Genomic DNA, 116,417 nt, shown 5'->3' with positions numbered 1-116,417 from the left:
ATTTTTACGGCTTGGAAAGGTATTGATGGCGTTTATTTTACGATGGTGCTTATCATAAAATTTATTTAAGTATCTGAAATAAAATGTTTTAGTGAAAATGGCTCGAAGCTTGCCTATGATGCTCAAGATTAAATCCTGAAAGCCTTGACTTTTTTCTTCATAAAAGGATAAATTTGGAAGGAGTCCTAAACAGTAGGCAGCGGTTCAGCCATGCTCCTGGTATCGCTTATTGGCCATTGATTCAGTGGATATTTCGAGAGGTGCTGTGTTTCGGACTGACTTGGAAGGTAAAGTTAAATTGGCTTTCAAAATGTTGCGAGAGCTGAAGAGGGCAAGTTGCAACTTCATTCAGTTCGTACAATTTAACTCCACAGAATACAGATTAAGTGAAGGTTATTTTATGATATTATCGTATTATCGATGGTGATTATATTACCATTTGAAAAACACTTAATTTTTTTTTTTATAATACCTACAAGGTTGCCCATTGACCACTTTAGGTAACCTGATTTTAATTGCCTAAAAGTCGATTCGAAAAGGGTCTTTCCAATTCTGTGTCCTCATCTCATGAATCTGGATCTCATTTTAATCCTTAAGATATGAATGCCGTATATATTAAGCAATAGCTATGTTTTGGAATTTCTCCCTAAAGGCAGCCCTTATACATGAGGGCAGTCCTTAGCAGAAGGCCTCGACTAAGTTGTACCCCTACCATTGCTGATGTCCACGAGCGACGGTGCCAGCCATCAGGTGAGCAGTGTGATCGTCAGTCTACAAGGGCAAAAAAATATATCTTTCTGAATTACAAATATGAAGCGGGGGAAATCGTGGAGCACGTCTAGTGTATCTTTATGAAAATTTACAGTCTAAAGAACGAGAAATAATAAATGTAAGTAGGGCTACTATAATCATCAAGAATATCATTGTTATTTTCTTTTAAGATTTGATGACCTGGTAATATTTTATTTTTATAGTGCTATTATGTCAGAGACATTAATGACAGTATTTGAAGAGTTTCCAATAAATATCACGATTATTTCGGTTGCTTGACGCCTTGAAGCTATTTATTTTAATATACGATTGGAATCGACCACAAAACTGTTCGCGAAAAACAAGGTCATGATCTATTTGTTTTATTAATGTTTTCCGCCTTGAAATTTTTAACGGTTTCTCTAAAACGTTTATTTTATAAATGTAACCAATAAAAATACTCTGGGCTTATTTTAGCATGTCAAATATAACTTTGGGATTTTGTATAATTTATTTAGGACTCCACTAATAGTCGAAAGCAAATTATACTTTTGGAACATTTTCCTCTGCACGTGATAAAATTTTCGGCTTTCAGAATATAAAAGTAAATAATTTTTATTTAAAGTCTTATGTAATATTTAGGACACGTTTACGAACCGAATTATTCAATTCAATTTAAAAAAATATTTTTATTTTTTTATTTTTATTGCTTAGGTGTTTGGACGAGCTCACAGCCCACCTGGTGTTAAGTGGTTACTGGAGCCCATAGACATCTACAACGTAAATGCGCCACACACCTTGAGATATAGTTCTAAGGTCTCAGTATAGTCACAACGGCTGCCCCACCCTTCAAACCGAAACGCATCACTGCTTCACGGCAGAAATAGGCGGGGCGGTGGTACCTACCCGTGCAGACTCACAAGAGGTCCTACCACCAGTAATTACGCAAATTATAACTTTGCGGGTTTGATTTTTATTGCACGATGTTATTCCTTCACCGTGGAAGACAATCGTGAACATTTGTTGAGTACGTATTTCATTAGAAAAATTGGTACCCGCCAGCGAGATTCGAACACCAGTGCATCGCTCGATACGAATGCACCGGACGTTTTATCTTTTAGGCCACGACGACGACAAAAATATTGGCATAGTTATTATGAGCTACAAATTTAATAACAAATAATGATACATTTTGAAATGAGGCAAAACTGAAACTAAAATGAGAATATAAGCTCTCAGAAATTAGATTAGAATTAGATCGCAAAGAGAATTAGGCAACTTTGCAGTTCGATTAAAGTTCTTAGGTATTTAAATCGTATTACTAGCTCTAAAGTGAAATAGAGATAAATTACGTGATACAATAAGTCTACAAATACAATTAAAATATACAAATCTTTAGACAAGATGTGTTGTAATTATTTATATTGAAACGAATAATTCATACGTTTTTAGACGGCCATTTTCATATTATTTTAGATTATTACTATCACTACTGATAGATTTGATTAACTCTTTAACTCTATGATAAAAATGTTCATTAATTGTAGATTGTTTATGTCAAGAAAACGATTGATTTATAGGCAAAAGTTTCTGTTTGTATAAATATGAGTTTTTTATTTGCTTCAAATGAGTAAAGAGCTCACGGTTAATCTAATTTTAAGTAGATAGCGGAGTCCATAGACAAAGTATCAGCTACATTAAGGGTTAAGGTCGAAGCCTGAATAGTGTTAACGTTTGCCTTACCCTTGAAACTGGAATGTATGATAAAAGTAGGCAGGATAGTCCAGATATATCCAGTCGTGCGGGGTCACAATACTTCACTAATAATTACGGAAAATTTAAAATAGCTGTCGCTGGTTTGATTTTTTATATTATTTTATTGGATTTGGTAACCTGGATGTAGTAGCTTTACTTAATAAGAGTGCACCGGGTGTCCTTAACCCCTGGGCTATGGCGACTTTAGCTTAAGTAGGGGGACCAGCTTAAGATCTCCGAAATGTAACTTTTAATTTATGAAAAATCGTAATATTCTAATTTAATTTAAATAAGATAGGTTAGCTACCGAGCCAAGTGATTTTAAGAATATTCAACTCAGTCTTTGCTGACGTGAAGTAAGTTAATCAATCAAAAGTATGAGCCCATTTATTGTACAGAAATTTACGTACTTTAATCTCACCCTTACCCGCCAAGATAAGGTTCGTTCAGTAAACTTAAATAGCTACGATCAACTTTCGCCTTACCTTAGTAAAACCTGTTATATAAAATTTGCATAGAAATTAGTTTTGTTTACTCCTCTTGGATCCGAAAGCGTGTAATAGGATTCTCATAAACTGCTCGATCCTAATTGTCACCTATCTATGCAGATAAATGTTCAGCAGTTCGAAAAAGTTATTTGATTCTGCCAACTTTGACTTTGACGTAATGGGGTGTTGCTGGTATCATTGAAAATACTAGATGATGACCGAGTTTTGCTCGGTTTTTTTTTTGATGATGCAATCTTGTTGTGTCTTTAAAGCGGTGAGTTGCCCTCAATTAAGAAAAGTAGTATTATTATTCGTCAATAGATGTCGGGAAGAGTTGATTATTGAAAACACGAATAAAACAACATTTTCTGAAAATAAATCGTAGCTAGATTGATTTATCGCCCCCGAAATCTCCTGTATACCTATTAAATTTTATGAAAATCGTTGGAGCCGTTTCCGAGATTCAGATTATATATATACAAGAATTGCTCGTTTAAAAGATATTTTGTTGTTTTATTAATATCCGGCATTATCCTGAGTTCTAAATATTACAATATTTACATTAAACTAATATTTAAATATGTATTTAAACATATTTTTTATAATAAGCTACTCTTAGTTACTGTATTTATAAATCATTAAGGTAATTGGATAAAAAGTTTTGTAATGTAATCAACTTCACTTTCACAAGCTGTTTGAGGTCAGCAATAATTGAAATCCATCATTACCGAATTGAATCGAAGCACTCTGCGAAAGTAATGAGCTTAATCCGGCAATTTTATTTGTACTCTGTGCTTCTGACTTCTGATCAAAATTGAACATTGAATTTCAAAGTTAAAGGTTTTTATTATTTTTTAAATTAAAATATGTGCGGATAAAAAACAAAAAGCAAACGGATATTTTCGAAAGTTTCTTTTTGTGAATTAATTATACGATTTATATTATATAATTTATATGACAATTTTTTTTTTATTGCCCACCTAATGGTTAGTGGTTACCGTCGCCCATGGACTTCAGCAATGCCAGGGGCAGAGCCAACCCACTGTTTACATATGACAGTAAAATGTCCTTGAATGTTTCTAAAAGCTGTACAAATAACATTGGAATAGGAAAACGATTCTTAATCTAAAGCTACAGAATAGGAGACATTTGAAAGGAGACCTTTAGTCGTTATTATTCCGGCTAAGTACTTAACGAGAAAGGTTGAACGAAATATGCCGTCCGAGTATCCCCGAAGGTTTCCACGTTACGGCCTGGCCACGGGGATCGGCGGTGCGAACAGCGAAGCGGTGGACGAGGCGACCATTCGCGCAGCACCGTTTGCAGGCCACGGGTACTCACGTTCGCCGCCGCGACTAGTAAGGAAGTCCGACAGCGAAATGTCTATATCGAAATTATCTCGATATTGCTTACAAATTAATAGTTTTTTGGTTCAGGACCTATTATTTGGAAAAGATTGTGAAGTACATGATTTGAATAAGAAGCGGAGTATACCTATAGATGGAGAATTCCACAAGAAGTACGAGAAATACTTTGGGTGGCTAGACTTCCAAATAGCTGGTCTAGCTAGTATTTCAGCTATTTTTTTTTTATTGCTTAGATGGGTGGACGAGCTCACAGCTCACCTTGTGTTAAGTGGTTACTGGAGCCCATAGACATCCACAACGTAAATGCGCCACCCACCTTGAGATATAAGTTCTAAGGTCTCAAGTATAGTTATAATGGCTGCCTCACCCTTCAAACCGAAACGCATTACTACTTCACGGCAGAAATAGGCAGGGTGGTAGTACCCACCCGTGTGGACTCACAAGAGGTCCTACCACCAGTAATTACGCAAATTATAATTTTGAGGATTTCATTTTTATTACACGATGTTATTCCTTCACCGTGGAAATCAATCGTGAACATTTGTTGAGTACGTATTTCATTACAAAAATTGGTACCCGCCTGATATTCGAACACCGGTGCATCGCTCAACACGATTGCACCGGACGTCCGTTAGTTAGGCCACGACGACTTTAAAAATATAAAATAAAAAATAAATAAAAAATATAAAAATTTCGGCGTTAATTTTTCGCGGCGAAAACAACTAAACTCATTTAATCACTGTACTATTCGCCGCGACTACCGCTCGACTCCGTGGCTCGCGCCGTCCGTATTCATGCATTTGTTTTGCTCGCCCGCCGCATCGCGCGATTCGCTCGGTACATTTCGCCGGTCGCTTCGCCGGTCGCCGGTGCGCGTGGCTTGTTAGGTACATTTCTATGCTCTTATTTTAGTCGCTAGACGCTTCGCCGTTCGCACCGCGCGAATATTCGCATCGGCGAATGTCCCGTGGCCAGGCTGTTATAGAGCTGCAATTACCATAATCCTTCCGCAAATGTATTCGGTGCACGCGAGTAGCCCTTGTTCGTCTTAATTACGGCCGTTATGATGGACGATTTTGTCTATTCTGAATACTGAATTAAATTACCGTTTTGAATCTCATTAGCTGAACGTTATCATTACAATTTAAATTACGAAATCACTTGATGAGAATTGATTTCTGATTTACATTTCCGTGTTGTCTTTGTGAAACGACATGTACGACTCTTTAGACAAGATTCGTACTTAACTATTTATATTGAAAGGAATGTTTCGTACGTTTTTGGATGGCCATCTTGATAGATTCATCTTATTTTGTCGTGTATTATTTGACGCAATTGAGTTTTCTACTATTGATAGAAGTGATTAATTCTAATGTTTTCTGCCGTGAAACAGTAATGCGTTTCGGTTTGAAGGGTGGGGCAGCCGTTGTAACTATACTTGAGACCTTAGAACTTATATTTGACCGTGGGTGGCGCATTTACGTTCTAGATGTCTATGGGCTCCAGTAACCACTTAACACCAGGTGGGCTGTGAGCTCGTCCACCCATCTAAGCAATAAAAAAAAATGTTCATAATTTGACGATCGTTTATGTCACGGAAACAATTGATAAGTAGACAAAAAAAATTCAGTTTGTACAAATATGAGAGTTTTTTTAGTTGCTTCAAATGAGTAATTAGCTCACGATACTGTGACTATTACTGTATTCAAACTTTGACTACTGCTAAGCTATATGTTCGACATTCTACTTTAGTATCGAATCGGTTGAGTTGCATTTTTTTTTTAAATGTAATTGTACAAAGCAGGGCTATCGTTTATATTCTATGTCAAAAAACAATAGGAATAGCTTTCGGAACATTCAATAGTACATGCTAGTGAGAAGAAACTATCAAAAACGAATCGGACCCAGCCCTTTTTGCTTTGATTTGATTTTGATGCGATCGCTACGAAACTAAATAAGATTCCCCTTAAGGCTAATCCGAAGATTTCGTGTAAATTTTATCGGACTCAGTCCAGCCGTTTCTGAGTATGACGAGTTCTGAGTTCTGAATATAGCGATGATATTCATACTTATCAATGTCACGTTGTATTATAAGACTTCAGATTTTGTACTCAATTAATTAAAGGCGTATTTACTGCCTTTACAGCATTTTCTTTCATTTTTATTTTTATTTTTTTTATTGCCAAATTGTCTGGACGAGCTCACAGCCCGCCTGGTGTTAAGTGGTTACCGGAGCCCATATACATCTACAACGTAAATGCCACTGCCCACTTTGAGATATAAGTTCTAAGGTCTCAATATAGTTACATTATTACTATACTTATACTATTATATACTTATTATATACTATATATACTTATTACTATACTATAGTTACATTATTACTATACTCTTTTCAACTGGTGGTAGGACCTCTTGTGTGTCCGCGCGGGTAGGTACCACCACCCCGCCTATTTCTGCCGTGAAGCAGTAATGCGTTTCGGTTTGAAGGGTGGGGCAGTCGTTGTAACTATACTGAGATCTTAGAACTTATATCTCAAGATGGGTGGCGCATTTACGTTGTGGATGTCTATGGGCTCCAGTAACCACTTTACTCCAGGTGGGCTGTGAGCTCGTCCAAACACCAAAGCAATAAAAATAAAAAAATACTCAGTATAGTTATAGTTACATATATTTAAGGACGTAACGTAACATAACAGGAAGGCTATTCTATGAATTTGTTAGCGGCAGTTGTAGGTATCTATGATTTCGTAAATACTTGCAAATGGCGAGGCACACAATGAGATCGCGATAGGCCGGTGTTACGTGAAAATATAGCGGAGTCGCTGAATAAATTCGAACTTTCATTTTCTGCATTCATCTTTATTCCAAGTAAAGATAGGATCGTGGACTAAATCGGATTTCTCTGATGATATTGTTTAAACCGGCAGCTAAGGGTAAGGTCAGAGAATGGAAACAGCGTCGGGACCGGATCTCCTCAAGCTTTAGAGCCGGAATTTCCGTGTAGGAATGTACTTCCTAATGCTGAGTGCGTGAAATTGAGTTACTCGTACGTAGTTATAATCCGATACCGGTCGGTACATGTGAATTTCAAACTGAATTTACTCAACTATAAAATGATGGTAGGTCAACGTCAGTGAAGTTTTTATTATCGACATTATTTTTATGTTCGGTTGAAACAAAAGTAAAAAACAACCTTTCTAAATAATTATTTTTATTCGTAACCAAAAACTTTTTTACAAACACAACAACTTTTGAACAGCTAAAACTATAAATAATAATATTTTAAAACGTTTGAAAAGAAAATGCAATTAATTAAAAAATCTATATTTTGATATTTTTGTTACCAAAATTTATTTACGAATTGACAATTTTAAAATTATACTCAATACAGATTATACAGTTCATATTTTAGGGACTTGTAATTTACATTAGGTCAATTTAAATTTACACTATAATAATGATCATAGGGAAAATGTTTTACAAGACCTCACCTACTTATTTGTAAACATGATTATTGACTAAATGTGAAGGTCCCATCCATATCAACTATTTTACGTTAATCTAATTTTGTTTTAAAGATTATTTAACGATTTTCGTCAGGAAGATCGTTTTTATTTTAATGAATGTCCTTTATAAACTCCAGAATAAAACAACACTGATCCCAAAAAATAATATTCTACAAAACAATAAACTATATTTGAACTACATCTGTGATGCTTGAAAAAATATATTTTTTGTAATGCAGTATGGTCATGTCCAGACGTCCGCGTCACGTTAAATGATTGGGTCGAACGATAAATTCGAAAATTTGTATACGTCATTCAAACAGATGTAGTGATTTGTTCTATGAGATGATGTTCACGTCGCCGGCACGCACCGCGACATGAGCCGGCGCGACCCCACGATGATGTGCGCGTCGCCAGGCCCTCTGGGACGCTGCGGGATGAACGCAATGGCACCGTTTGACGGTAACAGTCCGGGCAGTGCGTAGCCGAGCAACATGCCCTGTCCAAAGGTGCTGCGTACGACAATGATTTGGGTAGCCGCGCACCGCACGCTGGTCCCGGCCACGCACAGTATGCGGCCGCGCCTCCAGCACCGCACGCGCACCACGCGCCCCCTGCCCCGCACCGCAGGGGACTCGTACACCGACAGGACTCCGATATGGAGGGAGCGGCAGCGGGCGGAGGTGGTTCCGGCTCGCGTTTCGAAAATCCAACGAAAAACAAAAGGAACGCGCCCGCCAATGTTGCCGCCGTCGAAAAATAGAATCCCGCCCTGGGAGCTTGCTGGTTTATGTAGCCTGTTACGGGAACGCCTACTATAACAGGGATTGCTTCGGCTCCTTGAACGTAACCTAAAAATGAATTTACGGTTAGCTCTAAATAGCCGCATACTTTTTTTTTTATTCTCAAAGAAGTTCCTCACCCCAAACTTTAGTGAAGTGTCGACCACGAACCCTTTCCATTGTCAGCATTTTGAGAGAATACAGATATCCACCGAGACATAGCCCGTACATCCACGCGAAAAGGACATAGCCATGATAACCTTCGACGCTGCTCAGAGCGAGCATTGAGATGCCTGTGACAGAGAGACGTGTAAGTATTATGCGATAATAAATAATATTATAGTTTAAAAAAATTTACAAAATACGCTTTTATAGAAAATCCAACTAAAAAATAGAAAATAAATTTTAATAAATTTGAATTAAAAAAAGTTTAAGAAAAATGATTTTATTGTAAAAACGCGTAATAAATTGTTTTTTCTTTTTTTTTTTTTTATTATATTGTCATCGGTCCTTAATAAGTATACCGAATTTCGAGCTAATCCGACGTTTTGAAGGGGGTCAAAATCATGTTCAAAGATTCCCTTACATACGAGTACTAACATACTAACATACATACGTCTGAAGCTAATAAAAGCGTATTAAAATACCATAAAAAAATTTGTTTACGAGCATACCTATACCGAGCATCGCTGTTTGACATAAGTACTGCTTAGAGACCAGACATTGCGCTGAGGGTCGTACAAGAACGAGTCCAAAGCCTGCACACCCGAGCACCGCTGCGAATCCCAAAAACGTCTGCAGCAACACCAAAGCACTTTCCTCTAAGCCCTCCTGAAATCCCTGTAAAGCCTGCGAAAAGCGTTCGAAGATTTTAATCAGCGAAAACGGAGAGTTATTCTGAACTTCCTCAATTAAACTTACCAGAAAAAATACTGGGGTATAAAGTCCGAAAGCCGCTAATCCGGCGGCCAACAACAAAACTTTCGCGGGTCGAGATTGAAGTGGGCTTAGATCAATAAGTGGAGGTCGTTTTATACCCTTTTTTTCCTTCACCTTAATGAAAAAAACATTCATTTATAATCCGTCCTAAATAACGTTGACTTTAAATTACTTGCGATTCGGCGTTAATTTGAAGTAAAGATGATGGGGATTTTAGCGTCTTAATTAAAATTTTCATTTCTTTGTCGAGTCATTACTCTGCTACGTGAAATTTGAGGAATTGTTTTAAATGAAAACTGTATGTACCTTTCGACGTTGATTTTTTAAATGTAATATAGCTCTGCGTTGAGGATGGTATAAAGAGGCACTGCGGTAAACAGCACTTAGAAAAAATGCCAAGACTAAAACTCCCGTGACCGCTTGCAATCCTAATCGCCAACCAAGCTTTCTGAAACAATTGTTAATCGATATATATAAAAATGAATTGCTGTTTGTTAGTCTCGCTAAAACTCGAGAACGGCTGGACCGATTTGGCTAATTTTGGTCTTGAATTATTTGTGGAAGTCCAGAGAAGGTTTAAAAGATAGATAAATATGAAAATGCTCGGAATTAAATAAAAATTACAATTTTGTTTTTCCTTTGATGTGTCCCCGGTCGGACGGATTGCTTTTGTTTGTTTTAAGATTATTTTATACAAAAGTTTAGGTCTTTCATTTATCGATTGAGGCACTACGAAGTCTGCCGGGTCAGCTAGTTGTTAATAAATTATATGAATAGATCAGATAGAGATCTCTTTGCCTTCTTAATAAGTTAACTTCACACTGTGGTGACTTTGGCAATGTAATCCTGAAAGTTGTTTTCTGTTACATAACGAATCATAGTAAGACTACACCGGGTTCAACTACCACAACCGTGAAGCCGTGCTTATTCCGGATCCCTGTCAGCTGTTCCAAGGTAGTGCGATGCTTGAAGTCAAAATAACTTATGCTTCTGTATGTTTGTAATACCTTGTTTGGAACATATTTTGAATTTGAGACTACACATTACAATTAAATTAGGATAATCACCAAATATAGTATATGTGATAATATAATACATTTAAAAATATATTAGTGACTCACCCAACTGCTTCTTTGTATGCAACGCTAAACAGAGCAATGCCTACACCACCGCCAGCATGAGCCACTAGTTCTACAAATTGTCTTCTTCTACGAAAATATGCTCCAAGTACTAGGCCTGCTGCTTCTCTTACTAAGCCGCATCCAATACCAAGTACAACCCCTGAGGATTTAGTTTACTCAATTAATTTTGATCGATTGATAAATTACTGGTAGCTTTACTGGTGGTAGGACCTTTTGTGAGTCCGCTCGGGTAGGTACCACCACCCTGCCTATTTCTGCCGTGAAGCAGTAATGCGTTTCGGTTTGAAGGGTGGAGCAGCCGTTGTAACTATACTGAGACCTTAGAATTTATATCTCAAGTTGGGTAGCGCATTTACGTTGTAGATGTCTATGGGTTCCAGTAACCACTAAAGACCAGGTGGGCTGTGAGCTCGTCCACCCATCTAAGCAATAAACAAAAAATTTAAAGTCAAAGCGTTTTCTATGCAAGTATTCGGGATATAGCGTTGCCACTGAGAAGAAACCTAGTGCTTGATCTTTTCCAATATGAATATGTACTTCGCTACACAAAAATTGTACAATATTTTAAATAAGGTCTACATTACTGAGCTCTAACCTAAGATCTGTTCAGACGTTGCGTGTGGAGCACAATTTCAAACCGACATATAATAATAGTTTAACTAAGCTAATTGATTATTCAGTGAATATTTGAGACGTTGTTGATCAAAGTGTAACAGATTCGGTACAACGAACTTTTCTGTCTTCAAAAAGCAGTGTTATTTAAAATTTCTTAATTTTTTAGAGTTCCTAGTTTTTGTTTGTAGTTCTAGCGCTCGAAGTTTTTAGTTACACTTTTGAATTCAGTGTATTGTGTACATGAGGTCGTATTTTTTTCTTATAAGGATCGTGGTCAGTGACGTGTAATTGAAGAGACTTATGTCCAGCAGTGGACTGGTACAGGCTAATGATGACGATGATGACGTAATTTCTTCTGTAGAATAAATAAATCAAGAGTTTCCGATAATCTGTTTCAGAGTATTTCATAATAACGAAAAGTACACAGAAACCTTAAAGCGCTTTATTTGCAATTACATTTCCGTAAGTAATTCGTATTATCTCGTAAGAAATCCGTCTTCGCAGGCATCCCTCCAAAGGATTACCGGGTACCTACGTCGCGGTGCTGTCAATTAAGAAATGCTTTTGTCTGATAATTATAGGACTTTTTTTATTGCCTAGGTTAGTAGGGTGGACGAGCTCACAGCCCACCTGGTGTTTAGGTGTTTAGGTAACCACTTACCACACCAGGTGGGTAAGTGGTTACTGTAGCCCATAGACATCTACAACGTAAATGCGCCACCCACCTTGAGATATAAGTTCTACGGTTCTCAGTATAGTTACAACGGCTGCCCCACCCTTCAAACCGAAACGCACTACTGCTTCACGGCAGAAATAGGAAAGATGGTGGTACCTACCCGTGTGGACTCACAGGAGGTCCTACCACCAGTAATATGTTATGTTTTGTTTATGATTAAATTAAAGTTATTTTCTTACCGTAGCTTAGTAACGTTTGATGTAGCTGTGTCGCGAAGGATGTGAAGAGGCAGGCCAAAGGCAGCAGTAAGCCCCCGAGTAAAGCCACGAGCCTTGGTGACCGTCTCCGTCCCGCTACAAGAGCACCGGCAGCACGGGACACTCCCACGCAAATAGCTCCGGCCCACACTGTACCATAAATTCAAATTTATTAATTGCCGGTCTAGAATGACAAAAAAGTCATTTAAGTGAAGTCAATATGGTTGATTTTTGTTCGGTCGGTTAGTCATCTGTGGTATTTTCGATAGCGTTATTTCTGAAATCATGTAACAAATTATTTGGCTCTTTACGAAGCTAATTTATTTATTTATTTATAACTTTAGATACTAGACAGTGTAAAGGCGGACTTAATGCCATAGGCATTCTCTGACAATTTACCTTAGGGGAGTGCAGAGATGAACCTTGGTAGGGTGTAGTGTTATAGTGATATTAGGTACTTAACATATGCGTATATATAATGTTTGTTTATGCTAATGTTTATTTCAAACAAGAAAAGCGACGAAACACCAAAATATCGTTAAAATAAATGAAGGATTCTTTCATTCAGTAAGCAAAATACGTATCTTTATTACAAATCATTCCAAATGTGTGTGTGTGTGTATAATGTGGTTCAATTCATAATACTATGACGCTACGAATTCTCCTTTGTATAGCCCGTATTACACGGAAGGACTGATAACACCAGATATGATCGTTGAAAATCAATAAGTTAATTGATTCGGTGGTGTAGGAGTTAGCGTCCCTGACTATTGCCCGAAGGGTCGTAGGTTTGATCCCTACATTGAGCCAACATTGTGTGATGAACAGATTTGCTTGCTCTTTGTATGGGTGTTTACTACCTATATATGTAAATATTTAAACGTATCTCTATACTAATATTATACCTAAAGAGGAAAGATTTGTTTGTTTGTGTTTTTGTTGAATAGGCTCCGAAACTACTGAACCGATTTGGAAAATTCTTTTACTGGTTGGAAGCTACACTATTCCTGAGTGACATAGGCTATAATCTTTTTTGGAAAAAAATTAGGGATCCTTACTAAAACTTCAATAATGTAACCCAAGGTGTAAAAAAAATTACCTAAAATATTCTTTACTTCGCGTGCCCTGCGAAAACTATTGATGATAGAATAAAATAATGCACTACGACTTTATAGAACACATTATTATTTACAAAAAATGTCGCGACAGCATATGTCTAACTATTATAGTTTTGCCGCAATAAGTGTTCATTTATTTAAAAAATACAACAACATCAAATATCGTTGAAATTTTTCTTAAAGACCCGAGCGGAGCCGGAGCGGGCCGCTAGTATAATATAAGTATGTTTGTCAGTCTCTGATACCTAGCACAGGGAATTCTAAATTGGGACCGGATGACCGTGCGTGTTTTGTTCTCAGTTTTCATTATTATTAATTAATTAATAATAGTAGAGGTACTTAGTGCTTTTCATAAATTAAAACTCATAAACGCATTACATCGAATGTGTATTTAGTCTAATATATTTCATTGCATCCTGCTTTAGAGGTAATTCAGAAAATAAGTTCACCCATTTTCTACTTTCACGTAACCCAATTACGGTAACAGCTGCGAAATATGTACATTGTTAGTGCTTCAGCCTTGAATATAGGACTCGCCAGTGGAGCAACCTCCCGATCCACTAACGGTACCTCAAGCACCGGTCACCGTTCTCGTCGAACGTCGTCTTGCGACGAAGGGCTTGACGAGTAAATTAACCATCAGACACAGCCCACTGAGTTTCTCGTCGGATCTTCTCAGTGGGTCGCGTTTCCGATCCGGAGGTAGATTCTGCGAAGCACGGCTCTTGCTAGGGTTCGTGTTAGCAACGTCGTCAGGTTTGAGCCCCGTGAGCTCACCTACTAGTTAAGGTTCCGCTGAAATAGCCTCTCAAGGCTATCAGCATAGGTAGGAAAAAAAAGAAAAAAAGTGGAGTAATCGCGTCGCATCTAGCACTGGAGCTCAAAAACGTAAGATGAGTCAGCCATGTTTTCGCTGTATGCAAAGTAGATGTTAATTATATTAATTTCCCTGTGTCGTCTTGCGTCATTTTACGCGGTTGATCTGTTATTAATAAAAAAATTAGAAAATTACATTTCATGTGTAACAAAGACATTAATAACAAAACTTAAAATACCATTTAATATTATTTTGCCGTTCACTGAAATAACACATCTTGATGCTGATAGTTTTTTCAATTAGAATATTTTTCCCGACCTACCTAATAATTTTGTTGATAAATTTTGAGTAATCTATTCTATAAATCTATTGATTTATTTGAATATCAAAATTGCTGACTTATAACTGAAAAAGTTTGGTTTCATTTATTTACCTAAATACCACATTAATTTAAAGTTTAAGCTTTCAACATTATTTTCGTACATTGGAGTTCCATGAATGTGAAATTTGAAGTAGTTATATTGCTGTTTAATTTTGATTTAGAAGTAGCCGGTAACTTTTTTTTTTTTTTTTTTTTTTTTTTTATGATTGAAGGATTACTGGTGGCCCGGAGGCCTTTCCAGTTTCACCAGGACAGGTGGGCGAGCAAAGGCTCAGCCAGGAGGGGTGGGATTTGCTAACAGCTACCCGAGCGCCTCCGAAGGAGACCTAACAGCTCAAGAGCAGCTGCTTCGCGAATGAATCTACTACCGGATCGGAATCGCGACCCGCTGAGAAGATCCGGCGAGAAACTCAGCGAGCTTATTCATGGGTTAGGTTGCACGGCGAACTCTTTGTCGAGTTCGACGAGTACGGTTACCGAGGTCCCTAAGCCTGCTCCTAGAGCTGAAGGCGTCTAGTGCGAAGGTTATTGGATCTGATGGATCCGTAAGGACGTGTCTAGGGCGTCGACGGTGACTGGCTCCTGCATGATCAGGATTCGGGGAGTAGTCAGCGGCGGCTACGATAAGGCGATTATCATGACGCATAGCCTTATCGAAGTACCGTTCCGACGCTGACTTCATGTATTTCTGTATAGATTCGAGGCCCAGGTCGTCGTGTAGGTCAACGTTCCTCACGAACCACGGAGCTCCGACGGCTAACCTGCAAAAGCGGGATTGTAGAGATTGAAGGGTGTCTATGTGCGTGCGGGCCGCGTGAGCGAACACCACACTCGCGTAAGTCATGACGGGCCTTATGCAAGTTTTGTAAAGTGTCACCTTGTTCCGAAGGGACATTTTACTCCGCTTACAAATCATGGGGTAGAGTCTACCGAGAATAAACGCGGCACGGTCACGGACTGATTTTATATGCGGGCGGAATGTCATCGATGCATCCAGGGTAACGCCCAGGTACTTGACCTTCCTGGCCCAGGGTATGGATTGACTAAAGAGAGTAATCGGGGGTGTGAGATTCCTCCTCCTAATACGGGAGGAAATCCGTGTGGAGCTTCCCCTCTGAAAGAGCACCGCAGTACTTTTCGCTGGGTTGATGTCTATGCGCCATTTTCGGAACCACTGTCCTAGGGCTAGGGCTGCGCTCTGAAGCTTCTTCGCGATTAGGGACTTGTTTCTACTGGAATAGTAAACAGTCGTGTCGTCGGCGAATAAAGCTAAATGGGTCGGCGGCGACCGGGGAATATCGTTAACGAATAAGCTAAATAGGAGGGGTGAGAGGACAGAGCCTTGCGGGACTCCAGCTGTGAGAGGTCGTGGGGAGGAGCGGGTTCCCTCGACTCGATATCGAAAAGAGCGGTTCGACAAGAAGTCCCGTATGATGAGCACGAGACTATCCGGCACACCCATGTTGAATAGTTTGAAAATCAAACCGTTGTGCCAGACTTTGTCGAACGCTTTTGCGACGTCGAAGAAGAGAGCTCCCGTGTATAACGGTTTTGGTCGATTAAGCCCCACAAGAATGTGCTCCGTGAGGCGGTGCACCTGTTGAACGCATGAGTGATTTGTACGGAATCCGAATTGTTCATCGATGAGAATGCCCTTGGATGAGACGAAGTCTCTGAGGCGTTTGTAGAGCAGACGCTCATACAGTTTGCCTAGAGACATGAGGAGGCTAATCGGGCGGTAGCTCGTCGGATGATTTTTTGGTTTACCGGGTTTATGTATGCCGATAACGTCCGCTTCTTTCCACACCGCGGGAAAGATACAGTTCGCCATAGCGGCATTGAAAATAGATGCCAACATCACGATGAGTTGGACGGGTAGAAGTTTAATAACGCGGTTGGATATACCGTCGGAACCGGGAGCCTTGCGAGGACGTAGGTCTTCGATCAAGTCTTTAACTTCCATCGGGGTGACGGGTGGTAACACATCAGAGGGTGGCAAGGAGGCTCTGCGTTCTACCTCACTGTCTACTAATTCTACATGCACAGGGTCCACGGATTGAGTGCTGGGCGTGCACTGGGTTTGCAATGTATCGGCCAGCAGCTCTGCTTTTTCGTCATCATCGAACGCCGTGAGTCGGCCTGAGGGGCCTACGAGGGGGGGCATAGTTACTACCGTATCCGATTTGAGAGTACGAGCTAAGCGGTAGTAAGACCTTTGGGAGGGCGCGAGTCCTTCTAAGAAATCAGACCATCTGTCATCTCGGGCTTCGGCGATGCGAGACTTTACGTCGCGTTGTAGGGCACGCATTCGAATACGATTTTCCGCGGTAGGATACCTGTCGTAGGCGCGTATCGAGGCGTTCTTAGCTCTAAGGAGTTCCCTAATATCGTCGGACAATTTGAAGCGGTGAAGGAAGTCCTCCGCTACAACTTGTTTCGATGACCTATCTAATGTCGAGGTGATGTGTGACGTTAAGATGTCTATGGCTTCAGCGGTATCCTGGGGAGACGGGGTAGAGTCCGGGCTAAGCGGTAGCGATGGTGGATCAGATTCAGCCAGGCTGATGCCCAGCGTGTGCCAATCCACCACAGTCCTCGTGACGGGAACGGAATCGGGAGCGCGACCGAGCTTCATAACGACGGGACGGTGGTCTGAATCTAACTCTGAAACTACTTCGATCGAGTGTAAGCGCAGAGTTACGTTTTTTAATAACGCTATGTCGAGTATATCCGGGCGATGCGCGATATTTAGCGGGTAGTGAGTCGGGATTAGCGGAGCGACGATATCGAAGGCGAGATTATCGACTAACGCGTCAAGCCGCCTGCCATTCGGGGTTGTGGTGTGTGAGTTCCACCTAATGTGTTTACAATTTAGGTCGCCCGCCAGAATGACAGAGCTCCCCATGCCGAGCAGCGCCTCGATATCACTGCTTAGAACGATCTTATCCGGTGGAAGATAAACGGACGCGATAACGATCGGCGCGTGTCCCGTCAGTGAGATTCGGCACACTGATGCTTCGATATTAGCGAGCGCGGGAGGATCGAGTGGGACGCAATGCAGGGCTCTTCTATAGTAAATGACGGTACCACCACCACGAGCAGAGAGCCTGTCGTTCCTGACCATGTTATAGTTCGCGATTTTAGGGTCACGGCGCGCGGGCTTAAGTAGGGTCTCCTGCACTAAAAAGATATCAATTTGATGGTCACGCAAAAAGTCAGAAACCTGATCACGCTGATTTGCGAGACCGTAAGCGTTAAAAAATCCTATCGTTACGGATAGGGGCTTTATTCTACTTATATACGCCATTGATTACCGGCGGAGTGAGGGGAGGACGTACGTATTTAATGACGCGTATACGTCGGCGTATTCTTGCACAACGGCGATAAAGTGTTGTGCAGTGGAGGCAGAGCGAATGGCGTCGCCCAAAGCGTTAACGCGCTCAAAGTTGATCGACTGAAAGAAGTCGATCGCTAAAGCGAGATTGTCGGACGCGGTCGGAGGGCAAGTCGCGGGAGAGGGACGAGTCGCGGGGGCGGGACGAATCGCGGAGGAGGGAGTTGTAGCCGTGTTCATGTACGGCAGCGGTTTCGCCCAGGCCGAGACACTGGGCACCGGCGCCGGAACGAACGCTGGCTTAGCCTGCGACACAGAGGGTGCCGAGGCTTTGATGTCTGGGCCGGAAGCTCGGAGGCGGTTTTGGCGGGCGACGCGGCGATTTATTTTCGGGGCTTGGGGGCATCCGCGGTAATTTGCGGGGTGACCCTGTGTTCGACACAGGACGCAGCTAGGCGGTTCTGTCGCGGTTTTTTGATCGCGAGTGCATAGGGCCGTGGCGTGATCGCCTAAGCACTTGACGCATCGGGGGCGCGCGTGACAGTTACGGGAAGAATGCCCGTATAATTGGCAGTTATGGCACTGGCTAGGTGTGCCTTTCTTGTGTGGGGTTTCGACTGCGATTCCGGAAAGGCTACAGACCGTTCGGATGTTGAATATTTGCTTACCCTCGGGGGTAGGCTGGAGGGCGACGAGAACCATATTATATGGCTCCCTTCCGCGGCCTGTGTGCATGCGGTGTACGGAGTTAACCGGTAGGCCTTGTTCGAGAAGGTCGGCCTTGACGAGCTCGGCATCCAACTCTTTAGGGATGCCACGTATAACGGCACGGAGTTCGCGCTCCTCCTGGAGCGTATATGTATGGAAACTTATACGCTCCTTACGGAGGTAAGAAGAGAGGGCCCTATGGTCGTCGGATGTTCGAACCTTAATTTGAATGCCGTTCGCGAGGTTACGGGCATTCGTAAAATTGATATTTTTGGCCTTAAGGGCCAGGGAAACTCGTTCCCAAGCTGCCTTCTCTTGAAGGATTACCGGGGGAGGGGTCTGGGCTTTATTTTGTGCCACCGGACGCGGCGACGGAGTGGCACGGGCTGGAGGCGCAACGGGAGTCTGAGGGCGGGGGCGCGACGCGTTCGCGGCTTTGCTAATTTTAGCGGCCGCGGGAGCTCGAGACTCCGCGGCACGCTTCTTACCCTTTTGCACCAGGGTGAATCCATCCGTCGATGAGGCGGGAGCGAGGTCGACCTCCATCTCCGAGTCAGAGTCGGAGGACGAGGAGGCGGGCGCAGGTGACCTACGAGTAGGTGTTTTGGACGGCGCGACGGAGGCCGCGGATGATCGCGCTGCTGGAACGGTGACCACGGCGGACGACGCAGCAGTTTTACTCGCCAGTATAGGCGACGCGGGAACGGCAGGCACGACGGAGGCTGCGGTGCTCGATGCAGAAGCTTTGCACGCAGGTACAGGCGACGCAGGAGCAGCGAGCTCGGTGGAGTCCACGAGAGGGCTCGCAGTGTGATCGGCCTTGAAGGCCTGAAACTCGGAAGTGAGCTTTGGGTAGCGAAGCCGGAGAAATTCCGCAAATACAGCGTCCATGATGTCTACGTGCCCAGGTGGGGCTACCCTGGGTCTTAGAAAACACTCGCCTTGCGGCGAGGCCCCAACTTCTCGGACCTGAGCGGTTCTATTGAACACAGGTGGCGATGCGGCACGATTACTGTAGGACAAAGAAAAATCACAACAAAACGGAAATAACAAAAAGAAACAAAACAATTAAACACTTCCAGGAAGACAGTTTGTCGGCAGATGTACCACGAACACAGAAATAACAAAAGGAAACAAAACAAATAAAAACTTCCAGGAAGAGCACTTAGTCGGCAGATGTACCACGAACACAGGCCGCGCGAACAATGGCCGGGCTAACAAAAGCCGGGCGAACAAAGGCCGGGCGATCGAGTGGTCGATGAGCACGTCCGCGCGTGACGGGTGCCTCTATCGGAATGAGCCGGTAACTAATTATCGTTATTCAGTATTAACAAAATTTCAATTCGGAAATCGCTAGTGACATTCCCGGCGCACCGCCTACCGTAACGTTGACAACAAAGACTGCGGTCATAACCTAAATTGCTTTCATAATATTCGGACCGGCTTCATGAATCTTAGAGAAAATTAATTTAATAAATCAGGTCGGTCTAACAAATAGCGGTGACTCAGAAAGTTCGTTTACTTAATACTCGATCTTAATTTGGTTCGCAGAGCATGAATGCGTCGTGTAAACACAAGTTAGTTTTAATAAACGGAGGCGTGATGAAAAATTACTATTAACGCCTACCGTTCATAGAAAGTTATTTTAAGTGAGTAGCTGGGTTGGCTAACCAAATTGGAGTTCTATAACTTCTTTAAAACTTGTCTAGATGAATTTGTTTGTGTTGTGCGTAATGCCATTATTCTTTTATTGACACTGTAGATAAACTTTTGTCGCTATTGTCTGTTTAATTTAAATATATAAATTGAAGTCGTCGTGGCCTAAGAGCGGTGCATTCGTGTTGAACGATGCACTTGTGTTCGAATCCCAGGCCCATTCCACATTCATAGTTAACATTCTCTTACCAACCTCATTTTCATTCCGTCTCATCACACGTCCATACCATCTCAGACGCGCACTCTCTGCTTCTCTGTCACCGGTGCCACTTTCAGACTTCCTTTTTTTTTTTTTTTTTTTTTTTTTTTTTTTTTTTTTTTTTTTTTTTTTTTTTTTTTTTTTTTTTTTTTTATGATTGAAAGTTTACTGGTGGCCCGAAGGCCTTTCCAGTTTCACCAGGACAGGTGGGCGAGCAAAGGCTCAGCCAAGAGGGGTGGGATTTGCTAACAACTGCCCGAGCGCCTCCGAAGGAGACCTAACAACTCAAGAGCAATTGTTTCGCGAATGAATCTACTACCGGATCGGAATCGCGACCCGCTGAGAAGATCCGGCGAGAAACTCAGCGGGCTGATGCATGGGTTAGGTTGCACGTCGACCTCTTTGTCGAGTTCGACGAGTACGGTTACCGGGGTCCCTAAGCCTGCCCCTAGTATTAGAGCTGAAGGCATCTAATGCAAAGGTTATTGGATCTGATGGATCCGTAAGGACGTGTCTAGGGCGTCGACGGTGACTGGCTCCTGCATGATCAGGATTCGGGGAGTAGTCAGCGGCGGCAACGATAAGGCGATTATCATGACGCATAGCCTTATCGAAGTATCGTTCCGACGCTGACTTCATGTATTTCCGAATTGATTCGAGGCCCAGGTCGTCGTGTAGGTCAACGTTCCTCACGAACCACGGAGCCCCGACAGCTAACCTGCAAAAGCGGGATTGTAGGGATTGGAGGGTGTCTATGTGTGTGCGGGCCGCGTGAGCGAACACCACACTCGCGTAAGTCATGACGGGCCTTATGCAAGTTTTGTAAAGTGTCACCTTGTTCCGAAGGGACATTTTACTCCGCTTACAGATCATGGGGTAGAGTCTACCGAGAATAAACGCGGCACGGTCACGGACTGATTTTATATGCGGGCGGAATGTCATCGATGCATCCAGGGTAACGCCCAGGTACTTGACCTTCCTGGCCCAGGGTATGGGTTGTCTAAAGAGAGTAATCGGGGGTGTGAGATTCCTCCTCCTAATCCGGGAGGAAATCCGTGTGGAGCTTCCCCTCTGAAATAGCACCGCAGTACTTTTCGCTGGGTTGATGTCTATGCGCCATTTTCGGAACCACTGTCCTAGGGCTAGGGCTGCGCTCTGAAGCTTCTTCGCGATTAGGGACTTATTTCTACTAGAATAGTAAACAGTCGTGTCGTCGGCGAATAAAGCTAAATGGGTCGGCGGCGACCGGGGAATATCGTTGACGAATAAGCTAAATAGGAGGGGTGAGAGGACAGAGCCTTGCGGGACTCCAGCTGTGAGAGGTCGTGGGGAGGAGCGGGTTCCCTCGACTCGATATCGAAAAGAGCGGTTCGACAAGAAGTCCCGTATGATGAGCACGAGACTATCCGGCACGCCCATGTTGAATAGTTTGAAAATCAAACCATTGTGCCAGACTTTGTCGAACGCTTTTGCGACGTCAAAGAAGAGAGCTCCCGTGTATAACGGTTTTGGTCGATTAAGCCCCACAAGAATGTGCTCCGTGAGGCGGTGCACCTGTTGAACGCATGAGTGATTTGTACGGAATCCGAATTGTTCATCGATAAGAATGCCCTTGGATGAGACGAAGTCTCTGAGGCGTTTGTAGAGCAGACGCTCATACAGTTTGCCTAGAGACATGAGGAGGCTAATCGGGCGGTAGCTCGTCGGATGATTTTTTGGTTTACCGGGTTTATGTATGCCGATAACGTCCGCTTCTTTCCACACCGCGGGAAAGATACAGTTCGCCATAGCGGCATTGAAAATAGATGCCAACATCACGATGAGTTGGACGGGTAGAAGTTTAATAACGCGGTTGGATATACCGTCGGAACCGGGAGCCTTGCGAGGACGTAGGTCTTTGATCAAGTCTTTAACTTCCATCGGGGTGACGGGTGGTAACGCATCAGAGGGTGGCAAGGAGGCTCTGCGTTCTACCTCACTGTCTACTAATTCTACATGAACAGGGTCCACGGATTGAGTGCTGGGCGTGCACTGGGTTTGCAATGTATCGGCCAGCAGCTCTGCTTTTTCGTCATCATCGAACGCCGCGAGTCGGCCTGAGGGGCCTACGAGGGGGGGCATAGTTACTACCGTATCCGATTTGAGAGTACGAGCTAAGCGGTAGTAAGACCTTTGAGAGGGCGCGAGTCCTTCTAAGAAATCAGACCATCTGGCATCTCGGACTTCGGTGATGCGAGACTTTACGTCGCGTTGTAGGGCACGCATTCGAATACGATTTTCCGCGGTAGGATACCTATCGTACGCACGGATCGAGGCGTTCTTAGCTCTAAGGAGTTCCCTAATATCGTCGGGCAATTTGAAGCGGTGAAGGAAGTCCTCCGCTACAACTTGCTTCGATGACCTATCTAATGTCGAGGTGATGTGTGACGTTACGATGTCTATGGCTTCAGCGGTATCCTGAGGAGACGGGATAGAGTCCGGACTAAACGGAAGCGATGGTGGATCAGATTCAGCCAGGCTGATGCCCAGCGTGTGCCAATCCACCACAGTCCTCGTGACGGGAACGGAATCGGGAGCGCGACCGAGCTTCATAACGACGGGACGGTGGTCTGAATCTAACTCTGAAACTACTTCGATCGAGTGTAAGCGCAGAGTTACGTTTTTTAATAACGCTATGTCGAGTATATCCGGGCGATGCGCGATATTTAGCGGGTAGTGAGTCGGGGTTAGCGGAGCGACGATATCGAAGGCGAGATCATCGACTAACGCGTCAAGCCGCCTGCCATTCGGGGTTGTGGTGTGTGAGTTCCACCTGATGTGTTTACAATTTAGGTCGCCCGCCAGAATGACAGAGCTCCCCATACCGAGCAGCGCCTCGATATCACTGCTTAGAACGATCTTATCCGGTGGAAGATAAACGGACGCGATAACGATCGGCGCGTGTCCCGTCAGTGAGATTCGGCACACTGATGCTTCGATATTAGCGAGCGCGGGAGGATCGAGCGGGACGCAATGCAGGGCTCTTCTATAGTAAATGACGGTACCACCACCACGGGCAGAGAGCCTGTCGTTCCTGACCATGTTATAGTTCGCGATTTTAGGGTCACGGCGCGCGGGCTTAAGTAGGGTCTCCTGCACTAAAAAGATATCAATTTGGTGGTCACGCAAAAAGTCAGAAACCTGATCACGTTGATTTGCGAGACCGTAAGCGTTAAAAAATCCTATCGTTACGGATAGGGGCTTTATTCTACTTATATACGCCATTGATTACCGGCGGAGTGAGGGGAGGACGTACGTATTTAATGACGCGTATACGTCGGCGTATTCCTGCACAACGGCGATAAAGTGTTGTGCAGTGGAGGCAGCGCGAATGGCGTCGCCCAAAGCGTTAACGCGCTCAAAGTTGATCGACTGAAAGAAGTCGATCGCTAAAGCGAGATTGTCGGACGCGGTCGGAGGGCAAGTCGCGGGAGAGGGACGAGTCGCGGGGGCGGGACGAATCGCGGAGGAGGGAGTTGTAGCCGTGTTCGTGTACGGCAGCGGTTTTGCCCAGGCCGAGACACTGGGCACCGCCGCCGGAACGAACGCTGGCTTAGCCTGCGACGCAGAGGGTGCCGAGGCTTTGATGTCTGGGCCGGAAGCTCGGAGGCGGTTTTGGCGGGCGACGCGGCGATTTATTTTAGGGGCTCGGGGGCAACCACGGTAATTCGCGGGGTGACCCTGTGTTCGACACAGGACGCAGCTAGGCGGTTCCGTCGCGGTTTTTTGGTCGCGAGCGCAGAGGGCCGTGGCGTGATCGCCCAAACACTTAACACATCGGGGGCGCGCGTGACAGTTACGGGAAGAGTGCCCGTACAATTGACAGTTATGGCACTGGCTAGGAGTGCCTTTTTTATGGGGGGCTTCGACAGCGATACCAGAGAGCCTACAGACGGTCTGTGTGTTAAAGATTTTCTTACCCTCGGGGGTAGGCTGGAGAGCGACTAGAACCATATTATATGGCTCCCTACCGCGACCGGTGTGCATACGGTGCACAGAATTCACTGGTAGGCCTTGTTCTAACAGGTCGGCTTTTACGAGCTCTACATCTAACTCTTTAGGGATTCCGCGTATTACAACGCGGAGTTCGCGCTCCTCCTGGAGCGTATACGTATGGAAACTTATACGCTCCTTACGGAGGTAAGAAGAGAGGGCCCTATGGTCGTCGGGTGTTTGAACCTTAATTTGAATGCCGTTCGCGAGGTTACGGGCATTCGTGAAATTTATATTTTTGGCCTTAAGGGCCAGGCAAACTCGATCCCAAGCTGCCTTCTCCTGAAGGATAACCGGGGGAGGGGTCTGGGTTTTATTTTGTGCCACCGGACGCGGCGACGGAGTGGCACGGGCTGGGGGCGCAACGGGAGTCTGAGGGCGGGGGCGCGACGCGTTCACGGCTTTGCTAATTTTAGCGGCCGCGGGAGCTCGAGACTCCGCGGCACGCTTCTTACCCTTCTGTACCAGGGTGAATCCATCCGTCGATGAGGCGGGGGCGAGGTCGACCTCCATGTCCGAGTCAGAGTCGGAGCACGAGGAGGCGGGTGCAGGCGACCTACGAGCAAGTGTAGGTGTTTTAGAGGGCGCGACGGAGGCCGCGGATGATCGCTCAGCTGAAACGATGGTCACGGCGGACGACGCAGCAGCTTTTCTCGCCAGTATAGGCGACACGGGAGCGGCAGGCACGACAGAGGCTGCGGTGCTCAATGCAGAAGCTCTGCACGCAGGTACAGGCGACGCAGGAGCAGCGAGCGCGGCGGAGTCCTCGAGAGGGCTCGCAGTGTGATTGGCCTTGAAGGCCAAAAACTCCGAGGCGAGCTGTGGGTGGCGAAGTCGGAGGAATTCCGCGAATACAGCGTCCATGATCGCTGAGTACCCAGGTGGGGCGGCCCCGGGTCTTGAAAACACTCGCCTTGCGGCGAGGCCCCAACGTCTCGGACCTGAGCGGTTCTATTGAACACAGGTGGCAATGCGGCGCGATTACTACAAGACAAAGAAAAAGCACAACAAAACAGAAATTACAAAAAGAAACAAAACAAATAAATACTTGCAGGAAACCATTTTGTCGGCAAATGTTCCACGAACACAAAAATAACTAAAACAAAACAAATAAAAGCTTCCAGGAAACACACTTGGTCGGCAGATGTATCACGAACACAGGCCGCGCGAACAATGGCCGGGCTAACAAAAGCCGGGCGAACAAAGACCGGGCGATCTAGTGGACGATGAGCACGTCCGCACGTGACGGGTGCCACTATCGGAATGATCAGACTTCCTCTAACATATTCATTGACTGTAATATGAAATGACTGTAATAATAATGAACATAATTTGTGCCTTACCAGCATGATCTGCGGTTGGTCCAAGGTGTTTCAAAGCGTAAACGTGTAGCGCTCCGTAAGCCAGCTGTAGTCCGGTTGACAATAAGTGTGCAAGAAAGGCCGCTCCACAAACGATCCATCTATAACATCGATGCTGCATTAGGGAAAATACCTGTAGTTTTCCATATCAATTTTAGATAATACTAGCTGTACCCGTCCGCTTCGCTGGGCATTTAAAATTAACATTATTATATCTCACCCCCACAAATATTCTCATCATTACCGCCCCCGCAACTGGTGTAGGGAGCCCCCAACACTCATATAAATATTAGCCTATCCATTAAGTACATGTATTTTCTACATGGATACCAAGTTTCAAGTCAATCGGATACATGGTTCAGTAGTATTTTTTTATTGCTTAGTTGGGTGGACGGCGGGCTCCCAGCCCACCTGGTGTTAAGTGGTTACTGGAGCCCATACACATCCACAACGTAAATGCGCCACCCACCTTGAGATATAAGTTCTAAGGTCTCAAGTATAGTTACAACGGCTGCCCCACCCTTCAAACCGAAACGCATTACTGCTTCACGGTAGAAATAGGCAGGGCGGTGGTACCTACCCGTACGGACTCACAAGAGGTCCTACCACCAGTATTCAAACAGTATCGGGAATAAGTACATATACCTACGGAAACTCATGCGACGATTAACTCGTGGAAAGTTTTAAGAAATCACATGTTTAATTAATTCATCAAGTCAGCTTATAGAGTGTAAATAATATATAAATCTATAGTGGTTTTTACGGATGTTCCATTATAACTACTGAACCATGCATCCGATTGACTTGAAATTTGGTATCCATTTAGAAAATACATGTACTTAATGGATAGGTTAATATTTATATGAGTGTTAGACTCCCTAATAATAATGATAATAAATAATAATGTTAATTTTAAATGCACAGCGAAGCGGGCGAGTACGGCTAGTATTATTATATTATAGGTTCTATGACAATGTCTTTCGTTGTTTCTGTCATTAAGCTATCGAGCGTTCAAACAGACACCACATTATTAAGAATAGTTATTTTTGAAATAGAATAGTTTAAAAATCGCATACTAATTTAATACCATAAATTGTTTAGTTTATTTTCATGCCGACTCAGAAACATAACGAGATATTATCGGACGCCACCAGGAAATTGTATTCGTAAATTGTGTCGATAACCGAAGCACAGATTCGTTTATCGTCCAATCGATGAGTCGATCTGATCCACAAATTCTTATACGAGTATGTGTAAATGTATCAGTGAGTTGCAGTTCGAGAATGTTTCCCTACTTTTGTCATTCTTAGTATTTAATTGTATGTAATTATGACATTATTAGGGAACCTTTGATCTTATTTTCCTTCAAAGGTATAATCAAGCTCATGTTTTGCAGATTCTGCGAAAGAGAAGGTGGAATGGCTTTCGTAGGTATAAACTATAAACCTACATTAGTTAATACGTCATATATGTATTAAATTTCTATTTTATCTTTATCCAACAGCTAATGAGCTATTACGAACGATTATGAATAGGTATTTTTGTTAGTGTTTCTATAAAGGACCTTACAGAAACGCTAATCTATCTATCTATATATATAAAAATGAATTGCTGTTCGTTAGTCTCGCTAAAACTCGAGAACGGCTGGACCGATTTGGCTAATTTTGGTCTTGAATTATTTGTGGAAGTCTAGAGAAGGTTTAAAAGGTAGATAAATATGAAAATGCTCAAAATTCAATAAAAATAACAATTTTGTTTTTCCTTTGATGTGTCCCCCGTCAGACGGATTCTTTTTGTTTGTTTTAAGTTTATTTTATACAAAAGTTTAGGTCTTTTATTTATCAATTGAGACACTACGAAGTCTGCCGGGTCAGCTAGTTTATTATAAAAAAGAGCATTAGAATGATAAATTGAATTACAGGATTTTCGAGTGTAGAAATGGATAAAGTTGAAATATATTTTATGTTTATATTTATGTTATAATATATTTTTTTATTTTATGAATAAGCAAACAGAACAACTATGTATTATTTTTCTTAATGAAACAAGTATGGATAGTCAAAGGCGTACAATTTCTTCGCAGAATCTGAATTCATTATGAAAATAATATAATGATAACTCAATTTAGCCCCGTAGTTTTTATAAATAGCCTTATTTCAACTACAACAGATAATTACTAAGTCTCCATTTTTTTTAAATCTGGAACGAATACTATTATCACTTAAATTTACAAAGAACATAATTCACAAGTTTAAGTTTGATTAACATTTTATTCGTCTTCGGTTGCTTTTTCAGAGCAATTTTCTTGACAAAAACTCTTCAATAAGTAGGCGGTAAGTCAAAGTCAAACGGTAGATATTCATTTTCTAAGTCTTATTTTATCGCCAAGCATAAAACCGAGCCAATAAAAAAGTATTCGTGAAAACTTTTGCTTGATAAAATGACAGCCGTTAGACGTTAGATTTTATGACAACACTCGCTTCCTACGATTTTTCTGTCTTCGTAGTAAATTTACGCAAAATACTCAATGTTTTTTTTTTGGGTGAGAAATCTTATTTGTATATTCTGTGCGATTTTTCAGTAGTTTATAGCATATTTTGTATTAAGCTTTATTTAATTTAGACTAGTAGTGTTTTTAAAGTATAATTTTAAGGTCAAATATTAAAGGTTTCCTGGTATTTGGAAACGATTACTGGTGATAGGACCTCTTGTGAGTCCGCGCGGGTGGGTATCACCACCCTGCCTATTTTTACCGTGAAGCAGTAATGCGTTTCGGTTTCAAGGGTGGGGCAGCCGTTGTAACTATACATGAGACCTTAGAACTTGTCTCGGGGTGAGTAACGCATTTACGTTGTGGATGTCTTATGGGCTCCAGTAACCACTTAACACCAGGTGGGCTGTAAGCTCGTCCACCCATCTAAGTAATAAAAAAAACGAAATGGCTGCAATTAATTATAAGAAAAAAAAATTTACCCCCATCCTCCCTCAGGATAGAAGTGGTGCTTGATAGCCCGGGTGTCGAGTTCTCTTCTCCGCAGCGCGGGGATGGTGCGGTGCAGTGACCGCAGCTCGCGTTCCCGAAGCGCTCCTCCTGTGGATTCCTCTTCCCCGTCTGGCCATCCATCTGAAACAGAAATCATTGTAGTATCTGAAGTACAAAAGTCAGCAGCGAAGCAGACACGCATTTTTTTTTATTTCTTAGTAGGGTGGACGAGCTCACAGCCCACCTGGTGTCAAGTGGTTACTGGAGAGTATAGACCAGTGATTATCAAACTTATTTCTGTTACCGCCCCCTTTGAAAATCAATTACTTTTCAGCGCCCCCCATTTTTTATACACCCCTAAAACTTTAAAGCCACAATTTCATTAATTTAATTAATAAATGTTGTATTAATTTTAGTAAATCTAACCACGTAGTACATAATTATGTATTTGTAGATGCTATTATTGTTTCTTCATATTATTATATGTCCGTACATTGCTACAGAGCGTGTATTTACAAATTTGCAAAGTAAAAATGAATTCTTCTCATCAATATATTTGTTTAAATTCAGAATCACCAAAATAAATTGCTAGTTCACTGTACTATTACTGTTTCCTTTTGTTGTTTCTGTGTTCGTGGTACATCTGCCGACAAAGTGGTTTCCTGCAAGTATTTATTTGTTTTGTTTCTTTTCGTAATTTCTGTTTTGTTGTGCTTTTTCTTTGTCCTGTAGTAATCGCGCCGCATTGCCACCTGTTTTCAATAGAACCGCTCAGGTCCGAGAAGTTGGGGCCTCGCCGCAAGGCGAGTGTTTTCAAGACCCGGGGCCGCCCCACCTGGGTACTCAGCGATCATGGACGCTGTATTCGCGGAATTCCTCCGACTTCGCCACCCACAGCTCGCCTCGGAGTTTTTGGCCTTCAAGGCCAATCACACTGCGAGCCCTCTCGAGGACTCCGCCGCGCTCGCTGCTCCTGCGTCGCCTGTACCTGCGTGCAGAGCTTCTGCATTGAGCACCGCAGCCTCTGTCGTGCCTGCCGCTCCCGTGTCGCCTATACTGGCGAGAAAAGCTGCTGCGTCGTCCGCCGTGACCATCGTTTCAGCTGAGCGATCATCCGCGGCCTCCGTCGCGCCCTCTAAAACACCTACACTTGCTCGTAGGTCGCCTGCACCCGCCTCCTCGTGCTCCGACTCTGACTCGGACATGGAGGTCGACCTCGCCCCCGCCTCATCGACGGATGGATTCACCCTGGTACAGAAGGGTAAGAAGCGTGCCGCGGAGTCTCGAGCTCCCGCGGCCGCTAAAATTAGCAAAGCCGTGAACGCGTCGCGCCCCCGCCCTCAGACTCCCGTTGCGCCCCCAGCCCGTGCCACTCCGTCGCCGCGTCCGGTGGCACAAAATAAAACCCAGACCCCTCCCCCGGTTATCCTTCAGGAGAAGGCAGCTTGGGATCGAGTTTGCCTGGCCCTTAAGGCCAAAAATATAAATTTCACGAATGCCCGTAACCTCGCGAACGGCATTCAAATTAAGGTTCAAACACCCGACGACCATAGGGCCCTCTCTTCTTACCTCCGTAAGGAGCGTATAAGTTTCCATACGTATACGCTCCAGGAGGAGCGCGAACTCCGCGTTGTAATACGTGGAATCCCTAAAGAGTTAGATGTAGAGCTCGTAAAAGCCGACCTGTTAGAACAAGGCCTACCAGTGAATTCTGTGCACCGTATGCACACCGGTCGCGGTAGGGAGCCATATAATATGGTTCTAGTCGCTCTCCAGCCTACCCCCGAGGGTAAGAAAATCTTTAACACACAGACCGTCTGTAGGCTCTCTGGTATCGCTGTCGAAGCCCCCCATAAAAAAGGCACTCCTAGCCAGTGCCATAACTGTCAATTGTACGGGCACTCTTCCCGTAACTGTCACGCGCGCCCCCGATGTGTTAAGTGTTTGGGCGATCACGCCACGGCCCTCTGCGCTCGCGACCAAAAAACCGCGATGGAACCGCCTAGCTGCGTCCTGTGTCGAACACAGGGTCACCCCGCGAATTACCGTGGTTGCCCCCGAGCCCCTAAAATAAATCGCCGCGTCGCCCGCCAAAACCGCCTCCGAGCTTCCGGCCCAGACATCAAAGCCTCGGCACCCTCTGCGTCGCAGGCTAAGCCAGCGTTCGTTCCGGCGGCGGTGCCCAGTGTCTCGGCCTGGGCAAAACCGCTGCCGTACACGAACACGGCTACAACTCCCTCCTCCGCGATTCGTCCCGCCCCCGCGACTCGTCCCTCTCCCGCGACTTGCCCTCCGACCGCGTCCGACAATCTCGCTTTAGCGATCGACTTCTTTCAGTCGATCAACTTTGAGCGCGTTAACGCTTTGGGCGACGCCATTCGCGCTGCCTCCACTGCACAACACTTTATCGCCGTTGTGCAGGAATACGCCGACGTATACGCGTCATTAAATACGTACGTCCTCCCCTCACTCCGCCGGTAATCAATGGCGTATATAAGTAGAATAAAGCCCCTATCCGTAACGATAGGATTTTTTAACGCTTACGGTCTCGCAAATCAACGTGATCAGGTTTCTGACTTTTTGCGTGACCACCAAATTGATATCTTTTTAGTGCAGGAGACCCTACTTAAGCCCGCGCGCCGTGACCCTAAAATCGCGAACTATAACATGGTCAGGAACGACAGGCTTTCTGCCCGTGGTGGTGGTACCGTCATTTACTATAGAAGAGCCCTGCATTGCGTCCCGCTCGATCCTCCCGCGCTCGCTAATATCGAAGCATCAGTGTGCCGAATCTCACTGACGGGACACGCGCCGATCGTTATCGCGTCCGTTTATCTTCCACCGGATAAGATCGTTCTAAGCAGTGATATCGAGGCGCTGCTCGGTATGGGGAGCTCTGTCATTCTGGCGGGCGACCTAAATTGTAAACACATCAGGTGGAACTCACACACCACAACCCCGAATGGCAGGCGGCTTGACGCGTTAGTCGATGATCTCGCCTTCGATATCGTCGCTCCGCTAACCCCGACTCACTACCCGCTAAATATCGCGCATCGCCCGGATATACTCGACATAGCGTTATTAAAAAACGTAACTCTGCGCTTACACTCGATCGAAGTAGTTTCAGAGTTAGATTCAGACCACCGTCCCGTCGTTATGAAGCTCGGTCGCGCTCCCGATTCCGTTCCCGTCACGAGGACTGTGGTGGATTGGCACACGCTGGGCATCAGCCTGGCTGAATCTGATCCACCATCGCTTCCGTTTAGTCCGGACTCTATCCCGTCTCCTCAGGATACCGCTGAAGCCATAGACATCGTAACGTCACACATCACCTCGACATTAGATAGGTCATCGAAGCAAGTTGTAGCGGAGGACTTCCTTCACCGCTTCAAATTGCCCGACGATATTAGGGAACTCCTTAGAGCTAAGAACGCCTCGATCCGTGCGTACGATAGGTATCCTACCGCGGAAAATCGTATTCGAATGCGTGCCCTACAACGCGACGTAAAGTCTCGCATCACCGAAGTCCGAGATGCCAGATGGTCTGATTTCTTAGAAGGACTCGCGCCCTCTCAAAGGTCTTACTACCGCTTAGCTCGTACTCTCAAATCGGATACGGTAGTAACTATGCCCCCCCTCGTAGGCCCCTCAGGCCGACTCGCGGCGTTCGATGATGACGAAAAAGCAGAGCTGCTGGCCGATACATTGCAAACCCAGTGCACGCCCAGCACTCAATCCGTGGACCCTGTTCATGTAGAATTAGTAGACAGTGAGGTAGAACGCAGAGCCTCCTTGCCACCCTCTGATGCGTTACCACCCGTCACCCCGATGGAAGTTAAAGACTTGATCAAAGACCTACGTCCTCGCAAGGCTCCCGGTTCCGACGGTATATCCAACCGCGTTATTAAACTTCTACCCGTCCAACTCATCGTGATGTTGGCATCTATTTTCAATGCCGCTATGGCGAACTGTATCTTTCCCGCGGTGTGGAAAGAAGCGGACGTTATCGGCATACATAAACCCGGTAAACCAAAAAATCATCCGACGAGCTACCGCCCGATTAGCCTCCTCATGTCTCTAGGCAAACTGTATGAGCGTCTGCTCTACAAACGCCTCAGAGACTTCGTCTCATCCAAGGGCATTCTTATCGATGAACAATTCGGATTCCGTACAAATCACTCATGCGTTCAACAGGTGCACCGCCTCACGGAGCACATTCTTGTGGGGCTTAATCGACCAAAACCGTTATACACGGGAGCTCTCTTCTTCGACGTCGCAAAAGCGTTCGACAAAGTCTGGCACAATGGTTTGATTTTCAAACTATTCAACATGGGCGTGCCGGATAGTCTCGTGCTCATCATACGGGACTTCTTGTCGAACCGCTCTTTTCGATATCGAGTCGAGGGAACCCGCTCCTCCCCACGACCTCTCACAGCTGGAGTCCCGCAAGGCTCTGTCCTCTCACCCCTCCTATTTAGCTTATTCGTCAACGATATTCCCCGGTCGCCGCCGACCCATTTAGCTTTATTCGCCGACGACACGACTGTTTACTATTCTAGTAGAAATAAGTCCCTAATCGCGAAGAAGCTTCAGAGCGCAGCCCTAGCCCTAGGACAGTGGTTCCGAAAATGGCGCATAGACATCAACCCAGCGAAAAGTACTGCGGTGCTATTTCAGAGGGGAAGCTCCACACGGATTTCCTCCCGGATTAGGAGGAGGAATCTCACACCCCCGATTACTCTCTTTAGACAACCCATACCCTGGGCCAGGAAGGTCAAGTACCTGGGCGTTACCCTGGATGCATCGATGACATTCCGCCCGCATATAAAATCAGTCCGTGACCGTGCCGCGTTTATTCTCGGTAGACTCTACCCCATGATCTGTAAGCGGAGTAAAATGTCCCTTCGGAACAAGGTGACACTTTACAAAACTTGCATAAGGCCCGTCATGACTTACGCGAGTGTGGTGTTCGCTCACGCGGCCCGCACACACATAGACACCCTCCAATCCCTACAATCCCGCTTTTGCAGGTTAGCTGTAGGGGCTCCGTGGTTCGTGAGGAACGTTGACCTACACGACGACCTGGGCCTCGAATCAATTCGGAAATACATGAAGTCAGCGTCGGAACGATACTTCGATAAGGCTATGCGTCATGATAATCGCCTTATCGTTGCCGCCGCTGACTACTCCCCGAATCCTGATCATGCAGGAGCCAGTCACCGTCGACGCCCTAGACACGTCCCAACGGATCCATCAGATCCAATAACCTTTGCATTAGATGCCTTCAGCTCTAATACTAGGGGCAGGCTTAGGGACCCCGGTAACCGTATTCGTCGAACTCGACAAAGAGGTCGACGTGCAACCTAACCCATGCATCAGCCCGCTGAGTTTCTCGCCGGATCTTCTCAGCGGGTCGCGATTCCGATCCGGTAGTAGATTCATTCGCGAAACAATTGCTCTTGAGTTGTTAGGTCTCCTTCGGAGGCGCTCGGGCAGTTGTTAGCAAATCCCACCCCTCTTGGCTGAGCCTTTGCTCGCCCACCTGTCCTGGTGAAACTGGAAAGGCCTTCGGGCCACCAGTAAACTTTCAAACATAAAAAAAAAAAAAAAAAAAAAACTATTACTATGCTAATTTATTAGAACGAAACTATTTTTGTTGAATATCTTTCTCATTAATATAAGATTCTCATCATAAGATAATTAAATTTTTTTATTTCGACTATTAAATAATACTACTAACAATAATAACTTATTAAACTACGAATAAGCTAAACCTGGAAGTCGTAGAGGATTTCATTTATCTGGGCTCCGTCATAGCTAGTAATGGATCCTCTGAAAAGGACCTCAGAAGGCGAATCAGTATGGCACAGAGAGCTATGTCCCAAATGGACCGTGTTTGGGCGGACAGAAACATCTCGAGGAATACCAAAAAGCAGCTCGTCACCCCCCTCGTCTTTTCCATTTTTCTCTACGGCCGCAGAAATTTGGACCCTCAAGAAAGCCGATCGCCAACCCATCGAAGCGTTTGAGATGTGGTGCTGGAGGAAAATGCTCGGGATTCGTTGGACAGAACACAGAACCAACGAATCCATTCTTAACGAGCTCAAGATTCCAATGCGCCTCAGCACTACATGTGCGCGGAGAAGTTTCGAGATCTTTGGACATGTCGCCAGAAAGAGAGGTGACAATCTGGAAAAGCTGCTGGTAACAGGCAAGGTATGCGGGAGAAGGCACAGAGGCAGAAATCCAATGCACTGGTCGGACCAAATACGCTCCACTCTCAATATCTCAGTCCACGTCGCTATCCACACAGCCGAGGACAGGCAGGAATGGCGCAAGATGATGCAGGAGAAAGTTATTAGAGGAGGCCACGACCCTCAGCACTGAGGATTATCGACGCAAGAAGGAAGGAAACTACGAAAAATAAATTAATATCATTTATGGTTTGCTGAGTTTGCTCGTCTTGCCACCGTTGTGGTGGCGCATGTCGTCGGCAAAATCAGCAGATTGGGCCTCGACGTGACACTCAGTAAATCCGAGGCCATGTGGTTCCACAGGCCCCGGAGAGTGCCACCTGTCGATACCCATATCGCGGTTGGAGGCGTCCGTATCGGGTCGGGGTGCAGTTAAAGTACCTCGGCCTCATTCTGAACAGTCGTTGGACCTTCCGTGTTCACTTTCAGAATCTGGTCCCTCGTTTGTTGGGGGTGGCCGGCGCGTTAAGCTGGCTTCTTCCTAACATCGGGGGGCCTGACCAGGTGGCGCCCGTGTGGGGCCAGGCACTGGCCGTGGGGGGTAGCGAAGTTGCTGCAACGGCCGCAACGCACCATCGCGGTCAGGATCATCCGTGTTTATCGCACCATCTCTTTCGAGGCGGCGTGTGTACTGGCTGGGACGCCGCTTTGGGTCCTGGAGGCGGAGGCGCTCGCCGCTGACTATCAGTGGCGGGCTAACCTTCGTGCCCGGGGCGTGGCGCGTCCCAGCCCCAGTGTGGTCAGAGCGCGGAGGGCCCAATCTCGGCGGTCCGTGCTGGAGTCATGGTCCAGGCGGCTGGCCGATCTTTCGGCTGGTCATAGGACCGTCGAGGCGATTCGCCCGGTTCTTGTGAATTGGGTGAATCGTGACAGAGGATGCCTCACTTTCCGGCTCACGCAGTTACTCACTGGGCATGGTTGCTTCGGTGAGTTCCTACACCGGATCAGAGCCGAGCCGACGGCAGAGTGCCACCATTGTGGTTGCGACTTGGACACGGCAGAACATACGATCGTCGCCTGCCCCGCATGGGAGGGGTGGCGGCGTGTCCTCGTCGCAAAAATAGGAAACGACTTGTCGTTGCCGAGTGTTCTGGCATCGATGCTCGGTGACGACGAGTCGTGGAAGGCGATGCTCGACTTCTGCGAGTGCACCATCTCGCAAATCGAGGCGGCGGGGCGCGTGAGAGATGCACAGGCCCGCCCCCGTCGAGCGGTGTCCAGGGAGGCGGATCTCGCCCAAGCCCTGGCCCTCCTAAGTGTTTCGGGTCTCCTTCACATGTCAGCCTGGGGACCGGCGAAGGGGGCCTAAGAAGACGACGTGCAAGCTGCTCTGCATACGTTTTACGTATGAGCATCCGGGTGATGGAAGGCCGGCTATCCCCAACCCACCCTGGTTCTGACCCAGCGGGGTATTCCCTAGGATAGACCATTCTAACCGGCGCCATCTAGGCGGGCTTCGGACAGCCTGCCGACCGAGAGGGCTGGTGGTTGTGGCGCCGACGACCGCCAGTCCGGTATCCCGAGGGGGAGGGTGATGGGAGAGATGTGCTCCGCACTAAACACTTCACTTTCCCCCCTTTGCCTTTTCATGAGCTCTGTCTCATGCGAGGTTTGGATGCTGGTTGTTGAGCGACAGGAGGTTTTAGTCGGTACGATTCCGACATGCGCCGCCCTCCATCCCCAGTGAAAGGCGGAAGTCCGGCGATTTCAATCTGACAAAAAAAAAAGTGTGGCACTCGGGAACTGCGGCGGTAAAGCTGTTGCATAGCATTTTTTATCAACTTATGACATTATAATTAGACAATGATAATTTAATATTAAAACAATAATAAAACAATACCACGCTATATTAAACCTTAATAAAGGCAAAACCTTAACTGTCCCCTTCACACTCATAAGCTAAAGCGCACGAGAGAGAGATGGGCAGACTTTTTATGATTCGCATGCAGTGTGACATCACGCCACGCGCTTATTCACAAACACTACACAAGCGGAACGTGTGAATGTGTTGAACGCGAGCTACATGGTAGGCGGAGTGAGGGCAGTTAGGTTTTTTTCGTTACGGAATTTCATGATTCGGTCGCCGCGCTCAAGGCCCGCGATAAAAGCTATGCAATAGCTTAAAAATTTATGAACTTGTAATAAAATCTCTTTGGCTATACTATTTGTATCTATTTTTTTTTGTTCTTTTTTTTTTCAACAGGACAAAATCGCCGGATACCCACTATTTGTATCTGGCTGGTTTTGGTATCGTTAAAAGTTTAATTTCGAAAGAAGATAATTCCAAATTAAAATTAGGAAGATGTGTGATTTTTATTTATTTTTCGTACTGTCAAGATGAGTGAATCTAATGAAGATATTCGATACATTTGAAAATTTTACTACGAAAAAAGTAAAAAAGCAACGCAAGCCGTGAAAAAAATTGCGATGTTTATGGACCTAGTGCTGTCTGTGAGAGTAGCACAAATTTGGTTTAAGCGTTTTCAATCCGGAAATTTTGATGTCAAAAATGCACGTCGCTCTGGTCGCCCTATTACGGATAAAATCGATGCCATTTTTGAAAAAGTGGGGCAAGATCGGCATATCAGTAGTTACAACGTAACTGAAGAACTGGGAATTGACCACAAAATAGTTATGGCGCATTTGAAAAAAACTGGGTACACAAAAAAGCTCACTGAAAGAAACCTAATGAACCGTATACTAATTTGTGATTCTTTATTACGACGTAATGAAACCGAACCATTTTTGAAGAAGCTGATAACTGGTGATGAAAAGTGGATCACGTACGACAAGAACGTACGAGAAAGGTTGTGGTCAAAGGCCGGTCAGGCTTCACAGACTCTGGCGAAACCCGGGTTAACTCGCAACAAGGTGATGCTGTGTGTGTGGTGGGATTGGAAGGGCATTATACATTATGAACTGTTACCACCAGGCAGGACCATCGATTCTGAACTCAACTGCGAACAACTGATGAGATTAAAGCAAGAAGTTGAGAGAAAGCGGCCGGAATTAATCAACAGAAGGGGTGTGGTTTTTCATCACGATAACGCTAGACTCTTTAGCCAATCAGCAAAAATTAAGAGAGCTTGGCTGGGAGGTATTAATGCATCCGCCATATAGTTCTGACCTTGCACCTTCAGATTTCTACCTGTTTCGGTCTCTTCAGAATTCTTTAGGCAGTGTCAGGTTAACATCACGAGAGGACTGCCAAAAACAATTGTCGCGGTATTTTGATCAGAAGCCCCAAAATTTCTATAGCAATGGGATCATGTCCCTACCTACAAGATGGCAAAAAGTTATCGAACAAAATGGTACCGACATACTTTAGTTAAATGTCATTATCATTATCATCATCAGCCTTTATCTGCCCACTGCTGGACATAGGCCTTCCCCAATGCCTTCCACATAATACGGTCCTCCGCATCCAACGACTTCCCGCCGTGCGCACTAAGTCGTCAGTCCACCTGGTTGGAGGACGCCCCACGCTTCTTGTACCCATCCGTGGCCTCCATTCGAGTTAAATGTGAATAAATTATATTAAAAAATGTTGTGAATTTTCTTAAAAAATGCGAAGGAACTTTTTCCTCAATCTATTATTATATAGAAATAAAATAGTAAACAATGTTTACAATAAGTGAGCTGTTTAGGCTTACTATACTATACTATTTGACATTGGACGGTAATGGGTAAATTGTAAAAAATAATAATCTAAGACAAGTTTTTGAACAATAATTATATACGCATTTCCATTTTATATAAAAATTATGATTCTTACATCAGTAATTTCTTATAACATGCAAGGAAAATGCTTTAAAATGCCCTTATGTTAAAAACAAGAAAGAAAGTAAAGAAAACCTCAATCTGTGTTAGTTTTTTTTTTTTTTTTTTTCTTTTATTGCCCTTGTAGGCAGACGAACATACGGCCCACCTGATGGTGAGTGGTTACCGTCGCCCATGGACTTCAGCAATGCCAGGGGCAGAGCCAAGCCGCTGCCTAAATATGTACTACGTATGTGTAATATTTTAAAACTCTGCATGGTAGCTTTTTTTTTCTAATGCTTAAAATAATTTCTAGCGCAATGTAATTAACGTAAAATTGCTGTAATTTTTTAACTATCATCGATCATGTTCCGCAGAAACTTGTTACAACTTGATTGCGTACGGTGTGTGGGCTATCCTACGAAATCTATGTTAATTATTTTAAGTTTTTATAACATCATACAGGGTAGAAATATAAACTAATTATTCGTTATTGTGTAGTAGGTGATATTAATTTTAGTAAAATTTAAAATACTACACAGTAAATGAAATTACAAATTTTACAGCGCCCCCCTAACCCACATCAACGCCCCCCATTTTTTCCTGGACCCCTTAACGCCCCCCTCTAGGTTTCAAACGCCCCCCAGGGGGCGTTATCGCCCACTTTGAGAAAGACTGGTATAGACATCTTCAACGTAAATGCGCCACCCACCTTGAGATATAAGTTCTAAGGTCTCAGTATAGTTACAACGGCTGTCCCACCCTTCAAACCGAAACGTATTACTGTTTCACGGCAGAAATAGGTAGGGTGGTGGTACCCGTGCGGACTCACAAGAGGTCCACCAGAAATAATTCGCTGTAAAATTTGAGATAATCTTGATGCAATAGAGTTGAGACTTCTGCCGCATTACTGAAGGTAAGGCGTAATTTACGTTGTGATGCTATGGCAACTAAAAATAACAGCATAATTCCATTTTCAAATAATATTAAAAAATATATCCACAGAATATATGGTTAAACTAATAGAGGCATACTTATTTTGCAAAACAATAGACATCGTCCATTTTTTCCATTACAAAGGGACGTTACTTTATGTTGGTCATCATTCATAATAATATTGTCATTAAGCATATCGAGTAAGGGAAAATGTTAACAAGCTTTAGTTTTGATTCAGTGGGGTATCTTTATTCTCTAAGGACATGAACCGTGATTGTATACTTCCTGGTTACGTCACAAGCCCTGCAATAAATTTGTTGACTATCGATATCAATGATTCGACTTTATTCGTATTCGAGATTCGAATCAATCAATCCAAATGAAACAAAACAAAATATTTCCTCTAAGTACAAAGTTTATTCTTTTCCGATTTCTTGAATGTGATTTTCGTTTCCAAGAATCTTCGTGGAATATAATTTTAAACGATGTTACAGAACTGAATAATAAATGTTGTAGATTTTTTTGTAAGAGATTTACTATTCTTGATTATTTAAAGACTGTTTTGGCCCACTGAAATAGGGTCGTGTATAGTTTACATTATAAATGATAATATCACGCTTCTGAATGCAGTAACGTGGGTATGTATGATCCTGATATTGGTGATGTAATATATTGGATATCTGTAAATGATAATGTAGAAATAACCCAGTACGATAATTTGATGGACAGAAAAAAGTGTAATGTTTTCTATTTGAATACCTAGACCAATAACATTCTGTCACATAGATCTTATACAATCTTATATAATCTGTAATACCCTGTATACAATGATCCAAACTGTTTAATCTAAACGGAAAGCGACATTCATTTTAATGTATAAAATATGTTGCTCTTTATAAACAATTAATTTTTAAATTACATATATCAAAATAAAAATCTACTTCACTAAATTGTAAAACAAATGACATTTAAAATCTATTTTATAGTAGGTATATCGTTCACAATTCTACATAGATTTTTTTTCTTAAGTCATATTTATTCACCTTTGTCACAGCTGTTTTATTGATAGATCAAATTTATGATCGACCCTGAGGACGTAATACGATTCACTTAAAATAAAGTGTAAGGAAACTATACCAGACAACAGCCTAGTTTTACCCCTGGCATTGTATGTGTCCATAGGCAGAGGTATCCGTAGAGTGAGCCAAGTCTTACCAACTTCTTATTTTTGTAGTTCCAAAACACCCTGTATACAATATTGGTTTGTATTAAGGTATGTATTGTATTAATTTTTCTCGTCCCATCTAGTGTCTAGCTTATGAAGTCCATTTGACTATATTATATTGAGTTAGTACTGAAATTATACATAGACGACAGTGATTTAAATTACCTGAATTTTCAACATACCATAACATAACATATCGGCAGAACTTATCAAAATTATAAAGTTTTTCGAAGCATCGTAACATTATGATTACCTGGCATCCGATAAGACCGGACATCAATTATTTGTGTAATATGATTTACCAATAACATTTTACCGAACCGATACATATAAACATGAATAAATGTGTAAACAATGATTTCAGTATTATACTCGTAAAATACATTTATTTACACCCTTTTTCGCCTTTTACTTGATGATAATTGCATTTAAGGAGTAAACTAAAGGCTGCGTTGAAGCTCACGCGCAGTTTTTGATTTACTAAACTGGAACAACGACTATTAGTGTTCGGAAAAAACTTTTTAATTATATCTTTTTAATTATACTGTTATTGGTCAGTTACTATCAGAAACTATATAAACTATAAACAGAAATCAAATATTATTGATCGCTTATCGTAAAAAATCGTGCTGGCATACATCAGCGTCATTAATCCCGACTACCTAGACTTGCGACTTGCTAGAAATTACTTGAGTTAATATTATTAATACCTTACAAATGGTTTGGCTATACTGTTAATTTGTAAGAATAAAATAAATAAATAAATACCACAGAGCATTTTCATTTATGACTATCAGACAGATAAACCGCATTATCTAGCCGTGCGGAAACAATATCCCTGGCGAACTAGTTCCTATAGGAGTCAAGAAGGTTTGGTTTTGAATTGCGTTATTCGTGGCTATGACGAGTCATATGACCATCACGGTTTTAATAATCGCATTTCTATTTTAATGTTAAGTAAGTGGTATCTAGTTATATCTTTGAATAAGGAACTGGACAACCCTAGATTTTCAATATTGTCATACAAACTTTACAAAGCGCGTTGGAAGTTATTTAGCCTCAATTCGTGTGACGTCGTTTGAGGCTAAAATAAACGACGAGATAGCCATAGATCGTACGATTAGCCGCAACCAGCTTTATGATCGGTATATGGATTCATATGAAAAAAATGGAGTTACTGATATAATTTTACTGTACTAATATCTTCTAATTTTCAATATATCTATCTCTCTTATTATATAATATCTCCCAATATTTGGCGGTTGGCAGCGACTTTTGTGGTAGGCAGCGGCTTGGCTCTGCCCCTGGCATTGCTGAAGACCATGGGCGACGGTAACCACTCATCATCAGGTGGGCCATATGCTCGTCTGCTTACAAGGGCAATAAAAACAAATATTATTTTGGTATTGTTTTGTCATTAGTGCCCGGTTTCCTTTTTAAAGAAGAGGTGTGAGGATTTGTAATTTAGCAGTTAATAGGTGCCTTACCGTAATGCGGCAAGCAGGTGTAGCTAGTAGAGAAGGGGTGTCGGCAGCGGCAGCGAGGCGGGGGGGCGCGGGGCGGCGGCGGCGGCGAGGCCGACGGTGACCACCAGCCTGCCTCCATCAGCCGGCCATGGCTGCACCCGCACCCGCACCCGCGCCCGCGCTACCTGTCGTTACAATAAAATATAATAATAATAATAAAGCCTTTTATTTCTTTTTTTTTCCTACCTAAGCTGATAGCCTTAATTTCTGACTAGTAAATATATTTATTATTTCAGACGAGTAGGTGAGCTTACGAAGCTCATACTTGACGAAGTTGCTAACACGAACCCTAGCAAGAGCCGTATTTCACAGAATCTATCACCGGATCGAAAACGCGACCCACTGAGGAGATCCGGTGAGAAACTCAGTGGGCTGTGTCCGTGGGTTAATTTACTCGTCGAGCCCTTCGTCGCAATCGACTGGTTCGACGAGAACGATGACTGGTGCTTGAGGTACCTAGAAGCACCGTTAGTGGATCGGGAGAATCCGAAATGACGTTTTTTTTTTTTTTTTTTTTTTTTTTTTTTTATGATTGAAAGTTTACTGGTGGCCCGAAGGCCTTTCCAGTTTCACCAGGACAGGTGGGCGAGCAAAGGCTCAGCCAAGAGGGGTGGGATTTGCTAACAACTGCCCGAGCGCCTCCGAAGGAGACCTAACAACTCAAGAGCAATTGTTTCGCGAATGAATCTACTACCGGATCGGAATCGCGACCCGCTGAGAAGATCCGGCGAGAAACTCAGCGGGCTGATGCATGGGTTAGGTTGCACGTCGACCTCTTTGTCGAGTTCGACGAGTACGGTTACCGGGGTCCCTAAGCCTGCCCCTAGTATTAGAGCTGAAGGCATCTAATGCAAAGGTTATTGGATCTGATGGATCCGTAAGGACGTGTCTAGGGCGTCGACGGTGACTGGCTCCTGCATGATCAGGATTCGGGGAGTAGTCAGCGGCGGCAACGATAAGGCGATTATCATGACGCATAGCCTTATCGAAGTATCGTTCCGACGCTGACTTCATGTATTTCCGAATTGATTCGAGGCCCAGGTCGTCGTGTAGGTCAACGTTCCTCACGAACCACGGAGCCCCGACAGCTAACCTGCAAAAGCGGGATTGTAGGGATTGGAGGGTGTCTATGTGTGTGCGGGCCGCGTGAGCGAACACCACACTCGCGTAAGTCATAACGGGCCTTATGCAAGTTTTGTAAAGTGTCACCTTGTTCCGAAGGGACATTTTACTCCGCTTACAGATCATGGGGTAGAGTCTACCGAGAATAAACGCGGCACGGTCACGGACTGATTTTATATGCGGGCGGAATGTCATCGATGCATCCAGGGTAACGCCCAGGTACTTGACCTTCCTGGCCCAGGGTATGGGTTGTCTAAAGAGAGTAATCGGGGGTGTGAGATTCCTCCTCCTAATCCGGGAGGAAATCCGTGTGGAGCTTCCCCTCTGAAATAGCACCGCAGTACTTTTCGCTGGGTTGATGTCTATGCGCCATTTTCGGAACCACTGTCCTAGGGCTAGGGCTGCGCTCTGAAGCTTCTTCGCGATTAGGGACTTATTTCTACTAGAATAGTAAACAGTCGTGTCGTCGGCGAATAAAGCTAAATGGGTCGGCGGCGACCGGGGAATATCGTTAACGAATAAGCTAAATAGGAGGGGTGAGAGGACAGAGCCTTGCGGGACTCCAGCTGTGAGAGGTCGTGGGGAGGAGCGGGTTCCCTCGACTCGATATCGAAAAGAGCGGTTCGACAAGAAGTCCCGTATGATGAGCACGAGACTATCCGGCACGCCCATGTTGAATAGTTTGAAAATCAAACCATTGTGCCAGACTTTGTCGAACGCTTTTGCGACGTCGAAGAAGAGAGCTCCCGTGTATAACGGTTTTGGTCGATTAAGCCCCACAAGAATGTGCTCCGTGAGGCGGTGCACCTGTTGAACGCATAAGTGATTTGTGCGGAATCCGAATTGTTCATCGATAAGAATGCCCTTGGATGAGACGAAGTCTCTGAGGCGTTTGTAGAGCAGACGCTCATACAGTTTGCCTAGAGACATGAGGAGGCTAATCGGGCGGTAGCTCGTCGGATGATTTTTTGGTTTACCGGGTTTATGTATGCCGATAACGTCCGCTTCTTTCCACACCGCGGGAAAGATACAGTTCGCCATAGCGGCATTGAAAATAGATGCCAACATCACGATGAGTTGGACGGGTAGAAGTTTAATAACGCGGTTGGATATACCGTCGGAACCGGGAGCCTTGCGAGGACGTAGGTCTTTGATCAAGTCTTTAACTTCCATCGGGGTGACGGGTGGTAACGCATCAGAGGGTGGCAAGGAGGCTCTGCGTTCTACCTCACTGTCTACTAATTCTACATGAACAGGGTCCACGGATTGAGTGCTGGGCGTGCACTGGGTTTGCAATGTATCGGCCAGCAGCTCTGCTTTTTCGTCATCATCGAACGCCGCGAGTCGGCCTGAGGGGCCTACGAGGGGGGGCATAGTTACTACCGTATCCGATTTGAGAGTACGAGCTAAGCGGTAGTAAGACCTTTGAGAGGGCGCGAGTCCTTCTAAGAAATCAGACCATCTGGCATCTCGGACTTCGGTGATGCGAGACTTTACGTCGCGTTGTAGGGCACGCATTCGAATACGATTTTCCGCGGTAGGATACCTATCGTACGCACGGATCGAGGCGTTCTTAGCTCTAAGGAGTTCCCTAATATCGTCGGGCAATTTGAAGCGGTGAAGGAAGTCCTCCGCTACAACTTGCTTCGATGACCTATCTAATGTCGAGGTGATGTGTGACGTTACGATGTCTATGGCTTCAGCGGTATCCTGAGGAGACGGGATAGAGTCCGGACTAAACGGAAGCGATGGTGGATCAGATTCAGCCAGGCTGATGCCCAGCGTGTGCCAATCCACCACAGTCCTCGTGACGGGAACGGAATCGGGAGCGCGACCGAGCTTCATAACGACGGGACGGTGGTCTGAATCTAACTCTGAAACTACTTCGATCGAGTGTAAGCGCAGAGTTACGTTTTTTAATAACGCTATGTCGAGTATATCCGGGCGATGCGCGATATTTAGCGGGTAGTGAGTCGGGGTTAGCGGAGCGACGATATCGAAGGCGAGATCATCGACTAACGCGTCAAGCCGCCTGCCATTCGGGGTTGTGGTGTGTGAGTTCCACCTGATGTGTTTACAATTTAGGTCGCCCGCCAGAATGACAGAGCTCCCCATACCGAGCAGCGCCTCGATATCACTGCTTAGAACGATCTTATCCGGTGGAAGATAAACGGACGCGATAACGATCGGCGCGTGTCCCGTCAGTGAGCCGAAATGACGTGTTTTGGGTGACGTCGACTGCTTTCCATTCTGTCCGCAGGATCGGGAATGTTTATTTCCCACACCTAATTAAAGCTTTCTTAAATATATATGATATTTACATATTGAGCTATTTGCAATTTTACACTTTTTTTTCAAAATAAACAACGAACTACATTACGAACTAGAACGCATGGTTGATATAAAGTAGAAATTGGCAGGATGATGGTACTAATGGGTGGGCTCACGTTCTACTTGTACTCAAAATACGAACTCGAATTAGTCGGTCGATGTCAATCCTTTTTCTTAAAAAAGGAAATACCGTTCATTAAATAAAGATATAGTGTTATTTATTTCTTAGCTGTTGTGTGTCACAAACTAAGGGTGCGGCAAGTGCGGAAGTAACAGCCCGCGGGAATATGAAAGTTTTCTTCGCTGGTTCAAATATTACTTCGTGCGGTTGGCAGGTCACCTCGTAAACGTGCTTCCTCTCATATTTCTTGGAATACGTGAACAGAGTGTTCAATATGTTTTCTTAGTTTTGAACTTCTCTCTTACGATAAAGGCAATAACGTATACAAATGTCAAAATAAGGAACTTAACGGACGAACTTTTGGCGTTTAATTATGTCCTTTTTGTCGTCTGTCTTAGGAGAGATGTAACGGAACGTAAAAATGTACACAATATTATTATCTTAAAGCGAAGGTCGTTCGTCATATTTGTTTTACTTTCAATTATTTGATATGTGTATTTGGAGAAAGTAGTTTTATTATGAACATTCTGAAAAATGAATAAAATGCGCTATTTTTATCTTTTGGTATCTAATTTTTAGTGAAATTTTCCAAACACCTAAATTTCAATGTAAATGTTTATCATGATATAATGCATATCATAGAACAAAAAGCGGATGTAATCAATAAACTCTAAAAAAAATAACATTCACTCCTTATAGTTCGTTGCAATGGATATATACAGAAAGAAATCGAGGAAAGTCATGTCAAATTCATATACAGCAAGAGAAGAGGACGTGCTGCGCTAACCCCACATGCCCCCACACAACACATAATGCAAGAAGGACAAGCAGACTTGGAAAAAATAGTACCGAGAATACTATTCGAACGGCAAACTTAGCTAATTCGGTACGAGTACACTCAGAAACATCAGAATGAAATGTTTCAAATATTCTATATACAAATTTAGATAATGTTTAAATTTACTTTTATCAAACATTTTACATTCTACGCATTAGTTTGGCAAATAAATTAATCTCGTGTATCTATTATATTTTTTCTCGAATATTCACAACTTTTTATCCTGTACCATTCAAGTTACCGATATGTATGGAAGACCTAATACCATGCCTCCACGGTGTTTCCCGAGCGCTATGACATGTCCTTCTTCAAACGAGGCTTGTGGAGAGTATTAAGCGGTAGGCAGCAGCTTGGCTCTGCCCCTGGCATTGCTGAAGTCCATGGGCAACGGTAACCACTCACCATCAGGTGGGCCGTATGCTCGTCTGCCAACAAGGGCAATAAAAAAAAAACAAATTCGTATCTATTGAAAAAATCATTAACAGTGGCAGTCGCGTTTATTTATTTTTGCGGTAGAATTATTTGTTGATTGCGTTATAAGGGTGGCCATGGGAGCCCACTTGAACGACCGCAGCCAGAGGATCCACTTGGCATACTTAATGGTTTTTAATGGCATTCACCGAACAAATATTGCCGGTCGAGTGTGACTTGCAAATTTGGTAGCGTAAAGATTAACATAAAATATTAAAACAGCATGTTTTGCATACGAGCGACTTCAACCAAACCGGTATAATAACTATGAAATTCATGAACTGTATGTGTTGTGGATTGCGGCGTGCGGTTCACAAGCGTCTGTGTGTAATCTAAAGTTTATGTTATTTCAATATTGGCTACACACGATATGCCAATTTATTATCGTTAAATTTTGCAATAGAGTTTGTGGGCGTTTATATTGCAAATATTGTTTCGGTTTTTTGTCTAGTTTGGTTCGATAATCCAGACTAAGCTACATAAATTTTTCGCGGTATCTGAACAGAAGCGGTTTCTTCGCTTAAAAAGGGTACTCTCATATACCTACTACTGTGTCGAATTTATATTAGAATGATATAACCAATAGTTGTTATTAATACAATTTTGTACTTTAAATTTGAGTTGTAAATATTTAATATGGTCGAGGGCTACAAACAGTTTAATATCTGTGTGTATCTACGTGTTTTTTTCATTTTCGATTATTTTCCATTACTCCGAGTTCTCACTTCATTCATGTAATATGATATCTGTATTCACCTTCGCATACCTCTGAATAATAACAATATGACAGAAAAAAAGTCGAATTAAATCACGTAATCTCTTCAATCATACTCGTAATACCGTTTTGTCAAATATTCAATTTTATTTGTTTGTTGGCAAACAGAACTGATAAATGAATTCGCAGCTGAATCTTGACGTGAAAAATGTCAACAGTTCGCTATCACAGCTTCCATTACTTAGAGACTTAGAGAAATACCCGCATTATGTTTTAGTGTAAGTATCTAGTTGCTAGTTTATTGACAGCGGTCCAGATTGTTTTGTTCAGTTTATGGAAAAACATTTTCGAGGCAGTTACTGTTATTATTCAGTTACTATCAGAAACTACATAAGCTATAAATATAATTAAAATATTTTTGATCGCTTGTGGTATAATATCGTGTTGCCATACACCAGCTTCATTAATCCCGACTACCTAGACTTGCGACTTGCTAGAAATTACTTGAGCTATTATTACTAATAACTTACAAATGGTTTGGCTATACTGTTAATATTTAAGAAGACTAAAATAAATAAATAAATACCACAGAGCAGTTTCATTTACGACTATCAGACAGATAAACCGTATTATCTAGCCGTGTGGAAACACAATATCCCTGGCGAACTAGTTCCTATAGTAGTCAAGAAGGTTTGGTTTTGAATTGCCTTATTCGTGGCTTTGACGAGTCCATCGACGTCCATCTCCGACACGTGTCACGTCATCTCGGATCCTCCCGATCCACTAACGGTGCTTCTAGGTACTTCAAGCACCGGTCACCGTTCTCGTCGAACCCGTCGCTTGCGACGAAGGGCTCGACGAGTAAATTAACTCCCAGACACAGCCCACTGAGTTTCTCGCCGGATCTTCTCAGTGGGTCGCGTTTCCGATCCGGTGGTAGATTCTGCGAAGCACGGCTCTTGCTAGGGTTCGTGTTAGCAACGTCATCAGGTTTGAGCCCCGTGAGCTCACCTACAAAAGTTAGGGTTACGCTGATATAGCCTCTCAAGGCTCTCAGCTTAGGAAGGAAAAAAAAAAAAAAAAAAAAACCATCTCTGACAAGACCATCCCGATTTTAATAATCGCATTTATAAACCAATTTTCTATGAATGAACAATTTCTAAAGAAATACGTTCCTTACGAGTGCTGTTACTTAGTTTCTTTCCCTATCCCGATTTTAATTGAAGGCTAAGAAAATATAAAAAATATTAATATGAATAAAATGAACACTGTTGCCTTAAAACTTCCCACTAAGGAATATAGTTTCTTACAAGATTATCATGTATCATGTTAGACATTAAATGCTGAATTGCTGGAGATAATGTTATCATATTACAAGACATTCTAGTCTAATGCAATGTTGAACGGGATTGCAATGTTCCTTGTTAGAGTCGTTTCATTTCGCCTCAAAGCTAAGTAAATATCACTATACAACTATAGAACTAAATAGAATAACGACAGAGCTGGACGTAATTAGGTACGTCATTTTATATACATTTTCTTTGGCGCCAGACTCTATTCAAAAAACGAGTCTCATTTTAATCATAATTAGATCTCAATAGTGACGGTAAATTATTCCAAATTGAACACGAAATTATCGAGAGGATAATTACAATAATATTATAATTATTAGAGGATCAGATAAAAATTAAGATCAGGATAAAAGTGAACCATTTCTGTCTGATTATAAACTTTTAATTTTATAATATGTATGTAAGTACAATTGTTTGGTTGTTCTGTGGCGGGTAGCCATCATACAACGCAAGATAATTGCCAGATGCCTGAATCTCGCTTACGGCATTTTCAAGATAAAGCGCATATATACACAAGTTCCGAACAACAACATTCCTCCATTCCGATAGAGGCACCCGTCACGTGCGGACGTGCTCATCGTCCACTCGATCGCCCGGTCTTTGTTCGCCCGGCCATTGTTCGCGCGGCCTGTGTTTGTGGTACATCTGCCGACTAAGTGCTCTTTCTGGAAGTTTTTATTTGTTTTGTTTCCTTTTGTTGTTTCTGTGTTCGTGGTACATCTGCCGACAAAGTGGTTTCCTGCAAGTATTTATTTGTTTTATTTCTTTTCGTAATTTCTGTTTTGTTGTGCTTTTTCTTTGTCCTGTAGTAATCGCGCCGCATTGCCACCTGTGTTCAATAGAACCGCTCAGGTCCGAGAAGTTGGGGCCTCGCCGCAAGGCGAGTGTTTTCAAGACCCGGGGCCGCCCCACCTGGGTACTCAGCGATCATGGACGCTGTATTCGCGGAATTCCTCCGACTTCGCCACCCACAGCTCGCCTCGGAGTTTTTGGCCTTCAAGGCCAATCACACTGCGAGCCCTCTCGAGGACTCCGCCGCGCTCGCTGCTCCTGCGTCGCCTGTACCTGCGTGCAGAGCTTCTGCATTGAGCACCGCAGCCTCTGTCGTGCCTGCCGCTCCCGTGTCGCCTATACTGGCGAGAAAAGCTGCTGCGTCGTCCGCCGTGACCATCGTTTCAGCTGAGCGATCATCCGCGGCCTCCGTCGCGCCCTCTAAAACACCTACACTTGCTCGTAGGTCGCCTGCACCCGCCTCCTCGTGCTCCGACTCTGACTCGGACATGGAGGTCGACCTCGCCCCCGCCTCATCGACGGATGGATTCACCCTGGTACAGAAGGGTAAGAAGCGTGCCGCGGAGTCTCGAGCTCCCGCGGCCGCTAAAATTAGCAAAGCCGTGAACGCGTCGCGCCCCCGCCCTCAGACTCCCGTTGCGCCCCCAGCCCGTGCCACTCCGTCGCCGCGTCCGGTGGCACAAAATAAAACCCAGACCCCTCCCCCGGTTATCCTTCAGGAGAAGGCAGCTTGGGATCGAGTTTGCCTGGCCCTTAAGGCCAAAAATATAAATTTCACGAATGCCCGTAACCTCGCGAACGGCATTCAAATTAAGGTTCAAACACCCGACGACCATAGGGCCCTCTCTTCTTACCTCCGTAAGGAGCGTATAAGTTTCCATACGTATACGCTCCAGGAGGAGCGCGAACTCCGCGTTGTAATACGCGGAATCCCTAAAGAGTTAGATGTAGAGCTCGTAAAAGCCGACCTGTTAGAACAAGGCCTACCAGTGAATTCTGTGCACCGTATGCACACCGGTCGCGGTAGGGAGCCATATAATATGGTTCTAGTCGCTCTCCAGCCTACCCCCGAGGGTAAGAAAATCTTTAACACACAGACCGTCTGTAGGCTCTCTGGTATCGCTGTCGAAGCCCCCCATAAAAAAGGCACTCCTAGCCAGTGCCATAACTGTCAATTGTACGGGCACTCTTCCCGTAACTGTCACGCGCGCCCCCGATGTGTTAAGTGTTTGGGCGATCACGCCACGGCCCTCTGCGCTCGCGACCAAAAAACCGCGACGGAACCGCCTAGCTGCGTCCTGTGTCGAACACAGGGTCACCCCGCGAATTACCGTGGTTGCCCCCGAGCCCCTAAAATAAATCGCCGCGTCGCCCGCCAAAACCGCCTCCGAGCTTCCGGCCCAAACATCAAAGCCTCGGCACCCTCTGCGTCGCAGGCTAAGCCAGCGTTCGTTCCGGCGGCGGTGCCCAGTGTCTCGGCCTGGGCAAAACCGCTGCCGTACACGAACACGGCTACAACTCCCTCCTCCGCGATTCGTCCCGCCCCCGCGACTCGTCCCTCTCCCGCGACTTGCCCTCCGACCGCGTCCGACAATCTCGCTTTAGCGATCGACTTCTTTCAGTCGATCAACTTTGAGCGCGTTAACGCTTTGGGCGACGCCATTCGCGCTGCCTCCACTGCACAACACTTTATCGCCGTTGTGCAGGAATACGCCGACGTATACGCGTCATTAAATACGTACGTCCTCCCCTCACTCCGCCGGTAATCAATGGCGTATATAAGTAGAATAAAGCCCCTATCCGTAACGATAGGATTTTTTAACGCTTACGGTCTCGCAAATCAACGTGATCAGGTTTCTGACTTTTTGCGTGACCACCAAATTGATATCTTTTTAGTGCAGGAGACCCTACTTAAGCCCGCGCGCCGTGACCCTAAAATCGCGAACTATAACATGGTCAGGAACGACAGGCTCTCTGCCCGTGGTGGTGGTACCGTCATTTACTATAGAAGAGCCCTGCATTGCGTCCCGCTCGATCCTCCCGCGCTCGCTAATATCGAAGCATCAGTGTGCCGAATCTCACTGACGGGACACGCGCCGATCGTTATCGCGTCCGTTTATCTTCCACCGGATAAGATCGTTCTAAGCAGTGATATCGAGGCGCTGCTCGGTATGGGGAGCTCTGTCATTCTGGCGGGCGACCTAAATTGTAAACACATCAGGTGGAACTCACACACCACAACCCCGAATGGCAGGCGGCTTGACGCGTTAGTCGATGATCTCGCCTTCGATATCGTCGCTCCGCTAACCCCGACTCACTACCCGCTAAATATCGCGCATCGCCCGGATATACTCGACATAGCGTTATTAAAAAACGTAACTCTGCGCTTACACTCGATCGAAGTAGTTTCAGAGTTAGATTCAGACCACCGTCCCGTCGTTATGAAGCTCGGTCGCGCTCCCGATTCCGTTCCCGTCACGAGGACTGTGGTGGATTGGCACACGCTGGGCATCAGCCTGGCTGAATCTGATCCACCATCGCTTCCGTTTAGTCCGGACTCTATCCCGTCTCCTCAGGATACCGCTGAAGCCATAGACATCGTAACGTCACACATCACCTCGACATTAGATAGGTCATCGAAGCAAGTTGTAGCGGAGGACTTCCTTCACCGCTTCAAATTGCCCGACGATATTAGGGAACTCCTTAGAGCTAAGAACGCCTCGATCCGTGCGTACGATAGGTATCCTACCGCGGAAAATCGTATTCGAATGCGTGCCCTACAACGCGACGTAAAGTCTCGCATCACCGAAGTCCGAGATGCCAGATGGTCTGATTTCTTAGAAGGACTCGCGCCCTCTCAAAGGTCTTACTACCGCTTAGCTCGTACTCTCAAATCGGATACGGTAGTAACTATGCCCCCCCTCGTAGGCCCCTCAGGCCGACTCGCGGCGTTCGATGATGACGAAAAAGCAGAGCTGCTGGCCGATACATTGCAAACCCAGTGCACGCCCAGCACTCAATCCGTGGACCCTGTTCATGTAGAATTAGTAGACAGTGAGGTAGAACGCAGAGCCTCCTTGCCACCCTCGGATGCGTTACCACCCGTCACCCCGATGGAAGTTAAAGACTTGATCAAAGACCTACGTCCTCGGAAGGCTCCCGGTTCCGACGGTATATCCAACCGCGTTATTAAACTTCTACCCGTCCAACTCATCGTGATGTTGGCATCTATTTTCAATGCCGCTATGGCGAACTGTATCTTTCCCGCGGTGTGGAAAGAAGCGGACGTTATCGGCATACATAAACCCGGTAAACCAAAAAATCATCCGACGAGCTACCGCCCGATTAGCCTCCTCATGTCTCTAGGCAAACTGTATGAGCGTCTGCTCTACAAACGCCTCAGAGACTTCGTCTCATCCAAGGGCATTCTTATCGATGAACAATTCGGATTCCGTACAAATCACTCATGCGTTCAACAGGTGCACCGCCTCACGGAGCACATTCTTGTGGGGCTTAATCGACCAAAACCGTTATACACGGGAGCTCTCTTCTTCGACGTCGCAAAAGCGTTCGACAAAGTCTGGCACAATGGTTTGATTTTCAAACTATTCAACATGGGCGTGCCGGATAGTCTCGTGCTCATCATACGGGACTTCTTGTCGAACCGCTCTTTTCGATATCGAGTCGAGGGAACCCGCTCCTCCCCACGACCTCTCACAGCTGGAGTCCCGCAAGGCTCTGTCCTCTCACCCCTCCTATTTAGCTTATTCGTCAACGATATTCCCCGGTCGCCGCCGACCCATTTAGCTTTATTCGCCGACGACACGACTGTTTACTATTCTAGTAGAAATAAGTCCCTAATCGCGAAGAAGCTTCAGAGCGCAGCCCTAGCCCTAGGACAGTGGTTCCGAAAATGGCGCATAGACATCAACCCAGCGAAAAGTACTGCGGTGCTATTTCAGAGGGGAAGCTCCACACGGATTTCCTCCCGGATTAGGAGGAGGAATCTCACACCCCCGATTACTCTCTTTAGACAACCCATACCCTGGGCCAGGAAGGTCAAGTACCTGGGCGTTACCCTGGATGCATCGATGACATTCCGCCCGCATATAAAATCAGTCCGTGACCGTGCCGCGTTTATTCTCGGTAGACTCTACCCCATGATCTGTAAGCGGAGTAAAATGTCCCTTCGGAACAAGGTGACACTTTACAAAACTTGCATAAGGCCCGTCATGACTTACGCGAGTGTGGTGTTCGCTCACGCGGCCCGCACACACATAGACACCCTCCAATCCCTACAATCCCGCTTTTGCAGGTTAGCTGTCGGGGCTCCGTGGTTCGTGAGGAACGTTGACCTACACGACGACCTGGGCCTCGAATCAATTCGGAAATACATGAAGTCAGCGTCGGAACGATACTTCGATAAGGCTATGCGTCATGATAATCGCCTTATCGTTGCCGCCGCTGACTACTCCCCGAATCCTGATCATGCAGGAGCCAGTCACCGTCGACGCCCTAGACACGTCCTTACGGATCCATCAGATCCAATAACCTTTGCATTAGATGCCTTCAGCTCTAATACTAGGGGCAGGCTTAGGGACCCCGGTAACCGTACTCGTCGAACTCGACAAAGAGGTCGACGTGCAACCTAACCCATGCATCAGCCCGCTGAGTTTCTCGCCGGATCTTCTCAGCGGGTCGCGATTCCGATCCGGTAGTAGATTCATTCGCGTAACAATTGCTCTTGAGTTGTTAGGTCTCCTTCGGAGGCGCTCGGGCAGTTGTTAGCAAATCCCACCCCTCTTGGCTGAGCCTTTGCTCGCCCACCTGTCCTGGTGAAACTGGAAAGGCCTTCGGGCCACCAGTAAACTTTCAATCATAAAAAAAAAAAAAAAAAAAAAACAACATTCCTACCGTCGGTCTACCGAGCAATATCACCCGCTCGGTGGAAGATCTTCCCTTTGTCGTTTAAGCCTTCCCACAGTTCTGCAAACATTTGTTGGTCGCCATTTACAATTTTAGTCAGTATATAATAATCAGAAGATCACATGCGTTCAAGGTCTTCTTACTGTCAGTTGAGCCATAGACATCATAAAATGTATCAAAGAACCACTTATCTTTAAACATAGGAAAGGACGAAGTCACAATTTTCTCAAACAGTCAGCAAATACGGTTAGGATTATGGTGCTTATTTGTTTCAGCCAACAAAGCCAATAAATACCACCAGTGAGCTTGTTAAATTGGTTTGTGTTTTTTTTATTGCTCTTGTAGGCAGATTGAGCATATGGCTCACCTATTGGTGAGTGGTTGACGTCGCCCACGGTCATCAATAATGCCAGGGGCAGAGCCAAGCCGCTGCCTACCGACTCACCACCAATATTTATTCACTTTGAGAAATATTATTCTCATAATAGAATTTTCTCGATACATTTGAGTTCAAAAAAAGAACTTTAATCATGTCCTTTAGCTTCAGCAGCGTCCGATAGAACCTTCGTCCTTAATGCTTATCTGGCGTCGGGTTAGTTAATCTTTTAATTACAAAGTAGCACGCGCTAGCATAATGAATGTTTTATGTTAATTCAATCGATGATAATTTACATATGTTTGATTGTGAGTTCTCTGAGAAAATATTTAACAAAATCCCGACATATGTGTTTCAAATAAATGTCTTTAACCGCAATTTATTAGTTTAGAGTTTATCCTGCTCCAAAGACGATAGTAACATCAGGGCTAATTAAATCACATTATTATAGAAAGGAAGGAAAGAGGGCCTCTAATATTTATAAAGTTTTTATTTATTTATTACTTAGAGGGGTGGACGAGCTCACACTCCAGCTGGTGTTAAGTCGTTACCGGAGCCCATAGACATCTACATTCGTAATCGCGCCACCCACCTTGAGATATAAGCTCTAAGGTCCCAAGTATAGTTACAACGGCTGCCCCGCTCTTTAAACCGAAACGCATTACTGCGTCACGGCAGAAATAGGCGGGGTGGTGGTACCTACCCGTGCGGACTCACAAGAGGTCCTACCACCAGTAATAATTTTATCATAAAACTGGTATTATGTGTTACTGTTAATTCTTTTTGGTATAACAACCTAAACCGTTTTTCGAATAATACGGTTTATGCCTAATAATTATAATATATTATATATACCCACTCTTTAGTATTATGATACTTGGAATACAGTTTAAGTGTGATTTGGTCGAGATATTTTTTGAAGAAAAACAACAATTAGGTACACACGGAAGAAATTTTCGAATTTCTTAACTTTAATTGAACAATATGCTATAAATTTAATAGACGATTGTGTACGATAAAAGAGTGTCAATCAGATAATTCTGATATCCCACAGGCTCAGATAATTCGATAATTCTTAGTTTTAACATAACTTCAAAAAGCTTCAAACGTTTGGTGCTAGCAAAGTTTATCTAAATGATAATTAAATTGTAAATAATCATGTGATATTTGAATAAGAGCGATAATAGGTAACTGTACCTGACGCAAGCGCACCGCTCCAATCCTTCGCTGACACTGTACACGCTGCCTCGCCTCATCCGCCACTCACTGCCTTGTTTCGTCACACACCACCCTCACGCATCCTTTTATATCACATTCGCATTCTCCAAATGTAGCATCCGACTCGATTTATTATTCATCAAGAGTCCAATTAATGTTTCGCTTCATTGTAAACGTGAGAACTCAAGCACTCGCTTCGGACATTTTCATATCTGCAAGTGAAAAGACATTCGCATTGTTTTAAATTATTCAAGACGGAATCAGCCTGTTTATGTATTCCGATGAAGCCCTCCATTTGAGTGGATAGACACATACTGACATAAATAAATTTGGAATGGATACGCTTTCATTGCAGCTTTCGTGGATCTTTGAATCGTGGCTGAATTTCCGCAATATCCCATTTTATCTAATGCCTCTTTTAGAGGCATTTGTACCCAATTCCACGTGACTGAATCACGTTATATCGAAAGCGATTGTGACTTAACAAATCGATGTTTTGTTTTGCTTACACTAAGCTATGGGATCGATGTCTGCAAAGCTGTACATTAATAACTTGGTTTTTTTTTTTATAATATAGGTAACCTTGAACCTTGAAACTAGCTTCACCGAACGTATAGGTAAGCTCATGGGTATCAGCCTGACGAATAAAAAATGTATTTTATTATGTCTAACCATGCGATATAGTTAGGTATAGCGCGATTCAGAGAACTAATTACGCTATCTATTGAATATTGAAATAAACGTACATATAAACGAAACAAAAATGATCGAAATCTATTTAGTAGTTTTTGCACGCACAATGGCAGACTTGGATATATAAATTTTAATAAATAAACTACTCAACAATATCAAGTACAATAGAATAATGATTCTGGATAAGAGATAATTCGATATTACACTTTACAATAACCATATCGGCAATTTGTATATGATAATAATAAAGTGCCTTAAATGTCATTAACTTTCTTTTTTTTTCCTACCCATGCTCATAGCCTTGAGAGGCTATTTCAGCTTCTCCATAACGTGTGTAGGTGAGCTTACGGGGCTCAAACCGAAATGTTGCTAACACTGACCGTAGCAAGAGCAGTGCTTGTAGTGCCTAAAAGCACCGTTAATGGATCGGGAGGATTCGTAATGACGTGCTTTGGGCGACGTCGACTGTTTACCATTCGGTCTACAGGATCGGGTATTTAGTTTCCAGCGGCCACGACAAGAGGGTTCTCATGTCGTGCCGCCTTCTCGAAGTGGCGCAATGACGCCGACTGTAGATACTTACTGACAGAGTCGAGCTTCAGGTCATCGTGGAGATTCACGTTCCTCAGGAACCATGGTGCTCCGACGGCTATCCTGCAGAATCGGGATTGAATAACCTGAAGGGGCTTCAAGTTGGTGCAGGCCGCGTGAGCGAACACTACGCTTGCATTCGTCATGACGGGGCGCATGCAAGTTTTGTAGAGTGTCACTTTATTTCGAAGGGACAATTTGCTTCGCTTGCAAAGCATAGGGTAGAGACGTCCTAATATGAAGGCGACACGGTCGCGTACCGTTTTGAGGTGGGGACGGAATGTCATCCCTCTGTCGAGGGTGACGCCTAGGTATATGACCTTCGAGGTCCACGGTATGGGCTGGCCAAAGAGAGTGACGGGGCTAACGGCGGAGGTGTTAACGCGCCTATTAGGGAGTGGGATGCTCGAAGTGGTATTCGGAAGGCGACCCCCTTTGAAGAGCACCGCTGTGCTTTTCGTGGAGTTGATGTCAATGCGCCACTTCCGGAACCACTGCCCCATGGTCGTGACTGCGATCTGGAGTCGCCGATGCAATAGCGACGTTGAAATGTGTTAGTATCAGTAATTGATTTCTGTATCTTAACTTATTGCTGTTGCTATAATAGTGCTATTTGTAGCTTTCAGTACTTCAACTTAATTCAAATATAATCTTCAACGCGAGTTTTAATTTGTATAAGATAAGATATATAAGATCTGTTAACATTTTCCTTTCAGATTTCTAATTGCTATTCGATGATCTTTGTTGCTGTTAAGAAAATCCTTTGTTTGTTATACGATGAGTCTGAAGGTAATTAATACTTCATAATAATAATAATACCACAATGGAAGTTTTTTAAGGGATGCAAACAAGTGTGTTTGAAACCAATCAATTTCGCTGATACATTACACTTAAGTTGCAAATGTTGTTATATAAACGATCTAATGACAAAAGAAAACTTTTCACCTTTTTTCGTAGCCTATCATTTTTTCATAATTAGGAAAACAAAGAACACGGGCTATGTAATATCAGGCTTGATAGAACTGGTTCCAGTTTCCTTGATATCTCCTTAGTGAACAAGATTTCAATTTCAATCTTGAGAAACTGCGTTCCATTTTGGCTATCATGGGTTTTAGATCTCTTAATAGCCGGAGCCCAATTTTTTTTAAATTTGTCTTCCAGACTTATCCCACAGAGGCTCTATGAAGCTTAAATGGTTCGTAGCTCTCCATGAAGTTGATTTGATCATCTCAAAAGTATTCGACAACTAGTATATGTAGTTATGAAGTATGTAGTAGGTACTTAGTAGTATCATTCACAAAAATAAAACTATGAAAGGCGTAAATGGCATTACATTTAATGATTTTTTATTTCTTAGATGGGTGGACGAGTTCACAGCCCACCTGGTGTTAAGTGGTTACTGGAACCCATAGACATCTACGACGTAAATGCGCCACCCACCTTGAGATATCAGTTCTACGGTCTCAAGTATAGTTACAACGGTTGCCCCACCCTTCAAACCGAAACGCATTACTGCTTCACAGCAGAAATAGGCAGGGTGGTGGTATCTACCCGCGAGGACTCACAAGAGGTTCTACCACCAGTAAGTCTTCCAACATTTCAGTTACACATCCCAAGAGTCGAAGAGGCGAGGATTTTTTTTGTTCAGGTCCTAATTTAAATTTTGATAATAGTCTATATAATCTAACAAAATATTCAGATAAAACAACGTTATATTTTTATTTTTATAAATTATAAAATAACACACACTTAAAATTGTACGTCAAGTTGGCATGCTTTCCAAGAAAATTGTTCCCTAAAACCACATTAAATATGCAACAGATGCTGTTGATGAAGTGCTGATGTAAAAGTAATTTAACGCCAAGCATTTTCAGGAGCATTCGCCTCGAGGACACTTTTAGGATGTCTTGTATAAAATTTACCGCTTTAACAACAGTATTTCTGAGCGTATCTGAAAATCTATAGGACCAATCAGATTACATTCAACTATGAAACAATTTGTTTACTTAATAATTAAATTAGGATTGGTATCGTTTTGAAAAAAGAAAAATACCATTGTTTCAATTAAACACCCTATCTAACTTTGTCTTAATTCAATAATAAGAACTAGTCCGAGATTCGAATAACAAGTTTCTGGCAGTCAATTTGAGCTGCTTCTTACGATTCTGAAAACGTGTAGATTTGTTTCAAAGCATTTTCCTTAAGCGCTTCACAGCTGTGTAATTTCAACGTTATCGCGAATAATTGCCTACTTAATTGTTTTCATTCTCGATTAAATTACTTCGCAATTCAAATTTTAACAATTGTCTTTACATAACCACTTTACAGTAATTCGAAATATTCACCATTCGTTTTGAGATTGTTACGGAAGCCACACAAATATCTACAGTTTTTTTTTTGTTTTTTTTTTTACTTCCTAAATTTGGAAACCAGAAGTCGAGGAACAATTGTATGGTTGGAGTGTTATTAAGAGTTGTGTTTGTTTCAAAAGAAACGTTCTTGCTGACAGGAAAAATATTTGTTTTCATTAATATTATCAAATTAAACCGAAGCTAAACGATTAATCTGGTAAAATGCCTTTAGGTCTCATCCGAAGACATCTGGACGCTTGGCTTATTTATTGTTCTCATTATTCAGCGCGGGTCGGCGCCGATCGACTGACGTCACACGAGTCAATGTACTCTTAAGCTTTTTCTCCCTAAGAATTGATGGGCTTCTATGTCTCAAATGTTTACCTCGTTAACATTAATAGTACCGCTGATTTGTGGACGCTATTCGGACAATGAATGACACGAACATGACAAATGGAACACATCGATTAAACACTATGCCTAGTCGGAAAGTGTGTGTCGTGATGAAGACTGGGCTTGTTTTTGTCGCTTTATGATTGCTATAACATATATAGGAGACAAATTGTCACATTTTAACGATTGCGTTATCTAATATATAAAATTCTCGTGTCACAATGTTCGTTCCCATACTCCTCCGGAACCACATGACCGATTCTCATGAATTTTTTTATGCATATTCAGTAAGCCTGAGAATCGGCTACCATCTATTTTTCATACCCCTAAGTGATTAGGGTTGTCCACCCCTAACATACTTTTTGGAGTTTACTCCTTTAGAATCGATTTACATATATAGGCCCGGGGTATGAAAATTATGGGGACCAAAATCGTACTAGCATGTCACACGAAATGCGTTATGCGCCTGATTGCGCATGTCACACGAAATGCGTTATCGCAGGTGACGCCGGGCTGCTGCGCCGGCAGTCCGCCACAAAGCCTCGTACTGATCGCGCGTTTCTCTCATTATTGTATTTTCATATATTTGTTAGTCGTTTGTTTTGTGTCTCGTTAATTTGTTAATAATCTGTAGTGTATCGTGTTGTCGTAATATAGAACTATTTCTCGTATTGTTTCGTTTAATTTTTTATATCCAGTAAACTCCAGTCGTGCGTCGGAGCGGACACACACACTTTTGTTTTTTTTTTTTTTATTTGAACTTTTTTTTTTGGAGTTTACTCCTTAAGAATCGATTTACATATATAGGCCCGGGGTATGAAAATTATGGGGACCAAAATCGTACTAGCATGTCACACGAAATGCGTTATGCGCCTGATTGGCTCCTGATTGCGTGATGCGTGCGCGCGCCAATCAGGAGCCAACGCGCGGCCGCGTTATCGCAGGTGACGCCGGGCTGCTGCGCCGGCAGTCCGCCACAAAGCCTCGTACTGATCGCGCGTTTCTCTCATTATTGTATTTTCATATATTTGTTAGTCGTTTGTTTTGTGTCTCGTTAATTTGTTAATAATCTGTAGTGTATCGTGTTGTCGTAATATAGAACTATTTCTCGTATTGTTTCGTTTAATTTTTTATATCCAGTAAACTCCAGTCGTGCGTCGGAGCGGACACACACACTTTTTTGTTATAATGAGGTATTATGTGGTTGAATGAGGTTTTGTTATTTTTATTATATATTCCCTCATCTTTCACAGCACTACATACCTCTTTCACTCATTTACTACATCCTTACACACTTACAATAAGTTAGTTTTTTTTTCTACACTAGAAATTCCCTAGAAATCTTATATATGGCAAAACAATGTTTGCCGGGTCAGCTAGTATTGTAATATACTTCAGTTTTGTATGAACTGATAATATTTCCAAGAAGGCCTGTTTTTAATTAAACTTTAGGCACTTTGAAAATGATATACCTATTAATCTTTTAAAGTCTTTGCCTTTCATAATTTATTAGCCGGGGTTTTACACCAGGTCTACATTATTATCAAAGTAAACTAAGTTACCGAGTACCTAATTGTGTAGAACATCTTTTCCCCGAGGAGAGGACGCAGGTGTAAGTTTCGGGAATTTCCAATTTATCAACAACCAAGTCACCCCGGATACATCTCTAAGAATATTCTTTTGAAAAATTTTAAGGCAATGATCTTATATTTTATTAGTTTTGTCTCATAATAGTTACTTACTTATACTTACTTACTAATAATAATTACTTACTGGTGGTAGGAACTCTTGTGAGTCCGCAATGCGTTTCGGTTTGAAGGGTGGGGCAGCCGTTGTAACTATACTGAGACCTTAGAACTTATATCTCAAGATGAGTGGCGCATTAACGTTATATATGTCTAACCACTTAACACCAGGTGGGCTGTGAACTCGTCCACCCATCTAAGCAATAAAAAAAGATGGAGGATATGATCTTAGTAAAAAAAAAAATTACAATCTGAGTTATTTAAAAAATCAGTGATTGTACATATAGCAAATAATGCTGTAGAGGATTGTTTATTATTATTTGTAAGCATATACACAATAAGCAGAAGTTTATTCGCAACCTTACATACATCACATACATAAACGGTAGGCAGCGGCTTCGTTCCTGCTCCTGGCACTGCTGACGTCCAAGAGCGACTATAACCACTCTCCATCAGGTGGGCTGCAAGCCCCTTTGCCTACACGGGCAATAAAAAATAAAACATTCACGTCTGCTATGAGAATGAGATCGATGAATAGTCGAGATAATTCAAACGTCTTTTAGAGATATTATTAACGGAAAACATTTGAAAAGTATATTAATACCAATTATAATACTGCGCCGTGGAGATGTATATGGGCGAGTACACGGAGCCGTGGCACGTGGCCTGGCATCAATTTGTTTAAATTTATATCGCGAATCCTAATCCAACACTTGGTATTTCCGCCTATTTCCGCCGTGAAGCAGTAATGCGTTTCGGTTCGAAGGGTGGTGTAGCCGTTGTAACTATACTGAGACCTTAGTACTTATATCTCATGGTGGGTGGCGCATTTTACGTTGTAGATGTATATGGGCTCCAGTAACCACTTAAGACCAGGTGGGCTGTGAGCTCGTCCACCCATCTAAGTAATAAAAAAAAAATTGGCATTATAAGATTGCTACTTTACTTATATAGAAATGTGCGTCACGTAAAGTCATTGCAACGGCAGAAACTGTATTGATGCATAAAAAACAAACATAATTGTAAGCCACGGCACCGTGTATTTGGTTGGTATTAAATATGTTAACATTATTGCGACACAGTTCAGATTTTTAGTGTCTAAGTTCTTAAGTGTCTAAATCCCAAAACTTTCCAAACTAGAATAAAATTTTGTTGTGAATGTTCATTGAAGTTATTCTCGTATCAAGATCAAGGCATCATATTGATATCATATATCATATTCATCATATATCATATTGATGCATAAAACACAAACATAATTGTAAGCGACGGCACCGTGTAGTTGGCATTAAATGTGTTGTTAACATTATTGCGACACAGCTTAGATTTTTTTAAGTGTCTAAATCCCAAACTTTCCAAACTAGACTAGAAATGTTGTTGTGAATGTTCTTTGAACTTATTCTCTTATCGGGATCAAATTACGATAAAAACAAAACAACAGTACCTACTTACATTCTGAAAGATTTACGGCCATAACAGATCGTGAATTAAAATAACGATTCTACAATAAGAAACGATTGTTAATAATCGATTATTAGATTAAAAGTATCTGCAGCCGTTATTAATGACTCAATCTGTTTTATGATTACTTCGAAAGTTCAATTAGTAGCCGAGAGAATAATATCTTGCATTAATTATTCTAATTCTTACTTCGTCTTTGGACTCAACCGAAAATATTCAAAATGGCGACCCCTAAAAAATTCTATATAATTTTAACAGAAAAGAAATTCGTATACAACGATGTAAAATGAGAATAAACTCAATATAGTCGAAGATCATTAAATATGTGTTATCAAGGATAACTACTGATTAGATCTTTATAAAATTTTAATGGGACTGCATAATAAGTACAACACTTCAAATAAAAAAGAGTTATCAAAATCGCTTCACGTTGAAAAAAGTTTTGAAGTATATAATCCATAAATAACAATACAGTCGAAATGAGAAACTTCTCCTTTTTTAATTCCTTTAATTGGTTCGGTAAATGTTCCATAAATTTTCTCGACATACACATATTCTGATTACAATTTAATTAATGTTTTTTCAAATAGTATGGTTATTGTGCGTGAGCAATTCTCTGAATGAACAGTAAATAATTTAGAAGAAATTACATAACGGAACTTTCGAGAAAGTGAGATTACCATTCAAGATTTAGTTAAATGATCACAATGCAGAGAATAGTCAAATTTCCAAGAAACTATCATTCCAGTCACGCGTAATGCCTGCCAAAGTTTGTATTCGACTAACTTTAAGACACAAGATAAATCTAATTTAATATCTAACATTATTTGATATCCGAACACTGAATCAAAATTAATGTACCAAATCGTAACACTATGTATTTGTTTTCCGTAATTCTTAATTTGATACCTATATACGTTCACGAATTTATAATTAGTGATCCGATAACAATGAATGATATTTTTAACGGAAGGCAAGAGTTGCAGGAAACAGAATAGACAATGTTTAGCATTAGCAATGTTTAGTTTTAGCAGTTTTTGGTGTGTTTGTGAATCTCTTCCACCAATACCTTTGATCATGCTGTATGACTAACCTCTCGTCTCCTAATAAAGGCAGACGCTGTGCTTTATCTCGAAATTATTATTAACTATTACATCCAATTGCAATAAATAGAGCGAGATTCATTGCCACTATGTTCACTGTGATTCAAGCAAATACATTGTTAGTCCCATCCGTGAATACCAGACTAGATAGCAACTTACATACTGCTTACCTCCGAAGGAATTGTACGTTTCAAATCGGAATATGGGTGGTGGCACATTCACAGCCACGATTACTTAAAACAGCAACTAGAGTTACGAAAAATGGATGGGAAATTGTGACAACGGACGAATGATAAGAATAATTAGATTTAGAAAACAATAATTAGAGAAGTCGTATACCGCTATATTTTGATTTATTTACACGGACATACTATTTATCGAAAAAATCAGTTGAGTCAATTTTAAGTTTTAACTTTTTTTCCATTATAACTTCAAAGTACACAACAATATTGAAAGGTTGACAGGCAACAGTAGTTCTTAATTCAAAATTCATTGTTATGGTGAATTGTTGATTATTCATGTTTGCTATTGATAGAAAGAGTAATGGAAAGAAAGCTGAATTAAGTTAGGCTACTAACTGCATGCCCATTGAAGTCTATTATAGTTCTATTCGTTGTAAATGACTCCGACATTAGTTGAGTTTACGGACTGTTGTTCTGACCCGTGGTACAATCAAATGAGCTGTGGGCAAAGTGATATCCTGACATCCTCTGAATTTGCAGTGGTTAAATTATATCTTCTAGACAATAGACTGTAGTGGGCTAGCTGCTACAATACAGAAATAATGAATTCAGACATAATGAAAAAAGACTTAAACAAAAAGGAGATTAGCACCCGGTTGAAACCGATTTCTTTTGCCCTATCTTTTGTTTGTTTGTATTACGTAACGAACGAAAAATAATAATAAAGAGTCAGTATAAAATAGTTATACGATTCATAATCTGTGAATAAATCCGAATAAAGTTGGTGTTGCGGATAAATATTTGGAATATTAGTGAGACAACAATAGTACTGTTTTATTATCAAATATATAAAATTCTCGTGTCACAATGTTCGTTCCCATACTCCTCCGAAACCGCTTGACCGATTCTCATGAAATTTTTTATGCATATTCAGTAAGCCTGAGAATCGGCTACTATCTATTTTTTTTAAGAAGAAGAAGAAGAAGTGATTAGGGTTGTCCACCCCTAACATATTTTTTTTATTAGGACATATTTTTTTGTTATAATGAGGTATTATGTGGTTGAATGAGGTTTTGTTATTTTTATTATATATTCCCTCATCGTTCACAGCACTACATACCTCTTTCACTCATTTACCACATACTTACAATAAGTTAGTTTTTTTTTCTACACTAGAAATTCCCTAGAAATCTTATATATGGCAAAACAATGTTTGCCGGGTCAGCTAGTTTATTATAAATCAATAAAATATTACTTTGCCTCAAAAATCGCTGCATAAAGATCCGGTCTTTGATGTAGTTTTTCAGTGTAACGCTTTTATTGGTCTAGCACCGTGAACCCAACCTCAGACTTTTTTTCCTACCTATGCTGATAGCCTAGAGAGAGAGACGTATAGGTGAGCTCACGGGGCTTAAACCGGAAGTGTTGCTAAGACTGGCCATAACAACGGCTTTATCGTACATAAAGGACTCCGTTCCGAAAACGCAGAAATTCAAACTTATCCCGCAGTTCGCCGAATGATTATTCTCAACGTAAGTATATTTTAATTAAATCTTGCCGCTAAAACAAGATCTGGGCACGTAGGTAGCTGAATAGTCGGATAATAATCGAATAAAGGTGTACAATAGACGCTACTTGAATGGCGGGTGTAGTTAACACGCCCCAATGACGACAATTGCTCAAACGTGATCTCGATCGACTCCCACGCGACGTCTAGTTCAAATGCAGTTGTATACGTATAATAATTTGTGCATTGAATTTTAATCAACGTCCACTCTTTTACTTTCACTTGTATGAATAATAACTGCATGTTATGGGGATTTATTTTTGCACTATAAAGCTTGTTCTGTCTAATTTATATCATATCATATCATCTATACATAAAAATTAATTGCTGTTCGTTAGTCTCGCTAAAACTCGAGAACGGCTGGACCGATTTGGCTAATTTTGGTCTTAAATTATTTTTGGAAGTCCAGAGAAGGTTTAAAAGGTAGATAAATATGAAAATGCTCGGAATTAAATAAAAATAACAATTTTGTTTTTCCTTTGATGCGTCCCCCGTCGGACGGATTCCTTTTGTTTTTTTAAGTTTATTTTATACAAAAGTTTAGGTCTTTTATTTGTCGATTGAGGCGCTACGAAGTCTGCCGGGTCAGCTAGTAATGAATATTTTTTTAGCTTTGTTTGTTCGCATTTTGAGCGTTCGCGTGTTATGTATTCGATTGAGTTGAATAAAGCTTCGTACATTTTATCAATGTTTTCTTTTTATGGTTTTGTGAACTTAAGTATTATTGTTACGTTCATTATTATTGTTAGTTAGTTTTTAGTGTATAAGTGCGTATTGTTGTTATTTTATTCATAGCGCTTTGTCAAATTTACCTGATCAATACGAGTAATAGAGCTTGCTATGTTTTGTTTTCCGTGCATTGTTTTATGTCAATTAAGTTTTTGAATTTTATACTCAAAGCAGTAAGCTGCTAGTGGTTGAAGGTCTAGTTCAACCATTCACTTCACGATAGGTAGTGTTGTGTACGTCATTTCAACAAATTGGTTTAATGGTGATTTAGCGGTCAAGCGTGACAAAGATTCCCAAGTACTAGGTACTAAAACATTAAAATCAGCATTTCCGACACATTTTTTTTATTATTAGCAGGATTTGATTCTGTATACATTTTTGTTGGTTATCGTGGCTCGGTGACATACTTTACACTACTTTTAATATCAAAATTAGACTGTATTTAGCGCAGTATTTGAATGTCGACGATAAATGCATAACTTCGAAAACTGTAAAGTTTGTTCGAAACGCTAAAAATATTAAAAGGATTATTTTAAAAATATTTAAGGATAAGGATTATTATATATTATAAAGGATTATAGTAAAAATAATAAAATAAATGAACCTTAAAAATAGTTTTGATTATTTATTCAACTAAACTAGACAATATTCATAGACGAACGACATGTCAAAGAATTACGAGTAATTCTTACTTTCCAGCGAGTTGTAAAATTTTCAACTAATTGTTTTATCTGTCTCTTTAAAAATTTCTTTTCGATAACAAAAATACTCATAAACGTTCTTATCGGACTTACTTATGTATTCTATTTAAAATACAAACACTTAACGACTTGATCTCATCTTAACAACTTTCTTATTTACGCGAAGCCTCTTCAGCAGCATAATGGATAATCTAAAGTTGAATAAATAATTTCGTGCGCTCCTTTCAGTTCGAAGAGTTATTAAACTCACCGCTGCTAATGCACCCTGAAACTTTGTTAGCTCGCTCGCTCTTCTTTGAACAATCAAAGATATTATTTAAACTTATACCGGTCGAAGGTAAAAAAGCTTCATTCAATATATTAACCGTTTTCTAATAAAAAGGAGGGTGCCTTTAGGGGATTGTTTTTTTATTTTTATTTGTTCAGTTTTTAAAAGGCATTTTGAATAAAATAAACACATTTTCGTTCTCGTCGGTATTCAGTTACTCATTTTTTTTTCCTACCTAAGCTGATAGTCTTGAGAGGCTATTTCAGCGTAACCTTAACTAGTAGGTGAGCTCACGGGGCTCAAACCGGAGTGATGCTAACACTGACCCTAGCAAGAGCAGTGCTTCGCAGAATCTACCACCGGATCGGAAACGCGATCCACTGAGAAGATCCGGCGAAAAACTCAGTGGGCTGATACTCATTGATGACTGCGACTTGTAACTGCAACTAACTTTGTTAGCTTGTAGCAGCAATCTGGGTAACAATATTTCAATATATTCCCAACGAGACTTTTAGTTGAGCACTTGTACATATTAAAAATATCGTAGTTTATCCCGTACAAGAAATTCTCATTAGCTCGATGATTTCAATCTGATCTCCGAATTATGAACCATACGATAATGTAATTTAGTTCATTTTTGTTTGTCGTGTTTCTGCTTTTTGTTTCCTTTTGAAGTTATAGAACTATAAATGCAACTTATACTGCGTTGTGAGTTTCATTTATTAATTTGGCAATTTCACTTGTTTCAATTTGATACATTTGATTAAGATTACCAAATAAAAGTTAATGTTCTGATGGTGTATTCATAATATAAGTCTTGTACGAATTATAAGTATTATGACTCGGTTAGGATGCCAGACTTAAGGGGTCTTTGTTCTTTTGTGGTGCGCATCAATTTTCTTAATTAGAGTACACTCAAAAATTTTGTAAGGTTTCACCAATTTGCCGTCAGCTCATCTTTCGTGATCATAAAAAAGTGAGCATTGCATTTAGTTACGAGCGATCTCTTCCAGACTTCCATCACGTGGACAAGAATCATTTGAAAACAAATTACACACGGTGTACCTATCGTTTGAAATATATACACACACACACACATACACAAATAGCATACGTACATATATATAATCATAAATATAAATATGAACAATGTAATAATAAGATCGTTGCGAACATTTCTCACTAACATGATGCTCCAAGGGTTGGCTAAAAGAAGCGAGATTAATTCTCAGAATGTCACAGGCCGCTGAAATGGCGACAGATCATAGTCATGAATAAAGTGAAGGGTAGGTCGTTGATATGTCGTATGCACGATTAATGTAAATATTACCACTCCTATAAGAGGAAACAACAAGAAGGGAATAAATTACATTTGAATCCAGGGGATCATCACTATAAAATAAATTTGAGCTATTGTCAAAGCTTATCCTTCCAATTTATTTTTAAATGTAACCATCCAACAGCATAAAATAGCTATTACCGTAAGGAATAGCTCTCTTAAATTTACAAGTTAGGAGGAATTCTCTCTAGTGTACGATGTATTAATAGTTTGGCAACTCACTGCTGAGCGTTTAAACGGCATACAAAATAAAATATCAACCTGTTACTTTTCACTTATAAAAATATTATTAAAATGACTGGACATAATATAGTCGTCTATCCCAAATTACAACTTAATACATTGATCTTTTTATCCTTTTTTCCGTTGAGTTCGTCAGCGCTGAGGGTCGTGACCTTTACGGAGCACTTTTGTTTGGACATTGAACATTTGGAGGAACATCCTCTTTTCCTTCCTGTCCTTTGCGCAGTGGATATCGACATTGATACCGGAGTCAAATGTCATCTTAGTTTGATCGGACCTTTTTATATCTGATTGATTTTAATGTTTTCATACATGCGACTATTTTTAGGAACAAATTTTTTCAATTGATCGAACTACAATTTAAGATTATAAGGAGAGGCATCAAGAAAAAAAAAATGCACAAGGATCCGTTTTTTTTTGTTTGTCAAAATAAAACATTCCCTATGAATGTAATTTTGTGGATTTCTATTTGCATTGCCTTCGAAGACACTTTAGCATACGACAGTGGTGGCTTTAATTCATCCAAGCCCTTTGAGGGGCGTTTGAAGAAGGACATGTCATGTGGTTCTGGAATCATCGCAGCGAGAGAGAGTGATACGTCACAATAATATTCGAATGAAACCAAAAGCGAGATTAAAATGTGCTGCACAGATATTTGTTGTTCTTGAAAACAGTTCACAATCAATATTAAGCACGTATCACACAACAAAATTTATCGGCTTTCCGATAGACAGACAAATAATGAAGTTTTTCGTTTGTAGTTTGGTGTTACTGGTGATAGAACTTCTTGTGAGTCCGCGTGGGTAGGTACCATTACTCTGCCTATTTCTGCCGTGAAGCAGTAATGCGTTTCGGTTTGAAGGGTGGGGCAGCCGTTCTAACTATATTGAGATCTTAGAACTTATATCTCAAGGTGGTTGGCGCATTTACGTTATAGATGTCTATGGGCTCCAGTAACCACTAGCAGCAGGTGGGCTGTGAGCTCGTCCACCCATCAAAGCTATAAAAAAAAAAGTTTACAAACTTTATCATCCAATTAATGTATACTATCTCAATCAACATCTCCGCACTAACGAGTAGAACTGCTTGCCAAGGTCGATCATAGAAAGCGAATGACAACAGTCACAAATCTTGCCGAGCCTCAAGACAAAAATAAGAAATGATGTTTGTGATGGAATTGGTGAAATGATGAAAAAAATGATCATAAAAAAACAACTTATCCATGAAATAACTATGGTAGAGCCAAGAATATATTCGATTTACCATTTAATTTTGTAACTACTAAATGTCGTCTTCTTAAAAGTTAGTACACATCCATTTGAATTCCTATTGATATTATAAATCGAAATTGGCCATAAATTTAATAACTAGCTTATATTGAGCTGGCGAAATAATAAAATGAAATTTATTTATTGTAGGAATGATTACGTTTAGTTAATCATTTCATCTCGACGCCCACGTTGTTGGGATATTAATTAACAATGGCTGGGATGAGCAACCGAAATAACTTTCTCGTTATATCGCGTGATGTGATTACTCTCGACCTGTTACTACGTAATATATTATATAACATTGCGAACGACTATTAACAGGTAACAATACTTCAGATAAGGATATCAAAGTAAACACTACCTATTTGAATTATTCAAAAGCGGACAGACGTAAACTTAATTTAATTAATTATCTGTTAGACGAATAGAAAAGCTTTCTGGGGTTGAAAGGTGAGGCAGCTGTTCTTCTATATAATTGAGACTTAGATCTCGTATCTGAAGATGGGAGGCGGCATTCACGCAGTGATATATTCGGGCTTCGGTAACCACCGTTTTTTTTTTTTTTTTTTTTCGGGTAGAGGGCCGAACCTCCTACGAGGTCCCCGCGCAAAAGGGGCGCGCGGGGTATGTGAGACTCAACGATCTGCATGGTGTTGTGAGCAGACCGCGGGCCCAAGGATTTTAGGATCCACCCACTAAACGGCTCCCCTGCACTCTTACACCCGACGTCCGATCCCCTCCGAGGTCAGAACCCGGATGAGGTAGAGGGTCTACCGCGGTCAACACTACAACCAGACGGCGCGGCTCACCCCAAGGACGCCCAGCCAACGGAGCCTTCGAGGCGAATCGAAGGCTCTGAAACGTCGGCCGTCTCGGTACGGCAGCCCGTCGGGCCGCCCAGATGGTGCCGCTGGTGTCCCGGAATACCCCGCTGGACCAGAACCAGCCTGCCGGGTCGGGACGCGATACACCGTCGACCGGTCGCTATATTCACTCCACGGCAGCGCGCTAGAGTGCTGGTAGCGCGCCGCGCGGCCTCACCCCCTCAGGTCGCCCCTTGACCTTCACCGGAGGGAGGCCGATACCTACAGGGGCCGGGACGTACGGGCGTATTCCCGCCTCCGGCCCCCGGCTCGACGGCGACGGATCGGTGCGGAAAGGGAAGAGCTCTCCCTCTCTCGCTCCGCCGCCTCCTTCTGCGAGATGGTGGACTCGCAGAAGTCGAGCATCGCCTTCCAGGACGCGTCGCTGCCGAGCATCGTAGCCACGACGCGCGGCAGCGAGAAGTCCTCACCTATGACCGCGACGGCCTGTTTATCTGTCTTTACAAAAAAAATATCATTCAATATTTTGAATTATATTTATTTCCATTTAGGTACTATTTTGATACAGTTATTAGAAAACGTTTCTTAAACGCACTTTACGCCGTGGAAGATTCGAGAAAATAAGAAAGAGTAAACGGAACGTCGGTGACAGGCTAAAAAAGGAAATTGAGGCAATGATATCATCATGATATCATATGAAGATTATAGGAAAGAAGTGGTAGTGGAAGATTCTTTTATGGTTCGTCCATCGAAACCATATTTTTCGGTTAGCAATATAATTTAAGTAATGATATAAAGATGATAATATACCTAATAGAAGTAGAGAACTAAATTACGTTGATTCTCTCGAGAGTTTAAATCTTGCTCATCCTATAATTTTTCCATTTAAATGTTCCACGAGAGATATATCCTAAAAGTTTTACGTACTGTTATTAAAGAGATACAATATTAGCATAATCTAGACGTAAGAACGATAGCCAGGAAGATGTAATGTTTAAAAGTGTTTCATTTTCTCCTCGCCACGTAACAATCAATTGAATTAGTTCACTATACAACAGGCTACTAGGAAATACTAATTGTATTTTCAATCTAATAACATTCGTCTGATGTCAATAAATAGGTTTGGATTTTGTTTGTCTTATAATGAACTCGTGATTTGTCATTTCGGTTAAATCTCAATTATCTTTTTCATAAAATATTATTCTTACTACCACAATATCTAGATCAAAAGTGCTATAAGCAAAATAGAGCTACAAGTGTTATTAGATAAAATTAACCAGCTATTACTGCGCTTATATTTGGTATTTAATTGTTATATACATCATTTGGCGATGATTGGAACCCACGGAGTGTATAACCCGCATACTAACAAGCCCTTGATTCTTAATGCATTATGATAACTTTGATACCAACAAGCCCTGGAGTCCAAAAGCTCTTTGATTGGTTTAAATTGCATATTTCACTTTTACTTAATTCTGTAATATAAATGTGAACTTGAGTTTGTATATTTGTTGCGGTTTTACGCCATAGTTACTTGAGCAATCATCATGACCTTTTGACCTATACGTTATTAAACGTTCGGAAGGGAAAGCATTTTTCCTTTACATTCCAAAAAAATAAGGATGTAGTTTTTCTTTCTATTTATTAAAATAGAAAGCAAAATCGCATTAGCAAACTAACTGCTATGTAAAAGTTAGTTAAGGAAAAAAATATACTAGACTTTCTTCTTCAAAATTGTTATTAAAACCCGGATTTTATTATTATTTTGGGTACTATCCCTGTATTAAATATCAATAAGGAAATGAATCATCAATAAGATAGAAAAGCACCAATCGCACGAACTATGACTCCGATTTTAAATAAAATATACTTAGTTGTTATAACGTGCAAACCAAGAGGCAAACTTTGTATTCGAGATAAAATATTGAAATTATAATTGTAATAGTATAGCAGATATTCTATAAAACCTATAGAAGACTGCCCTGATATGATCATTCTTATGCACGCAATTAAAAATAATATTACCCCGAAATTTCAAACAATGTAAATTTCTGTGTTAAATGCCAATAATGAAACTAAAATCCTCTCAAACGTTAACGACACGTCTGTCGGCGTTCAGGCTTTTGTTAGCAAACAGCACAAATATCGGCAAAGCCTCATTTTGACAGGTTGAACGTCGATCCAAATACAAAAATGTAAATACAGAGCTTAGTGTGGAATACGTAGTGTGCAGATCACAGATAATACAATAATTCATAGCAGCGGAGATACTGAAACATTTAGATTATTAATGTAATGTGTAAAATTTTCAATTCCTATTTTATCAATATCTATTGTCATACACCCGTCCGAGCTTAGCTGGAATAAACTGCTTACCAGCGATTAGGTAGAGGAATAAAAGTCAATTGTATTTTTAAGGTAGATAGTTATTTAAATACGTGTTTTTACCACATAGCTATACTACTAGTAATACGTAGATAGTTTAATTTTCCCCCTCAGTTTTGTGTCTTCTTTATTGTGGCTTCTTTGCGACTTGCTGGTAGAAAACTCGTTTTTGAGTCAAGCTTTCCTTTGTACATATTGTTTTGTAATGTAAATTTTATATGAATTTTAATAAATAAAACCACTGCGCAGAATAGACAGATGGTAAAAGTCTTTGTTCATTACGTGCTAGATATGGACTTGTAAAAATTTATACTCATCGTAGGATTATAATATAGTCGGAATGCTCTATACGAAGAGAAAGGGCCTGACGTATCAGGCTAAGCATGATCAGTAATACAAATAACAATTACATTTACATGTCTCCTACATTTATACTTAAACACTATAAAAAATAAATTAAATTTACCCATTGAAAGTGAAGAAATAATTACAGTACTTGCAAACTGAATATTAATTGTCTCGATTAGTTGTTTTCTTTTTTGTTAACCTGGTGGTTAATTGTTACTGTGACCCAATGGTGACCCTGCGTGAACGGTAGAGCATAGCTGGATTGCTACTAAGCATACCGTTGAGATTAAAATTAATAATAACGAAACAGCAACACCCACCCTCAATGTAATTATTTCACGAGAATTTTTATGGCATTGAATTTCTCATTGTGAAGAGACATTTATTTCTTTGTTGTTTGAAAACACAGACGTTGAGATCTCCAGTCCCTTGTGATTTGCATTAAAAATGAGTACGCAAATAAGAATGAATTCATTGTTCTACGTGATGTGCATAAACTAATTTCACGGACAAGTTCTTGAAGAACTTCTAGAACGTTGCATTTTGAAATTAATTATCTTATCAGAATTTACTATGTGTACTATAGGCAAATAATTGAAATAAACTTATTCGTTTCAATTGTACGAAAGACACCTATTGAAAAAAAGGCCAAATAGCATGGTGCTGTTCTAAAAACTTTTACTGGACGGCCTCTGTTCCTAATGTCGAAATGCTAACAAACTGCTCGAACTGTAAAATTATAATATATGATAATCTCTATATATAAAAAATGAATTGCTGTTCGTTAGTCTCGCTAGAACTCGAGAACGGCTGGACCGATTTTGCTAATTTTTGTCTTGAATTTTTTGTAGATAAATATGAAAATGCTCGGAATTAAATAAAAATAACAATTTTGTTTTTCTTTTTGATGTGTCCCCCGTCGGACGGATTCCTTTTGTTTGTTTTAAGTTTATTTTATACAAAAGTTTAGGTCTTTTCTTTATCGATTGAGGCAGTACGAAGTCTGCCGGGTCAGCTAGTTATAATATAATAAATAATTATACAATAATTCATAACTAATGATTATGTAAGAGTATTCATAGGCAACACGCGTGAGGTGATATGACGATACGGACGTGTCGCCGAAGCATATAGATAAATAGGTGAATATCGTGAATATGTTTTATTACGTAAAGCTTCGATTAACTGATGTAAGAGGAAAACAGTTATGATTTTAATTACTAATTAGTAGTCAGTTTTAGTCTTAATATGATTTTGTCACATAGTATAAAATGTTATAAGCAGGAAAATGAAAAATTTGCTTACGGGTTATAACTCTCATTATTTTACCTATATCTGCCCCGGATAAATTATGCATTCCAGCGCGATGGGTTAGGATATCCGTTATTTGGTGGAACTTTGACGGCATGTCTCAAGGTATCTTCGGAATTCATATGTCCGCTCCGGTACCTGATTATCATCACATGTAACAACAATTAATAATAAATGTAATAAGGCGAAGTTTGATTAAGTAAACATTATTGTAATTTTGTTACCTTACATATTATTTTTGCGAAATTGTGTGTATGAGTATTTATTATTTTTACTCCATGGTAATATTGCCAACTAGGTGGACGGACACAAACACAAGCGTCCCGGGCGCCATTAAGCAGGCCGAATGCAGACATCATTGGAGGAAGCTGGTGCAAAAAGTAGACCAAGGTGGTCACGACCCTCAGTAATGAGGAAGCGACGGAGAAGAAGAAGAAGAAGAATATTGACATATACATACATATTTGTATTCAATGAAAATACATCGTATTTACAATAATTTTAACAACTATAAATAAATGAATAGAATTTTCCTTGATACGATTTTTTTAAATGCATAGTTTTAATTTTTAAAACCCTTCATGACGAGGATCGTTTTTTTTTATATTTCATAATTTAGCTGCGAAAAAAATAACCTAAATCAAATACCATATTTACTAACAACCTTGTAATACTTTAACCTTAAAACATGCAGTTTATTTCTGCTTGTTCTGGGCATAGTTCCAACCTCTTTTCTGTAATATCATTTTCAATTTTATAGCTTCTTTCAACTGTGTGACTATAAAGTAGTCGTAGCTTGCGTGGTCGGTAATGTACCGCTTACATTAATTCCGAACGTATAAACGATAAATTACATAAATTAGACATATTATTATGTCGTCTACCCGACCACATTTACAATATTACACGGCTCGGTTAAATTACTCTCAATACAAAAAAAAAAGATTTGTGACCAAACATTGTATCCAGATATTGTTTATAAGAAATAAGACTCCTATAAATTCCCGAATTTACCAGCCGCTCGGACGATGTCATTGTACCCTTAGGGTGTAAGGGAAAATATTTTCGACAATCATTACCAGGGGGTCCATATGCGAGTGACCCTAGACATTCATATAAACGGCGAGCGCCAGGTGGAGAACGAAATGGCTCGGCCAATATCAATGAACGTTTACCGTCGCCCGTCAAGCGATCAGCGGATCTTTCGCCTCATAAAAGGAAGATAGAATCTGTGATTCAGACGCGTGATGCCGGCATCTGTGGCCGCTCGGACGCCTCGCTGGACTGCCTTTCCACTTAATAAAGTTCAAATGAACCGTGCCAAATGTTTATTACACCAGTGTGTAGTACAACCGAAAATCTATATTGGGAATTGGAATAGCCGAGCTATTTTCGTGAGATTTGTTATTAGTACGCCTCGACTAACGAATATTGTTTGTGGGCTATTTTATAGACGTTGAATTTCGTACAAATAAATAAGTATTAAAATAAAAACTTTACAACCCGGATCCAGATTTTGAATTTTTTTTTTTTATTTTTTTTTTTTTATTGCTTAGATGAGTGGACGAGCTCACAGCCCACCTGGTGTTAATATGGTGGTACCTACCCGCGCGGACTCACAAGAGGTCCTACCACCAGTAATTACGCAAATTAAAATTTTTTTTTTTTTTTTTGTCAGGAGGAAATCGCCGCACTTCCGCCCTTCACTGGGGATGAAGGGCGGGGCATGTCGGAGTCGAACCGACTAAAACCTCCTGTCTCTCAACAACCAACGTCCAAACCTCGCATGAGACAAAACTCATGAAAAGGCAAAGGGGGGAAAGTGAAGCGTTTAGTGCGGAGCACATCTCTCCCATCACCCTCCCCCTCGGGACGCCGGACCGGCGGTCGTCGGCGCCACGACCACCAGTCCTCTCGGTCGGCAGACTGTCCGAAGCCCGCCTAGATGGCGCCGGTTAGAGTGAGCTATCCTACGGAATACCCCGCTGGGTCAGAACCAGCGTGGGTCGAGGATAGCCGGCCTTCCATCACCCGGATGCTCTTGCGTAAAACGCGTGCAGAGCAGCTTGCACGTCGTCTTCTTAGGCCCCCTTCGCCGGGCCCCAGACCGACATATGAGGGGGACCCGAAACACTTAGAGGGCCAGGGCTTGGGCGATATCCGCCTCCCTGGCCCCCGCTCGACGGCGGCGGGCCTGTGCGTCTCTCCCGCGCCCCGCCGCCTCCTTCTGCGAGATGGTGCACTCGCAGAAGTCGAGCATCGCCTTCCACGACTCGTCTCACCGAGCATCGATGCCACAACACTCGGCAACGACAAGTCGTTTCCTATTTTTGGGACGAGGACACGGCGCCACCCCTCCCATGCGGGGCAGGCGACGAGCGTGTGCTCCGCCGTGTCCAAGTCGCAACCACAATGGTGGCACTCTGCCGTCGGCTCGGCTCCGATCCGGTGCAGGAACTCACCGAAGCAACCATGCCCAGTGAGCACCTGCGTGAGCCGGAAAGTGAGGCGTCCTCTGTCACGATTCACCCAGTTCACAAGAACCGGGCGAATCGCCTCGACGGTCCTACGACCAGCCGAAGGATCGGCCAGCCGTCTAGACCATGACTCCAGTACGGACCGCCGAGATTGGGCCCTCCGCGCTCTGACCACACTGGGGCTGGGACGCGCCACGCCCCGTACACGAAGGTCAGCCCGCCACTGATAGTCAGCAGCGAGCGCCTCCGCCTCCAGGACCGAAGGCGGCGTCCCAGCCAGTACACACGCCGCCTCGAAAGAGATGGTGCGGTGATAACCACGGATGATAACCACGGATGACCCTGACCGCGATGGTGCGTTGCGGCCGTTGCAGCAGCTTCGCTACCCCCACGGCCAGGGACTGGCCCCACACGGGCGCCCCGTATAGGGCCATTGATCGCACCACCCCTGTATAGAGACGGCGCGTCACCTGGTCAGGCCCCCCAACATTGGGAAGGAGCCGGCTTAACGCGCCGGCCACCCCCAACAAACGAGGGACCAGATTCTGAAAGTGAGCACGGAAGGTCCAACGACTGTCTAGAATGAGGCCGAGGTACTTCAACTGCACCCCGACCCCGATACGGACGCCTCCAACCACGATATGGGCATCGACAGGTGGCACTCTCCGGGGCCTGTGGAACCACATGGCCTCGGATTTACTGAGCGCCACGTCGAGGCCCAATCTCCTGATTTTGCCGACGACATGCGCCACCCCAGCCGTAGCAAGACGGGCAGACTCAGCAAAACTCCCCCCCCGGGCCACGACCAACGTGTCGTCTGCGTAACAGATTACGCTCAGGCCCGGGAGGAGGGCACCCCTCAGCACCCAGTCATACCCGATATTCCACAAAAGAGGGCCGAGCACCGACCCCTGTGGAACACCGCGCACGACCGGGAACCGGTGCACGATCCCACCGTGTCCGGTACACGTGACCGATCTGTCTTCCAAGTAGGAACCCACCAGCCGGCGAAGGTAGGGGGGCACTCCGTGTCGTTCCAGCGCCCCCCCTATCACGGACCAGGGCAGGGTGTTGAACGCATTGGCGATATCGAGTGACACCGCCAAAGCCACCCCACCCCCGGAAACGGCCTCATCCGAGAGGGCCCGCACGCGAAGGATCGCGTCTACCGTTGAGCGGCCCTCTCGGAAGCCATATTGCTCCGCCGACAGATCGGGTCCCACCCTGACCAGATGCTGGATGATGCGGGCTGCCAGAATGCGTTCCAGCAGCTTGCCCACCTCATCCAGCAACACGATGGGACGGTACCCGGCAGCAGTATCCGCCGGGCGCCCCTCCTTTCTCAACAGCACGAGTCTGCCCGTCCTCCACGATGAAGGAAACCGTCCCGACTCGAGGCAGGAGTTGTAAAGCCTCAAGAGTCGGTCCCCCAGGGCACCAAGAGCCAAGGCCCAAACCCGGCCATGGACGCCGTCCGGGCCGGGTGCAGTGTCCTTCGCGCACATTTTGCGCACGGCCACACGGAGCTCCGCCCCCGTTATATGGGGCACCTCGGCAGGGACTTCGCCGTCGTATTCCGGCGGCGAGTCCATAGCGGGAGCGACAAATCCCTCCCGCTCCTGCGGGAACAGCGCCGAGACGATGTCCCGCAGCTGCTGAGGCTGGAGACGCTCCGTGATCGGGGGGGCCCATGGGCGCATTTTATTGCGCACCATATGATAGGGCCGCCCCCACGGATCCTCATCCAGCGTCTCCAGGAGACCCTCCATGTGTTGATCCTTGGCTCTTCTGATGGCCAGCTGCAGTGCCCTCTGTGCGACGCGAAATGCGGCGTGCAGCCGGGCCTCTGCCGCCGCGAACGCAACTGGATCGTTGCGCCGCGGCAGGCGGCGGCGGCGATGCCTGGCGCACTCGCGCCTCGCCCGAACGCACTCCACGCGGAGTTGCGCAATTTCGGGCGACCACCAGTACGCCTGGCGATTAGGAAGTCGAGGGCCGATCCGGGGCATCGACACATCACAGATGCGACGCATCGTGTCCCGAAACCACCCTGCCTCGCCCTCGACCTCGACCGGGTGTGGACGCATGGGCGCCCACGCCGCCACTGTAGAGGCTTCCATCAGGAGCTCCTTATTCAGGCGCTTCAGTGCCCACTTGGGGAATGACCGGGACGCACCACGGGGGTGGTCCCCGTGGACGTCCGCGACTGCGGAGCGGGCGGAGAGATCAAACCGAATATATCGGTGATCTGACAACGTCATTGTTATTTGTATTTTGACATTCAACAAGTGTGTCATACTGACATCTAAGTTGAAATAAATGATTTTGAATTTGAATTTGAATTTGAATTTGTCTCCGCCCCCTCCAAAACCCTCCAGTCGCGGATACGGCGCGCGATGGCCGGGCTCGCGAACGTAACGTCCACAATAGACTCGCCCTGCCACCGCACGCACGTCGCAACCGACCCTCTATTCAACAAACAGAGGCCGGCCGCGTTCGCCCACCTCTCCAGTAGCCTACCACGAGCGTCCGAGCGGGGGGAGCCCCATGCGATAGACTTCGCATTGAGGTCCCCCGCGAGAATCGAAAGAAGACGAGGAGCGAGGCGGCGAGCAATCACCCCGATCTCGCCCAGGAAATGCCCGAACTCGACGGTAGGCCTGTTCGGAGAGAAGTACGCCCCGATCACGACGGTCCCTTCCAGCTGCACCGCGACGAACCCTTGACCCCTGGTCACCATCGCCAGGGGGGGGATCGCCGCGTCTCTTCGTATGACTATGGCCACCAGGCCGCCGTCGTCCCCAAACCAACAATCATTTGCTGGGGGAACGAAGTACGGCTCGGCGACCACAGCCACATCTATGGACCACTCCGCCATGCTCTGAGACAGCATGTCCTGAGCTCTGGCGGAGTGGTTCAGGTTTCCTTGGAGGAAGCGATAGGTGCGGTCCATTACTGTTGGACCACATCCATCGCCCCCTCCCCTTCACCGCTGCCCCCGCCCTCCGGCACCAGCGCCGCAGCGGGGATTACAGCGTTGGCCAGTGCTCCTCTGGCCAACCTTCTCTTTTGCCGGCGCTTCGATTTTCGGCGCCGGTTGCGTTCGGTATTATTACCGGACGGGAAACACGCCTTGCCTCCCGCCCGGTGGTTTGCCCTGCGTCCGGCTGCAGCGCACAGAGCGCAATGCGGGGCGGCCGTGCAGGACGCAGCTTTATGGCCCGGCTGGCCGCAGCGGAAACACAAACCGCTGCGGTCAACCGAGCTGGTGCACCTAGCGAGTCCGTGCCCCGTGCTGAAGCACCGGAGGCATCGCCAGGCACGTGGTTCTTGGAGACGCACGTAGGCCGCTATCCAGCCCACGCGTAGTCTCCCTGGATCCCCCGTCGATCTTCCCGGTGGAGGAGTGGCCCAGGAAGTGGCCGCCTCCACAGGGCAGCGCGCCCACGCTGACCTGGCCCCGGAGTACCCTGAGCGAAGTTCGCCCACGGTCACGCTGTCTGGGGCACATCTCCCCTGGGCCGCTATCGCAGCTGCCACCTCCTCCTTGGTGGCGCAGTCGTCCAGGCCGGTGATCCTAATCTCGGCCATCCTCACCGGCCTGTGCACGCGCACCTCTTCTTCCGGCAACGCCACGCGGAGCGTCGCCACTAGTTTGTCCGCGATGCCAGAACTATCGGCACCGGGACACTCCAATAGCTTCGCCCCATTGGCTGTGTGCCGGAAGCGGAGGCCCTCCTCTGCTCCAATTTCTTCCAAGCTTACGGCCGCGCGCGCCCGGGCCATAACCTCATTATACGTGAGGCCCTTTTCGATGGCGGCCGGCAGCAACGTCACTACAACGGCAGCCGACCCCGCTGCGCGCGGCTTCTTCTTGTTTTTGGTCTTGCTAGCGGCCGGTGCTCGACCCTCGCGGGGAGCAGCCACGGCCGCCAGCGCTGTGTTTCGGGTAACAGCAGTCGGCGCTCGACCCCCTTGGGGAGCTGCCAGAGCTGTTGTCTGTCGCAATCTTTTGGTGCCCCGCTTCACCACTTCCGTCCAGCCCTCGTCCATGCTTGACGGGGGGGGAGGAAGGACACGGGGCTGAGGTTGGAATCGCGGGGCGGGATTCTGGGCGCCCGCACCTCTGTTATACTGATTCCGGCTTCCACGTCGTGCCACCCTCGCGGATGGGGTAGAAGTGGAGGTCGGCTGGGTGGCCTGGTCCCGCGGGGCGGTCGCGGCTGTTGGTACAGGGACGCATTCTCTGGAACCAATCGAGGAGCGGAGCATCTCCTCAAGGCCAGCCAAGTGTTTGCCGACCTCAACCGCCACCGCCCGCGAGATGCAGGCCATCATTTCCTGTCTGCTTGGGAGGGAGTGGTCCACACCCCCCATTTCAGCAGCACGTGGGGGCGAAAGAGGCGGCTCCGAAGACCTGGGCCGTGGCAGCGCCGGCCACTCGTCTACCATCCTCGCCAGTGGCGAACGGATGTCCTCAGTCCTTAACCTTCCTGCCTGTATGGATGCAGGGGCGCCGATATCCGGGAAGGCGGCGCAGGCCTTAACTCAACCCTCCGAGGGGGGCGAGGAAGCGCGGGAGTAGGCACGCGCGGAACAGGGGCCACAGTAGTAGGCGCTGGCATGAGCGCCGCCACACTCATCCCAGCCCGCGAAGGCGCGCTGGTGTCCATCTTCCTCACGGGTGGCTCAGAGCGTGCCAGCGCAGGCATCGGCGACAAGGGAGTCCCCTCTCGCAAGGCTGGGGAGTCCCCCAGAATGCGACTCTCCCTGGAGTCAAGCTGCGCTACGAGTTTGGACATGGTAGGGATCAGCTTCGTCCTAACCATAGCGGCTCCCTCCCGGAGCCTCTTCCGGTAGCTGCTGCCTGGCTCGGCGCCCTTGGCAGCCACGGTCGACAGCAACTTAGCCAGATTGACCAGGGCATGGTCGAGGTCGCGGAATGCCTCGTCCCCGCTAGCCAGGGACGCGGCCGACGTCGACATCGACTCCACCGACGTCGCCGGTGACACTGCGCCCCTCCTCCTCACTGGTGCCCACTGGGGTGCGGGCATCGTGTCTTTCGACGCAGCAGGCCCCGAAATCACCGGAGCCACCTCCTCGACGGCCATGGTCTTTTCCGGCACCTCGGTGCTGGAGGATGACGCACCGCCGTCGTCGGAAGTTGCTACGGAAGTCTTCCTTCGGCCCCTCTTTTTCCCCGCCGATGGTTTGGTGGGGTTCATCGCAACCGATTCGCTGGCGAGCGCAGAGCGCATCGAGCCGGCGATCAGGGAGCGCATCGGTTCGACGGGAATTCCGCTGCCCGTCGCACAGCCTCCTTCATCTTGGCAATTGTTGCCCCCCCCAGAATACGTGGGGCAGCGTGCTTCCACCGAGGTGGAAGCACGGAGGGATTCTCCGCCCGACTCGCAGGCGGTACCCTCCTGGGGTACTAACTTTTCACAATTGGCCATCATCATTTGATCCTTTTTTATTAACCAGGGGTTTGGTCCCCTGGGATCTACGACACCCTCGGGACTGGAAACCCTCCAGCCATACATCCCATCGCCGGGTGTCGAGCTTGAGATTGGGGCATTTTTGAAGAGGTTTGCGTCCTCGCAGCTCCGACCAGTAAAGGCAGGAGCCCCCGTTCCCCATGACTGGGGTTTACGGTTTGGCCGACGGTGGCCGAGGCCTGTCCGTCGCCCACAACGCGGTGTGGAGCCACGCCGGCGAGCCGGTACCTCCCATATCTGGAAGGCTTTCCCCTGTAACCGAAGCCGGGGACATGGCAACCCGCAGCCGGAAGACACAAAAGTGCCGCCGGCTCATCAGGCTCCCGAGAGCCAACCCCTCATCCCCTGAATGCCTCCCTTTGCCAGTGCAAAGGGTGTGGGGAGAGAGTCCCTCGCTCTCTTTCAAGGAGCACCCGTGAATACGGAAGCAGCCAAGGAGAGCTGGGCGCAGTTCTCTTGGTCGCGGCGTCCCACACAGATTCCTCTGCACGCGATTTTAGGGACGCACGCTTAAGCCCCACCGCCACGACAAAGCGGAACTACATTCGGTGGGGTCGTTGTACAGATAGATAAATGTAGTTCAACGTTAGTAAAGCCTGTTAAGAATAGAATGATCGAAGCATATTTACAAAGATTGTTAAAGGAAAATGACCCTTGTTAAAATGTCAAACTTATCTTTACAAGCTTCGACAATGCCTTGAATTAACGCTTTTCAGAGGCCAAGATTTGTGACACCCGTGGGATTAGTAAAAAGTTTGTAGTACGGTGCTCGTGCAAAAACAAAACCATTTCTTTTCATTTTATAATGCACCTTCATAACCAAGATGGCGAGAGCGAGATATATTTCTACTACCAAATATGTAGTTGGATGCACACATTTCGTTGCAGCTAGTAGAGGAAGCCATTACCATCTGTTTTGTATCTAGTTTTATTTTTTGCTAGCCTTTGACGCGTTATCGCAGAGAATGGCGTAACGTACTAAACCTTAAATTCAAACGCCAAGTTAGTAATTTTACTTTATCTTCTGACTTTATATAAAACAGCAAAATTTTCTTGAATGTCAAGTGATATCTTTTCACAGATTCTTCAGATTCTCTTAGCATTCAGTCTCGTGTGGCTTAAGTGTAGATTCAAGGCATTTCCACAAAAGATTCTGTTGGAAATCAGTAGAGTGCTTATTCTGACCGAGGTCATAGAAGTAGTACTTAACTGACACGTTTCTTTGCTTTCATGGTATTTATTTATCCAATAGCGGTTATTTGATTAAGATATTGGTAGTTGTATGATTTGGTAACGTACATATACCATGAAATAAAACTAAAAATAATATTATTTTTACTGTTTAAAATAATATATTAGCCAGATTATGCTTATAACCTGAAGCTATAAGAAACAGTTATGTTGATATTACCCTTAAGAGTCTTATAAACGTATTCAAAGAAGTAATAATCCTATCATCAGTGTTGGAACAATGAGACTATTAGTTAAGTAGCAAGGGTTATCAAGCTCTTATTGTGAGGGAATATTTATTTTCAGTTGCAAGAAATTAAGAGGATATTTAGGTTATGAAGCCTTGAATTTGATTAAATTGTTTATCAATTTTTTAGGGGATTTTCATAACCTGCATTTTATAAACTGCAGAACTTATTTACCCCCTAGATGAACCTTTTAGAGCTCGTCTCGTAGTTCATGTTTTATTAATTTCAAGAAATTGCCGTTTACCGTCTTGCAATAGACCACAGCATAAATAAGTATTTTATCTGGCGTTTGTAAATAAACATTTAAAATTAAAAACGTATCGGGCGACTGCGGCTTTGCGTTATGATATGGGATTTGCTACGGCCAGGATAAGAGGGTCATCGTGACGCGCAGCTTTGTTAAAGTAGCGTTCTGACGCTACCCTGAGATACTTACGTATTGGTTCTAAATTTAAGTCGTCGTGAAGCTCGACATTCCTGGCGTACCTTAGCCGTCCATGTATATGTCTTAAGTTAGCTAAGGTAGCTGTTTTGTGACATTCTTACACTATAACATTCAGTTTGCTGCAACATTATTGGGAAGCGAGACATACATCAATAACAACTTATTATGAATGTTAACAATAATATATTAGAATTAATAACGGTATTTTTCGTTCAGTGAAAACCCTACATCTTGTTGTAGTACCACTCCATTACAGGGGTTAATTATTGTTTTTTTTTATTAAATATTAGCCATTTTAATTGATAATTATGTGCAAATTTCAATAAAAAAATCCTCCTTAACAAACAAAAAGAGAACTTGCCAGCGCAAAGCTGCATTCCATGCGTAAAAAAAGCACGACAGCCCTATAAGTAACTAAACTCATCGAAATAGACATTACAAAGATGAGCTTGCTCATATTATTTGGGTTACACCACAAGATCATTATCCGTAATATTATGGTAATGACGCGGCGAAAGTGTTAATGTAATGTAGTAAAGAGACTAACATTGGATTATTCATGAGAGTTAGGTGCCATGATGCGTGAGACAACAGCTAAGGTATGATTGATCATTATATTTTCTAGTTTACTTTGTATATTTAGTAAATTAGATTTAAATGAGATAGATGTCAGTTTCGAAATACACTCAAGCATCTAATTTTTAGTTTTTACTCAGTTCCTTTTGTTATGAGTATTAATAGTAACATTAAATTGATCGCAAGGACATGTTTCGTTAGCCGCGATTATTATTTAAATTATTGAATTATTACTTCAGGATTATTCACAACTTGTTGTAAATTCCGAATAAGGTATTTAATGACTATAAATTAAAAGTTCCTTACGAAACCATTTTGAATTGGCTTAATTGTGTAAAGTGTACGAGATAGCGACCACACAGCACAATACGTTTCGTTTCAATGCCCGTGTGCTTTGCTTGGAGTCATATTATCATGAGTGGATTTCCGTATCCAACGGGAACATTGTACTACAAATGGCCTCTGTATCAGCCGTGAATAGAAAATAATGTAACGAGTTGCTTCATACGGCTTGTGTTTTATACAGTCTCATCGGTTTTTTTATTTTTGTCATCCTTTGTATTTGTAGCACAAAACGTGTGTGTGTGAGAGAGAGAGAGAGAGAGAATACACTTTATTGCACACCAAAACACAATTTACATTCAAAAAACAATCAAAAAAAGCAGATACAATTTGTACAATAGGCGGTCTTATCGCTAAAAGCGAGCTCTTCCAGATAACCGTTTAATTTATAGAAATTCTGGAAAATATAAAAAATATAGCAGGTATGTTGCGGTGTACTATAGATAATACATTATTATAGAAAATAGATACATACAATAAACAAAATATATACCGTTTACATATAATATGAAATATATACCAATATTTATATACCAATATACATACTTACATACAATAGATAATAATATATTATACTTTATACTACTAAACGTGCTTGGTATTCAACAAATGTTTATTACAAAAAGGAATTTATTTACAAGGTTTTCCAACACATCGGAACAATAAAGTTAACCATGCGTTGTCTGTACTTATTCTGTTAGCTATTTACCCCCTATTATTCTCAGGGTGCTAATGAAACTAAATTGGATTCGTATGGGTTGTTTTCGTGCATATAGATAAATAAGTTGGTTGTTTTGACCTCGAACTTCTGTGAGAAGTTTGCGAAATATCTTTATTGCGTTCGTAGAATTTAGTTTCCTTTCCGTCTTTGTTCCAGAATCGAAGGAAATTGTATAGTTGTCGGCAAACTTAGTTGCAGACTTAAAACGCAAGGCTTGTTCAAAATGTAATTCTTGATAAACAATAAACTTAAACTTTTTTCTTTTCTTTTTAAATTTATGTAAAGGAATTGGAAATGCGTATGCTCTAAGTACTTTATACATGCGCCAATTGGAAATTGATTCTGATGCACAAGTAAATAACTTCCGTATACATAATAGTAATATTCACAAACGATATCCACGGTGAAGAAAGTAAGGTAATAAAAAATAAAAAGAATAAAAATCAAAACTGGCGATAGGATGCCATCATGGATAGGTACCACGATCTTCTCTACTTCCAATGTGAAGCATCATCTAGGTTCCGGTTTCAACTTTGCCTTTATATTTCAAGATGGGTGGCAACATACACAATGTTAAAACTATACAATTGTACATACATTTACCAATGAAGAGCAAAAGAAAACTTAAAAAAAATTCCCATAAGATATCATAGCTCAATATTTAATATTATAATGCTTGAAGACGAATTTCAACAATAAATTCGTGCCAATTAAACACTCGTACAACATTTCAAGATAACGGGTACATCCCTCTCACGAGTTCCATAGTGAGGCATCAAGGTTTTTTGTTGCATAAAAGAGGCTATTGTGTAACATGTGAAAGAAGTCACTTACACCTAATGGTGCCCATTTATTTTAGTTGTAAAGCTTTTAGCCTTTTAGATTTGTGTACCTTGAACAATGGCTGTGATAAAAAGTACTTGGGACATCTTATATACAACCTTAACTGTCTTAGGTTATATAGGTATATTATTATGAAGTATAATACCTTTAAATGCAAACAGCATGTTGTTCTAATTGTATATGTATCTTTCTAGTACTGATTTAATGCTGAAAATCGATTACTGCTTAAATCCTACCTAGTTTTGTGTCGCCTGCCGTGTTGACTTTTATTTCCGAACTAAATTACCTTAGTGCCTTACCTTAATTAATATAAGTTGCGGCGTAAGTTTTTTTTATTTTCTGATATTTTAAAAGAAGTACGCATTTTATTTCTGCAAGTTTGCACCTTTTCAGATTCAGCTTATTAAAAAACATTTTAGATAAACAAAAATTAATGTTGGACTGTCAGTGAGTTCTATATTTAAAATGATCTATAGAGTAAATTAAATGTGGGAGTTTGATAGTTGGCTTAAGTGGGTTATAACAAAACTTAAATTTAATCAAAGTTACAGCTTTTCCAGAGAAAAGTTTATATTTGAAACGCTTTGAAAAGTTTTCGCGGTTCGTCGGGGCCACACAAAATCCGTGGTCTCAAAGGAGTGAAAATAAAATGAGGGATAATAAAAGAAGGACGTGTGTCTCAAGAGTTATTGCAGATTTATTTTATGTCCGAACCTTTTTTTTTTTTTTTTTTATGATTGAAAGTTTACTGGTGGCCCGAAGGCCTTTCCAGTTTCACCAGGACAGGTGGGCGAGCAAAGGCTCAGCCAAGAGGGGTGGGATTTGCTAACAACTGCCCGAGCGCCTCCGAAGGAGACCTAACAACTCAAGAGCAATTGTTTCGCGAATGAATCTACTACCGGATCGGAATCGCGACCCGCTGAGAAGATCCGGCGAGAAACTCAGCGGGCTGATGCATGGGTTAGGTTGCACGTCGACCTCTTTGTCGAGTTCGACGAGTACGGTTACCGGGGTCCCTAAGCCTGCCCCTAGTATTAGAGCTGAAGGCATCTAATGCAAAGGTTATTGGATCTGATGGATCCGTAAGGACGTGTCTAGGGCGTCGACGGTGACTGGCTCCTGCATGATCAGGATTCGGGGAGTAGTCAGCGGCGGCAACGATAAGGCGATTATCATGACGCATAGCCTTATCGAAGTATCGTTCCGACGCTGACTTCATGTATTTCCGAATTGATTCGAGGCCCAGGTCGTCGTGTAGGTCAACGTTCCTCACGAACCACGGAGCCCCGACAGCTAACCTGCAAAAGCGGGATTGTAGGGATTGGAGGGTGTCTATGTGTGTGCGGGCCGCGTGAGCGAACACCACACTCGCGTAAGTCATGACGGGCCTTATGCAAGTTTTGTAAAGTGTCACCTTGTTCCGAAGGGACATTTTACTCCGCTTACAGATCATGGGGTAGAGTCTACCGAGAATAAACGCGGCACGGTCACGGACTGATTTTATATGCGGGCGGAATGTCATCGATGCATCCAGGGTAACGCCCAGGTACTTGACCTTCCTGGCCCAGGGTATGGGTTGTCTAAAGAGAGTAATCGGGGGTGTGAGATTCCTCCTCCTAATCCGGGAGGAAATCCGTGTGGAGCTTCCCCTCTGAAATAGCACCGCAGTACTTTTCGCTGGGTTGATGTCTATGCGCCATTTTCGGAACCACTGTCCTAGGGCTAGGGCTGCGCTCTGAAGCTTCTTCGCGATTAGGGACTTATTTCTACTAGAATAGTAAACAGTCGTGTCGTCGGCGAATAAAGCTAAATGGGTCGGCGGCGACCGGGGAATATCGTTGACGAATAAGCTAAATAGGAGGGGTGAGAGGACAGAGCCTTGCGGGACTCCAGCTGTGAGAGGTCGTGGGGAGGAGCGGGTTCCCTCGACTCGATATCGAAAAGAGCGGTTCGACAAGAAGTCCCGTATGATGAGCACGAGACTATCCGGCACGCCCATGTTGAATAGTTTGAAAATCAAACCATTGTGCCAGACTTTGTCGAACGCTTTTGCGACGTCGAAGAAGAGAGCTCCCGTGTATAACGGTTTTGGTCGATTAAGCCCCACAAGAATGTGCTCCGTGAGGCGGTGCACCTGTTGAACGCATGAGTGATTTGTACGGAATCCGAATTGTTCATCGATAAGAATGCCCTTGGATGAGACGAAGTCTCTGAGGCGTTTGTAGAGCAGACGCTCATACAGTTTGCCTAGAGACATGAGGAGGCTAATCGGGCGGTAGCTCGTCGGATGATTTTTTGGTTTACCGGGTTTATGTATGCCGATAACGTCCGCTTCTTTCCACACCGCGGGAAAGATACAGTTCGCCATAGCGGCATTGAAAATAGATGCCAACATCACGATGAGTTGGACGGGTAGAAGTTTAATAACGCGGTTGGATATACCGTCGGAACCGGGAGCCTTCCGAGGACGTAGGTCTTTGATCAAGTCTTTAACTTCCATCGGGGTGACGGGTGGTAACGCATCAGAGGGTGGCAAGGAGGCTCTGCGTTCTACCTCACTGTCTACTAATTCTACATGAACAGGGTCCACGGATTGAGTGCTGGGCGTGCACTGGGTTTGCAATGTATCGGCCAGCAGCTCTGCTTTTTCGTCATCATCGAACGCCGCGAGTCGGCCTGAGGGGCCTACGAGGGGGGGCATAGTTACTACCGTATCCGATTTGAGAGTACGAGCTAAGCGGTAGTAAGACCTTTGAGAGGGCGCGAGTCCTTCTAAGAAATCAGACCATCTGGCATCTCGGACTTCGGTGATGCGAGACTTTACGTCGCGTTGTAGGGCACGCATTCGAATACGATTTTCCGCGGTAGGATACCTATCGTACGCACGGATCGAGGCGTTCTTAGCTCTAAGGAGTTCCCTAATATCGTCGGGCAATTTGAAGCGGTGAAGGAAGTCCTCCGCTACAACTTGCTTCGATGACCTATCTAATGTCGAGGTGATGTGTGACGTTACGATGTCTATGGCTTCAGCGGTATCCTGAGGAGACGGGATAGAGTCCGGACTAAACGGAAGCGATGGTGGATCAGATTCAGCCAGGCTGATGCCCAGCGTGTGCCAATCCACCACAGTCCTCGTGACGGGAACGGAATCGGGAGCGCGACCGAGCTTCATAACGACGGGACGGTGGTCTGAATCTAACTCTGAAACTACTTCGATCGAGTGTAAGCGCAGAGTTACGTTTTTTAATAACGCTATGTCGAGTATATCCGGGCGATGCGCGATATTTAGCGGGTAGTGAGTCGGGGTTAGCGGAGCGACGATATCGAAGGCGAGATCATCGACTAACGCGTCAAGCCGCCTGCCATTCGGGGTTGTGGTGTGCGAGTTCCACCTGATGTGTTTACAATTTAGGTCACCCGCCAGAATGACAGAGCTCCCCATACCGAGCAGCGCCTCGATATCACTGCTTAGAACGATCTTATCCGGTGGAAGATAAACGGACGCGATAACGATCGGCGCGTGTCCCGTCAGTGAGATTCGGCACACTGATGCTTCGATATTAGCGAGCGCGGGAGGATCGAGCGGGACGCAATGCAGGGCTCTTCTATAGTAAATGACGGTACCACCACCACGGGCAGAGAGCCTGTCGTTCCTGACCATGTTATAGTTCGCGATTTTAGGGTCACGGCGCGCGGGCTTAAGTAGGGTCTCCTGCACTAAAAAGATATCAATTTGGTGGTCACGCAAAAGTCAGAAACCTGATCACGTTGATTTGCGAGACCGTAAGCGTTAAAAAATCCTATCGTTACGGATAGGGGCTTTATTCTACTTATATACGCCATTGATTACCGGCGGAGTGAGGGGAGGACGTACGTATTTAATGACGCGTATACGTCGGCGTATTCCTGCACAACGGCGATAAAGTGTTGTGCAGTGGAGGCAGCGCGAATGGCGTCGCCCAAAGCGTTAACGCGCTCAAAGTTGATCGACTGAAAGAAGTCGATCGCTAAAGCGAGATTGTCGGACGCGGTCGGAGGGCAAGTCGCGGGAGAGGGACGAGTCGCGGGGGCGGGACGAATCGCGGAGGAGGGAGTTGTAGCCGTGTTCGTGTACGGCAGCGGTTTTGCCCAGGCCGAGACACTGGGCACCGCCGCCGGAACGAACGCTGGCTTAGCCTGCGACGCAGAGGGTGCCGAGGCTTTGATGTCTGGGCCGGAAGCTCGGAGGCGGTTTTGGCGGGCGACGCGGCGATTTATTTTAGGGGCTCGGGGGCAACCACGGTAATTCGCGGGGTGACCCTGTGTTCGACACAGGACGCAGCTAGGCGGTTCCGTCGCGGTTTTTTGGTCGCGAGCGCAGAGGGCCGTGGCGTGATCGCCCAAACACTTAACACATCGGGGGCGCGCGTGACAGTTACGGGAAGAGTGCCCGTACAATTGACAGTTATGGCACTGGCTAGGAGTGCCTTTTTTATGGGGGGCTTCGACAGCGATACCAGAGAGCCTACAGACGGTCTGTGTGTTAAAGATTTTCTTACCCTCGGGGGTAGGCTGGAGAGCGACTAGAACCATATTATATGGCTCCCTACCGCGACCGGTGTGCATACGGTGCACAGAATTCACTGGTAGGCCTTGTTCTAACAGGTCGGCTTTTACGAGCTCTACATCTAACTCTTTAGGGATTCCGCGTATTACAACGCGGAGTTCGCGCTCCTCCTGGAGCGTATACGTATGGAAACTTATACGCTCCTTACGGAGGTAAGAAGAGAGGGCCCTATGGTCGTCGGGTGTTTGAACCTTAATTTGAATGCCGTTCGCGAGGTTACGGGCATTCGTGAAATTTATATTTTTGGCCTTAAGGGCCAGGCAAACTCGATCCCAAGCTGCCTTCTCCTGAAGGATAACCGGGGGAGGGGTCTGGGTTTTATTTTGTGCCACCGGACGCGGCGACGGAGTGGCACGGGCTGGGGGCGCAACGGGAGTCTGAGGGCGGGGGCGCGACGCGTTCACGGCTTTGCTAATTTTAGCGGCCGCGGGAGCTCGAGACTCCGCGGCACGCTTCTTACCCTTCTGTACCAGGGTGAATCCATCCGTCGATGAAGCGGGGGCGAGGTCGACCTCCATGTCCGAGTCAGAGTCGGAGCACGAGGAGGCGGGTGCAGGCGACCTACGAGCAAGTGTAGGTGTTTTAGAGGGCGCGACGGAGGCCGCGGATGATCGCTCAGCTGAAACGATGGTCACGGCGGACGACGCAGCAGCTTTTCTCGCCAGTATAGGCGACACGGGAGCGGCAGGCACGACAGAGGCTGCGGTGCTCAATGCAGAAGCTCTGCACGCAGGTACAGGCGACGCAGGAGCAGCGAGCGCGGCGGAGTCCTCGAGAGGGCTCGCAGTGTGATTGGCCTTGAAGGCCAAAAACTCCGAGGCGAGCTGTGGGTGGCGAATTCGGAGGAATTCCGCGAATACAGCGTCCATGATCGCTGAGTACCCAGGTGGGGCGGCCCCGGGTCTTGAAAACACTCGCCTTGCGGCGAGGCCCCAACTTCTCGGACCTGAGCGGTTCTATTGAACACAGGTGGCAATGCGGCGCGATTACTACAGGACAAAGAAAAAGCACAACAAAACAGAAATTACGAAAAGAAACAAAACAAATAAATACTTGCAGGAAACCACTTTGTCGGCAGATGTACCACGAACACAGAAACAACAAAAGGAAACAAAACAAATAAAAACTTCCAGAAAGAGCACTTAGTCGGCAGATGTACCACAAACACAGGCCGCGCGAACAATGGCCGGGCTAACAAAAGCCGGGCGAACAAAGACCGGGCGATCGAGTGGACGATGAGCACGTCCGCACGTGACGGGTGCCTCTATCGGAATGAATGTCCGAACCCTGCGGCGAGTTGGATGGGTATCTTCTGCTGTATATCGTAGCCGTACATCATGGGTGCTAACATTGCTTTCTGGTACGCTATTTAAAGGCATACTGTTTTGTTAAAATACACGTGAAGTTTTTCGTAAATGCAAAAGGTATTAGAAATAAAGAATAGTTTAAAAAAACTAAAAAAATACGCTTTTATAGAAAAACCAACTAAAAAATAGAAAATAAATTTTAATAAATTTGAATTAAAAATAGTGTAAGAAAAAATGATTTTATTGTAAAAAAAAAGCGTGGAGTAGTTTTTTTAAACTATTACTTATTTTTCATTTTTTAGTTCAATTTAAATTTTTTCAATATATTTTTTAAATATTGAATTGTCGTCGGTCCTTAATAAGTATGCCAAATTTCGAGTTAATCCGACGTTTTGAAAGGGGTCAAAATCATGTTCAAAGATTCCGTTACATACTGACATACAGACGTCTGAAGCTAATAAAAGCGTATTAAAAACTGTAGTATGTACTGTCACAGTGGGGAAGCCAATGTGGTTTTAAGCGCAATATAATGACATTTTATGTGCTGATTTCGTTGTGATGATTTTGTTGTGTAATATTGATTGTCTTATTATTATTTTATTTTTTGCCTTCGAAGGTATACTAGAATATCGAATGGTGACTGTCGAGTGGGCCAATCGCTGGTCACTTGTCGTCACTCATGGACATCAGAAGTCAAGACTTTGCCCACCGAAAAACTCGATTCCAGAAGAACATAGCACAGAGCTCAGGAAATGGATTTGTACTGGTTGTAGGACCTCTTGTGAGTCCGCGCGGGTAGGTACCACCACCCTGCCTATGTCTGCTGTGAAGCTGTAACGCGTTTCGGCTTGAAGGGTGGGGCAGATGTTGTAACTATACTGAGACCTTAGAACTCATACTCAAGGTGGGTGGCGGCATTTACGTTGTAGATGTCTATGGGCTCGGGTAAGCAACTTAACACCAGGTGGGCTGTGAGCTCGTCCAACCATCTAGGCAATAAAAAAAGGGTTTATTTCAGTGCTGTTAATTTACTTATGGAAATCAATGTGATCCCAACAAAGACGGTGGAAACGCAATGTCAGTCGTAAATGCTGATAGGTGTGTTGTCTTATCTCGTATTTCCAGTTCGCTAACACTGAATCCGCCCGCCGAATGGAATTCGTTAAACGATTTAGATCTTTCCGTAATTACACTGTTTATATTTACACATGGCTACACGTATGAGGATTTGCCATAGTTTTATGAAACAATATATCCTTACATCTAACAGTAATTTAATTAAAATGAATTACTCAGTTAATTAGAACTAAAAACTACTTCATTGCTTCCTATTTTAATGACACTCACTGTTAGATTTAGAAACTGACAACGATTTTAATTTTCAACATGGCACTTTCATAATAATATATAATATATATATATAATATAATAAAAGAAGGACGTGTGTCTCAAGAGTTATTGCAGATTTATTTTATGTCCGAACCCTGCGGCGAGTTGGATGGGTATCTTCTGCTGTATATCGTAGCCGTACATCATGGGTGCTAACATTGCTTTCTGGTACGCTATTTAAAGGCATACTGTTTTGTTAAAATACACGTGAAGTTTTTCGTAAATGCAAAAGGTATTAGAAATAAATAATAGTTTAAAAAAACTAAAAAAATACGCTTTTATAGAAAAACCAACTAAAAAATAGAAAATAAATTTTAATAAATTTGAATTAAAAATAGTGTAAGAAAAAATGATTTTATTGTAAAAAAAAAGCGTGGAGTAGTTTTTTTAAACTATTACTTATTTTTCATTTTTTAGTTCAATTTAAATTTTTTCAATATATTTTTTAAATATTGAATTGTCGTCGGTCCTTAATAAGTATGCCAAATTTCGAGTTAATCCGACGTTTTGAAAGGGGTCAAAATCATGTTCAAAGATTCCGTTACATACTGACATACAGACGTCTGAAGCTAATAAAAGCGTATTAAAAACTGTAGTATGTACTGTCACAGTGGGGAAGCCAATGTGGTTTTAAGCGCAATATAATGACATTTTATGTGCTGATTTCGTTGTGATGATTTTGTTGTGTAATATTGATTGTCTTATTATTATTTTATTTTTTGCCTTCGAAGGTATACTAGAATATCGAATGGTGACTGTCGAGTGGGCCAATCGCTGGTCACTTGTCGTCACTCATGGACATCAGAAGTCAAGACTTTGCCCACCGAAAAACTCGATTCCAGAAGAACATAGCACAGAGCTCAGGAAATGGATTTGTACTGGTTGTAGGACCTCTTGTGAGTCCGCGCGGGTAGGTACCACCACCCTGCCTATGTCTGCTGTGAAGCTGTAACGCGTTTCGGCTTGAAGGGTGGGGCAGATGTTGTAACTATACTGAGACCTTAGAACTCATACTCAAGGTGGGTGGCGGCATTTACGTTGTAGATGTCTATGGGCTCGGGTAAGCAACTTAACACCAGGTGGGCTGTGAGCTCGTCCAACCATCTAGGCAATAAAAAAAGGGTTTATTTCAGTGCTGTTAATTTACTTATGGAAATCAATGTGATCCCAACAAAGACGGTGGAAACGCAATGTCAGTCGTAAATGCTGATAGGTGTGTTGTCTTATCTCGTATTTCCAGTTCGCTAACACTGAATCCGCCCGCCGAATGGAATTCGTTAAACGATTTAGATCTTTCCGTAATTACACTGTTTATATTTACACATGGCTACACGTATGAGGATTTGCCATAGTTTTATGAAACAATATATCCTTACATCTAACAGTAATTTAATTAAAATGAATTACTCAGTTAATTAGAACTAAAAACTACTTCATTGCTTCCTATTTTAATGACACTCACTGTTAGATTTAGAAACTGACAACGATTTTAATTTTCAACGTGGCACTTTCACCCCATTAGCTTCTTATAGGCTTTGGGGCCAACATTATCTTGAGCACCATTGAAATGTTATTTATTATTTTATAGGTAAGCTTTCTGTTCTTATACTTATACAATACCTATACTATATTTTACTTTGAGTGCAATATGATACGTCGTTGAGTAGGTAACTGTTGTGTATGTTGCCGAACGTAGTGAGATAAACCATCTTCGGTGTTTTGGGAGCGCCAACTTAGCACAAAGCATGCGTTTTATCGTGTCCATTTTGTATGTAATGTGCTGAAATTGCAATTTTCAAATTATTTACTTTTTAGTCGTTATGATAAAAAAAATATTTCAAGGCTTATATCGCGTTTATCTAATTCTTTAATAATATATTTTATTGAAAATTTTAATGTTACTTGGACCACCTAAGTATGTGGACATAATGATATTTCTAATAAAAAAAACTGGTAAAACTGATCTACAGTCATTAATTTTATTGATATTTTAATAAAAGCGAATTGATGAAGATATTAAATTCGTGCATTTGAAAGAAAATTGGAGAAATTATTGTACAATACTAATAACTTCAATTTTAATCTCAATTCATTTCAAACTTCAACTTCAATTGCTCATTTACGTAATTGAAAGTTTTAAGAATATTTAAATTTGTTGAATTAATAAAAATAAGCAAGTAATGTCAATACACAATAACATAACTGAGATATCAACAAATTTACTAGAATGCATCGCGATACCATCAAGATCATGTCAAAATGGAAAATAAAATTTCAATTGAAAGCGTATCTAGTAAGAGGATTACGGTTTTCGGGGAAATATGGACGTCCAGAGTCTACGTCACTGCTTCACTACTAGATCCGTTTCTTTATTGTCTATAAATTTAGTATACTGCGCTATTTATATGTCTTCGCTTCAACACGAATAGAGATGAACCTTCTCCTGGGGAAATACATCACAAACATTGTTGTTTACTCGCGAAAATGTCAATGTTAATTTTGTTTACTGTTGTCGTATGATAATATAATTTTATTACTTTTTGTTTGAGCTCGTTCAGATATATCAGGTTTGTAATTATTATTACCATCGAAGGGGGAAAAGCGGAATTATAGCGGTTAAAGCTTAGTAGTTTAAATTTATTATTCTTTAAAGTGTTAAAAAACTGTTATGTATGTACATATTTTATGGCCAAATGGAGTGTTTATATGTATAGTGTATATAATATGTGAGATAGATCGGAATGATATTATAGTTTGTTGAGGATTAGACCACGGAATTTCAGGTGTGACGTAACAGTGTGGAGTATAACATACTTGTATTGTTTTCAGATCTTGAGTTGTGTATTTTAATGAATTAAGTACCTAAGTCAAAGAGAACAAAATCGTGTTGTATAAAATGCCTTGTAAATAAAAGGCCTAAATCTCACGAGGGAAGATTTTATCTCTTCGCAGTTAAATTAGAAGGTGAGCCTCGGTGTTAAAGAATTAGAGGATTTGGTCAGAAAATTGTTCAAGCTATTGCTAATACGGACGGCTTAGAAGAAAGTAGTAGTAGGAAATTGGGAAAGTCGCCGTAACCGTATTTTCACATTAATAGCCGAAAAGACTAATATCGCTTTGATCCTCTAGCCTGGTATATTTTTGAAAATGGATAGCGTTTAATTTATTGGATTTTGAGATGTTCAGTAATAAAATACATCAATAAATTACAACATGATCCACGAGATAGCATAAACATAAATATATATAATTGTTGGTTTATGTTTTGGAATTACGGTGGGCCCCAAGGACTTGCCACTTAACGAACACGGGTAGACGAATTCGATGGCTCGACCGACAGAGGAGGGGTTTGCTAACAATTACCCGGGAACCCCCATAGAAACCCTAATTGTTCAAGGTTAGCTGCCTCGCGGGTGGCAGCGGGTTGTTGCTATGGGCTCAGTGTTACCCGGAATTATTCGATGGTAACTTGTCTATTGGTTGCTGCTAGCAGTAGTAAATACTAGTAGCGTTCAACAGGACCGAGAGTGGATTAGAAGGCTCTGTCGGAACGTGTCCACGGAAGTTTAAATATATTTAATAATTTTTAATATAGCCGACAGCTCACGCGATAAGTGGTAGTTCTTAGATATTGGTAATGTAACAATAGCAAAGCCAAGATACTGCCTTTACAGATTTGTCTGACCCATGGGCGAACACGGTCTCAATATGCTGTGAGTGCTGCCTGTTCTTGTTCGAAATTTATATATCGGCAAGTTTATCTTGAAAATGTCATTAGCGCGATTCAAGTTTTTGTCTTATCTATTCTATTATATGATATTTTCCAGTACTGACGCGAAATAGGTTCTATTGTCACACCTATTGACAGTGCGGTTCCCTCGGGACTGGGCCCCTGCGGCGTGAACGAATATAACGAATCTATTATTCGCCTTTTCAGATGTATCGTCCCAAGTCACATAAAAACATTGTTGCTTTTACGATATACGTACTTATTATAAACGTTATCTTTGTAATGTTGAGGAAACTTTAGTGTTTGGTCTTTACGTTTTATATGGTGTTAAAAATACATTTTACGGTCTGTCAATCCTGCAGGGTAACAAAGATTGTAAATTGAGAGTTTTCTCATATTATTATCTTCAGAATTTATTAGGTTTGATACGAAGTTAAATATAATATTCGCAGTGGACGATTAATAAATTCACTCAAATCAATTTAAATTCTTATCTATAGTTATATTATTAAGAGGAAAGATTTGTTTGTTTGTTTGTATTGAATAGGCTCCGAAACTACTGAACCGATTTGAAAAATTCTTTCACTGCTTGGAAGCTACACTATCCCCGAGTGACATTGGCTATATTCTTCTTTTTTTTTAATTAGGGATCCATACTAAAACTCCAATAATGTAACCCAAAATAATAAATAAAATAATGTACTATGACTTTGTAGAACACATTTTTATTTACAAAAAGTGTCATTATTATTTACAAAATAATTTTTATTTTGAAATTTTTGTTAAGATCCGAGCGAAGCCGGAGCGGGCCGCTAGTTTATTATATTTACATACAAAATTTTTATTAAAGTCTGTACTTTAAGATTTAATTTGATATTTCACTACAGTTGGATTCATTCTGAATTAAAGCAACCCACTATTGTGGTAAGAAATTGCCTACTGAAATATTACGTTAGAAAATTATACAAGTAGCTCCCGTTTCTTTTTTGTCAAATTTCCACACCTTCTTAATGTAATGACTGGGAGTGACGCAGCCATATCTGTTATTTATTATATCCTCTTTCGTGTGTGAGACGGAACTGGAAGGTGACTTGAGCCTGTGATTTGTTTTTTCTCTGCAAGTTGACTTTTTCGTGTGGTGTTCAGTTTTTTTTCACTACACACCTTATTTATAGCTACCACGGTGTAGTCCACTTGTTTAAAAGTATATTATGACATAGATACATTGTTCTGTTATAATTGCACCGTTATAATAGCCTTAGAATAAAATATACTAAAATAGTTAATTTATAATTGGGGAAGGTGCTTTTTGTTTGTGATTTCCTTTACTTAGCTAAATCAAACAAAAATTAAATGACATTAAAATTTTAAGTAACCAAATGTCATGCAAGTAATTTAATATTTATGTACTTCTACTCCTATATTTCATTACGAAATTATTTAATGTAAATAGTTTTTAAAGTAGGTTGCGTGCTAGTTATGTTTCTGTCATTAACGGACACAATCTGGAGACTGTAGATTCGTCTTTCTTCAATAAAAAAAATGTCTATTTATTCAAAATTATATTTGTATATGTATTCAAACATTAAACACATATGTAAATGTAACAATAATAATTAAAAAAAAACCAGTAAGAAATGTGGTTTAAACTTTTTTTTTAACTCAGTAGCAACGCTTAATTACAGTCGGTTTATCCAAATATTACGTATGAACAATAGAAGTACAGGGAGGAATAACTAAATTTTAAAGGCGATCCCGTTATCCAAAACACCTCACACACAGTTTAAGCATTCGAAAGGCGTTGCCAACCCTCAGGGAAAATTTGTTAATTCATGTACGTAATGTAGACACGGTCCCTTGTGATTGCTGAGCGGGTAACACCGGCCAGCATTGCCGACCTAGCAGATTTATTAGCATTCTTTCGGGAGCTCAGCTTTAAATTCCAACGTAATAGATAGTATCTAATTTTATTTCAAACGACAACGACATTTAAATAGGATCAAAGACTTTTCTTTGTTTTAGCTGAATTTTCAAGAGGGAAGCTTTGCCGGAAAGGAATTCCTTCGGAAGTATATTTGTCTTTATGACTAGACGTCAAAGGAAATTAAGATATACCAATCTCAAAAATACTTTATTTTAAATATACAAAATTTTAAAATAATTATTTTGAAGTTTTCTTTAATTTATCTTTCTTTAATTAAGTTTTCTAATATAATAAAAAATAATGTTAATATATAATCCATTTTCACATGTAAAAATATCTGCTCATTTTAATAACAAATCCACAGAACCTTAATTAGGAAAAATAACAAATGATAAAAACATACAAAACGATGTTTCCCCCAAAAAATTCAGTAAAAATAATATTGTGTTATGAAATTGCTTTGATTTTTATTTAGTTATTAGGGTTTGTATGGAGTTTGTATGGACGTTACCTGTTTAAATAAAGGCCTGCGTTTCTTCACAAAAGAATTCCCCTTCCTTAATCTCCCTATGTACATACATTTTAGTTAGGTAGTTAAGTTCGAACAGTGGCTAGAACCTTCTAGAGCAGTTTTTGCGGTACGACCACCACTTATCCGCTTAAGTATCGATCGATTCTCGGAAACCGAAGGCTTGTGTCCGTACTTAAGAATTTTCTAAAAGGAATCAATAGGCCTTCGATTTCACATCTAAACTCAACCTAATGCAGTCGTCACATTTGAATATATCCTATCGATTATATGTTATTTCCAACACTAAATGATTATTATCGAAAATTTTGATTTTTGTGTCTTTTCAAGAGCATGTCATTTTTTTATAACGATATATAATTAAATAGTTATCTTCAAAATACACACCGCGTCGATTGCTTCATTCTTGTCATTCGTAGGGCACGACAACTAACCGAGAAGAGCTTAATGGGAAATAAATCAAACTCGGTCATATGGGTGCAAACTAGAATTACCTGTATTATGGAAACTTGAGACTTCATACATTTTATATGTACGTACATTTTTTTTTTATTTCTTAGATGTGTGGACGAGCTCACAGCCCACCTGGTGTTAAGTGGTTACTGGAGCCCATAGACATTTACAACGTAAATGCGCCACACACCTTGAGATATAGTTCTAAGGCCTCATTATAGTTACAACGGCTGCCCCACCCTTCAAACCGAAACGCATTACTGCTTCACGGCAAAAATAGGCGGGGCGGTGGTACCTACCCGTGCGGACTCACAAGAGGTCCTACCACCAGTGTACATAACATACACATACAGTACATACCAGTACATAACATAAATATGTCAGAATGTATACCCATGTAAATGTTAAAGTGCAAAACAAAGAACTAACAAATGTTTGCAAAGAGTGGGATCCGAAACGATGCCCGAAGTCAGGAGTGCTAAATATTAAATATTACGTTACTGCTAAATCAGTCCAAAAGTTTATTTAAAGCAATACTGATATAGTACGCACGTTTTAGACAAGTTTTATGAACTGAATGATTGAGTATACATGAGAGTACAGTTTATAAGAGTTTAGTTTCATTTATTTATTGACGGAAAAGTGAGATCAATTTTGATTTATCTAGATCTTTTTCTCTTAGCCTTTTCCGATTTAGGCTCACTAATCTTTCTGCTTACCCTTATCTCACTTAAGAATTGTTAGTCTGAAAATTTCGAAGCGGTGTAGTAATGATTGGGATGGGGTAAACTTATATAGCTTATGTACATTGTAAACTTATGTATTACTTACTAGCGAATAAAAGATGAGACGCTGACACTACTAGTAGGTACTGGTACTAGTACGCGAATATCTTTAACTATTTAAAGGTGAGAGAATAAAATCTTTATTAGAATAAGCACTAGCCTGCATTGGTACGAAGTATTTTAAAATGAATTACAGAGAGATAAAGATTAATTGCGCTTGATCAACCAACAAATAACACAGAAAATAATATCGACTTTAAAGTTTAAATGTAAACTATTAAATACTCAAAAAATTCAAATCGTTTTAAGATAGAAGCACGCTCCTGTGAACGAAGTATTACTGAGCAACACAAAGTCTGGCTGCGGGCTTCGTATGCTAGACAGTAATTTCAGTTAAAAGTTTCCAGTTACGTTAATAAGTTCAAAAGCGCATTAAACTCAACTTCATTCTCGCTCACGACTCGGTCGTGCGCGGACGTGCTTTCCGATCCGTGGCCCGCTTGCGAGCTGCGTCTCTGAACTCACAGTTGTGCTCGACAGTGTAGTGACCGTGAATACATCGTGCTTACAATTCGGTAGTGCGGACGTTCCGATCCGTTGGTCGCTTGCGATTTGCGTCTCGGAGTCCATTTTTGTGCGCTAAAGTGTTGTAACCGCGAACCCACCCTTTACCAACTGCCTTTTTCAAGGCAAAACCAATCGCTACGATCAGGCTTCCTGTGGCACTATCACAGGCTAGCGATTTCCTAACCCTTCCCAAAACAACAGTCTTTTTCAAGACTAGACCCCCGCTCGCGATTCCGCCTGCTGTAGCACTATACAGCCCGAGCGGGTTCCTTTCCTTTTCCCCGCCGATTGCCGTTTTCACGGCATAGGCATCCCCCCCCCTGCTCCTTGCTGTCCTGCAGCACAGGGGGGTTACAAATCCTATCCGGGGCCTCGCCTTTCGGCGAGTTCAACAAAAGTCCCGGGGCCGCCCCCCCCCGGGCAAGAAGACCGAAGCATGGAAGAACTCAGTGAAAGTGTTGTCAGTGACAGTGATTTTGTCGGGTTCCTCCGGGAAAGGTACCCGACAATTAGGGCCGAGTATGTTAGGTATAGGGCCTCTCGTGGCAATCCCTCTCCTCCCGCGTCCGTCGCCGCGTTTCTCAACCGTGCCTCGGAGGCACGCCGCGCGCCCCCCGCCGCCGCGTCAAGTTCGAGCGCACGTTCCCACGATGCGGCTCACATAGCGCCTAACGCTACCCCCACCCCCGCGCCCGCGTCGCTTACGTCATCGCGCGCTTCGTCCGTCGCGACCTCGATCGTTTCGAGTTCAGGCTCCGATACCGAATCGGAGATGGATTTCGAATCCGCGTCAAGCCCTCAGCCTGGAACTTCGGATGGGTTCTAAACCGTAACGCGCGGTAAAAAGCGTACTCGCGCCGTGGAGTCCCGGAGCTCCACGACGAAGCAGACAAAATCCGCGACCGCCTCCCGTCCGCAGGTAGTCGTGACACCGGAGTCGACTCCGCTCGCCGCGTAACCCCGCCGCCGCGTCCCAAGCCCGCGCCCGCTCCTAAAGCAGCTGCCCCGCCCCCGCTGATTCTCCAGGAAAAAACTGCGTGGAACCGCGTTTCCCAGGCCCTTCAGGCAAACAAAATTAATTATACCCATGCGCGTAACGTCGCGCATGGGATTCAGATCAAGGTCGCAACGCCGGGCGACCATAGGGCCCTCTCAGCATACCTCCGAAAGGAGAACATAGGTTTTCACACCTATGCTCTTCAGGAGGACCGCGCGCTCCGCGTAGTATTACGCGGAGTCCCCAAAGAACTCGACATCGACTACATAAAGGAGGATCTGACCGCTCAGGCCCTCCCGATAGTTAGTGTGCACCGGATGCACAGCGGGCGGGGCAAACAGCCCTATAATATGATACTCGTGGCGTTAGAACCCACCCCGGAGGCCAAAAAGAAGATCGCATGTCTCACGACAATTTGCGGCCTATCCGGGATCTCGATCGAAGCCCCCCATAAGCGTAGCACTCCCGGGCAGTGCTACAGGTGCCAACTCTATGGCCACTCGGCGCGTAATTGCCACGCGCGCCACCGCTGAGTGAAGTGCCTCGGCGATCACGCTACGTTAGATTGCGTTAGAGATAGGGAAACCGCGACCGAACCTCCAAGTTGTGTCCTATGCCTTAAGCAAGGGCACCCCGCGAACTACCGTGGATGTCCTAGGGCTCCGCGAAAACGTCCAACCCACCCAGCTCCGCGAACCGTCGGCCCAAAGACTTCGGCACCTTCAGTGCCGAAACCCGCCTTCGTGCCGGCTGCAATTCCCACGGTCTCGGCGTGGAAAAAACCGCTGCCGTATACGAAGGCGGGAACGGAAACCGCACCCCCGCCCCCGCTCGTGACACTCCCCGCGCCCCAGCCCCTGCTCGCACCTCGCCCCGCGCCCGCGTTCCGTCCCCCGCAACCCTCTGCCGTCAACGACTTCGCGCTCGTGCGCGACTTCGTCACCGCGGTCAACTTCGACCGTCTGCGATCGTTCGCAGACGCGATACGTAGGTCGGTAACCCCCGAACAGCGGCTCGTGGCCGCCTTCGATCACATGGACGTCTACGAATCCGTATCCCGCACGTTATAAAAATCTTTACCGGTAACCACTGGCGCAAAAAGGTAGAGAAAAACCGTATTCCCTTACGTTAGCATTCTATAATGCTAACGGACTCGCGCGGCAACGCGATCAAATTTTTGAATTCCTCCGCGATAATCTTGTAGATATTCTTTTAGTGCAGGAAACTTGTCTGAAGCCCTCGCGTCGTGACCCGAAAGTCGCGAATTACGTCATGGTTAGGAATGACAGACTCACCGCCTCCAAAGGCGGGACTGCCATTTACTATAGGCGGGCCCTGCACGTTGTCCCTCTCGATACTCCCTCGCTCTCACATATCGAGGCGTCAGTGTGCCGTATCTCGCTGACGGGACACCAGCCGATCGTCATCGCATCCGTTTATCTCCCCCCGGACAAGCCCCTTCTGAGCAGTGACATCGAGTCACTGTTCGGCATGGGAGACTCTGTCATCCTGGCAGGCGATTTAAATTGCCACCACACTAGGTGGAACTGCCATCGTACGAACGTTAACGGTAGGCGTCTCGACGCGTTTATAGACGACCTCACCTTTGAAGTAGTCGGTCCCCCAACTCCAACATGTTATCCGTATAACATCGCGCTCCGTCCGAGCACTATAGACCTGGAATTGCTTAGGAACGTAACTCTGCGCTTGCGTTCCATCGAAGCACTGTCAGAGCTCGACTCAGACCACCGACCTGTCGTTATGCAGCTCGGTCGCCCTCACAACCCAGTCACTGTTACGAGGACCATGGTGGATTGGAATAAGCTGGGCACGTGCCTAGCCGAAGCCGCTCCGCCAATCCTCCCTTACGGCCCGGATTCGAATCTATCCCCCGAGGACACCGTCGAATCCATAAACATCATTACCGATCACATCTCTTCCGCGATCATTAGATCTTCAAAAGAAGTCGATGTGGAGGACAGCTTCCACCGCATCAGACTGTCCCCCGATCTTAGGAATCTCTTAAGAGTTAGGAACGCGGCAATCCGGGCCTACGATCGTCTTCCCACGCATTCAAACCGGATTCGGATGCGTCGTCTACAACGCGAAGTCCACTCCCGCTTAAGCGACGCGCGTAACGATAATTGGCATAGTTATTTAGAACAACTCGCGCCCTCCCACCAAGCATACTGGCGACTAGCTAGGACTCTCAAATCCGAAACTACCGCTACTATGCCTCCCCTCGTACGCCCTTCAGGCCAACCACCAGCATTCGATGACGATGACAAGGCAGAGTTGCTGGCCGATGCACTGCAAGAGCAGTGCACCACCAGTACTCAACACGCGGACCCCGAACACACCGAGTTCGTCGACAGGGAGGTCGAGCGCAGAACTTCCCTGCCGCCCTCGGACGCGTTACCCCCCATTACCACTGACGAAGTTAGAGACGCGATCCACAACCTCCAACCTAGGAAGGCACCCGGCTCCGACGGCATCCGCAACCGGGCGCTAAAACTCTTGCCAGTCCAACTGATAGCAATGTTGGCTACAATTTTAAATGCCGCTATGACGCACTGCATCTTTCCCGCGGTGTGGAAAGAAGCGGACGTTATCGGTATACATAAGCCGGGCAAACCGACAAACGAAACTTCTAGTTACCGTCCGATTAGTCTCCTCCCGACGATAGGAAAAATTTACGAACGGCTCCTTAGGAAACGCCTCTGGGATTTTGTTACCGCGAACAAAATTCTCATAGACGAACAGTTCGGATTCCGCTCTAAACACTCGTGCGTACAACAAGTGCACCGCCTCACGGAGCACATTCTGATAGGACTAAATAGGCGTAAACAAATCCCGACCGGCGCCCTCTTCTTCGACATCGCGAAGGCGTTCGACAAAGTCGGGCACAACGGTTTAATTTACAAACTATACAACATGGGAGTGCCAGACAGACTCGTGCTCATCATACGAGACTTCTTGTCGAACCGTTCGTTTCGATATCGAGTAGAGGGAACTCGTTCTCGTCCCCGTCAACTGACTGCCGGAGTCCCGCAAGGCTCCGCGCTCTCCCCGTTATTATTTAGTTTGTATATCAATGATATACCCCGGTCTCCGGAGACCCATCTAGCGCTCTTCGCCGATGACACGGCTATCTACTACTCGTGTAGGAATATGTCGCTGCTTCATCGGCGACTCCAGATCGCAGTAGCCACCATGGGACAGTGGTTCCGGAAGTGGCGAATTGACATCAACCCCACGAAAAGCGCAGCGGTGCTCTTCAAAAGGGGTCGCCCTCCGAACATCACTTCGAGCATCCCACTCCGTAGTAGGCGCGCAAACACCTCCGCCGTTAGTCCCATCACTCTCTTTGGCCAGCCCATACCGTGGGTCTCGAAGGTCAAATATCTAGGCGTCACCCTCGACAGAGGGATGACATTCCGTCCCCATATAAAAACGGTACGCGACCGCGCCGCGTTTATTCTAGGACGACTCTATCCAATGCTTTGTAGTCAAAGCAAACTGTCCCTTCGCAATAAGGTAACTCTCTACAAAACTTGCATACACCCCGTCATGACGTATGCAAGCGTAGTGTTCGCTCACGCAGCCCGCACCCACTTGAAATCCCTTCAGGTTATTCAATCACGATTCTGCAGGATAGCCGTCGGAGCGCCATGGTTCCTTAGGAATGTGGATCTCCACGATGACCTGGAGCTCGACTCTCTTAGTAAGTATCTACAGTCGGCATCGCTGCGCCATTTTGAGAAGGCGGCACGACATGAGAACCCTCTCATCGTAGCCGCTGGAAATTACATACCCGACCCAGTAGACCGAATGGTAAACCGTCGACGTCGCCCAAAGCACATCATTACGGATCCTCCTGATCCATTAACGGTGCTATTAGGCACCACAAGCACCGGTCACCGTCCTCGTCGAACCCGTCGCTTGCGACGAAGGGCTCGGCGAGCGAACTAACCCATAGACACAGCCCACTGAGTTTCTCGCCGGATCTTCTCAGTGGGTCGCGTTTCCGATCCGGTGGTAGATTCTGCGAAGCACTGCTCTTGCTAGGGTCAGTGTTAGCAACTCTCCGGTTGAGCCCCGCGAGCTCACCTACTAACGTTAGGGCGAAGCTGAAATAGCCTCTCAAGGCTATCAGCATAGGTAGGAAAAAAAAAAAAAAACCTCAACTTATTTATTTATTTATTTATTTATGTACACACAGAAAACAAGACACAGTACAGAGTAATAGGAAAATTATGTACAAAGGCACTGCTTATTTCTTTGAGAAATCTCTTCCAGCAGACCTACGAGAGGATAATGAGAATAATAATAAAAAGTGATAAGTGTGTGTAGAACAAATAACACTTAACTAAAATAACAAATACAAAATGAGAATTATAGCACATACACATAGCAAATATTATAAGTAACACAGTAACACTCGTATATGCGAAGAGTATAGAACCATGATCATTCGGTTGATGAGAGATAAAATTGTTGACCTTGTATTTAAAAACAGAAACAGACTTGCAAATTCGGATGTCAGCCGGCAACGAATTCCACAGTCTGACCGCGTGCACAGTAAAGGAGTGAGAATAGAAATTGGTTTTGTGGGAAGGGAATAACAAAACAGAACGTTGGTTGGACCTGCAGGGAGCATCAGGAGAACGAATGAAAGAGAATCGCTCACGTAAATATAAGGGAGAAGTGGGCTTATGTAGGATATTGAATAGGAGACATAATATTCGAGTATTCCTACGAAGGCGTATAGGGAGCCATTTAAGTTCTTTGCGAAAATGAGAAACATGATCGAATTTTCTGAGATTGTATATAAAACGGATACATAGATTTTGCATCCTCTCAAGCTTGTTTGAGAGCTCCTCAGTGGCATCCAAGTAGCAGGCATCGGCGTAATCAATTATGGGTAGAATGAGAGCTTGGACGAGAGATATTTTTGTATGCTGAGGTAAGAAGCCCTGCAGGCATCTCAACGAGTGCAAGGCAAAGTGCACCTTCCTACTAATCTCAGCAACGTGAGAACTCCACGAAAGATGTCGATCTTATTCATGTGTAGAAACAATACTTAGCATTTTTATGAGTAAAATTGAATTTTCGTAGACTATGTTAAAATATGTTACAAGTGGTAGGACCTCTTGTGAGTCCGCACGGGTAGGTACCACCGCCCTGCTTATTTCTGCCGTGAAGCAGTAACGCGTTTCGGTTTGAAGGGTGGGGCAGCCGTTGTAACTATACTGAGACTTTAGAACTTATATCTCAAGGTGGGTGGCGTATTTACGTTGTAGATGTATATGGGCTCCAGTTACCACTTAACACCAGGTGGGCTGTGAGCTCGTCCACCAATATAAGCAATAAATAAATAAATAAATAAATCTAAGCAACAAGTTCACATGAGCTCGTCTGGCTTTAGATTGAATTAACATTTCCAATCATAAAAGTAGTCATAATCGTGAATAAGTTTCTTTTGATTCATCATAAAGTATATAGAGTACGGCATATGTAAAGATTTCATAAAATGTAAATATATTTCCTAGAATTTTCGATATAAAATTTTATTTGCTGTCTCACCATAATGGCGAATTTCGGCAGGATATTTTGACTAAATAAATAAAACACTTTTTGTCTTGTTTGCTTAGATGGTTAAACGAGCTCATGGCTTATCTGTTGTTATGTGGTTTACCCGAGCCCTTCAACAAAGTAAATATCGCCACCCATGTTAAGACAAGAGTTCACTTCTATAGTACAACGGCATCCTTACTCCACCACAGTAAAATATTGCCCATGGGTAGCTCCGAGCTTCAAACCGGACTGCATACCTGCTTTGCAGCAGAAATAAAAGGGGGGGGGGGTGGTACATACCCGCGCTAACAACAAATCTGCTGATAAGGTTACCGGATCCTTTAGATATCTTAAGACAAGAGGTCAGTCTTAATTGCATTAGGACTGTCCCACTCAAGAAATTGAAACATAAAAACAAGAAAACGTATCTACAAAGTGTAATATACCATTAATAATACTGAAAACATTTTAACACGAAATAAAGCTTGGTTGTTTTTCATCTACGCTAAACACGATTTCCTCTATAATATTTTCCAATTGACTTCTTTTCCGAGGAGAAATTTATTAAATATTTATTGTCAAACTTACCCAGAGGCATCCTATAAAATTTGATTAGCCTGTAGTCAATGTAACGTAGAATTTCAGGTTTGAAAGCGGATATTTGGTAATATAATCAGCGGTTTGATTAATCCAGTGTCTAAAGGTGAGACTCTTTGTGATTCATGTTCTCATTTGATATCAATTTACGGGTATGTCAATCACAATTACAAAGGCCCGGTCTTAGGAGATTTGGTAATATAATCTTATTATATTAAAATAAGTCCTTAAAATAAGTCCTTTAATCTTCCAAATGAGATTTTTCAATGTTTGTTAAAGACATCATAGACTATTTTATTCCGACCCTTAAATCTAATAATTATATACATTTCACAGACACTTCTTTAACTATGAACTATGGTAAGTTTTTGAAGATAAAAGCCTATAATACAATTATAATAAATACTCTACGGCCTTAAAACAATAAATATTTTAGTAAAAATTCATATTGATCTGTTTCTGTGGGAAAAACAGATATATAAATGCTGGCTTTCTGTTAAGAACCAGCAATGATTTTAAGCTGATTTTCATTGAATGAAAGAATATTAAAATTAAACTAATTCAAATCCAAGGCAACAGCACTGTTTTATTGTTTCTAGTTTTTTTAATGAAGATGTTTCGTTCTTTGGGCAATGATTTCAAATGAAATGGTGTTCATTGGAAATTATTTTATGGCACATACTACTTATAAGCCGGCATACCTCCGACCTCTCTATTTAAGCCCTGAAGCAGTCATGCGTTCCAGTTTAAAGGGTTTATTGATCATCTGTATTTGTACAAGGAGAGATAGATATCCGATTATAAATTAATAATCGCTTTGTTGAACTTAATTTTGAAGTAAAAGTTTTATTTAGTAATGACTGATGATAGACCATTGTATGCACACTTTCTACTTTTCTATGACATAGTGGAGCCATTTATTTGTTTCATCATTTTTATTTTATCGTTTTTTTTACGTTATTATTTATACGTTTATTTCTCTATCTCGCTTGTCAAGGCATTCGTGTTGTGATTTCCAACGCCATCTCCTAATCACTATACACACTATTGGTTGTTACTAATGGTAGGGCGTCATGTGAGTCTGCACGGGTAGGTACCACTACCACCGCCCTCCTTATTTCTGCCGCGAAGCAGTAATGCGTTTCGGTTTAAAGGGCGAGGCAGCCGTTGTACTGTAAAAACAGAGATTTAAAAATTCATGTTTCAAGACAGTGGCAGTGACGTGGTTGATGTCTATGGGCTCCGGTGACCACTTAACTCCAGATGGGCCGCGAGTTCGCCTACCGACTGTATTAATAAAAATATTAAGTAATTTGAAACATAATTAATTACGATTGAATTCTCATTGCCTAAAATATATCCGAAAGTATGCTACATTTGAAATGAAATACTAATATAATTAAAACAACTTCAACGCTGTAATCTCGGGTTTGTTATATTCATTTTAATATTTCGTACGTTTTGAGTACTTCACTGTTTTAACAGTCACGTTAGTTAGCACAACATTCAGATGACGTCGAATAACAACACTTCAGTCGTCTGTGAAAACGAAATGTCGAAAATAATAAACGCAACTAACAATTTTTTTTATTTTTTTTATTTGTAACTTCTTATACTAGAAAGTATAAAGGCGGACTTAATGCCATAGGCATTCTCTAACAGTCTACCTTAGGGGAGTGCAGAGATGAAGCTTGGTAGGTGTAGTGTGAAGGTGATATTACTTGAACATATGTGTATATATAACATACATAATACATAGTACATACATAGTACTTAAATAAATACATAGATATATACATATAAAAACATATATAAACAAATATTATCAATTAGATGACTCTGCTAACTCTCTGAGAAACAGTTCTCGAACCTTCGTCTTATGTGTACTAGAGGTCCCGCAGTAGTCGAAATTCGACTATAATTAATTGGAATTGTAAGTATTATGATTGTATTTTCAACGCAAAGACTACACTATAGAAAAATATTAATAAAGACAAACAATATTTAATCTATTCTCAACTTGACCACAGACGTCAAGAACAAAAGTTCGACAATAAATAAATAGTATGCATGCGTGTGTGTGTGTGTGTGTCAAATAAATGGTAGTGTGTGTAATGTTTTCTTTATTGATTTAATGTATCTTTTATGCATTATTTAAAAAATATATTAGCATTTTAGTGCACTTTGTCTCTAAATTCTCTATAAATGTGGAAAATTTCATACTCCTCCGTCCGCGCAATTTTCGTAAAAAGGGATACAAAGTTTTTGCTTCACGTATTAATATATAGATTATCTATGAACGCGACTTTACACCGTAAAGGTGTTTCAAATTATATCTCCGACTCACTACTATCTAAGAAAATTACAACAACGGTAAAAAGTCAATAGACCATCCTTTAATTAGCACGTAATAAACTATACTTACAAATTCCTTGCTTAGTTTAAAAGAAAATTTCAGGATCCAATCGTAGACTTGATATTAGGAGCGTAGCTTTATAAGAATTAATGTGAAAACGCCCCGAAAATTTCCCTAGCGAGGTGCGATCTTACCGTTTACGAAACACGTTCACACCTTAAAAAAAGCCACTTTTATCGAATAATTCTTAGGTAAGCCTCAGTGAATAGCAACACCGTCAACTGAAAGTGGAAATAAGGACATTAAGGCGAACGGTTGGGGTTAAAAGATCTTTTAAATTTCATTCAGCGGCAATGCGGAGGCATCGCGTGCGTTGAGTGTTGACAGAGTGGTTCATTATCTTTTGTGGAATTGTTCCAAGACCTTTCATTGTGAGTTATGCAAATTTAATTACGTGACTATGTTTAATTTTCTCTTGTTTCAACCCCTACGAATGTGCGGTTTAAGAAAATGGGTCGGGTTGTGAAATTAGATACTTTCTAAATAACAGTATCGTGTTTTTATAGCATTTGAAGTCAAAGTCTAAATAACCATGAAACGACTTAAAAAACAAATTGAGATAACAAAATTCTATTATTACAACATGTATTTTACAGAGTTAAGATTTGTTGTCGAAATCAAGACAATTTCAACTAAGAAAGCTCGACAAAATAACTGTAATGTTGTTTATTCAAAAATTAAAATGACGTAGATATTATTGTAATTATCTTTTAAGAAATAATAAAAGGATTCCTTAAAAATTACTTACGATTATCGATTATCGGGTTGGAGACGATTGTACTTTTGGAACACGATAATTCAAGTTTTTTTTTCCTCAAATGTGAGCGTCGCACACTCACAACGGCACTAAGTATTCACGTAAACAGAAGGAGCGAGCGCGCGGCGCAAACGAAGCGGGAAAATGATCAGAGAACGCGCGTCGACGTGCGGAAAAGTTGTGTTAGCGTCATGTCTTCATAGTGCGGCCAGTACGGATGCTCGCGGCGCGGAGTCTGGCGCGGCACTAGCCCGGGCATCTCAGCCTGCCCGCCCCGACGCGCCGACAGCCTGCCCAACGCAGCCTCCGACACATCCTTCGGCGCGTGACACGTGTACTAATCGACTTTAAGACTCCGTGAACATTCGCGTTATTTACCTTTAGCATTTGATCGCTTCTAAATTCGAATTCCAAATTTTCTCAACGTCCAGTAACTGTAAACAAATTTTCCAAAAGAGGTTTATAAATTTCGTTGATAGAGTCCACGGTATTTTGTTGGAAGCCTTTTAAAAATAATGCCTATATTTTTGAAATAAAATAAAAAAATATTTTGATATAAGTAAAGGTCGCGTTAACTGGCTGGAAAACATCGAAGCTTTTTTATATGGAATTTTGAATAAATATCTGTTTAGCCATTTATTAATCTCCGTATAATAAGATTTTATTTGCATTTCAGTCTGTTCTTTGGTGGAGGGAAAAAGGCAAAGTTTACAATATTTAATAAAACAAAAGTAATAAAATTAATAACACTAACGTATACGAACCAACAACAAGTACAATTCCAAAGAAGTCGTCACCGTGTACAACGGACTTAATGACACTTCGAGAGTCAAGGAACCTTTGTGGAGTATAACTTTTTTAATTATGTTGCATAATATCGGCTTTCATTAGGCTTACCCGATTCGGATCGGAAGCCTTGAGAAATTTATTTCGGGCGCTTGTTTACTTGACCGAAAACTCAACGGTCTCATTATCGATTGTCGATTCAACTGTAATCCTAATGAAGGTATTCATTTCCTACAATCAGGGAACCGTGACTATCACGTAATGAAGGTTACAGCGAAATGACACAAAGGCATTTATGAACAACCCGAAAGGATAATAAAAATGTAAATTGCCAATCATATTGTCGGCGTCGACATTGCGGATTCGATTCGCGAAAATTACATGAATAAAAACAAATTTATCTCTCTATCACAATGGTTGTAGACCTTTCTGAGATAATATCAAAATTATTAAGTTTTTTTTACGTTTCGTATGTTCATAATTTCATATGAATTTGAGATGTCTATTGTGTTAGTAAGTGGCACAGGAAACAAATTGACGTAATCTGTGTTGCAGTGGTATGTTATGTCTCTTTATTAAAAGTAGTTAAGGGTTAAGAAAGATCGCGTAAAATCCTGTAGCAGCAAGAACTCACCGATCAGTTGCTAAGTTAGCCGTAAGTCAATTGTAAGCCAGTTTTAAGTTAGATATTAGAAAAAATATCTATACTAATATTATAAAGCTGAAGAGTTTGCTTCCTTGAACGTGTTAATCTCATGAACTACTTACTGGTCCGATTTGAAAAATTCTTTCAGTGTTAGGTAGCCCATTTATCGAGGAAGACTATAGGCTATATAACATCACGCTAAGGCCAATGCAAACGAAACACCAATAAAGAATGTTTCAAAATCGGGGTATTTTTTTCTTTTGAGAGGTTCCCTGTATGCGCTGCGGAAACGGTTAAAGTTTCGCTAAAATAATGTATGACAGAATTATTTCCCTTTAAAAGATCTAAAAAAAGTCCGCGACAGCATATGTTTATATGTTAAGGTTGGCTCAATATAACGTTTTTTATACTAACCAAATTTGTTCTAAAATAAAGCTTTATTTGTGAACTATTCCACGCGGATGAAGTCGCGGGCAAAAGCTAGTGTATCTATAAAAAAAGACTCCCTGTCCAGTGGACCGATGACTTGCGGCGATATGCTGGAGAAGATTGGATGCGGATGGTGGAGCACCGT

At 43.1% G+C, this 116,417-nt stretch overlaps 2 protein-coding genes and 1 long non-coding RNA gene across 4 annotated transcripts; 1 reads left to right on the top strand and 2 right to left on the bottom strand.

The window, feature by feature from the left end:
- Positions 1-7,557: 7,557 nt before the first annotated feature.
- LOC110386645 (monocarboxylate transporter 4) lies at positions 7,558-114,659 on the bottom strand. 2 transcript variants are annotated; one of them, XM_038020501.2, is made up of 12 exons: positions 114,403-114,659; positions 56,872-57,104; positions 42,592-42,755; positions 28,921-29,071; positions 25,930-26,048; positions 12,263-12,430; positions 10,712-10,871; positions 9,897-10,038; positions 9,573-9,704; positions 9,326-9,500; positions 8,792-8,944; positions 7,558-8,720 (listed from the first exon to the last, which is right to left on the bottom strand). In XM_038020501.2, the coding sequence occupies exons 3-12, from the start codon at positions 42,707-42,709 to the stop codon at positions 8,185-8,187; spliced, it is 1,854 nt and encodes a 617-aa protein (XP_037876429.1). In that variant the 5' UTR covers positions 42,710-42,755; positions 56,872-57,104; positions 114,403-114,659; the 3' UTR covers positions 7,558-8,184. The 2 variants fall into 2 exon arrangements, with proteins under 2 accessions (XP_037876429.1, XP_037876436.1); XM_038020508.2 differs by lacking the exon at positions 56,872-57,104 and having other exon boundaries at positions 114,403-114,653.
- On the bottom strand, positions 83,359-84,156 carry LOC119630733 (uncharacterized). Its single transcript, XM_038021116.1, has one exon. It carries the CDS (start codon positions 84,154-84,156, stop codon positions 83,359-83,361), a length of 798 nt encoding a protein of 265 aa, XP_037877044.1.
- LOC134200778 (uncharacterized) lies at positions 101,216-101,970 on the top strand. Its single transcript, XR_009975837.1, has 2 exons — positions 101,216-101,643; positions 101,832-101,970. It is a non-coding gene; the product is annotated as an uncharacterized LOC134200778 (long non-coding RNA).
- Positions 114,660-116,417: the final 1,758 nt, after the last annotated feature.

Source organism: Bombyx mori, chromosome 3, assembly GCF_030269925.1.
Source record: "Bombyx mori chromosome 3, ASM3026992v2".
NCBI classification, from domain to species: domain Eukaryota; kingdom Metazoa; phylum Arthropoda; class Insecta; order Lepidoptera; family Bombycidae; genus Bombyx; species Bombyx mori.
Note: the sequence above shows the minus strand (reverse complement) of the source record. Positions and strands in the feature narration are given on the sequence as shown.

Bases quoted from the DNA above. Each gene is read 5' to 3' on its own strand.
- LOC110386645 (XM_038020501.2), bottom strand. From the start codon at position 42,709: ATGGAGGCAGGCTGGTGGTCACCGTCGGCCTCGCCGCCGCCGCCGCCC. The intron at 12,431-25,929 runs GTAAGGCACAAA...TTTATGGTACAG, and splicing joins ACCAACCGCAGATCATGCTG to TGTGGGCCGGAGCTATTTGC. The intron at 10,039-10,711 runs GTGAGTCACTAA...CAATTGTTTCAG, and splicing joins GCATACAAAGAAGCAGTTGG to AAAGCTTGGTTGGCGATTAG.
- LOC119630733 (XM_038021116.1), bottom strand. From the start codon at position 84,156: ATGCGCTCCCTGATCGCCGGCTCGATGCGCTCTGCGCTCGCCAGCGAA.